Source organism: Leucoraja erinacea, chromosome 6 (genome assembly GCF_028641065.1).
Source record: "Leucoraja erinacea ecotype New England chromosome 6, Leri_hhj_1, whole genome shotgun sequence".
In the NCBI taxonomy this organism is placed as follows: domain Eukaryota; kingdom Metazoa; phylum Chordata; class Chondrichthyes; order Rajiformes; family Rajidae; genus Leucoraja; species Leucoraja erinaceus.
Window position 1 is genome coordinate 49,582,250 of NC_073382.1, and position 121,896 is coordinate 49,704,145.

The window sequence follows — 121,896 nt, forward strand, 5'->3', positions numbered from 1 at the left end:
CCTCGGAGATTCGGAGGCTTACCGCAGGTCTGGTGGACAGTGACACCGGGAGCCCGCGGGTCCCTGCTGGGAGACCGCTTTTCGGGGCTTCCGCAACGGCGACTTCTCCCGCCCGAGTAGCGGGGTCGAGGATGACCTGGAGCGGGGCCTGACATCATCGCCCGGCGTGGCTTCAACGGCTGCGGGACTTTGCCAGCGCCCGCCCGGGGCTCCAACAACAAGACCCGGAGCGCAGCCTTGCATCACCCGGCGCGGCGTTAATGGCCGCGGGACAATTGTTATCGCCCGCCGGGGGCTCTGACTTTGACTCTGACATCGGGGGGAGAGGGAAGTGCAGGGGAGAGATACGTTTTTTTTGCCTTCCATCACAGCGAGGTGGAGATGCGCTGTGATGGATGTCTGTGTAAATTGTGTTGTGTCTTGGGTCTTTTTTTTCTTGTATGTATGGCTGTAGAAACAACATTTCACTTGAGCCTCTATGAGGTTCAAGTGACAAATAAATTGTATTGTATTGTATTGGGTAAAGACTTACTGCCCCAGTAAAGATCTTCAGCTCAATTGCTCTTTCCCGCATGATCAAAAGGCTGGTGGTTCGATTCCAGCCTGTGTGAATACCTCTTGAATATCTTCGATTGCTTTTATTCCTACATAATGTTATATTTCTATCACTGCTTAATTGTATATTTTTTGGTCAATTATGCTGAAAACAATCATGTTCCCCTTAGATTGATTTTATCACAATGACCATGTCTTCGTACCATTTTGTCAAATGTCTTGCTGGTGAATTTTGCTGAAAACGCTGCTTTCCTGTCATGGATTATATTTTGAAGAAAGGTCCCAGCATGAAATGTCGTCTATCCGTTTCCTCCACAGATAGTGCCTGACCCACTGAGTTCATCCATCACTTGTGTGTTTTGCTCAAGATTCCAGCATCTGCAGTTCCTTGGGTCTTTATAGATTATATTCTCCCAGCCCTTAATTCAACCGTCATGGTATTTTCTGCCTTCGCAGTCTTAACGTGTTCAAAACTGTTACCTTTGGGCTATATCTTTATCTTGCACTAATCGTTATTCACATTATTCTCTTTATCATGTATCTGTACACTGTGATTGGCTCGATTGCAATCACGTATTGTCTTTCTGCTGACTGGTTAGCACGCAACAAAAGCTTTTTACTGTACCTCGGCACACATGACAATAAACTAAACTAAATTAAACTTGCATTTCACAATAATCATAATACAAAACCTCAGAGCATTGCTCTCAGTACATTCGAGCTACATGGGAATTGTAAATGTTGAAGGTAAAGGAATTAATGAATCAAAGAAAATATGATTCGTTTTGTATGTATATCGAATTGTCTTTGGGCAAATATATGATCAATTACTTCATATTCATCTAAAGGACAGCATTACAACTTTGACTCATTTTCTGATGCTATCCCTTCAACCTTTAAAGAATCACAATGGCAATTAAACCACATCATTGTTGAAAGATTTAACACTGAGATGAGAAATGCAGATGTCCACATCAGAAAGCCTTTGCATCCCGGTTTGAATTCATAACTAATGTGGTATTACCCTGGAATTTGTAATTCATACTAAAGGGACTGTATAAAACTCAATGTTAAATGGTACAAAATTGAAGTCAGCTAATCAGTTATTGCCTGACAGCTGACAATGGAGAAATGAAACAATATCAAAGAGGTAATAATGCAATGGTAAAACAAGGTGACACAGAGGTCAACTTTCAAATGAATCTGTAGGGACACCTTAGGTAGATTTAGATTTAAAAAAACAAGTTTCACAAACAAGTTGGTGCTACTTGTCATTGTGCTTGTTTATAGACAGAGTAGTGTTGAAAAGTGAGTTGAATTGTGAATGCTGTACATAAAATGAATTTTCTAATTGAACATTCTCAAATCTCATATCCCAGTTTTGCTCTTTTTGCCATAGGTAGGCATTGATCAGTTGCAGAAAACACAAAGTCAGAGGCAGTCATGCCTAGAATAAGTTTACACTACTTATGTAGGCAGTTCAGGACTTTACCTTCAGAGACCAATACCGATTTTCCCAGCCACAGTTACTTAACCAATTTAAGGAGAAAGCAAGGGAAATTTGTGTTGTCCGGAAAAACACCAAAACAAACTGGGGCACGGTGGCATAGCAGTAGAGTTGCTGCCTTACAACGCTCGAGACCCGGGTTTGATCCTGACTACGGGTGCTGTCTGTACGGAGTTTGTACATTCTTCATGTGACCGCGTGGGCAAAAAGAAATAAAATGTATTTTAGGTCATAAATGATGAGGAAAACAGAATATTGAAAATAGAGGAAAGTTGAGCTGGACTATTGAATATGACAGAAAAAATAGTAAAATGTACATGTACTTTTAGTTAATACAATTCCTGTTCCCTTGGAGTTGCCATCTTGTGTTTCCTTTGCTTCTCTTCGTCTCAGTGTCTTTCTCTATCACTGATATAGAGAGAGACACAACGGTAACAAGCCCTTCAGCCCACTGAGTACACAACAAAACAACCTTATACACTAATCCTATCTTGGTCCCACGTTATTATCAATTCTCCCCAGGTGCAACCACTGGCCTATACATTAGGCAGAATTTACAGAAGCCAATTCACCTACCGACATGCACGTCTTTGGGTTGTGGGAGGGAAACGGAGCACCGATTTACGGGGAAAAACATACAAACTCCATACAGACAGCACCCGAGGTCACAGCTCTACTAGATGCACCCAAATTTGAACACATCAGCAATAAAACCCAAGACCAAATAAGCATCCCAACCCAAAACATCACTTATCCATGTTCTCCAGAGATGCTGCCTGACCCGCTGAGTTCTCCCAGCACTTTGTGTCCTGCTGTGTAAACCAGCACCTGCAGTTCCTTGTTTCAACATTAGGCATTTCAAACCATTGAATATACACCAACCTTTTCAAGGCCATATAAATACGGCAGCACAGTGACGCAGCAGTAGAGTTGCTGCCTCACAGCGCCAGAGACCCGGGTTCGATCCTGACTATGGGTGCTGTCTGTACAGAGTTTGTACGTTCTCCCTGTGACCACATAGGTTTTCTCAGGGTGCTCCGGTTTCTTCCCAAACTCCAAAGTCTCACAGGTTTGTAGGTTAATTTGGCATCGGTAAAATAAATTGTAAATTATCCCTCGTGTGCAGGCTAGTGCGGCGTATGGGGATCGCTGGCTGGCGCAGACGGAGTGGGCCGAAGGACCTTAAAACTAAAATGTTAACTAATCAACCTTATGGTTCCCTTAGCAAGTTGCTACCCCATTGGTTACAGTATGGGTGGTGGCAAGCTGCTTTCTGTGAAAAAATAAGTTTGAGGAAGCCATTGGAGACCATCTTGTATCTTTAGAGATTGCAGAATCTTGGAGAAGATAGTCTATCCAAACCTTGTGGTGATAAGGACATGTCTCCAAGGTGACATCTCAGTAATCATAAATTACCAGAGTAGTGAGACACCATGTGGGGGCCCTTTGTACTGTATATTGGGATCAACAGCATGAATGCTGCAGTAAAAAAAATAGGGTTGCGCACTACTTCTTTGCAGGAGAAGACAGGCCCATTGCTCTGCCCAAACCCAAATGCAAAAAGAGAGCAGCTGTCTCCATTTATGCTGCTTTCCAGCAGTCTTGCAAGTGTGTCAGGCATTTTATTATCCAAACCATGGAAGTCCATTCCCTGCACTTCCGTGTGCTTATCCAAAAGCCTCTTAAACATCATTATTGTACCTGCCTCCACCACCGCCCCTGGCAATGCGATCCAGGCCCCCATATGTTAAAAACTTGCCCCGCACATCTCCATTAAGCACGCCTCCACTCATCTTATAGTTATGCCCTCTAGTGTTGGACTAGATTAAAGAATATACTGTATGTAATTGAGTTTTGCACAAAGTGCTCGGGTGATACATCAGTCATGGATGAACAGCTGACGGTATATGAAATAGATCCTGACCGGGAATCGTCACCTATCCATGATCTCCAGAGATGCTGCTTGAACCACTGAATTACTCCATCTATCACGTGTCTATCCTTGGTATATGTAATGTATCATTTTATAGTAGAACATGTGGTGATATGATGGGGCGAATAAATGTTGTCAGTCCTGATCCATGGACAGAATCTTGGCAGGAGGAGAGTTTCTTCCTTGAGCAGAAATTTGTGCAGATGATAGAACTTCAGGGCAACATTCGGACGGCACAGTGGTGCAGCGGTAGATTTGCTGTCTTACAGCGCCAGAGACCCAGGTTCGATCCTGACTACGGGTGCTGTCTGTAGGGAGCACGTTGTGCGTTCTCCGCTTGACCATGGCAAGTATTTTTGGGAATAATACAGAAGGTGGAGGATCAGTTCATTCCAAAGAGGAAGGAAGATTCTAAGGGTAGTAAGAGGCGACCGTGGCTGACAAGGGAAGTCAAGGATAGTATAAAAAGAAAAGAATAGTATAACATAGCAAAGATGTGCGGGAAGCCAGCGGATTGGGTAACGTTTAAAGAGCAACAGAAGATTACTAAAAAAGCAATACGGGGAGAAAAGATGAGGTACGAAGGTAAGCTAGCCAAGAATATAAAGCAGGATAGTAAAAGCTTCTTCGGGTATGTGAAGAGGAAAAAATTAGTTGAGACCAAAGTTGGATCCTTGAAGACTGAAAAGGGTGAATTTATTATGGGGAACAAGGAAATGGCAGATGAATTGAATGGGTACTTTGAATCTGTCTTCACAATGGAGGACCCAAACAAACTTCCCGATGTACTAGTGGCCAGAGGATCTGGGGTGACGAAGGAACTGAAGGAAATCCACATTAGGCAGGAAACGGTGTTGTGAAGACTGATGGGACTGAAGGTTGATAAATCCCCATGGCCTGATGGTCTGCATCCCAGGGTACTTAAGGAAGTGGCTCTAGAAATTGTGGACGCATTGGTGATCATTTTCCAATTTTCTATAGATTCAGGATCAGTTCCTGTGGATTGGAGGGTAGCTAATGTTATCTCACCTTTTAAGAAAGGCAGGAGAGAGAAATCAGGGAATTATAGACAATTAGCCTGACATCAGTGGTGGGGAAGATGCTGGAGTCAATTCTAAAAGATGAAATAGCGGCATATTTGGATAGCAGTAACAGGATAGGTCCGAGTCAACACGGATTTACGAAGGGGAAATCATGCTTGACTAAACTTCTGGATTTTTTTGAGGATGCAACTAGGAAAATGGACATGGGAGAGCCAGTGGATGTAGTGTACCTGGACTTTAAGCCTCTGATAAGGTCCCACATAGGAGATTAGTGGGTCAAATTAGAACACATGATGTTGGGGGTAGGGTACTGACATGCAGAGAAAATTGTTTGGCAGACAGGAAACAAAGAGTACAGATTAACAGGTCCCTTTCAGAATGGCAGGCAGTGACTAGTGGGGTACCGCAAGGCTCGGTGTGGGGGACCGCAGCTATTTACAATATACATTCATGATTTAGATGAAGGGATTAAAAGTAACATTAGCAAATTTGCAGATGAAACAAAGCTGGGTGACAGTGTGAACTGTGAGGAGGATCCTATGAGGATGCAGGATGACTTGGACAGGTTGGGTGAGTGGGCAGATGCATGGCAGATGCAGCTTAATGTGGAAAATGTGAGGTTATCCACTTTGGTGGCAAGAACAGGAAGGCAGATTATTATCCGAATGGTGTCAAATTATGAAAAGGGGAAGTACAACGAGATCTGGGTGTCCTTGTACATCAGTCACTGAAAGTAAGCATGCAGGTGCAGCAGGCAGTGAAGAAAGCTAATGGCATGTTGGCCTTCATAACAAGAGGAGTTGAGTGTAGGAGCAGAGACGTCCATCTGCAGTTGTACAGGGCCCTAGTGAGACCACACCTAGAGTATTGTGTGCAGTTATGGTCTACAAATTTGAGGAAGGACATTCTTGTTATGGAGGGAGTGCAGCGCATGTTCACCAGGTAAATTCCCAGGATGCCTGGATTGTCATATGTTGAAAGAATGGAGCGCCTTCCAGAGGGAAGTGATTCAAAGAGTTTGCGGCCAGGTTGAGAGGGGTCAGAGATGATCTTACCCGCTCGCTTCCTGGCCCTTGCAGTGTACAGTTCGTCAATGGGGGGAAGGTTGCAGCCAACAACCTTCTCAGCTGATCGAACGATTCGCTGCAGCCTCCGGGTGTCGTGCTTGGTGGCTGAGCCAAACCAGACCATGATGGATAAGGTGAGGACAGACTCTACGATGGCCGTATAGAATTGGACCATCATTGCCTGTGGCAGATTGTGTTTCCTCGGCTGCTGCAGGAAGTACATCCTCTGTTGGGCCTTTTTGCCTGTGGAGTTGATGGTGGCCCCCCCATTTAAGGTCCTTGGAGATGATGCTTCCAAGGAACTTATAAAACTCCACAGATGTGACTGGTGTTGTTGATGGTGAGTGGGGGTAGGGGTAGGGGAAGGCGAGCTCTCCTAAAGACCTCTCCTACCAGCTGGTGGCTTCTGAGTGCCACATGTGTCAAGGTAAAGACAATGAATATATTGACAATCGATACTTGCTGGCGTCCTCTAAACTTTGCATGCAGTGGAGTTCAAAAGTAGTGACAACAAATGGCAAGTCTGTGTATCGGAAGTATAATGGAAATAACAGTGAGTATGTTAAATGGTCTACACTAGCTAGCGTCTTCTGAAACACCATGGAGCGGAGTTCAAAGGTAGGGAAAATGAATATGTTAAACAACAGATACTAACTGGCAGCTTGTTTTAATGTGGTGATGAATTGTACACCTTCAACGGCTTTTGGGCCTTCCACACTACTCTCATCAAGTTCATTCATGACTTCCAAAACCTGTGTATTGGTCTCCATCTTATTCCAAAGTCCATACTGAAGTTCCCCTTTAAGAAGAATGGGCTGGTTTGATCGACTAGCTGGCTGTGTTGGACGGCAGACAAAACATTGGACATTGCGGTCATACATAAGAGAAATAAACTGTGCAGTTATCATTGTGTGGTCACTAAATTCAAGATAATGGCGAGGCAACATCAACTCCTTCTAATAGGCATGGGTTAATCGCACATCATTTTCCCTGCATTCATTTTACTGAAAGTCTGCTCATCCAGCATTAAATTCTGGGTGGTTTGAAGTTATTTGACATTCACTGCAGTTTATTACTGACTTGGTTTGATCTTTATTTAAAATCGCTATAACAGAGTGTTACAGTCATAACATAAACACATAAAGTAAAATCATAAATTGTCTTTTGATAATGGTCCAGGAATTTGAATAATAAAGATGTTAAAGACATTGCCAGGGAGAGAGAGCTCTGATCTAGCTTGGCCAGTCCTGAAATGTATTGATGGAGTCAATGTGTTAGTGGAAAAGCATTCACTTGCCGGAGTTTCAATTCCAAATGCACAATTTGAATTTTATTTAATCATGTTCTCAAACCAAGCTTTTTTTAAGACAACCTAACCCTTGAGATGCGCTTTTAAATTTTCAATGGGACATGTTGAGTGGGTAGATAGAGTCACCTATTATTTTAACCCTTGGATTATCTTTGATGGGGGTTTTCAGGACTTTATCTTCCACGAAACATTATTCACATTATTCCCTTCATCATGTGGCTGAACACTGAGGATGGCTCGATTGTAATCATGTATTGTCTTTCCACTGACTGGTTAGCACACAACAAAAGTTTTTCACTGTACCTTGGTACACGTGACAACAAATCAAACTAAACTAAACTGAAGGAATTGAGTTTGTCTTTGTGAGGTTCTGGTATATGATCCTATTTCTGAAACAAAACCATTTAAGCAATCTGTGACAGGCATTATTGTCATGGACAATAACAATGTTGCTATAACAGCATAGTTTTCTCTGGTCCATGAAAAACTAAACTTTTTTAGCCATTCTCAGATCAGAGCTTCTGGTGTGCGGAAGCACAAGTAGGTGTGATGCCTTTTGGAGATTTACAAGATGACCTAGCCTGTTGCAAATAATCAGTCAATCTGTGATCTTCAATATTTCCACGTTTTTCCAAGATTAAAGCTTATTATTTTAAATTACACGTAATGTTTCTGAAAATTAAATTTTTGTGATCTGCCAGAATGATTTGATTCTGCTTTTCATAATTAAACTATATTTTCAAATATTTAGAAATGATATCAGTATTTGCATCTAAGATATATTTAAAAGAATGCTTTGATCTATGACTATCATCTGTATTTTTTAAATGATCAAAATATAAATCTAGCAATGGAACCATCATTTGTTCTAACAAAATATTGCTGGGTGATCCGTCAGTTGCTATTTGATTTAAGAATTATAAGTGGAAAGCACTAGCTTGGTAAGGGGCCTCAAAATCCTCTGTCGTGGTTTATAAGACTATGCAGGCTATGCAGGCAAAGAATAAACAGTGGAGATAGTGTTTTCAATCTAACTGGACATATTTGCATCGCGTTATGTGGTAAACACAGATGTCATTCATAATTGCATAGGAATGTTTTATAATGAATTAGGCAACATTTCAAAGAATCACTGAAATTGACAGCCAGGCAAAATCACAAACACTTCCCTGTTACCATGAAAACCTGATACAGTACAACAAAGCTCCAAATTTGTTCCCATTCCCAACAGATTAATACATCACTGCAGCCAGATTATTTTACTGTTTTACCTCACAGGCATTGATAATATTGAGCACCTAATATGGATGCAGATCATGTTCATGATCACTGGTCTGTGACCAGAGAAGTCTGAATCAAGAACATGAACACACACACACACACGTGTATGCATGCGTGTGAATATGTACATGCATGCATCTTTCTGAATACCTTTTCATGTCGCATGGAGCATTTCAGGAGCCTTGTTGTCTATCTGATGTGTCTGATACTGCGCTAATATTAAGCATGCAGTGATGTATTAATCTGTTGGGAATGGGAATCAAGCATTTTCTAAATTGTAATAGATCTTCTATAGTATTTCCAGAGATGAGGAGGAGATTTGTAGGACCTATGTCACCACTGTATTTATGGGGTCACTGGGATTTTTTACATGGGGAACTGCCATTATCAGGATTCTAAAATATATTAGATGTGAACAGAATAAAAAGACCAGAAATCATGGCAGTAGGAAGTGAAACTTTTGGGCAGCAAAGGTGTACATTCACAACGAGTCAGATCTTGGCACTCAGATTCAACCCCGCTGGTCTCCACTTGTCCTTGTGTGTCAAGTGTAAGTGCAGAGTGCCTCCATTGTAGGCATGAAGCGACCTTGACTCCTGTGGAATGGCCTGGGTAGAACAAGACATTGTACCAGAGAGACCCACACCCAAACACACCTTTATCTTTTAATGGTTCTTAAATGTCTCTGACATTCAGAAGTAAATAATTGAAAGGTTTTTTTTAATTAAATGATTAAAACATATTGAAAAATTACTTTTTTTTAATCAACAACAAAATACCTAAAGGACAAATAATTCACCACCTTTCCCTTGACATAATACTCAGAAACCCAGTGAAATCTGATCTGGGTCAGATCAGAGAGGCAATTTTGCCAACATAAATGCAAGATGGACTTGAGCAGTCCAGGGAACTGACAGATTTGTGATTTCACTGTTTTATAGTTCAAAACTTCAGCGTTTGGCAACACTTACACAAAACCGCTGATATTTACCAGCAAGATCCAGGCTGTCATTTTAAATGTAATCTGGAGTTTGAAAATGTTTAAAAATAAATAATATTGCATTTATGTATATTTCTTTTATTGGGTTTGTGTTTTTATAACATTGAGGGACTTTGATGAAACATATAGGCAAGAACATTCAGGAAGATTGTGAGTGCTGCTGTGCAACATTCAAAACTATGTGGAATGTTTCACAGAAAATATAAATACTACTTGCTTATACATAACAAATTGTAAATTATTTTTTTACTGGCTGACCTTTTACACAAATATTTTTCATATTAATCTCTTGTGACGAGAGATACGGAAAGTTAAAAAGACAATTTAATGACTTTTAATCAATTTACTTTTGTGGCTACAGGTTGAGTTTTTCTTTACTTTACTGATTAAAAATTAAGTGGATCTGATAACCACTGTGGACGTTAACAGTCTGTTGGCATAGTTTAGAATCATTTTGCAGTTTGTGCTTCGATGGTTGCAAGGATATAGTTGAATACGAGCAAATAATTTGACTTGATATAATCCATGTGATAATTTATTATACCAAATATCATTCAATATTTGACTGAAATACTACACCTGGACATTTCATTGGCAACAATGTTTTAAATTGAGCCCTTGTTTAAAAATTAAAATACAGTAAAACCGATAATCTGCTATGCCACTATTTGGCAATCTTGGGCAAAACACAAAGTGCTGGAGAAACTCAGCAGGTCAGAAAATGTTTCGGGTTGGGACCTTTCTTTGCTGATTGTGGCAGGGGGGGAGATAGCTGGTATAGAGAGGTGGGGACTGGCCAAAGCCTGGCAAGTGTTAGGCGAGCTGGATCTATGACTTGCTCACCATATGCTGATTCTGACTTCTTTCTAACAGGGCATGACCTGCTTTGTTCCATTCACTGATTCAGATTCAGATTCAATTTTAATTGTCATTGTCAGTGTACAGTACAGAGACAACGAATTGCATTTAGCATCTCCCTGGAAGAGCGACATAGCAAACGATTTGAATAAATAATAATAAGTGTCCGGGGGTGGGGGGGGGGTGATTGGCAGTCACCGAGGTACGTTGTTGAGTAGAGTGACAGCCGCCGGAAAGAAGCTGTTCCTCGACCTGCTGGTTCGGCAACGGAGAGACCTGTAGCGCCTCCCGGATGGTAGGAGGGTAAACAGTCCATGGTTGGGGTGAGAGCAGTCCTTGGCGATGCTGAGCACCCTCCGCAGACAGCGCTTGCTTTGGACAGACTCAATGGAGGGGAGCGAGGAACCGGTGATGCGTTGGGCAATTTTCACCACCCTCTGCAATGCCTTCCGGTCGGAGACAGAGCAGTTGCCATACCATACTGTGATGCAGTTGGTAAGGATGCTCTCGATGATGCAGCGGTAGAAGTTCACCAGGATCTGAGGAGACAGATGGACCTTCTTCAGTCTCCTCAGGAAGAAGAGACGCTGATGAGCCTTCTTGATCAGAGTAGAGGTATTGTGGGTCCAAGAGAGGTCATCGGAGATGTTGACTCCCAGGAACCTGAAGCTAGAAACACGTTCCACCTCCGTCCCGTTAATGTGGATGGGGGTGTGCGTGCCGCCTCTGGACTTCCTGAAGTCTACAATGAGCTCCTTGGTCTTCTTGGAGTTAAGGGCCAGATTGTTGTCAGCGCACCATGCTGCGAAGTGCTGGACCTCCTCCCTGTAGGCCAGCTCATCGTTGTTGCTGATGAGGCCAATCACCGTTGTATCATCTGCATACTTGATGATGGTGTTAGTACCATGTACAGGTGTGCAGTCATAGGTGAAGAGGGAGTAGAGGAGGGGGCTCAGCATACAGCCCTGTGGAACGCCGGTGTTCAGGGTGAGGGTTGAAGAGGTGTGCTTGTCTAACCTCACAGACTGGGGTCTGTTGGTTAGAAAATCCAGTATCCAGTTGCAGAGGGAGGGGTCGATGCCCAGGTTACCGAGTTTGGTGATCAGTTTTGATGGTATAATGGTGTTGAATGCTGAGCAGTAATCGATGAACAGCATTCTTACGTAAGTGTCTCTGTTGTCGAGGTGGGAGAGGGCGGAGTGAAGTGCCGTTGAGATGGCATCCTCCGTACTCCTGTTCTTGCGGTAGGCAAACTGATAGGGATCCAGTGTGGTGGGTAGGCAGCTTTTGAGGTGTGCCAGGACCAGCCTCTCGAAGCACTTGGTGATGATGGGGGTAAGTGCAACTGGGCGGAAGTCGTTGAGGCTTGCCGCAGTGGAGTGTTTTGGCACTGGCACGATGGAGGTGGTTTTAAGGCAAGTGGGGACAACTGCTTGGGCAAGTGACAGGTTGAAGATGTCAGTCCAGACGTCTGTCAGCTGCGCAGCACAGGCCCTGAGCACGCGCCCGGGGATGCCGTCAGGGCCAGCAGCCTTACGTGCATTAGTCCTACTCAGTGCCACGTACACGTCGTAGGGGGTGAGTGTGAGGGGTTGGTGATCGGCAGGTAGCACAGCCTTGATGGCTGTCTCTAGATTGTCCCTGTCGAAGCGGCCATAGAAGTGATTAAGCTCCTCAAGGAAGGAGGCGTCGCTGGATGTGGGGGTGATGTTGGAGGGTCTGTAGTCCGTGATGGCCTGGATGCCTTGCCACATGCGTCGGGGGTCGGAGTTGTTGTTGAAGTGCTCCTCAATCCTGAGCTTATGGCAGTGCTTGGCCTTCCTGATGCCCCTCTTCAGGTTAGCCCTGGATGAACTGTAGGCTCGAGCATCGCCTGACCTGAAAGCGGTGTCCCGTGCTCTCAGAAGTAGCCTGACCTCGCTGTTCATCCATGGCTTCTGATTCGGGTATATGGTCACCTGTTTGAGGGAGGTGACACTATTGATGGTGGAGTTTATAAAGTCCAGAACAGAGGATGTGTAGGAATCAATGTCCGTGTGAGAGTCAAGGGTGGCCTGGGCTGCAAACGCCTTCCAGTCAGTGTTTCCAAAACACTGCTGAAGTGTGAAGTCTGCTTCCTCTGACCAGACTTTAACTGCCCTCACAGTTGGTTTAACCCGTCTGATGAGTGGGGAGTACTTAGGGAGCAGGAACAATGAGACGTGATCAGACTGACCAAGGTGGGGGAGGGGGATGGCTTTGTAAGCTTCAGCCATGTTGGTGTAGACTTTGTCAAGTGTCTTGTCTACTCTAGTGGGGAAGGAGACATGTTGGTGGAATTTGGGGAGTACAGTCTTCAGGTTGGAGTGATTGAAGTCACCCGCAACAATGAAGGCTGCCTCGGGGTTGTGCGTCTGGGGCCCCGATCCCTGCCTTCCCTGGAAAATCACCTGGCTCTGAAAATCATTGTAGCTGCACGATGATAGACACAAAATACTGGAGTGACTCAGCAGGTCAGGCAGCATCTCCAGAGAAAAGGAGTAGGTTTCGGTCCAGAACCCTTCTTCACACCATTTCTGTTCCAACCCACAAACATCACCTATTCCTTTTCTCCAGAGATGCTGCCTAACCCACTGATTTACTCCAGCGTTTTGTGCCTATCTTCGGTATAAATCAGCATCTACAGTTCCTCCTTCATATTGTAACTGCACTCGCTGTTTCCGTTTCTCACACTCCTTTGAAGGTTACCGTGCTCACTGGAAGATTTGTGATTGATGATGTAACATCTTCATCAATCTGTATGAAAAGTGTATTAAAGTATTAATGCAATTACGTCCTAAAGTTCTGAATATCTACCCATCCAGCAGCACCAAACTATTGGGTGTGCCAGATTAATGGAGTTTTGCTATGTATATCTGACTGTGAAATGGATTGTTCCCAGTGTTGACCATTGAGCACTTTGGGGAGCACTGGATTCAAGTTGACTAATCCGTTTCTCTCTTTGCTCTAGGAAGTTAACAAAGAAATGAACACAACATTGTTGGTGCACTTCTTCGGGAAAGAAGGAGATCTTAAGCTCCAGTACAAAGAATTTTATAGGTATGTTTCTGCCCATTCAGATCACTAATTGTTTTGTAGAAGAACACTTTGGCCATTAGTTTAAACAACAGTTTGAATAACTAGATCCCAGCATATAGAGGTCCACCACCGATTATCTAGCAACTGGTGGTCCGGCACCTCTAAACCTCGGACTATCTTTGATTGGACTTTACTAGCTTATCGTTATTCGTTTATCATGTAGCTGTACACCATGAATGGTTCGATTGTAGTCATGTATTGTTTTCCCGCTGACTGGTTAGCACGCTGCATAAGCTTTTTACTGTATTTGGTACACGTGATAATAAACTAAACTAATGCGGATAAAATTAAGAGAGCGCACTTGAAATCCCCCCCCCCAATGTGGAGCCTTGGCCGGGTGAGGAGGCCGGGGCTCTGGGACTCTGGCCTGGAGTCGGCAGATCCCTTCCCACAGCTGACTTAGCGGCATGGTGGCGCAGCTGTAGAGTTGGTGCCTTACAGCACTTGCAGAGCCAGGTTCGATCGCGACTACGGGTGCTGTCTGTACGGAATTTGTACATTCGCCCCATGACCCCCATGCGTTGGCTGGTAGGTGCGGACTCGGTGGGCCAAAGGGCCTGTTTCTGCGGTGTATCTCTAAAGTAAACTGAACTGAAACTAAGACAACCAAAGGCCAACTTTACGGGCCAATATACTGCCCCTCGGCTGCCTAGGTGTACCTTTCCGGTACCATTGGACTCCTCTTGGATGCTGCTATCTCTGTTATTCTGACAAAACAAATAATCCCAGAAAGGCTCTGGAACCAAGAATGCCTGAAAATCGGTGGTGGACCTGCATATAGCTTTTTTAAATGTATTTTTTCAGTTTTCTAAATTTTTCACCTTCAAATCTTAAATGCAAAACATTAACAATGTGGCATTTTGTAACAGTTTGAACAACTGGGTCACAGTATTTATATATAATATATTTTTTAATGTGTTTTTATGGTTTTGTGGGTAATCTTTGTGCCTACCACAGAGATAGAAAACTTTAATTGAACTTGTACTCCCACATCAGACTGTTAAGAGCTCTAGGTCCTGTTTTTATGGTCTATTGCAGATAATTTTTCAACATTTGTAGGTGTTTGAGTACAATGAGGGAGTTGCACATTGTCTTTATGGTTAAGGTATGTGCTCTTGATCACTCCATAAAAGCTGCTTAAAGTTTGTTACATGCCAGTAAACCTGGTTTTGTGCAGTTATTTAGAAGATAAAAGGGTCAGCATGGTTTCTACCTTGGTTCAGATATCACTTTTCACCCAATTTGTATTTGTTGGTAAATCAACCAAATCATCTTTCTAGTTCCTAATGGAAAAAATGTGATTTTTATCTGAGCTTTCTTCAGAACACTTTACCACACACATAAAATCATTGTTGGCCATTGATCAAAGTGCCTGTGTGTTTTGAAAGGAGGTGACTGATGAGCCATACAGATATGTCTCTAATTGTCAAAAAGAAAGCAGTAATATTTCACAATGAGATTGGTTTGCTTTATACCTAAGAGTTGCGATAGATTCAAAAGGAAAAAAGGTTGTGTGAAACCTAGGTAAGATTATTAAACTTATTGTAATATCTAGAGCCAGGATTTTGCCATAAATGCCATGTGCCTTTTCATGCCTTTTTTAATGATTTCACCAGGTTAATGCCTTTTTCACAATTGAGTGCCTAAATCAGCCTTTTCTTTGCCGTTTTGCTAAAAGCCATGCTATTTTCTCTAGTTGTACTGTGATTACAATGACGTTTTCTATGTTAACACATTAATATTAATGTTATTATTAACGTGTTAACATACTAAAACTTACAAGAAAACTTCCACCACTGGGGCAAAACCCGGGGCGCCACCGTCGGTTGTTCATTCGTTCGTGCCGCTGCCCGCTGGTTCAGTTTTCTCCAAGATCTATTTAAGAAAGAACTGCTGGAAAAATCGAAGGTAGACGAAAAATGCTGGAGAAACTCAGCGGGTGAGGCAACATCTATGGAGAGAAGGAATAGGCGATGTTTCGGGTCGAGACCCTTCTTCAGACTGATGTGGGGGGGGACGGGAAAAAGAAAGGAAGAGGCGGAGACAGTAGGACTAGAAGGAGAGCTGGGAAGGGGGAGGGGAGGAGGGAGAAGACAAGGGCTATCTAAAATTAGAGATGTCAATGTTGATACCGCTGGGGTGTAGACTACCCAAGCAAATAATCTGAGTTTTCGAGTGATTTGTGCAAGGCATTCATTGATGCTGGAATTCCACTGTGGAAATGTGAAAACAAATATCTGAGGTTTTTTAGAGAAAAACACAGAGGAACATATACCAAGCGAGTCATCATTATGGAAAAATTATGTTGACAGCAACTTCAACATTGTTGTGCAGAAAATTAGAGATGAAGTTGCATGCAACAAAATATGGATCCCAATAGGCAAGAGATCCGATGCTGTGGGGAGATATGTTGCCAATATGGTCATCGGTACACTGGAAGCAGGTCAACCATCAAAGGAGTATTTGTTGACATCCGAAGTATTGGGGAAGTCAAACAGCTCAACTATTGCTCAGCTGTTTACATCTTCACTCGCTGTAATTTGGCCAGAAAGTATAAAACACGAGAATGTACTTCAGTTTGTGACTTAAAGTTTTATTCCCCAAAATGTTGCATTGGACATGCTTAGCTCAAAGACTTCATAGAATTGACAAGCACAGACATAGCTTGTTTCCAAATGTCGGTCACGTCGTTTCCAATGTCAAGAAAATCTTCCTCAAAGTACCGTCACATGTACAGTTGTTGAAGGAAATGGCACCCGAGATTCCGCTGCCTCCTCAGCCCGTTTTGACTAGGTGGGGTACATGGCTCTCTGCTGTACTCTACTATGCTGCAAACTTTGAAAAGTTACAAAATCGTCAACTGTTTTGAAGAAGAAAAATCTGCTACAGTCGGGATCGTCAGTAAAATCATGCAGAAAAAGTCCCTCCACCGCGATCTTGTGTTTGTTGCTTCCAATTTTGCAAACATCCCACAAGCTATCACTTCCCTTGAGAAACGTGACGAAGCATTAGGGAATAACTTGCAGGTTTTCAACAAAGTAACTGACGATATTCGTAAAGTTCTTGGCGATGTAGGTAAAGACATACAAGGAAAATGTGAGGGTGGTTTTAGCTAACAAAGTTCTTGAAGAACTACAGAACATTGCTAAAGTTCTCAAAGGTAGTTGTAAAGCACAAGATATCAATATGAATATAGTGTCTGTAGCTTGTTTCGGCTATGCACCAGTGACCTCAGCTGGAGTAGAAAAACGTTTTTCACAACTGAAGCATATTCTGTCTGGCAGACGACATATTTTAACGCCAGATAATTTGAAAAAAATGCTAGTAATTATGTGCAACCAGGCAACTTTGGTCATTTAATGTAGTATACCTTTATATTATTATTTTTAACCATATTTTGGTGGTGGAAATAAGTGCCTTTTATGCCTTTTTTTTTGTCAATAAATGCCTTTTTGTGCCTTTCTTGCAATTTTATAATGCCTTTTTGCCTGCCTATTTCAGTTGTTTAATGCCTAAACATCCTGGCTCTAGTAATATCCATCTTTGTAAAACTATCTTCAACTGAGCCTGAAAGCAGAAATATGAGGGGAAAGCATGCTGTTATCTCATGGCAAAGCTTGTATAATTGTAGGTTTCTATTTTAAAACAAAAATATTAAGCACAATGTCCAAAAAGCTCTCCAGTAATCATGTTTATTCCATCAATGTAGGTACTATCTGTTCAGATTCTCATTTGAAAACCTTGGATAATGGAAATCATTAACAATTTAGAACAATGAAATGCAATGCTTATGGAATATACCTGCTTTAAGACTGTCAAAATATCTTTGCAACCTTTTTATCTGATTCTTAATTATCATTTAATATAGTCATGCTATGTTAGAAAGTAAATGCTAAGTAATACTATTGTTAAGATCATAATTATTTTTATTTGTTATATGTGAAATACAAATTTTGGAATAGATTATTATGATCCACAGCAAGCACTCTCAGGAAGAGAGTACATATAGAGACTATTTTGAATTGAACAGATGACCACAGACCTTGCTTTCCATCACTTTCTGTTGGCTCTGCTTCTTGACAAGAGTGTTCAGTCAGGAATCCAGCCTTCTGTCTTTCACCCAGACATATTGTTTAAAAAAGGAATAAAACATTCTCATATACTAGCTTTCTACATGACATGAAGCAGGTACAGCCCAAGAGTGAAAATGTTCACTTACTAATCACCCAATCAAGAAGTGACCTGAAGATAACTTTCCCAGATCTGGAAGGAATTTTGTAAAGGGCAGAAGACAAAATTGAAACGAAAAGTAAATAGCAAATTATACTGAAAGTTAAAACAAAAACTATCGGAGCAGTGATGGATTTAAAATAAAAGTAAACCAACAAAGAAAAAAATAGAAGGAATGAACAATTAGGAAGAATTTAAAATATTGCCATTCAAAAAATGAATTGCTCAAACTGCAGAAAATCTGCCTTTTAGATTGCCTTTGCCAGTCTGATGCTTAAATGGAGAAAACTAGACACAGCAGTCATTTATTTTATTCCAGCAACATTAGCAATTATATGGTAGCCATTAACAATGAAATTAATGCTTTCAGTTTTTATTTGTCAATTGTACTCTTCTGTGACCTTAACAATAACCAACCATTTTATCTTCCTTTTCTCTTGGGGATCTCAACTCCTTGCTGAGAAACCATTTTAAGATTGTGTAGCCATATTCATAAAGAGCGTTAATAATGCATGTCATAGGATCACCCTCTGCAGAGACCTCACAGCCAAGATGAGTCTGTCCTTCCTTGATCCAGTATCCAGACACGTGTTTTACTGGAACCATTGGGCACTTGGGAAGTGGAACAAAGGTTGAGCTTCCCTGCTCCATAAATTGGTACATTTCATGTTAAATCTATCACATGTATTAATGCCAGGTTGTGCGTAGTTATTTCAAGACAAACTAGTAATTAAAGTTAGACAAAAAATGCTTGAGAAACTCGGCGGGTGAGGCAGCATCTATGGAAAGAAAGAATTGGCGACGTTTCGGGTCAAGACTGTTCTTCAGACTGATTTTGACCTGAAAAGTCGCCAATTCCTTCTCTCCATATATGTTGCCTCACCCGCTGTATTTCTCCAGTATTTTTTGTCTACCTTCGATTTTTCCAGCATCTGCAGTTCTTTCTTAGACATTAGTAATTAAAGTGGTACCTTCCTCAACTTGATTCAGCTACTGATTAGATAAACTTGCTATCTACCAGAAGCAATAGAAACTGGATTTATCAACTTCAAACCAACCTTTTCTGGATTGGATAGTACTCAGAATTGGTAACAAAATAGATATGGTTCAACATACACAGATAGAGAATGGGTAGGATGATAGAACACCCATGATTTTAACTCTATTCCATACTGACCCTGATGTTGTATCTCCAGTGCATGACACAAAGCTGGGTGGCAGTGTGAACTGTGAAGAGGATGCTATGAGGATGCAGGATGACTTGGACAGGTTGGGGGAGTGGGCAGATGCATGGCAGATGCAATTTAATGTGAATAAATGTGAGGTTATCCACTTTGGTGGCAAAAACAGGAAAGCAGATTATTAAATGGTGTTGCTGGGAAAAGGGGAAGTACAACGGGATCTGGGGGTCCTTGTTCATCAGTCACTGAAAGTAAGCATGCAGGTACAGCAGGCAGTGAAGAAAGCGAATGGCATGTTGGCTTTCACAACAAGAGGAGTTGAGTATAGGAGCAAAGAGGTCCTTCTGCAGTTCTACTGGGCCTTAGTGAGACCACACCTGCAGTATTGTGTGCAGTTTTGGTCTCCAAATTTGAGGAAGGACATTCTTGCTATTGAGGGAGTGCAGCGTAGGTTCACCAGGTTAATTCCCGGGATGGCGGGACTGTCATATGTTGATAGAATGGAGCGGCTGGGCTTGTATACTCTGGAATTTAGAAGGATGAGAGAGGATCTTATTGAAACATATAAGATTATTAAGGGTTTGGATACGCTGGAGGCAGGAAAAGTTCCCGATGTTGGGGGAGTCCAGAACCAGGGGCCACAGTTTAAGAATAAGGTGTTAGCCATTTGGAACGGAGATGAGGAAAAACAGAGTAATGAGTCTGTGGAATTCCCTGTGTCAGAAGGTAGTGGAGGCCGGTTCTCTGGATATTTTCGAGAGAGTTAGATAGAGCTCTTAAAGATATTAGAGTCAGGGGATATGGTGAGAAGGCAGGGACGGGGTACTGATTGTGGATGATCAGCCATGATCACATTTAATGGCGGTGCTGGCTCGAACGGCCGAATGGCCTACTCCTGCACCTATTGTCTATTGTCTATTATTGGGATGGTCAATCTCCTTTGGTGTACCTGATTGATATCAGCACCCCTGGACTCGGATGGGAAGAGGAGGGTGGGGGAAAGCAATTAGCACAAATTAGCACAAATTACTCTTGGATTGTTGGCCTGCCAGGAAATGCATGTGTCGACATCAAGTGAAGACTGAAGAAGGGTCTCGAACTGAAAATCACCCATTCCATCTCACCAGAGATGCCTCCTGTCCTGCTGAGTTACTCCAGTTTTTTGTGTGTCTATTTTCAGGTAAATACTAGTTGGACATGGCTTCAAGCCTTAGTTGAACAGCCTGTGGACACTCATAGCAAAATGAAATATAAAATTACTTAAAATAAAAACTATATTAACAGTTAGTCATTCTAACCATTTAGAGGAATGCAACTTAAACATTAACTTGTACAGGAAACTGAGGAGTGCAACTTTTACATCACCTTGTGCAGATAATGACTTAATTTAAGCCTTACCTTTAATTATACATGGGATGCCAAGTGAGAAATGTGATTTTACAGGAACATAAAGCAGAATGTGATGATGGGCTTTAATGACTCAGCTGCCACAGGCGTGAATGAGTTACAGACTAAACTCGTGACATATTCCCATAAACTATTTGCTCCCCATTGTGTATCATATTCCTAACACATGTTGAGTTAAAACCGGCATTTCCCATTAATAATTTTTAAATGTGCAAATGTGCATGAGCAGACGAGAGCACCGTAGTAGGCAGCAGCTACATACAAATGATAATGTTTCTCAGATACACTGCATTTTGCTGGTGAGCAGTTTAGAATCCTTTGGATATCTGAAGTCAAATGGAAAGTTTGACAGCAGAAATTGTGACATTAGGAAAGTTCTTCAAGGACAATTATGTATTTTAGAAATGCGGAAACCGATGTAACATAGGTAAATGTGACAGTCTGTGTGTACAAAGCAAGATCCATCTACCTTAAACATTTGAGGGGTTCATTCATGTCTGGGTCAAAAATGTAGAGATGGGTCAGTAAAGCCATAATCGTTATAGTGCATCGGCCTTTTCACAACAAAATGCGAATGATCCCAGGAATTATTGATGAGCATTTAACGGCACTGGGCCTGTACCCGCTGGAGTTTGGAAGGACGAGAGGAGACCTCATTGAAACTTACGGAATAATGAAAGGCCTGGATAGAGTGAATGTGGAGTGGATGTCGTGGGAGTCTGGGACCAGAGGCCATAGCCTCAGAATAAAAGGACACACCTTTAGAAAGGAGGAGGAATTTAGAGGGTGGTGAATAGTTAGAGGGTGGTGAATCTGTGGAATTTATTGCCACATAAAGCTGTGGTGGCAAAGTCAATGGATATTTTTAAGGTGGAGATTGATACGTTTTAGGTTAGTATGGGTGTCAGGGGTTATGGGGCGAAGACAGGAGAATGGGGTTGAGAGAGAAAGCTAGATCAGCCATATTTGAATGGCGGAGTAGACTTGTTGGGCCAAATGGCCTAATTCTGCTCCTACAACTTATGAACATAAATAATATTGGCACCTAGGAAAGGTGGAATTAATTGAAGAATTAAGCTTTGTTGTTAAATGTAAGAGTAATTTTGCCTTTTAAAGTACAAGATGTGCATGTGGAATTCTGCGTTGCAATGATTTCTCCACATCAAGCAGGGTTCTTATTCGGCGAGCTTGTTTTTAATTGTGTTTTAAATGTTTCTTTAATTTGAGGTTGCACAATTGAGACTGACAAACCTGATTTTTTTAATGTGAAATTGCAGGTTTATCATGTACAAATTATATCTTAATACTTATACAAGTCTATGATATATCTTAATACTTATTCATGTCTATGAAACAAGTATTAATACTTATTTCAAGTCTATGTGAAAAGGCGGATGCACCATAAGAAGTCAAAATAAGCAGAAATGTTGTACTGGACACAAAATAAGCAGGAAATGAGACTGGGTTAGAATTTAAACAGCTGTAAATTAAGAATTGGTGATAGCATTTCATCTTTAGGCATTTTCTATTAAAAGTTATCCAGATATCATCAACAATCGTCCTGCCAGTGGTGAAAAATTATCTTAGAACTAAGAAACTTAAGCCACAAAGTTTGAAGCCCAGGGCAACAAATTTAAACCTTGCCTTTTGGATCCAGTTGTTCTGCATCAAATTTAATCCAACAAAATCCTGCTGAATATTTTGATGATTGGTTCCAAAGCTTATATAAATACCCTGTTTACAAAACCTTCAATACTGCCTTGCAGAATGTGCCGCCAAAGTATATCCTTGAATGCCTATTAATGCATTAGTTCTGGATAAAGTGCCCTGCATCACAGCAATGTTATGATGCTAATCCTGGATTTAGCCACTCAGAATCAATTCCGATTTAATACATTCAATTTTTCAAACATCAAGAATGCCATCATTTGGAATTTTCCTTGAGACGTGACAAATTAAATTTTCTATTTACATTTGTTTCTAATAGTTGAAAGAAGAATCGGAATGATTATATTCTTCAGGCTTTATGACAGGATTTTCTGGGGTTTAATGTAGACAAAACAAAATTTCCAGACTACTTTGCAATTGTTGAGAAGCATATGCAGGGTTAATCAATGCTGCTCATCATTAAACACTGGGCTCTCGGCCAGGCAACTGTATTTTAATGTTAGTTTCGACTGGCTTTACAACTTGGCAGTCTTCACCAGGCAGGTTTTATAAGTTATCAGCTGAGCTGGTCAATGTACAGCACTGCATGGGTGATGGAGAAACATGGAACTGCCAGGAATCAGTCTGTTACGAAAGCACCTATTTTCTGCCACTTGTAACAACTGCAATGTTCATCATGTCAACAATGTCGCGTGTATTAGCGGAGTCACCACAAAGGACAGGCAGCTAGGTTAAAACGTTTGGAATAGGTTTAGATTTATTATTGTCATGCATTCCGAGGTACAGTGAAAAGCTTTGTTCTCCATGTTATTCAATCAGATCCGATAATACTATACATAAATACAATCAAGTCAAACTGAAGTACAATAGGTAGAGCAAAGGTGAAGATACAGAGTGCAGAATATAATTCTCATTCTTTGGAGCACATCAGTTACTGAGACAAAGTCCGGAGTCCGCAATGGTATAAAGGTGAATCGAACGGTACCCGCTAATTTATTTACTGGAAGCGTATTTCTTCCAACTCACACTCATTTAGTGTATTACGCCACTAGTTTCATTGTTGACCGTCGTTCTATTGATTTTAAAGATGTACTCAATGTAAAAAAAACTTGAAGTATTGCAAAAGAATTTACTGCAGTTTGTCCATAAAATATTTAGCAATAATTGTTTTCTTCAAGAAAATATTAAGCAGGTTCAAAATGTGTAACATGCGTTATTCTAACCTTTACACGCAGGACTGCTTTTTATATTTGTGTGGATATAATTTACCTGCTGTAAGTGCCTTTGGAAAGCTTCTACCACCCTCTGCTGGTGATATGCTTCATATTTTGCATCCCCCATAATCCAATGTTTGGCTCACTTTAACAAATGAATTGCGCTTTTCTTCGAAGCTACCATGTGTTTTTTTTCCCAGTTTCCATTGCCATTTTTTACATAACCTATGTTCAGAAACATATAAAGAAGATTTATCTTGTACATCCTATATCTTAATACTTAATCAGTCCTGTGGGGGATACAAAGTAGAAATTATTGGAGGAAAGATTATTTCAGTGCTATCAGGGTTGAATGTGTATTGAATGCATTTTATTGTAGATGCCTCCATGGTAATTTTTGCTTCTTGATATTTTATCAAGTCTGCGAGAACAAGAGACTGCATTAAGTTGTGAGTCAGTGTGAGGTGGATAGTTTTTTTTTAAAGAAACATTTATGGGACACACTATGTATAAATACTTAAAAAGTGTAAATAGTTTTTTGTTGAATTAGAAATTCACTGTGTCAGTCATCTTATTCGTTTGAATATGTGTGCATTTTTGATGCAAATATTTTTTAATACTGTTTAGTATAACCTTAAACCAAAAGAGTCATTAACACTCCCGAAGCAAACTGACAAATGAAAATTCACATTTTCCAGATAGCAGTCTCTTTTATATCAGTGTGCTACACTTCTGGTTTTTTTAATCAATGTTCATGGCTAAAGGGCTGTTTTTTTAGTTATCGCTTAAGATGTAATGGTAGCTCAAGCTTACAAAGATACAGGTCTCCAATACCCTCGGGTCCCTGCATCTTTCATGTGTTTTATTAATTAGAAAGTATTCATAAAAAGGACTTCCTAATAAGGGCTGAGCATAGCTGAAGGAGTCAGAAGACGGGTCCCAACCCGAAACGTCATCTATTCACGTCCTGGAGAGACGGCCTTACCTGCTGAGTTACTCCAGTACCTTGTGTTTATTTTAGAGATACAGCATGGAAACGGGCCATCAGTCATCAATCACCAAAAACACAGACTATCAATCACCCGTTCACACGTTCTATGACTTGAACTTGAACTTGAACTATATTATCCCACTTTCGCATCCACTCCCTACAAACCAGGGGCAATTTACAGAAGCCAATTAACCTTCAAACCCACGCATCTTTGAGATGTGGGTGGAAACCGGAGCACCCAGAGGAAACCCACATGGTCACAGGGAAAATGTGAAAACCAGAGGCAACACCCGTGGTCAGGATCAAACCTGGGTCTCTTAACGTTTAAGAAAGAACTGCAGATGTTGGAACAATCGAAGGTAGACATAAAATGTTGGAGAAACTCAGCGGGTAAGGCAGCATCTATGGAGAGAAGGAATAGACGATGTTTCGGGTCGAGACCCTTCTTCAGACTGATGTCGGGTGGGTGGGGGGAAAGAGAAAATAAGTAGGCAGAGACAGTAGGACGTGGGAGAAGGGGGAGGGGAAGGAGGGAAAAAGCAAGGGCTATCTAAAATTAGAGAAGTCAACATTCATACCGCTGAGGTGCAAACTACCTAAGCGAAATATGAGGTTGTGTTCCTCCAATTTGCGCTGGACCTCACTCTGGCAATGGAGGAGGCCCAGGACAGAAAGGTCAGATTGGGAATGGGAGGGGGTTGAAGTGCTGAGCAACCGGGCGATCAGGTTGATTAACACGGACTGAGCGGAGGTGTTCAGCGAAGCGATCGCCGAGCCTGCGCTTGGTCTCGCTGGTGTAGAGCAGTTGACACCTAGAACAGCGGATGCAGTAGATGAAGTTGGAGGAGGTGCAGGTGAACCTCTGCCTCACCTTGGATGGAGTCGAGGGGGGAGGTAAAGGGACAAGTGTTGCATTTCCAGTGGTTTCAGGGGAAAGTACCCGAGGAGGTGGTGGTTTGGGTGGAAAGGGACAAATTGACCTAGAGTTACGAAGGAAGGATAGTCCCCCTTGTCCTCACCTTCTACCCCATCAGCCGTCGCATACAACATATAATCGTCTGACATTTTCACCACCTACAACGGGATCCCATGACTGGCCACATCTACCCATCTCCTTCCCTTTCTGCTTTCCGCAGAGATTGTTCCCTCCGCAACTCCCTGGACAATTCCTTCTCTCCATAGATGCTGCCTCACCCGCTGAGTTTCTCCAGCATTTTTTGTCTACCTGGGTCTCTTAACGTTGTGATGCAGCAGCTCTGCCAGCTGTGCTATGCAACATTCCAGCATCTGCAATTCCTTGAGTTTCCATAGCTGATAATGTAGTGTAGAAGAGGGGTTTGTATTCTGTGCCATATCTACTTGTAATTGAGTCATATTCATCTTAAAGCAACAGAGCAATATCTAATAAAAAAAGTCTGTTTTTGTTTTTCTCTGGCATTTACCTGATTTAATTTGCCTGACAAACTACAGAGGATTAACACAACAGAAAGAAGCTGCAAGTGTACATGTTTGGACACAGACACTTCTTTAATTAATTTTCTGGCTGTCAGTCTTCTCTGACTTTGACTGGGAAGACTTATACAAGTCAGCAAAACAAAAGCCACATTGTTTGCTTCTAAGGGTGAACTAAATATTTTCTAAAGACTCTGCCAGTGGTTTATAGAAATAACTGCTGGCGATTGCCATTTATGTTTGGCATCTGTGAGCGAGGAAACACCTTCTCTGCAGTTCTCCTTGATGCTGGAGGCATTAGGATCATTTATATGGAAGATATTGACATTGCCAATAGCTTAGCAATATTAATGTAATACAAAGAAATGGAAATCCTGGAATGAGCAGATTCTATAATCTACCAGTCTGATTTGTTCACAGAAACTGCATTTGAGGTGCCTTTACACCATCTCTGTCTAATGTATTGAATTGTTTGAGAGAAAGACATGAGAATCTTTTTCCTCAACTCCATAGGTTAATGGTTTGATAGCTGCCTGATGTTCCCATTTTCATAATTGATATGTGCCCTTGTTTATTGCAAGTGATATTTGGTGGAACCAATGGCATACATGTTAGGATTAGAGCAGGGGTTGGCAATCTTGTTCTGCAGAGGGGCCAGGACACATGTCTGTGAGCGGATGGCGGGCCACGTCTATCACGTGTCCACATGGATCCCGCCCCTTTGAGGACGCCACCCGCAGTACTGGCCCCTAGTTACGAGCGTTCAGGCACATGGCGTACTAATGGACCATTGCCTTGGCTCTGTCCTGAAGGCGGTGGCTCAAATACTCACACTCACTCAGGCCTGTTGACAACCCTGATCCCGACAGTGAAGCCCAGACACAGAAGGTGCGCAGCCGTGCCGGCGGCTTTGCACAAGATACGGTGCAGCCAGAGCTCGGCGTTCGACAGCTCCGCAATTGTGGCCGCCAGCGCAGGCCTCCTTGCGTATTTACGTCACGGCGCCTGGGCACCTCGAGCCCGGGAGGTACCGGAGATGAAGGAAGTCTGCGGGCCGGATGATTACGGAAAAAAACACACGCCTGCTTTCGGGTTACGGGCCGCATTCGGCCCGGGGGCAGTAGGTTGCCGACCCCTGGATTAGAGAGTGTTTAATTGTCTTATGTACCGACAATGGAATAATGAAATGTTTACTTGCAGTAAACACACTAATCAGAGATAACATTTAATAACCAAAAATAAATAAATTATTAACATCAATACTAGTAAACATCTTGAACCTGATGGTCATGGTTTTCAGACTCCTATACCTTCTTCCCAAAGCTAAGAATGAAATGAGAGCATGGCCAGTATGGTGTGGATTCATGATGCCGGCTGGCTTTCTGAGACAGCACCTATTTTAGATCCCTTCGAAGGTGATTTCATAGACCACTTGATTTTCTGTGCTGAATTTATTCATTTTATTTCAGTTCTATTCCTCACTGAGCCTCAAAGCTTCATGGCCTTTCAGGGCTACACCCACTAATAGCAGGATTCTGTCTATTTGCAGCTCAGAATTGTATTCCATCTCATTCACCACATTACCCAGCATATGCCTCCCACCAAGATATGCACAACATGTACCTCAGTTATTGCAATCAAACCAAGGGATTATTCCATGATAGTGCAAACTAGGGTCTATTTATTGTCACATGTTTTCTGAGATTTCTCCAACCCCGAGATATTATAATGGTCAATTAACCTACAGACCTGCACATTTTTGGGATGTGGGAAGAAAACACACAGATCTGGAAGAAACCCAAACAGTCATGGGGATAAAGTGAAAATGCCACATAGACAGCATCATAGCCATGATCATATTGAATGGCAGTGCTGGCTCGAAGAGCCGAATGGCCCACTCCTGCACCTATTGTCTATTGTCTTAATATCCACTTCAATTTTTTTCATACTCACTTTTTTATTTTTCATGTTATTTTATAAATCTTTTATTTGAAACTTGCTTGGCTAACAGGATCTGTAATTTTCCTTGTTTATGTGTTTTTTGTTCTTTGGGCTTTGTATTGTCCCTCACCCCTTTCACAGCGCAAATCGTTTATTGGCAAAAAGCAATCATGTCCATTTAAGAGTATGAACTGGTTGCAAAACAATTATCTTAGGCACGGTTTTTCAGTTGCTTTAATTGTTAAAGGAATTACCAAGATTACTGCAGACAGTTTTCATCTCATAATATTAAAGTCAGACTTACTTAAATGTAGAATCTTCAATGGCTATTTGGCATTCCTCATTTTATATGCCATTTGTATTCACAATTTACTATATGATATTAACCACTCTCCATCAAAGAATGTTTATCAGACATTTATTTCATATACTCAAATAATTACTAAAATCAAAATGAAGTACCGTATTTACTTTTTCAGTAAATTGAAATTACAGTTTATTATGCTTTTTTCATACTCTGACAAGAATCTCAACATATATTTGAAAGGTTTACGAAGAGCCAACAGATGTTGGTCCCGGAAGAGCTATTTTGTCCACAACTACCATTTCTCCAAGGACCCAATTTTACATACCACATGTGTATCTGACTGTATCAGAACAGAACTTTCTTCACCATCTCCATAGTGCTACCATCTGATGCTGGGTGCGTCTGCAGAAGCAGAGTGCAGCACAATATGAATACATATTTCATTCTAATATATCCAGTCAGCTTTCCAGGGGACTTTAAGTAGAGTGCAGTGCACGCATCCAACAAACAAATGTCAAACTCTGTTGGTAAAAGTCAATCGTGGGATTTGATGGATTAGATTAGCTGGTATGACTTTACAGCTCCAGTCCGAGAGTCCAACTGAATGTGATTTGGTTCACCAAACCATATTTTGTCAGTCTCACAGATTTGGAGTTGTACTATCGCAGCAGTTTAAACTTGCATATTGGCTTATCCATTGTTAAATTCATACTCATTTTCAAATGTTAAGTGCATGCTAAAAATAAAAATTATGCTTATTATTTGATGCAATAGCATCTATAAAGTAGTCTCCCAAGATTGAATGTCAATGTTTTAATCCTTGGCATCTGAAATGCTTTTTTAACTTATAGATTTATGGAAGATCTACAAAAAGAAGTGCAAGAGATTGAATTTACAGAGTTCTCTCGAGGCATGAAAACAATGAGAAGAGAGGAATTTGCATTGTGGCTGCTCCATTTCACTGATGAACAAAATCGTGATATTTACTGGAGAAATGTGCAGATGAGAATCCCTCCAGGACAGGTTAGCTTGTAGCTAATGTCAAGATAAAACTTGGTTTAAATACTTATAAATGAAAAATATTAAATAAAACCATTTCACTGGTTTCACTGGTTTAATTAGTTTTTCAGGGCTACTAAACTAATTGTTGTTTAGAAAACTCTTTAACCCTAAAAAAAAAACTTAAGGTAGCTTCATCATGTATCTCACGATAGCTGCTATAAGCAGTGAATGAAAGGAATTTGCATGGACTTCTATTGCATGGAAAGCTGTTTGCAATGGGGAAAGATATTATATGCAATTGTTAATCTTTTTCTTCTTCATATTTTGGATTATTAGCAGGTCATGGATGGTAGCATTTCTTCTTCCATAATTTACCTGTGTGAATGTGTATTGCATTTGCAGTCAGTTAATACACTGATTTGAACCTAATTACCGTTAAAAATTTGAGGATGTTAAACAGTCGTTTCAAGGGAATTGAGGAAGACATCAGTATTTAGAAGGTGCACAAAAAAGCTGGAGAAACTCAGCGGGTGCAGCAGCATCTATGGAGCAAAGGAAAAGGAAGATTCTCCAGCATCTGCAGTTCCTTCTTAAACATCAGTATTTAGAATGTTCATTGATAAGATTAAAGCTCAACAACAATGTTATTCTTGGTGATGATACTCCTTGGGTATTGACCGTCACAGTAGCACTCTGGTACATTGTCCAAATATCCATTATACACCATTATCCATAAGTGAACTATATTATCAACATTTTTATACTGAAGTAATCCTTGCATCATATGATAGTATAAACATATTTAATCTGTAAGTACCACAATAGCTTAGGTTTTCCTAAAATTCTGAAATGCTCAGAAAAATTATCTCTTTACAAAATTGTTACCAATTTGAAATGTGATATTTATTTCACATGTACCTACAACATATAGGTACACTGTTGCTAAATGTCCTCCACAGATATTGCAATTGTCAAACAGTTGAGAGATGGAGTTGGGCTGTGTCTTACGGAAGGAAGAGTTACGTTATACTCTATTCACGTATTGATCTCCAATACTTCCATTTTGTATCATTTTTTTTTCAATACATTGGAGCCAAATATCCCTGCCTATTTGGATGTGCTCCTCCCATAATCTCAGCATCCATCTGCCAGAATGACTGTAAATTGGGTTGAGATCAAGACAAATATTTCTGCCCAGCTGGAATTTCTACCCGTCTGTCATTTAGCCATAAATTCTTGATTGGGACCAGAGTGAGAACGTCCCCATTTTGGTCATTTTTGCCTGACATGAGTTTCAGTCCCACCACTTAGGATACGGTAGGTAACAGGCTTACCTGTCAGGAAAGTGATCCAGATTTACCTCTTTGCATGAAGGTCTGTCAATGGGGTGGGAAGCGAGGAATATTCCTCTGATTTAGAAAAACTGCTGGAGTAGATGGCAAAAATTCTCACCACTTTCAATATCACAATTACATCAGAAAACAGACACATCTTCTAGTATTGTAATCTAAGGATCTCAAATCAATTTCTTCATTTCTCTGTCCTTTTCCTCGCTTCTCTCTGTCGTGCCCTCATATTTTACAGTAAGTGTCCTGTCCTTAAATATTAATTGGTTCTCTGTTGCATTCTAGAGCATTTCCTTTGAAGAATTCAGGGCATTTTACCATTTTATGAATAATCTTGAGGACTTTGCTTTCACCATGAAAATGTTCACTGCAGCCAATCGTCCTGTTGGAATAGGTAAATATGGACAATATTTCTTATTGAGTTAAAATGAAATATGCATTTTTAGTAATTAAGTGTTATCATTCCTCTTTAAACTTTGGAAATGGTTCCTTGTCATTCATCTAAACATTCTGGTGCTGTCCTGAAGGCTAAGAAAGAATCACCTGAAAAATGAGCAAATCTTCTACGTATCTTTCCACACTTAAATCTCTCAGTCTATTCCTCGGTTCTCTTCGCCCTCAATAACAGCTTCTTCCCTTGGCAAATATTTTATAATGAAAACCTCTAGTTTTGCTCTTCCCCTCAAATCACACACATAGGTTTACTGAATTTCTGGAAGTCAGGACTGTCTTTCTGCAAAAGGGTTTCCTGAACATTACACAGCCAGCCAATGGGTAAATGTGGAAAATTGGAGCACTGAAAGCGAAATGCGAAATAGCCAAATGATTGAAAGCCAACACCCTTTCATTTCTAATGCAGATGCAGGGCTCAAAATTAGCGGTTGCCCTGGTGCCATTGACCACCCAAAATGCCTCCAGGCAACCTAAACGCCGACTCATTTTGCCCGACTTGGCACTGCAGATACTGGTTTATACCAAAGATAGACTCAAAAATACTGGAGTAGCTCCGCGGGTCAGGCAGAATCTCTGGAGAAAAGGAACGTGGCGTTTCGTGTCGGCGACGGCTGTATTGCGGGGCAAAGATACTAGGTGCAGGGTGACAAAGGGTCGGAGCGAATGATGGGCCCCGAACAGCGGCAGCAGCGGCTCCATCTCCTCCTCCTCCCGCACCCTGCCCGCCCTGATAAGGGCCGCTGCTTGCAAATCCGCTAACGGCGCTTTCAAAACAAACCCTCCTGCATGCCGAGGCAGGGATCAGGGAGGGAGGGGAAGGCCTCGGCGTGCGGGAGGGTTTGTTTTGAAAGCGCCATTAGCGGATTTGCAAGCACCGGCCGCTATCAGTGCGGGCAGGGTGCGGGAGGAGGAGGAGATGGGACCGCTATCAGGGCGGGCAGAGTGGTGGAAGGAGGTGATGGAGCCGCTATCGCGGCTGCTGCTGCCGCTTTGCGGGTCCCGTCATTCGCTCCGATCTTCTGAAGCAGCTGCACCACTCGGCCCTTGCTGTTGGCTGGCGGTGATGGGGAGGTGGTGGCGAGGAGAACCTAACGGCCAAGGCAGCGGGGCAATGTTGTCCGAGGAACGCTGACCTTCCTTCCCCCCCACCTCGCCCGTCTTTCTCTCTTTTGTACGCCCCCCCCCCGTTATCCTGGGACCCCTCCTCTCCATCCCGCACTGATCCCCATTCCCGCCTCTATTCAGTCCTCACTGATATCCCCTGTGCTCCCCCCCCTCCCCATATATTCATCCTGTGCTGATCACCCTGTCCACTTTGCATTGATTCTCCTGCCACCCCCCCCCCCCCCCCCCATCCATCCTACACTGGTCCCCCAATTCATCCTGTAATTACCCCCCTTCCCATCAATCCTGCACTTCTCCTCCATCCATCCTGTACTAATCCGCTCATTCATCCTTTACTGACCCACCCTCCATTTACCCTGCGCCATCCCCTCATTCATCCTGCAGTGATCCCCCATTCATCCTGCACAGACCCTCCGATCCACTGTCCTGACCCCCATTCATCCTGTGCTGACTCCCCCCATCCATCCTGTACTGATCCTCCCATTCAAGAAGAATGGGGGGAACAGTCTGAAGAAGGGTCTCGACCCAAATCCATAGATGCTGTCTCACCCGCTGAGTTTCTCCAGCACTTTTGTCTACCCCATCCATCCCGTACTGACCCCCCCATTCAACACCACTGACATCCCCCGCGCTCTCCCCTCACAATTTTACCTGCTCCAACCAACACGTACTAATTCACCTGCCTCAATCCATCCATTCCGCACTGATTGCCTTCTAAACCCCCCACCACCCGCCATCTATCCACCCCGCACTAATTCACACACACCCCCCCTCCCTGACCCTATTGTGCTTGAAATGTCTTCAGAGCGCATAATGACTATGTTTGATAACGGAATGCAATCAAATGTGTTTTAATTCCCAATGTTATTATTTGTTTTAGTCCATAAAGATGGATTAATTAAATTGTGAACACGTGAAACATTAAAACCACAGTGTTCGATTGTCACTGCTACAGTTGACACCTTATTACATCATTAATTTTAACAGCAAATCATTGCTCTTAATTTAGAGTATCAGTACTGTAGTTATTTAATGAGCAACATTCACAACTATACATTGAATTTATCCAGGTTTCACTTCTACAGTAGATCATATACATCACAAATTTGGTCAGGAAATATTTCAGTTGAAATTTTAATGTTAATTCTGAAGTGGGAATGATGGAAACAGCGTTTATCAATACTTTTTTTTAAAATCTGGTGTGTACAAACTGGGTATCTTCATTCCTGTTCACAACACGTACATCTAATCTGAATGTGGCGTATTGACACCTTTAAACATATTACCAAAAGAGCATTTGCTGCATTTATGTCCTTTGGCCATCTCTTGTCAGTTAGTGTAATGTTTAACCTGTCAGATGGGTATAGTCAGTTTTAACAGCTATTATCATAAAATGCCTATAGAAATGTCCTTGCAACCTGTATATTTTGTTGTGGATAAATTATGTGGGAAGCGAGAATGTTTCTGTACCAATAGCAATGACGACCCATGTTATGGCCATGTCATGGTCATTTTCGGTCCTTCATAAGCAAACATAAAAACATAGAAACATAGAAAATAGGTGCAGGAGTAGGCCATTCAGGCCCTTCAAGCCTGCACCGCCATTCAATATAATCATGGCTGATCATCCAACTCAGTATCCTGTACCTGCCTTCTCTCCATACCCCCTGATCCCTATAGCCACAAGGGCCACATCTAACTCCCTCTTAAATATAGCCAAAGAACTGGCCTCAACTACCTTCTGTGACAGAGAATTCCAGAGATTCACCACTCTCTGTGTGAAAAATGTTTTTCACATCTCGGTCCTAAAAGATTTCCCCCTTATCCTTAAACTGTGACCCCTTGCTCTGAAACATGCTTGCATCAATCTGTAGTGTGCATGGTTAAGCATATATGTTACCATGGTCCAGGATTTATTGACACAGGTTGATCATATGCTGAATAAACATAGACATAGAAAGATAGAAAATAGGTGCAGGAGGAGGCCATTCAGCCCTTTGATCCAGCACCGCCATTCATTGTGATCATGGCTAATCGTCCCCTATCAATAACCCGTGCCTGCCTTCTCCCCATATCCCTTGACTCCACTAGCCCCTAGAGCTATATCTAACTCTCTCTTAAATCCATCCAGTGATTTGGCCACCACTATCCTCTGTGGCAGGGAATTCCATAAATTCACAACTCTCTGGGTGAAAAAGATTTTCTCACCTCAGTCTTAAATGACCTTCCCTTTATTCTAGGACTGTGGCCCCTGGTTCTGGACTCACCCCACTTTGGGAACATTTTCCTGCATCTAGCTTGTCCAGTCCTTTTATAATTTTATATGTTTCTGTAAGATCCCCCTCATCCTTCTAAACTCCAGTCTGCCAACCAATTTTCTATCCATGTCAACACCCTACATCCAATACCATGTGCTCTAATTTTAGTCATCAGTCTCCCGTGCGGGACCTTATCAAAGGCTTTCTGAAAGCCTAGTCTTTTCAATCTTTCCTCATATGACAGTCCCGCCAGCCCAGGGATCAATCTCGTGAACCTACGCTGCACTGCCTCAATCACAAGGATGTCCTTCCTCAAATTAGGAGACCAAAACTGTACACAATACTCCAGATGTGGTCTCATCAGAGCCCTATACAACTGCAGAAGAACCTCTTTACTCCTATACTGAAATCCTCTTGTTATGAAGGCCAACATTCCATTAGCTTTCTTCACTGCCTGCTGTACCTGTAAGCCAACTTTCAGTGACCAGTGTACAAGGACGCCCAGGTCTCGCTGCACCTCCCCCTTACCTAACCTAACCCCATTGAGATAATAATCTGCCCCCTTGTTTTTGCCGCCAAAGTGGATAACCTCACATTTATCTATATTATACTGCATCTGCCACGCATCTGCCCACTCACTCAACCTGTCCAGGTCACCCTGCAACCTCCTAACATCCTCTTCACAGTTCACACTGCCACCCAGCTTTGTGTCATCTGCAAACTTGCTAGTGTTGCTCCTAATTCCCTCTTCCAATTCATTAATATATATGGTAAACAGTTGCGGCCCCAACACCAAGCCTTGCGGCACTCCACTCGCCACTGCCTGCCATTCTGAAAAGGACCCGTTCATTCCTACTCTTTGCTTCCGGTCTGCCAACCAATTTTCTATCCATGTCAACACCCTACATCCAATACCATGTGCTCTAATTTTAGTCATCAGTCTCCCGTGCGGGACCTTATCAAAGGCTTTCTGAAAGTCTAGATACACTACATCCACTGGCACCCCTTCATCCATTTTACTTGTCACATCCTCAAAAAATTCCAGAAGATTAGTCAAGCATGATTTCCCTTTCATAAATCCATGTTGACTTGTACTAATCCTTTTACTGCTATCCAAATGCCCCATTATTACCTCTTTAATAATTGACTCCAGCATCTTTCCCACCACCGAAGTCAGGCTAACTGGTCTGTAATTCCCCGTTTTCTCTCTCGCTCCTTTCTTGAAAAGTGGGATAACATTAGCTATCCTCCAATCCACAGGAACTGATCCTGAATCTATTGAACATTGGAAAATAATCACCAATGCGTCCACTATTTCTAGAGCCACCTCCCTGAGGACCCTGGGATGCAGACCATCAGGCCCAGGGGATTTATCATCCTTCAGTCCCATTAGCCTACCCAATACTATTTCTCGCCTAATGAACATTTCTTTCAGTTCCTCTACCTCCTTAGATCCTCTGTCCTCCAGTACATCAGGTAGATTGTTTGTGTCTTCCTTAGTGAAGACAGATCCGAAGTACCTATTCAACTCTTCTACCATTTCCTTGTTGCCCATAATAATTTCACCCATGTCTGCCTTCAAGGGACCCACATTTGACTTTGCTACTCTTTTTCCCTTAACATATCTAAAGAAGCTTTTACTGTCCTTCTTTATATTCCTGGCCAGCTTCCCTTCGTACTTCATCTTTTCAGCCCGTATTGCCCGTTTTGTTTCCTTCTGTTGTCCTATGAAAGTTTCCCAATTCTCTGTCTTCCGGCTACCCTTTGCTGTGTTATACATCTTTTCTTTTAGTTTTATTCTATCCCTAACTTCTCTTGTCAGCCACGGGGAATAGGTGGCAACCGTGGCTGACAAGACAAGTTAATCCAACCACATTTCAGTTTGGAAGTGGAAAGAACTAATAGAAATTGCATTAATTGCAATGTGTAAAAAGAGTTGAGATACTGTCTTATAATTTTGCTGCATGTCATTGTGGGATATATCATGTCTTGATTGGTGAATATGTTTAGTTTGTGACTCTATTTGAAGCAGAAATAATATGTGAATGCTTCATTGAGCATAATTCCGACTGGTATCTACGCACTTCATCCAAGCACATTATCGCACGTGTCATGCAAACTGTCTTAAATGACCACGTAAATTGTCATTTGGCAACCTAAAAAGCTACCAAGATTGCCCAGCTGGCAACAGGTAAGTGAGAGCCCTGATATGTCTACATCCTCAAGAGAAAAGCCAGAAAATAAGATGCCAAAAGCTCTTATATAAAACAGGCCTTCATTTATGATGTTACTGCAACTGCAGGATCGCTCAGAGTTGAAAGTTGGATTGATTCCATCTTGTAGTGGACAGTAAGCAAAGATTAAATATCACAATAAACACAGTTTTAAAATGATTTAAGCATGAAAACAAAATATTACACCATGCCCTTATAATATCCATTTCATTATATTTCAAATGGACGAAAATAGAGAGTGCACCTATGTCCTGCCCAGTTTATGTACAGCCTGTGCATGAGAACAATTGTTTAAATGGATGTGCCAGCTATTTTGGGGCTACAGGTATCTTCTACCATGTGGGCAATGGGTTCACTTCAATATCTGAATGGTTATTTAAACATGTTGCCGGACAGTGGTATTTCCGACATTCACACTGTTATGCACGGTTCTCAGGAACAGAATCCTGTCGCAACCTGTGGAGGTCCTGTAAATCTACACTTGCTTAAGGAATATATGTTCCATGTGCCAAATATTTTACTAATTTACAATATTAAATTTAGGACAATTCAAGAGAGCTGTGAAAGTTGCAACAGGCCAAGAACTGTCAGATAATGTGCTTGATACGGTCTTCAAGATCTTTGATGTAGATGGAGATGGATGTTTGAGCAAACAAGAGTTCCTTTCAGTGATCATGACCAGACTCCGTCGTGGCTTTAAGGTAATTTCTGATTATTTAAGATAATAGGAGATAGCAGGGGAAGGTTATTAAGCCCTATCATTTTTGTTCCACCATTCAATGAAATCATGAATAATTATTTACCTGCATTTTCCTGCACTCACCCCTTGTAAGTAAGTAAGTTTTATTTATATAGCACGCTTTAAGTCAACTCACATTGACACTAAAGTGCTTTACATAAATTAAATAATAAGTTTCCATACAAACCATAGAAAAAGGTTAAACAAACAAAGAAAATGGACACAACACATTATAGAGTTCAACACAAACGTCCCCCCACAGCAGAATCAAAAATGTCCACTGTGGGGAAAGGCACCAGAAAGTTAAGTCCTCTTCCTCTGTGAAACACCCGAGGTCGGGGCCCATTTGTGACCTTTCAGCCAGTCCGATAATTTTCAGGGCCCTCTTGCCGTGAAGATGGAATTCCGGCGTCGGGTGAATCATTCCTCAGCAGCTTGGAAAGTCTGGAGCGGCTGCCTCTGCCTCCCCTCCCTGTAGCCATAGATTTCCTTAATATCTAAAATCTTTCAATCGCTGTCATGATTTTACTCAGGAAGTGAGCCTCAGCACTCCTCTTGGGCAGAGAATGTATATTCTAGTCACAGGAAACTCCTCGTCTATTCTGTCAAACACCTTAAGATTTCTGTACATTTAATTACAAAATCTTTCATTCTTCTAAATTCTAGAAAGCATTGTCCCTGCTTTCTTAATCAGTCATCGTAAGACACCCTCACCATTCCAGGAAGCAATACTGTGAATCTTTGTTGGACTCTCTCTGTTGCAAGTTCCTTACATATAGAGACCAGATCTATACACAGTATTCCAGATACGGGCTCTCTCTCTAATTGGACCACACATTAGTACATTTGCAATCAATTCTTCTTGCAAGTGCTATGTCTCCTTGTTTTGCAATTTCAAACTCTCCCATAATCTCAGCATCCATCTGCCAGAATGGCTGCAAATTGGGTTGAGATCAAGACAAATATTTCTGCCTCGCTGGAATTTCTACCCGTCTGTCATTTAGCCATAAATTCTTGTTTGGGACCAGAGAGAGAACGTCCAATAAATTATTTTGAATTTGGACTTAAAAGTAACTGAATTTTGGTAATTTTTGCCTGACACAAGCTTCAGTCCCACCATTTAAGGTACGGTAACGGCTTACCTGTCGGGAAAGTGCTCCAGATTTGCATCATTGTATAAAGGTCTGTCAATGGAGAGGAAAGAGAGGGATATTCCTCTGATTTAGAAAAGCTGCTGAGTGGATGGCAAAAATTCTCACCACTTTCAGTGGTGTAGTAGCCATTTATAGTAGCCCTAATAATCTGCCATTACAAGTGGTTATGTGGGTGAACGTATAGATGGTATTGGAGCCATGCTTAGCCACACAGTCATGGGTGCAAAGAGAGTAGTGCAGATGTTGAGCTCAGCCTTAAGGCCCACCTGTGTTGCTGGTTAGTGCGGTGAAGATTGTGTTACTGCTCCACACTGATCGAGGTCTGCCGATGAGGAAGTTAATGATCCAGCTGCAAATGAAGGTGCAGACACCCACCATTTGGAGCTTGATGATGAGCTTGGAGAGAATGAATCGTTGAAATTCCTACTCCAAAATGCTGAGGAGAATATACTCAAAGCTGGTAGATTTTTGATCAAAATGGGGATAGGGTGGGAAGGTGGACATGTAACAAATTGGATCAACCTTCATTTAATTCAATGTTTTATTCCTATTCGCATTTTGAAATGAGGAACTACTGGTGTCTTGTCCTAGCCCAATGTGTCTTGCTGTGGTTTAGTGTCCACAGATGGTTTAGACCAAGGTTCTTGGCAGCTAAAGCATCTTTTATTCTCTACTAAAGGGCGGAAATGAAATATGACTCTCCTTAAGATTTCATTTAGCACCTTATTACAGTATTAATCGGCCTGAAAATATAGCATATTTCCACTGTTTCATCCAAATTCAAAAAATCTTTACGCACATTCCCTATCTTAAGGGCTGTGGGTGTACAATACATTCAAAGACAATTTCAGAGAATTTGACATGATTTAAAGGAATGAGTTAGATGGGGTACTGATTTTGGATGATCAGCCATGATCATAGTGAATGGCAGTGCTAGCTTGAATGGCCGAATAGCCTGCTTTACACCTATTTTCTATATGTTTCTATGATAAGGAAACATCAACTGGTTTCTCTTTTCCCAGATGCTGCTTGACTAGCTGTGTTCTTCCAGCATTTCTCTTTATGTTTCAGATTCTAGCAGCTGCAATTTTATTTGTTTTTCATTAAAGTTGAGGGATAAGGAATCTGGTCAGAAAAGTGGATTCAGTAATAAACTTATTGATTGGCTGAACAGGCTCAAAGGGCCATTTAGCATTCTTTTATTTCGTATGAAAGTAGAGAACCACAGCTGTATCTGTTTACAGTGGCTGCAACATATTACTTTCATTTCCACAGGCACCAACACAACATGGTTTGAAGGGCTATTTTAAATGCGTAAAGAAAGAAACTATTGCTGGAGTACATGAAGCCTGGAAGCAGTCATAGTCCTTGATAATTCTACTGAATGCAAAACCTTTCTACAGATGAAAATTCCACTATAAAAAGTGGATTTTCGCAACAAACCATGAATGCAATGCAGTTTATATAAAAGCTGACCTGTTTAAATAGTTACATTGATTATTTTTAGTTAATTACATTGAGGGATAATATTTGTATGTTTACAAGAAATATTCCAAAATATTTAATGAATGCAAAGCACAAGCATCCAGGAATTTCAGTGAATATCTTTATCAATTTATTTACACAAACATTACAATGAATCTCAAATTATTTTCAAATATGCATGAATTTTTTTTAACTATTTGTCTCGTGAAACATCTTCAAGTGATTTGTGTAGATGGTTCATTTACTGTGGTGATCTCCATTATTCTTCAACTCTAGATTTTCAGGGTGAATTAAAGGGTTTTTACATTGTATTATTTAAATGTTTAAATAATGAAATTTAGAAATGTACCTGGAAACTTTAATCTATGCCATTTCTTTTCCACTAATAAAGTTTGGCTTTGAGAATCTTGAGTTTTAATTTGTGTCAGAACATGAACATGTATGAACAGTAAAAGACTTTTCCTAGCGTACCGAGGAAACAATAAACATGCCTATTATCTGATTGTTATTAAAGTACTTTAATCCTGATAACATGTATTGTCCTAAAATGCAAGTCATTGAACCATCTTAATAGTAATTAATACACATCTTTAAATGAGAACATTACACATGTTTAGGATAGTGTTCACTTCACTGTACATTGTTCCAATCATACTCCCATTTACAGAAATGTGAATTACCGGCCATAAGCCTTGGCTATTGACATGCACACTAAATTCTACTTTGTATACTTTTCTAGGTATAGTTCCATTGCACCATTATAAGACTGGTTCTGTAAAGGTGGTAACCTTGGCATGAACTATTTCTGCAGTCCACTGTCTTCTTCTAAACTGCATAGAAATTAATCAATATTTCAATATATGGAAACCCACAAAGGCAATGTTTTGTTATATCATTGCAGACAATAACAGGTGATTCAAAATTGTATTAAACAAGGCCTGGCTTCAATAATACATTACTTTGACTGTGCAATCAATAACATTTCAAAACCAGGTCAGACAGTCAATTGGCACTTTTTAGAATTAGGAACATTATAGGCCTTCCTCTGGGACACCCTGTAAGAAAAGGCAAATAAATCTGAAGCCATTGAATAAAGCAAACTCAATGAATTGGATTTGTAGTTATTGCTATCTATATTACTAAAAGTCTGTTCTTGACCGGTTTTGGCCTTCTGTGCTGCGATTTCCGAGAGAACGCCGCCACCTACGGCCGTCATTTTTGGCCACCTCGCTCAGAGCCCCCCTCCACCGTATGTGTGCCGAGGATTTTTCCCGTCGAAGAAAAGTGACAGAGATATTAATGTTTTTACAAAATTCCCCATTCTCTCTGCTGCCCCCGCTGGAGGGAGGGGGAGGGACTATAAAACCAGGAAGTGGTGTGCCTCAATCAGTCCCTGCAAGTGGTGTGCCTCAATCAGTTTCTGCAAGTGGTGTGCCTCAATCAGTCTCTGCAAGTGGTGTGCTCTGAATGACACTGAACAAATGTCTCCACAGCTGTGAGTGACCATAATGTGGTTTGAAAATGAAAATATGGTTAGTTTGAGGAAAAAAGCACTGCCTGCAAATGGTTGTTTGGGGGGTTTGGGTAAAAAGGCACCCTCTCTCTCTCTCTCCCCTCCTCTCTCTCCCCACCTCTCTCTCCCCACCTCTCTCTCCCTATCCCTCTCTCTTTCTCTCTCTCTCCCCCCTGTCTCTCTCTCTCCCCCTGTCTCTCTCTCTCTCCCCCCCTGTCTCTCTCTCTCCCCCTCTCTCACTCACACGCACACACAGACTATCTCTCTCTCTCCCCCCTCTCCTCTCTCTCTCCCTCTCTCTCTCTCTCTCTCTCTCTCTCCCCCCCTCTCTCTCTCTCTCACTCTCCCTCCCCCTCCCTCTCTCTCCCCTCTCTCCCCCTGTCTCTCTCTCTCTCTCTCTCTCTCTCTCCCCCTGTCTCTCTCTCTCTGTCTCTCTCTCCCCCCCTCTCTCTCTCTCTCCCCCTGTCTCTCTCTCTCTCTCTCTGTGTCTCTCTCTCTCCCCCCTCTGTCTCTCTCCCCCCTCTCTCTCCCCCCCTGTCTCTCTCTCTCCCCCGTCTCTCCTCCCCCCTGTCTCTCTCTCCCCCCCCTGTCTCTCCCCCCCGTCTCTCTCTTCCCCCTCTCTCTCCCCTCTCTCTCTCCCCTCCCCTCTCTCTCTCCCCCCACCTCTCTCTCCCCCCCCCCCCCCTCCTCCCCATCCCCCCAGCCCCCCCTCTCCCCATACACCCCTCTCCTCTCCCCCCCTACTTCTCCTCCTCTCCACCCCCCCCTATCCCTCTTGCCCCTCTCTCTGTGTGTCTCTCTGTCACTGCCCCCTTCTCTCTCTGCCCTCACCCTCTAACCTCCCCTCCCCCCTCCCTCTCTAGATGTGACTGCAAGTTGGGGGCTATGTGTCAGTAGATAGGATGGTTATGGGGTAAAAGGAGCAAATTAATAATATTAATATAATATCAAGGGGGGTAATTAGCGTGAGTGCGGGGGGGGGGGGGGGGATAGTTAGTGTGTGTGACGCTGCATGCCGCCTCCCCCCCCCCCACAACCGCACGTTGGGGGAACAGACCCAACGGGTCTGCACTTGGTCTAGTCTGTGTCTAAAAACAGCTGCTCAGCATTTACCCTGGCAATCCCTCCCAGAATTTACACCACAACGGGATCACCTCTCATTCTTCTTCCAGCGAATATAAAAGATTTCTCCAGCTCTATATATCCCACCAAGCCCCCCCCCCCCCTCCCCCCCCTCCATCCCCCCCCCCCCCCCCCCCCCCTCAGTAATTGGTCTTGTAAATCTGCATCAAACTGATTGATCAACATTCAGTTAATGGCTTAGACTTCAGGGCCATAATCAATTTTCAGATTCTATGGCATCAGACTAAATTGCATTAAAAGCAATAGAAGTTTACAACAACATCTTGGTGAATGTCTTGCACCTTCCCAAAGCCTCCATATTCTTCCTGTACTGTGGCACACAGTGCTCCAAATATACACCTACATTGAAATAATGTACAGCCTAAAATTCTCAGAGCAATTTCATCTTTGGAATGCTCTCTCTCTCTTAAAGGCAACAGAAGCAGTCTGAATATTTGAGATATTTGAGTTGGATTCCTGATAAGCAAGGGGGTGAAAAGTTAGTGGGAATAGGTAAGAGTGGAGACTTAAAATTCTCATCAGATCAGCCTTGATTTTATTGAAGTGCATTTGCACCTAATCGCCAGCTTAGCTAAGGACCTGACTCAACATACTTTGGGATCGATAACAATGTCCATTTATTTAGTGCCTTTAACATGCCAATGCGGTTCAGAGGAATGTTTTAAAACAAACTTTCATGTTGAACCATCACTCAAAAATTAGAAAAAATCTTCAAATATTTATTAAAATTTAAGGGCACCACAAAAGCAGGAATGAGAGGGCTGAGTGCGACTGGTTCAAGTTAGGTTACAGACAACCCTAACAAGTCAGTATGATTTTGCCAGATCTTTTCTGGACATTATCACACCCTTGGTCCAAACACAAACTAAAGAGCTGAATTCTAGAAGTGAGGCAAGAGTGGAGGCAAGGCCACATATGGGCAAATGTGGTATTAATAGACCATAGACAATAGGTGCAGGACTAGGCCATTCGGCACTTCAAGCCAGCACCGCCATTCAATGTGATCAATCAGTACCCTGTTCCTGCCTTCTCCCCATATCCTCTGACTCCGCTAACATCAAGAGCCCTATCTAGCTCTCTCTTGAAAGTATCCAGAGAACCGGCCTCCACTGCCCTCTGAGGCAGAGAATTCCACACTCACAACTCTCTGTGTGAAAAAGTGTTTCCTCATCTCCGTTCTATATGGCTTACCCCTTATTTTTAAACAGTGGCCCCTGGTTCTAGATTTCCCATGTTCATTGGGAACATGTTTCCTGCCTCTAGCGTGTAAAAACCTTTCAATAAGATATCCTCTCATCCTTCTAAATTCCAGAGTATACAAGCCCAGCCACTCCATTCTCTCAGCATATGACAGTCTGCCATCCCGGGAATTAACCTTGTGAACCTACGCTGCACTCCCTCAATAGCAAGAATGTCCTTCCTCAAATTTGGAGACCAAAACTGCACACAATACTCCAGGTGTGGTCTCACATCTCAAAAAGTCATGGTAAAACTGAAGTCAATGGGCATGAAATGAAAAACACTCAGAAGGCTGTTGGAGTCGAGGAGGACTACCTCAAGGCAGTACCAGGTTTATCCATCTTCAGCTGATTCATCAATGACATTAAAATCAGGTCAAAGGCTGGGTATCCTATGAGTGACTCACATGTACGCATCCCAAGGCCTTTTTCACCATCTACTAGGAATAAATCAGCAGCATGGTTGAATGTGCCCTACTTTTCGATGAGCGCAGTGCCAACAACTCTCAGGAAGATTGATGCCATCCAGGATAAAGCAACCGTGATAGGGCTTTAAACATCCCAACATTCCTTCCATCCACCAGCAGTACTCGTTACCTTCGCTGTGCAAATTTACAAAATTATTCACTCAGGCTAAACACTCCCTAAATCTACACCCTCTAACCACCAAGTAGGACAAAGGAAAACCTTCACCTAAAGGTTATCCTCTAAGTCATGCACCATCACAACTTTGAAATATGTTACCTGTACTTCATTGTCACTGGGGCTAATATTTGGAACTCATTCCTCAGTTGCATTGTGAGAGTACAATAATCCCTCTATATAACAGACCATGGGGGGAGGGCGTCTGTTATTGCCAATATAATATATTATTGTATAAGTGATAGTCCGCCAGCTGCCTGCACCACCCCCAGTTTGTATCCCCTTCTCCTGCCATTTACAGAGGCTGCCCACTCCACCCCTGGCTCTCGCTGCCTACCTTGCCACCTCCCCTGCCGCAAGTAGAAACAACCAAGTGCAGATGCTGGTTAAGCTACAAAGTGTATGGAGTAATTCCACAGATTAGGCATCCAGCATCTCTCGAGAACATGAATGGGTGACGTTTCGGGTTGACACTCTTCTTCAAACTCTCGGTCTGGAACTGGGCCTGGAATTCAGGTGAGTTGGCATCCCCAGTCTGCTGGTGGCTGGGGGAGAGATGAGGATCAGCGAAGTCAATGGTTGCAGCCACCAGGTGACCTGAGTGCAGGGGAGGGTCGGTGTTGGCAGACACGGTTTGGAAGCAGTGTGGACCGGCAGAGGCACCAGAAGGTCCAGCCTGGAAGCAGCGTTAGCCGGAGATAGCGTGGGCAGTCGGCGCTGTACGTAGCAGGGGAGGCGGCACGAGCCAGGCGCGGAGCGGGGAAGCGGCAGGGGAGGCAGCAAGATCCAGGGGTGGCGCGCAGCTAGCTGGAAGTGGCAGGGGAGGCAGCGAGAGGCAGCGGTAGAGCGGGCATCTAGCTGTAAATGACAGGAGAGGGGGTACAAGCTGGGGGTGGTGCAGGCAGCTGGCGGTCTAAGCAGCAGTAAAAGCGGAGCAAGCCAGGTGATGCTTAGGCAACCATCGGTAGGTCAGACTGATTCCTGGGATGTCAGGACTTTCATATGAGGAAAGACTGGATAGACTCGGTTTGTACTCGCTAGAATTTAGAAGATTGAGGGGGGATCTTATAGAAACTTACAAAATTCTTAAGGGGTTGGACAGGCTAGATACAGGAAGATTGTTCCCGATGTTGGGGAAGTCCAGAACAAGGGGTCACAGTTTAAGGATAAGGGGGAAATCTTTTAGGACCGAGATGAGGAAAACAGAGAGTGGTGAATCTCTGGAACTCTCTGCCACAGAAGGTAGTTGAGGCCAGTTCATTGGATATATTTAAGAGGGAGTTAGATGTGGCCCTTGTGGCTAAAGGGATCAGGGGGTATGGAGAGAAGGCAGGTACAGGATACTGAGTTGGATGATCAACCATGATCATATTGAATGGCGGTGCAGGCTCGAAGGCCGAATGGCGGTGCAGGCTCGAAGAGCCGAATGGCCTACTCCTGCACCTATTTTCTATGTTTCTATGTCAGTCCGCTATAAGCAAAATCCATTAGAGGTCCGTTAAAATGAGGGTTTACTGTGTATTAGCAGAAAGACTGCAGTGATTTAAAAAGGCAGATCACCATTGCCTTGAGGACAACTAGGTCAAGTTAGCAAAAATGAATTTATAAAAAAGCTCTGCCCACACAGTGAGGCTGGTTTTTGGGAACAAGTAATGTCTTATGCAAACTTATTTATGTGTCTTAGGAAGGCAGCTGTACTGGGTTGCTGTCATAAATAAAAACGGAATAAAGCTCGCATTGACGAGATCAATAGGACATTCAAGCAACGATTCTGTTGCCTTGACTGTTCTGCTGGTTTACAACAACAAAGCTCAAAAAGAGTATTGCATATGCTGGTAAATATCACTCTCCACTGAGGGCAGTGATAGTCAATGCGTTTAAATAACCATCACAGTTAGAACAATAGACAGCTTTTGCAATTTGAAGCACCATTTTGAGGTTGTCACATGCAAAGATGGTTTATGCTCATTGTCATTCTCTGGAAGTGCTAAGAAAATATCTGCAAGATGACAACATGATCATAATTGTAATTTATTAGCCAAGTATGTTTTGCAGCATACGAGGAATTTGATTTGCCATACAGATACCAAAAAAGCAACAAGACACACAACTACATAAAATCTGACGTAAACATCCACCACAGCGGCTCCTCCACATCCCTCACTGTGATGGAAGGCAATAAAGTCTTATCTTCTTTCCTCCTTTATCTCCCGCGTTCGTCGGGGCGATCGAAGCTCCCGCGATCGAGGCGGTCAAAGCTCCTGCGGCTTGAACCTCACGAAATTGTTCCCTAACCAAGGGACAGTGAGCTGCACTTTGTTAAAGTCTGCAAGCTCCCGTGGTTGCAGCTCCCGAAGACGATCCCTGACAAAGGGATCGCATGCTCCACGATGTTAAGTCCGCAGGCTCCTCCGGTTAGAGATCCCAAAGTCTGTCCACAGCAAGAGGCTGACAGCTCCACGTTGTTAGGCCGCAGTGTGGACGGAGATACGACACAGAAAAAGTTGCATCTCTGTGGAGGAAAGAGATTAAAAAAGCTTTCCCCACCACAACCCCCCACATAATACAAAACTAAAAGTACACTAAAACATACATTTTACAACAAACTAAAAACAACACGAGAAAAAGACAAGACAGACCATTGGCGAGGCAGCCATCGTCGGCGCCACCTGGCTTCAAAGATGTAAATCTCCAGCACTGATTAATGACAGGATGAACTAACTTGGCATGACACAAAGGACAATAAAGACACTTGCCATCTGATCGTAGTGTCAAAAGTTATAATGGGTCCAACCTAAGCCATTTCTGATGGCATCTGAGGCCTCAACAGCAGGTGTATGAGCTAGCTGGTGTCACAGTTAAATGGTGAGTTTGATTATCAAATCCATGTGGCGTGTGTCTGACCTATCAGGAGAACTTAAAGAAAGGAGACTTTGAAGGTATGAGATGGGAATTGGCTTGGATAGACTGGAAAATTATACTTAAAGGGTTGATGGTGGAGATGCAATGGCAAAGATTTAAAGACCGCATGGATGAACTCCAAAATTGCTCATCCCTGTCTGGCGAAAAAATAAACGGGAAAGGCAGCTCAACCGTGGCTAACGAGGGAAACCAAGGAGAACGTTAAATCCAAGGAAGAGGCATATAAATTGGCCAGAGGACGCAGCAAACCGGAGGACTGGGGGAAATTTATAACTCAACAGAGATGGGCAAAGGGGTTAATTAAGAGGGGAAAAAGGGCATGAAAGAACTTGCGGGGAATATAAAAACTGACTCTAAAAACTTCTTTAGGTATTTAAAAAGGAAAAGATTGGTGAAGACAAATGTAGGTCCCTTACAATCAGAGACAGATGAATTTATAATGGAAAACAAGGAAATGGCAGAACAGTTAAACGAATCCTTTTGTTCTGTCTACATTAAAGAAGACACAAATCCCAGAAATACTAGGGGACCGGGGATCAAGTGTGAGGGAGTGAAAGAAATCTAATATAGTTTACAAAACAGTCGTTCTTCTACAAAACCATGGTCTAATAGAACAAAAGAATGGCTTGGCCCCAAGCCTGAATGACTTTGCAAATTATATGGAACACAATTTTAGAGGACAGATTGTCTTTTTAATAAAGACATTAAGATGGAAACCTGCGTAATAACGTGTGCTTCTTTCAAGGCCGAAGCCAAGGTTGAAAAAAAAGCTGACGCTCCAGAGATAAGCAGTAACTTGTTATTGAACAAGCTTGATTTGGACTCAGCTTTTCCTATATTCTGAAAGGCTATAGAATCTTTCAAGCATGCCATATTCAGACTTCGTAGGAGTGTTTTACTGATAAGAAAAATATATAATTGCGCTAACTTTCCTTTGTTCTGTGAATGGAGCCCGAGAAGCACTGAGCAACGTTTGTGTTCATTGTAGATCTTGCCACTCCCATCTGACAAATCGATTAAAGATTGGCTTGGTTTACCTTTAACCAGTTTGTTTGCTGCTTTTAAGAAACAAACTTTGGCAGGGAGGAACTGAATGGAATTCACATTAGTCAGCAAATGGTGTTAGGTAAACTTTTGGGGCTGAAGGTAGATAAATCCCCAGGGCCTGATTGTCTGCATCCCAGAGCACTCAAGGAAGTAACCCTAGAAATCGTGGATGTATTGGCGATAATTTTCCAAAGTTCTCTCAAGTCTTGGTCAGTTCCCGTGAACTGAAAGGTAGCTAATGTAACTCTACTTTTTAAGAAAAGAGGGAGAGAGAAAACGGGGTATTGTAGACCAGTTAGACTAGGCATATCTTCCATTCATTTGTTCTTAGAACCATCTATATCTCTTGTTCCTCTTTCCCCTGACTCAGTCTGAAGAAGGGTCTCGACCCGAAATGTCATATTTTCCGCTCTATGATCGTTGCTTACGTCCATCCGTCTGTCCGCTCGCCCTTGGATTAAGTAGCGCAGGATAAAGTTGCAAATTCACGCACAGGATGGAAACTGGAAAAGTAGGGGAACGTCGTCCCCCTGAATAACCCCCCATTTCCATCACTGACCTCCACCGGTCGCTCCTGTGCCAAATGACACTCTGGCTGACTGGCTGGCGGGCCGGCCAGCAGAAGGTGCTGAGGTGGCGGCTGGTTCTGCTGTCCGGTCCCAGCAGCCGCTCGCAGCCACCTGAGTTACTTCCCTCCCCCGCCACAATGCAGTGGCTCTGCGCCCGGAGCATCACGGCATCGGTGAGTGAATGAGTTGTTGCCATGATCTCCGACCCCCTCCTTCTCAACGCTCCTGCCCTCCCCACAACTCTCCCCCTGGTGGCCCAGCCAAGTTTGCTACTTTCTGCAGCCCAGGCCGTGCTGACCACGGTTTCACTGGCTCCTGAACCCGCCTGATGCACAGATCCATTCCCCACTGACTGCCAGTTACTTTCCTCTGGTAGACACACTTGCTGAAGTAACTCAGTGAGTCAAGCAGCATCTCTGGAGAAAATGTATAGGCCACGTTTCGGGTCGAGACCCTTCTTCAGTTTGAGAGTGAGGGGAGAGAGAAACTAAAGATATCTGTGTCTCTCAGTCTGAAAAAGGGATTCAACCTCAAACGTCACCTGTTCCTTTTCTCCAGAGATGCCGCCTGTCCCACTGAGCTACTCCACCAGCATTGTGCGTCTACCAGAGGAATGTAACTTTGTTTTAGGTACTTCGCACAAACCAGTGGTTGGGATCGCTGGACTTGATCTGGATGGGTAAGTACACTGTTCATTAAGTCTTAGTGGCCTCAATCACCGCCTGACCTCGGGAAGTCTCCCAACCCATCTCGGAGAATGAAGCACGACCCATGGTACATTTTGGGGTCATGGTGAGGCTTACCCCTCTCTGTACAGTGCATTGCTGGGAACCTGGTGATTAAAATCGATCCAACCACCGCGTTCGCTGTAACTGAAATGAACAGGCGGACCTTTCTCATCCCTACGGTAATCGATGAGCTCCCAGGTTTATATCAATTCAAACCTGGACACACTAAACAGCAAAAGTAGACTGTATATAATCATTTATTTTCCAAATCTTTTGGTTTAGATTTCATAGGTGGGTATGTCATGAATGGCTAATTTACAAACAGAAACATTGCATTTTTATTTGTTTATATCAGTACACGCGATGTACGAAAGTAAACACTACAATCTCACAATAATAATCATGTCTTTTTGGAGAACATTGTTACTTTAGTACAGTTGAGTATTCAAAGTATTCTTACCCAGAGTCTTCCTCAAAGCTGTACTCTTTCAAACGTATGCATGCACAGTAATCTGCAGGTCACTCTCTTGCAAAACCTAGATGATAACTTGCTGAAAGTTCACAATAATCATCAATCCTACTGTCATGGTTCATTATGGTGTAGATAATCATGTGAGGTTATTTGTATTATTGTTTTGACTGTTAAAACCTCTTGCACTAACCTTCCTCTCCGCCATGATCCCAGTGTGCTCTCTGCCTATCTAGCCTGAAACAAAGCGTGTGATTGGTCAATTGGCATCCGACAATGTCAGATGTGCTTTGATTGGATAATTACTACTCGGAAAATTGTAGATTCTTCTCACATTTTAAAAATATGTGCGGGTTTTGTTCTTGATGAGTTTCAGGTATGATTTATATAATATTTTTACATAATATGAGAAAAATACAGGTAGATACGTGATTTGGGTCACAAAATGAAATGAAAAAGCACCTCGGCCCACAGACTAGGATGGCGGGATTGACATATGATGAAAAAATGGATTGACTGGGCTTGTATTCATTGGAATTTAGAAGGATGAGAGGGTTCTTACAGAAACATATAACATTCTTAAAGCATTGGACAGGCTAGATGCAGGAAAAATGTTCCTGATGTTGCTGTCACAGTTTAAGAATAAGGGGTATGCCTGATGATGAGATGAGGAAAAATGTCTTCACCCAGAGAGTTGTAAATCTGTGGAATTCTCTGCCACAGAAGGCAGTGGAGGTCAATTCGCTGGATGTTTTCAAGAGTTAGATTTAACTCTTAGGGCTAAAGGAATCAAGGGATATGGGGAAAAAAGCAGGAATGGGTAATGATTTTAAATGATCAGCCATGATCATCTTGTATGGCGGTGCTGGCTGGAAGGGCCGAATGGCCTACTCCTGCATCTATTTTTTTATGTTTTTAAATAATTAGGATGGAAACATGGAGTGGGACATCGAGTGGAAATGTAGCAACCAATAATCCAATAATGACAACAGGAAAAAGGATGAGTCATATCTGGAATGGGCCATTGACATGGTGTTAGACACAAAAAGCTGGAGTAACAGCTGGCAGGCAGCATCTCTGGAGAGATGGAATGGGTGACGTTTTCGGGTCGAGAGAGTCTGAAGAAGGGTCTTGACCCGAAATGTCACCCATTCTCTCCAGAGATGCTGCCTGTCCAGATGAGTTACTCCAGCTTTTTGTGTCTATCTTTGGTTTAAACCAGCATCTGCAGTTCCTTCCTACACTTTGACATGATGTTGTTTCTTCAAGAGAACAGAGGGAGAGAAGAGCATAGCGATAAAGGGACTCGCCTCCCCCAGACAGACCAAGGGTAGAATTTCCTTGGTTCTTACATTCACTACACCAACCTCTGCAACCAGCACGTCGTTCTTTGACATTTCTGCCAACGACAAGAACATTCCACCACAAACACATATTTAACTCCACACCTCTTTCCACTTCCCACAGAGACCACTCTCTCCACGACTCACTGGTTTGCTCATCGCTGCCCACCCATCCCTTCCTTTTCCCAGACACTTTCCCCAACCATTGGAGGTGTAACATCTTTCCATATTTCTCCACCCTCACCTTCATGAAGGGACCTTTACCTCCTCCAGCCTCATCTATGTGCATTTGATGCTCTCGATCTGGCCTCTCCATTGATGGTGAGACCAAACGCAGACTAGGCAACAGCTTTGCCTAACACCTACACCCCATCTGCTATCTACTGGTTGCCTGCCATTTTAATTCCCCTTCCCAATCCCACACCGACTTGTCCGTCCTTGGCCACCACTGCCAAGGTGAGGCCAAACGCTAAACTGGATGGAACAGAATCTCATATCCCACAACCCAACAGCATGTTCTCTACTATACCTCTATCTACCATAGGTCCACTGACTCCCACAGTTAGAGAGGGTCAGATCAGCAGTCAGAGATCCCATTCTGAAGAAGGTTCCTGATCTGAAGCATCATCTATCCATGTCCTCTAGAGATGCTGCCTGATCCACTGAGTACTCCCAGCACTTTGTGTCTTTTTTTTACTCCCAGTTAGCTGGAGTGTAAACCAGCGTGGGCATTGAATTCTCTAATTTGAGGTTGTCGACACCCCCTCTGTCCCTTTCTCTCTCGTCATACAGTATCTACTCTGATCCTCTCTCACAACGTCTTCTTCCTACCTTATCTATAACCCCGTTTTACCCTTCCCCCATAAAATTCCTCCCACTGAATCTCTTTCACTCCTTTTGTTCACTATCTGCTCCCTTTGTCATTCCCTTCTCCCACAACCCTACATTCAATGTCATTCTTCATCTTCCATTTCTATCAGATTACAGAATCTGCACACTTCTGTTCTCCATTTATAATTCCCTGCCTCTGTTGCTATCTCCACTCTTGTCTCTCCCACCTGATTTATCTGCTAACTATTTCTTCATCATCTCTAGCCAACTATTGTCCGCTAGGTCTTGCCACCCAACTCCCCCCCCCCCACCTCCTTATACTGCCTCTTACCCAAATCTTTCAGTGTAGATGAAGTGTCTAAATCTGAAACGGCAACTATATTCAACAAGAGAGGGTATCACAGAGACAAAATTAACCAGGGGACATGAGAGGGCAAGATTAGCAGTCACTGATGTGAAACTGTGAGCAGTTTGTCCCTCCACAACTCCAGTCTGGCTTGCTAAATACTTCCAGCCTTTTCCACTCCGGTTCAAATTTCCCTGTTTTTTTAAAATAAATAAGGTGTCCTGAGTGATTGAAAATAAACAGTTCTAAATATAGTAAATGCCCATATTACATGTATTCTTTGGTCCCATTTTAGTGGTAGGCCATATCTGTCGAATTTTTCACATTGTTTATTAATGCCACTATTACAATTGTCTTAGAACAGCTTTACTATAGGCACGGACAGCCTGTGATAGAACAACACAACTTTGAACACTTCAGCCAGGATGCTGCCAGGATTTAGCCTGTGCTATGTCCATTGTGGTAAGCAGATTCTTGATGTAATACAAAATGAATTGAACTGATGAAAATGGAATCAGTTAAGTGGTTGTCAAAGGAGGAGGCAGAATTGTTTTTATTTTAGATGAAGAGGATCATTCAGCTTTAACTTTTGCATGCATGCATGTACTAACAATGAAGATGGGGATTGGAACCTCTTCCTCTAGGTTGTTTAAATGATCACCACCATTCACAGTAGATAGTTACAAAGCTGTGGCCAGATCCATTGGTTTGAGGATTACTTAAATCTGCTACCGTAACTATGTATAGATTCATGTGGTCTGCACCTCAATTTCTGTCAAACCTGGTGTTCACTTGTACACTCCTCATTGAACCAAGGTTGGTCATCTGCCCTAATTGTGATCTGGAGATCAGGAGATCACTGACTATGATGCATTGCAGTTCTAGTGTTGTTGATGGTCCATAATACCTCTAGGACGTTCAATTTTAAGATCCATTTCGATTTTAATCTATTCCACCCAGCATGGTTGTAGCATATTTAATTGAAATTTAAAGAATACTATTTTAGCCAACCACTAACGAATAACATATTATTTGTTTGTTAATATGAAGATGCAAAGTATGTTGAAACTGGCTAATGTAATATGTTAAGCCATACCACCATTTGTCATCGTCACCAAGATGAAAATGAGATATAGCCCTACAAATCGTTTCCTCATCCAACAACAACAGTCCTCACAATGTAAAGCATGATATTAATTGTCTCTTGTTGTGCTGACTTCGGGTTTAGGTATGTTCGTTCCCAAGTTACCTACCACAACACTCATTGTATTCTTTCAAGCTTCAGGTTAAATGAAAGGCTCATACACCATTCAGAAATACTCACTACCCACATAAAACTGAAATGCAAATATTTTTTTTCCATTTCAAAGTCAAAGTCAAAGTAGCCTTTATTGTCATTCAGATCTTGCGGTCTGAACTAAATTTTGTTGCCTTGCAGTCCTACATATAGTAAAAATGACAAAAACACACAATAAACACAAATTAACATCCACCACAGTGAGTTCACCAGACACCTCCTCACTGTGATGGAAGGCAAAAGTCTTAAGTCTTTGTCTCTTCCCTTCTTATTCTCCCTCTGCGCCGAGGCGATCCAGGCTTCCGTTGTTGCGACCCCGCCGGGTGATGGTAAGTAATGTCAGTCCCGCGGCTGAATCCGAGCTCCGCAAACGGGCCGGTTCAACTCCGCGGCCCGGGGTGGTCGAAGCTGCCGAAGCTGCGGCCCTCCAGTCCAGCGGACGCAGCTGTTGTTGCGGGAGCTCCGGAAAAACAGGTCACCAACCTGTGACCTGCGAGCTCCCGACGATGTCGTCCACTGGGCCCGCGGCCGAGCCTCCGAGGTCGGGTCGCCACTGCCACCAGAACACTGCCTCAGCACCGAGGTCGAATAATTTGTTATTATTCTAGTTAGGTAATCCTACCAAAAACGGAGTCTGAATAGCTAAACAGCCACAATCTTTCACAAACAGAGAGGAAAGCTGACTTCATTCAATTCAGCGAGGTCAGTTAATAATTATAAATTATTTGTACTCCGTGCATATTTGTGATTGTGTGAAAGAGAGCGATGCCATGCATAACATTTAAAATAGCCGTTAACCATTACATTAACAGAATTTGACATGCAAAAAGTAAAGGTTTTTATGGATTACTAGACCAAATAGGACCCATGGGTCCCTGTCACATGGGAGGGCTGGTCCCCAAACACAATATTCCACCACTCACCCATAACCCCCAATTGCGCAGACGCAGCTGACAGGTTCTCGTTGTGACACCAGAGATCCCCGTTGTGACGCGAGTCACGGCAACCCTCCCCAAGTGCACCTTGCCATCCCTCTTCCTACCCCTATCCTCCTCCATTCCCCTCATCCTAGCACTGCCTCCCCTTCCTCTTCACCCTCCTTCCCCTACCTCATTCACTCCCTCCCTCCATAACCGCTCCCCCCTCCCTACCCGCCTTGACGTCATTGTGAGATGGCAGCTGCTGTGTTTTTGAAAACTGAGTTTATTTTTATTGTAAATGAGATCCCATTGCAATGTTATTGTGGGGTGGAACACTGCTGACGTGCAGTTTATGTAAAAAAAGATCCCATTGTGACGTCATACGCTGCTAACGGCAAGTGCAGATGGAAGACATTTATGTCAAAGTGGGGTTTTGTAAAGTTTAAAATGTGAATAACTTGTAAAATATATCATCAATCTGAACAAAACCTGATACAACACACCACAGGACAATGGTAAGTAAGGTGGGCCAAAAATTGTAGCGCTATCGTGTACCATTTTGGCATAATTTCAGGACATCACAGACAGGCATGCACACCAACAAGACATAGAAACAAACAAGATGAGAGTTTTAGTAATATACTAGACCAACTGGGACCCCACCACAATATTACACCACTCACCCATAGCCCCCAGGGGAGGCAAGGAGAGATTTAGAGAGGTATAGACTGTGGGACCCATTGGGCCCTGTCCCCCAACGGGGTGGGGGAGGGGTTGGGGAGTGGAGGGGGGGGGGGGGGCAAAGGGGGTGTGGAGGGGCGGAAGGGGGGCAGAAAAGAGGGGCGGGGGTCCAGAGTCAAGCGTGGTTTATTGTTTTATATTGCTCGGCTGTAGGGAAGAAGCTGTTCCTGAACCTGGACGTTACAGTTTTCAGGCTCCTGTACCTTCTTCCTGACGGCAATAGTGAAATGCGTGTGTGTCCAGGATGATGTGGGTCTTTGATGATGTTGTCTGCCTTTTTGAGGTGGGGGGGAGGGGTCGGGGTGTGAATAACCCGGGGAGAAGGAGCGGGGGGGTGGTGAATAACGAGGGGGTGGAGGGTGTGAATAACCCGGGGGGGGGGGGGGGGGGGGGTGAATAACCGGGGGGGGGGGGGGGGGGGGGGGTGTTGACTGCCTTTTTGAGCCTGGGGCTGCAGCCAGCGCGGAGAAGAAGCGGCAACCCCGAGCCTGTCGGTTGCCGGGCCGACCGACAGGCCCGGACCCCACCAATGCCACAAGACCTCACCATCACGATGCCTCACTGCCGCGGTCTCGATGCCTCCTTGATGGCCATGTAAAACCACAGTCGGGGCGTCATGGGTAGAAGCCCGGGGCGGAAAAAGCAGAATCCTGACGTCACTCGAAGCTCGTGGAATATTCTGTGTGTGCAACGGGCCCCCGAGTCACCCGAGCCATCGTGGGCGCCCACCTCATTGTGACGTCATCAGTCGAAGCTTAAAAGGCAGTTTTGTCTTTTTTTTAAACTTTAATCACCAATAAGTCGTGAAATATCGCATCAAATCTTGTGAATCTGATCACTGCTTAGAGGAGAAAAATGTTGGGGTGGGAGATTGCAACCTTCACGTGGTCCGCCCTGTTTCGACGATATGCAATCCCTGGCGTGCACAATCAAGTAAGATCAAATAGAACAAGTTGTCGTACAACTTTAGGCTGTGCACGCCATACGCAAGAAGTAGAAAAAGGGGAAAAATGTGAGTCCAGAATATGTAAACATTTTATTGTTACCGCGTAGCGTTTTGACGAAAATATACACACACATACAAGATGAGAGTTTTAAAATTATAGAGATAGATAGATTCAAAGTAAACAGGAAATGAAATATGCAGCACAGCTTTTGAAGGTATGATGCAATTAGGAAATGCTGGATTTCCTGATAATTTCTTTGCGTTCAAGTTCATTGAATCATATGCAGTTTTTATCTTTAAAAAAATTGTTTCACAGGAAATGAGATGCAAACTTTAACAGTAATAATAATTAAGATGCTAGGGAAGAACAACCAAAATACCAAATCCAATGGGGTTAAGGCCTTAGAGCCAGATGGTCTGTACTCAAGATACTTCTTCAAATAACTGACAATTTTTTTTCATTTGTTTGGGATTTTGGGGAAACTATTAGAACCATAAGTTGTACCAAAATGTTGGAGTAAAAGGGAAGAAACATAATAGGACAAATACAGGTACACTGACATTGTTAAAGTTCTACTGCAGTTGTACAGGGCCTTGGTGAGACCACACCTGGAGTATTGTGTACAGTTTTGGTCTCCTAATCTGAGGAAAGACATTCTTGCCATAGAGGGAGTACAGAGAAGGTTTACCAGACTGATTCAGGCTATATGGAGAAAAGGCAGGTACGGGATACTGAGTTGGATGATCAGCCATGATCATATTGAATGGCGGCGCAGGCTCGAAGGGCCGAATGGCCTACTCCTGCACCTATTCTCTATGTATCTATGTAAGTGATGTTTCTGGTTGGCACCCTTTTTTAGACTGCATTCTCTCCACAGATCTCAAGTTCAAGTGGGTTTATTGTCATGTGTCCCTGATAGGACAATGAAATTCTTGCTTTGCTTCAGCACACAGAACATAGTAGGCATTTACTACAAAACAGATCAATGTGTCCATATACTATAATATAAATATATACACACATGAATAAATAAAATGATAAATTAATAATGATTATTAATAATCAAAGTTTTGTCTGAGCCAGGTTCAATAGCCTGATGGCTGTGGGGAAGTAGCTATTCCTGAACCTGGTTGTTGCAGTCTTCAGGCTCCTGTACCTTCTACCTGAAGGTAGCAGGGAGATGAGTGTGTGGCCAGGATGTTGTGGGTCTTTGATGATACTGCCAGCCTTCTTCAGGCAGCGACTGCGATAAATCCCCTCGATGGAAGGAAGGTCAGAGCCGATGATGGACTGGGCAGTGTTTACTACTTTTTGTAGTCTTTTCCTTTCCAGGGCGCTCAAGTTGCCAAACCAAGCCACGATGCAACCAGTCAGCATGCTCTCTACTGTGCACCTGTAGAAGTTAGAGAGAGTCCTCCTTGACAAACCGACTCTCCGTAGTCTTCTCAGGAAGTAGAGGCGCTGATGAGCTTTCTTGATAATTGCATCACTGTTCTCGGACCTGATCTCACCTGATCATTGGTTTCCTTCAGCACTTTGCAATTACAGGTACCTGAACTTATTTATTTTCCCTCTGGAGTATTCATGCATGCAAAACAAAGCTTTTCACTGTACATCATAATTCATTGTACATTATCTGTGATAATAAACCGAAACCAAATCAAAACCACTTTCTGCTTTATTTCAGATTTTCAGCGTCTACAGTTTTTATTTTCATCCAATATTAAGGTTGTTTTATGCTGCCATTTTTGTGCTGTTAGCGATTTATCCTTCAGAGAGGTGTGACTAGTCTGGGTGGCAGAGGTGCACTGTTCTTTCTCAGGCCTCAATTGATGGAACCTTAGTCCTACGCTGCCAGACGGCCCATCCCACCAGCCTCAAGAGTGCCCCTCGCCAGCAGGGTGGCTGACAACTGGGGGCAGCCCAACACACCCACCATTATGAGTCTTTGGCACCAAGTGCAGTACCCACAAATCCTTAGCTTACTTGTCTCTCCACCACCTTTCCAGGCTGACCATCCAGTAGAGTGAGCCTGTATGAGAGACTCATTGGGTGAAGAAATTATCACATCCAAACTAGGCACTGAAATAGTCATCGAGTCATACAGCACAGAAACAGGCCCTTCAGCCTAAATTATCCATGCTGATATCCATCCATCTAAGCTAGTCCCATTGGGCTGGCCCTTTTCCTCTAATCTTTTCCTATCCACAGCATGACATGTACCTGTCCAAATGTCTTTTAAATGCTGTTATAGTAGCTGCTTCAAATACTTTCTCTGCCAGCTTGTTCCACATTTCCACCACCATGTGAGTGAAAATGTTGCCCCTCAGGTTCCTATTAAATATTGTTCTTCTCACCTTAAACCTATGTCCTCTGTTTCTTGATTCCTATTCTGGGTAAAATACTTCGTGCATTCATCCTGTGCATCGATTCCTCTCATGATTTTACACACCTTACTACAAGGTACTCCAAAGAATGATGTCCTAGCCTGTCCAACAAGCTGCTTAATTATCACATACATATACTGACAACGGAACAATTCTTACTTGCAGCAACTTATTGAAAGATACAGCATGGAAACGGGCTCCTCGGCCCACCCATGTTACCTCACCTTCTCATCCAAGAGTGCAATAAACCTACAAACCCGCACATCATTGAGGAACACCCGGGGAAGCCCACGCGGTCATATGGGGTATGTGCAAACTCCACACAGACAGCTGCAGAGGGCAGGATCGAACCCGTGTCTCTGTCGCTGTGAGGAAGCAGCTCTGTCAGCAGCGCCACTGTGTACCACCCGATGTCCTTCAGAGATGCTGCCTGAACCCACCGAGTTACTCCAGAATTTTCTGTTCTAATGACATTCTTACTTGTAACAGGCCTATAAACGCCGATAGATGGTCATTGTTTTCAAGTTCAAGTTAGTTTTATCGTCATGTGTCCCCGATAGGTCAATGACATTCTTGTTTTGCTTCAACACACAGAACATAGTAGTAATTTACTACAAAACAGATTAGTGTGTCCATATCTTACACCGTGGAACCCGCAATTTCTACAAAAGCAATCATCGTTCAGCTAGAATACCATTCATACGGCCGCTTCAGAACTTCAAGCGCTGAAAAAAACGCCTCACGGTTCACCGATAACCGTAGCCTGTATCAATGGAGCAGCGGCCAATGTTTCTCCGGACTGATCCATCATCGCCGCCGGCAGCTCCGGCCCGTAGCGTGTTGGTTGCCGGGCGACGGTCCCGCCCCTTGGCAGTGCGCGCGTGCGCACTGGCGGTTCCTACGGGGATTCCGGGTGGGCGGGAGGATTAGGGGAGGGAACAAGATGGCGCCGACTAACGTCCTGAGGTGTTGTCAACGGGTAGTCGGCTGGATCCCCGTCATTTTCATCACACTCGTTGTCTGCTGGTCTTACTACGCTTACGTGATTGAATTATGCGTGTGTGAGTAAAAGATAAACGCACGGTCGCCGTTTCTGACCCATTGCATTACAGTCGTGGCGGCGGTATGAAGAGGAAGTAGCCTTGTCGGTCCCGCACTCCCAGCCCTCGGCTGAGGAGAGCTCGGGTGTTCAGCAGCAGCAGAAGATACCTGCTGCTCGACACTGGCAACTCCCGGGCAACCCGTCCAGTTGTAAGTGGCTGCAACAACTGTTCTGTGGATCTGATTAGTTAAATCCGAACGCCAGGTTTTTATCCGATTCTAATCGTCACCTAAACAATCGTTTTTCAAAAAAACGTACTCGGTAACGACGCGAGCAAAATGAACTTCATGTGGCGTAGAGTGTGCTCTATTCACCAACATAAATTAAGGCAAAACGTTCCTGATAATAACATAATGGTTACATTTTAAAAGGTGATCCTCAGCTTCCAGTAAATCAGTGAAAAGGGCGTATGTAAATACCTAAGAATTACATTTCCGTGTCTATCTTTTGTTTTTTGCTTCGGGTAAAAGAGTGATCTCATAGATCAGGAATTCCGGGTTCATTCTGTGTCGTATAACCTGTCCTGGCTTTGTGGGATAACAGTCTTTCATTTGTAGCTCATAACTTCTGGTTCAGGAAGTACTGAACTATAACTGGTTTCCCCTGCAGATTTCTCAACGAGCTGCTGTTTTTTTTTCATCTTCCTTGCCTTAAAATGTTTCCAAATTGCCAGTTGGGTTAAATAACATCCAGGACATACAAAACAATCACTGGGAAGATTGAAACTATTGTTTTTGATCCTGGCTCAGTTTCTTTTCTGGTGTCTCCAGCGCATTCCTAGGCAAACGTGAAACTGAACCAGATTTACACCGACTTGGTATCACATCTGAACCTGTGAAGAACTTTGCATTCAGATGCTACCACAGATGCTACCTGCTTCTATCTCCATAACAGAGGCAAACGGCACCCATCTGCAGCTGGAACTCACATCACAGCTCTAACCCCTTAGATTGATTCCCGTGCACTCCTGATGGTCATCTCCTATTTTCTGTAAACCTGAAATGAAATAATCTGCACTTATCCTAACTCGCCCCAGCCCTGTTAGCTGGAAAAACATGTTTGCTAACCTATTCTGTTTTAAACCCTCTGTTTTAAATTACTCATCCTTTTTTTGCAAATCTGTATTGGGCCCATTATGTCATTCAGTGAACCAAAATGACACACACGTGACCAGATGTCACCACAAAGTGATACATTAAAAAAATTCTTGTAAGAGAATCTTAATCATTGCTATTGTCCTACCTACAGAACTGTAATGCATGCATGTCTGCTAAATTTCACAATAAACAGACAAAAATATGAATCATATATACAGTCCAAAACAATATACCTGTAATGCTTTCAGAATTAGAAGAGATGTATTCCACAATTTTTCATATTTTTGGGCACACACGTGACTAAGAATGGGCCATTGGCTTTGTTCTTCCTCATCCCTATAATTGATATTAAACATCCAATTCTGGTATCTAGATCAGATGTTGCATTACATTGTTAGCTCTAGAATTCATCTCTTAAATATCTTATTCTACTTATCTTAGTTTCTTCGAGGCTCACATTAAAATCTACCTCAAATTGAGATTTAGGTCATTTGCCATCATAACCATATAACACCATATACAGCACGGAAACAGGCCATCTCGACCCTAATAGTCCGTGCCGAACACGTATTCTCCCCTAGTCCCATACACCTGCATTCAGACCATAACCCTCCATACCTTTCCCGTCCATATAACTCCAATTTATTTTTAAATGATAAAAACGAACCTGCCTCCACCACCTTCACTGGAAGCTCATTCCACACAGCCACCACTCTCTGAGTAAAGAAGTTCCCCCTCATGTTACCCCTAAACTTCTGTCCCTTAATTCTCAAGTCATGTCCCCTTGTTTGAATCTTCCCTACTCTCAGTGAGAAAAGCTTATCCACGTCAACTCTGTCTCCTTGGTGTCAAGTTTTGTTTGATAATAGCATTAAAAAGTGCCTGCATTGTTTAATAACACAATTGAGAAGTGTCTGGGTGTTTTTGGCAATATTAAGCTGTACTTTAAATAAATGGAAATGTTTGTTAATTATACATACAAGATACATAAAATGTGTGGAGAATCAGTGATCCACACATTTTATGCAGGATCAGATTTTACTGATGCATCGGCACACAACAAGCATGCTTAATGTCCTGCAGTTCACAATTGGAGACTAGCAGTACTGGAACATCTATCAAGCAGATAGCTTCAGGAGGAGGGAGAGAGAGTCAAAAGGCTATAATATGAACTCCAATAATCAAAGTTTACCTTTTTGTAATTTTTTTAAAACTTTAACTGTGTGTATTTTGTGCATTGTATTCAAATTGTAGGCGATGAATGTTCATAATCTTAAATCTCCCCCAATGGATCCAATTTCTAAGACTTATCTTCAAGCCTTGTCTCTGCTCTTCTTTGTTTTTGGCCTCCAAAGTATCGCACATTTTTATTGCTAACGTATCAGTTTAGAAATTCCTATCCTAAAACTCCCCACCTGTATCTCTTTTTAAAAATATGTCTTGAAACATAATTCTTTGAGTAACTCTTTAGCTATCTACAAATACTTCCTTGTATCAGTTGGTGTGAACATTTGATAATGTTTCTGTAAATTGTCTTTGTTAAAGTTGCTGTATGAGAGGTTTACAAAGCTTGCATTTTTCTTTAAAACTGCGGGCTAATTATATCTGTGATTAAAAGTGAAAAATGATGGAAAGACAACAGGTCAGGCAGCGTCTGGAAAATTAAACAGAAGCACAACTTCCCTGCCCATTTCCAACCTCTATTCTTCAACTATAATAAAACTACCCAACAATCCAGCACAATCGGGTTTTTAGTGATGATGGAGAGGGAGATGTTATAATACTTTAAAATACTGTTAATTCACTTTTTAAATGGTATGCAGTGTTTTAATAGTTTCCCAATTAACCTGTTGCGTTTAAATGGAGAGGAGAAATGGGGCCTTTGTGAGATCTGAAAATAGGGACTCCAAGTAGTTTAAGGAGAGATTTGGAAACAGGGCCACATGGGGTTTAAAGGGAGAGCAAGAAATGGGGGCCCATTCCATTTGCAGTAATGTGCTTTTTGATTTTAGAGCACTATTGTGCAATTTTATTTGCTTGCAGTGCATTTAGGGTCATGTTCAGGATGAGTTGATGCAAACAGAATCTGCAGGCTGTTTTATGGATCAAAACAGTACATGGCATCCAAAAATCTAATTATTCAAATTCTCCCATTAATTTTTAAAACATTTTTTAAGACTGGAATATGTTACTGAGGTGCAAACATCTTAGGAATTATGACATAGGGGTAACTAGTTTATTCAAAAGATAAACCTCTTTATATGTAACAACCCCACAATCAAATGGATACGTTGTCTTTAAGAAAATGACAAGGCAAATATCTTTGACACTTGTAAACTACTTGTAACCAAACAATGTTACATCCATTGATACTTTAAGGCCATAAAAAATAGCCATTGGATGTGGGATATTCTGATTCTGTTTCATTGCAACTACATTAGGGAAAATCAATAGATGTTCATGATAATTGGTCCTAGTTGAAATTGTTCGCTTCTAACCTTAAGGGGCTGCCCCACTGCGACGACCTAATCTGTGAGTTTAGAAAAGTTTGCCCTCAACTCAGTTTCGCAGCATGTGGTCCTTTGAGGTCACTAGAACGCTCCTTCATGCTGGAAGGAAGTTCTCGAATACTCACGGCCTCAGCTAGGTTGTGGAAATTGTTTCAGCAACCCTTCTCCCCCTTCTCCCCCTCCCCTCATCCTCTCCTCCCCCTTTCTCCCCCTCTCCCCCTCCCCTCTCCCCCTCCCCCCCCTTCTCCCCCCCCCCCCCCCTTCTCTCCCCCCCTTCTCCCCCTTCCCCCTTCCCCCCCCCCTCCCCCTTCTCCCCCCTCCCCCTCCCCCCTCCCCCCCCTCCCCCTTCTCCCCCTCCCCTTCTCCCCCTCCCCTTCTCCCCCTTCCCTCCCCCTCCCCCCTTCTCCCCCCCCCCCCCTCTCCCCCTCTCCCTCTCTCTCTCGTCCTCTCTCTCTCTCCCTCTCCCTCTCTCCCCCACCTTCCTCCCCCCCCCCCTCCCCTCACCCTCTGCCCCTTCCCCCTCTCTCCCTCTCCCCCTCCTCCCCTCCCCCCCCCCCCCCCCCCTTCCCCCCCCCCCTCCCCCCCCCACCTCCCTCCCCCCCCCCCCCCTCCCCCCCCCTCCCTCCCCCCCCCTCCTCCCCCCCCCTCCCCTCCCCCTTCGGACAGAAGGATGTTGCTGGAACTGGAGGGCTTACATTATAGAGAGAGACTAAGCTAGGATATCTCTCCTAGAGTGATGACACACTATGGGAGACATTCTAGCTTAGTCTCTTTATATAATGTCATCCCTCTAGTTCCAGCAATATCCATGTGTCTGAAGAACGGTCCTGACCAAAAATGACACCTATCCACATTCTCCAGAGATGCTGCTTGACCCGCTGAGTTACTCCAGCATTTTGTGGCTTTTTGGTAAAAAGCATCTGCAGTCCCTAGTGTCCATCCTTGTGAATGTGGATATCATTGTGGATAAACCGTGACATTGGAGACAATCAGCATCTCTCATTTCTGACTTTGAAGGAAACTTCTAGCCGATGGCAGCTAAAGGGTGACCGTATAGAGGTTTATAATATGAAGTGCATAGATAAGACGTATTGTTAGTCTTTTTCCCTGGGTAGGGGAGTTGAAAACTTGAATTCATAGGTTAAAGGGGAGAGGGGAAAGATTTATAGGGACCCTGAGGAACACGTTTTCCACACTGGGTGGCAAATATATGGAACAAACTGCCAGAGGAAGTGGTAGAGGCATGTACAATTACAACATTTAAAAAGCACGTTTGGTTACGTTCAATGGTTGGAAATATTTTGTGGATTGAGGGCCAAATGCAGGCAAATGGAACTAGCTCAGTAAGACACTTTCGTCATATGGGCAAGATGGGCCAAAGGACCTATTAGTGTGCTGTGTAACTCTATGACTCTAGTTAAATATCTTGCGAACAGCCTGCTCGTGAATTATGACGCATTAGGTAGCATGTTGGATGGAGGCTGTGCACAGAACTTCTTTTATTTATTTATTTTTTAAATATTTTTATTAGTAGCATTGGACAAAAGTATAAACTGTGGCATATGACATAATACATTTATTGTACAGCTATTTTAATTTTAGAAAAGATGAAATAGAAAAAGAGAGAAACAGCGAGAAAGAGAGAAAGTGAATGTGTAAGAATAGAACCCCTAAACCACCAAATGAGTGTAGTCAAAGAGTGAGTAAGTAAAAGAAATAGGAAAAACATAAAGAAATAAAAAGACAAAAACGGGAAAAAAAAGTGATATACCTGCTCATTTCTCTTCACACCCATCACCCAGTCCGTAAACGGTTTAATTCCGAAGTTGTGTTGTACCATACTATCCTTATAATGAATCAATGAATGGAATCCATGTCTTCGAAAATTGCTCTGATTTTCCTGCTGAGACAAGTCTCATATTTTCAAGATGTAGCGTATCAGACATGTTTGTAAACCACATTTTAAGAGTTGGGGCAGATGTATTTTTCCAAGATTTAAGTATACGTTTTTTCGCCATTATCAGGCCATAATTAAGGAAACCAGATTCAGATACAGATTCAGATTCAAACTTTATTGTCATTGTGCAGTATACAGTACAGAGACAACAAAATGCAGTTAGCATCTCCCCAGAAGAGCGAACATAGAATAATGAGAAATAAATATATATACGTACATACAGTCGTAGTAGTGCAATTTTTCTGGGGGAAGGATTGTCCGGGGGGAGGGGTGACTGGCAAGCACCGAGGTGCAGAGTTAAGTAATGTAACAGCCACAGGGAAGAAGCTGCTCCTGGACCTGCTGGTCCGGCAACGGAGAGACCTGTAGCGCCTCCCGGATGGGAGGAGGGTAAACAGACTGTGACTGGGGTGAGAGCAGTCCTTGACGATGCTGCGCACCCTTCGCAGACATCGTTTGCTTTGGACAGACTCAATGGAGGGGAGTGAGGAACCGGTGATGCGTTGGGCAGTTTTCACCACCCTCTGCAGTGCTTTCCGGTCGGAGACATAGCAGTTGCCACACCATACTGTGATGCAGTTGGTAAGGATGCTCTTGATGGTGCAGCGGTAGAAGTTCACCAGAATCTGAGGAGACAGATGAACTTTCTTTAGTCTCCTCAGGAAGAAGAGACGCTGGTGAGCCTTCTTGAACAGTGCTGAGGTATTGTGGGTCCAAGAGAGGTCATCAGAGATGTTGACCCCCAGAAACCTGAAGCTGGAGACGCGTTCCACCTCAGTCCCGTTAATATGGATGGAGGTGTGCGTGCCGCCCCTAGACCTTCTGAAGTCTACAATGAGCTCCTTGATCTTCTTGGAGTTAAGGGCCAGGCTGTTGTTAGCGCGCCATGCTGCTAGGAGCTGGACCTCCTTCCTATAGGCCGACTCATCGTTGTTGCTGATGAGGCCAATCACCGTTGTATCATCTGCATACTTGATGATGGTGTTAGTACCATGTACAGGTGTGCAGTCGTAGGTGAAGAGGGAGTAGAGCTCAGCACACAGCCCTGTGGGACGCCGGTGTTCAGGGTGAGATTTGAAGAGGTGTGCTTGTCTATGTTGGTTAGAAAGTCCAGTATCCAGTTGCAGAGGGAGGGGTCGATGCCCAGGTCGCTGAGTTTGGTGATCAGTTTTGAGGGTATAATGGTGTTGAATGCTGAGCTATAATCGATGAACAGTATTCTTACGTAGGTGTCTCTATTGTTGAGGTGGGAGAGTGTGGAGTAAAGTGCGGTTGAGATGGCATCCTCCGTACTCCTGTTCTTGCGGTAGGCGAACTGATAGGGGTCCAGTGTGGGAGGTAGGCAGCCTTTGAGGTGTGCCAGGACCAGCCTCTCGAAGCACTTGGTGATGATGGGAGTAAGTGCAACTGGGCGGAAGTCGTTGAGGCTCGCCACAGTGGAGTGTTTTGGCACCGGCACAATGGAGGTGGTTTTAAGGCATGTGGGGCCAACTGCTTGGGCAAGTGACAGGTTGAAAATGTCAGTCCAGATGTCTGTCAGCTGAGCAGCACAGGCCCTGAGGACACGCCCGGGGATGCCGTCAGGGCCAGCAGCCTTACGTGCATTAATCCTGCTCAGTGCCACGTACACGTCGTAGGGGGTGAGTGTGAGGGCCTGGTGATCAGCAGGAGCACAGCCTTGATGGCCATCTCTAGATTATTCTTGTCAAAGCGGCCATAGAAGTGGTTAAGCCCCTCAAGGAAGGAGGCGTCGCTGGATGTGTGGGTGGTGTTGGTGGGTCTATAGTCCGTGATGGCCTGGATGCCTTGCCACATGCGTCGGGGGTCAGAGTTGTTATTGAAGTGCTCCTCAATCCTTAGCTTGTAGCAGTGCTTGGCCTTCTTGATGCCCCTCTTCAGGTTAGCCCTGGATAAACTGTAGGCTCGAGCATCGCCTGACCTGAAAGCGGTGTCCCGTGCTTTCAGCAGTAGCCTGACCTCGCTGTTCATCCAAGGCTTCTGATTCGGGAATATGGTAATCCGTTTGAGGGAGGTGACACTGTTGATGGTGGAATTGATAAAGTCCAAAACAGAGGATGTGTAGGAATCAATGTCCGTGTGGGAGTCAAGGGTGGCCTGGGCTGCAAACGCCTTCCAGTCAGTGTTTCCAAAACACTGCTGAAGTGTGGCGTCCGTCTCCTCTGACCAGACTTTAACTGTCCTCACTGTGGGTTTAACACGTCTGATGAGTGGGGAGTACTTTGGGAGCAAGAACAATGAGAGGTGATCAGACGGTCCAGGGTGGGGGAGGGGGGTGGCTTTGTAAGCTTCAGCCATGTTAGTATAAACTTTGTCCAGTATCTTGTCTTCTCTAGTGGCAAAGGAGACATGTTGGTGGAATTTGGGGAGTACAGTCTTCAGGTTGGAGTGATTGAAGTCACCCGCAACAATGAAGGCTGCCTTGGGTCTTTGAAATATTGATAGCTCTGGGTAGGCTTCTGCTGTTCCCAAAAGAATAAGTTCCGTATGGGGGTCCAGTTTTGTTTTTAATGTTTTTGAGAAAATTTCAAAGATTCCTTTCCAAAAGTTATGTAGTTTTATGCAGGAGGCAAAGGAATGTGTTATAGTTGCTTCTTGAAGGAGACATTTGTCACAAATAGGAGATACATTTGAAAAAATCTTATTCAGTTTAGTCTTTGAGTAGTAGAGTCTGTGCAGTATTTTGAATTGGATTAAAATGTGTCTAACATTAATCGAACAATTATGTATATATAAAAGATATTTTTCCCATCTGTCTTTGGAAATTTTTAGGCCTAATTTCTCTTCCCATTCTCTTCTAGTTGCATCTGACGATGGAATTTCTATATTTAGAAGGGTATTATCAAGTATGATGTTAGATTGTTTGACTCGGAGTTTCTATTCATACCTTCTTCTAATATATCTGGCAGCAGAGTTTGATAATCATGGGTATATGTTTACAAATAATCTCGAATTCGAAGATATCTAAAATATTGATTACCTTTCAAACTGTGTTTCGACTGTAATTTCTGAAATGTCAGGAGATTTCCCATCTCGTACAGATCTCCAAGCTTTTTAATTCCTAGTCCTTTCCAATAAGTAAACGTTTTATCTATAATAGATGGCTTAAACGACGGGTTATTAGCTGTTGGTGAAAGAAGAGATAAATTTCTTAGTTTAAAAGTTGATTTTACTTGTCTCCAGATTCGTAAAGTGCTGTGAATAATCGGATTTTTCTCATATAATGTGTTCTTCAACTTTGTTGGGGAGAGAAGAATCGCGCCTATATTAAAAGGCGAGCAATCCTCGAACTTCATATTCAAGCAGAATTTGCAGCTAATGGAGAAGATAAAATTGACAAGAACCAAAGGGTCTCTTTAATTAAGACGGACAACATTTGTCTATAGAACCGGAAAATTGTCTGCCATGGGTTTTCAATTATATTAGAAGCCAATTAAAACTTTGAATGATCTACAGGATTGCAGCACCACTAAAACTAACAATTTTAAGAACTGTACATATTTGCCGTTTTAAAGTCACACGTTGTGAGTTTATTTGGATGTTTGGGGCAGGTGCATGATGGCTAACCTTAGGTTCTATATTCTTTAGTGATTTACGTTGAAATTAATTGCGATTTATTTCAGGAGATTCATACACATTTTTAAAAAGATTATATTCAGCGTACATAAATGTGCAATGCTACTTTGTGTATTTCATAACCATTAAATTCAGGATTGCTATTGGTGGCTCAGCTTGTATTTATTAGAACCAGAGTTTTAGATTCCTACCAATATAGGAGTCAGTTTAAATTTGGTAATCAAAAGAAAATCTGTGTTTAATGCTTTAATTCTTTTCTTCTATCTTGCAGTTACCATCCTGAGCATTGGGGAAAAAGGTGAGCATTAGTGTTAACCAACTCATGTTTTCATGACTCGAGTAATGCAAGAAAATAAACTTTGCATTCGAATTTAGAATGTTATAGTTGTACAGTCTGGTAAATAAAAAAACTTCAATGTGATCCAACTGTAGTTTTATTTTACTATGTATAATTTCTATCATCAACAATGTGAGGTTTATCAATGATAAGAAAGGAATCCCTCACATAATCTCTCAGGATAGTTACAACATTTGACACATGCTGTTAAAGATACTGAATCCAAACTTTTTTGAATTTGCTGACTATTTATATACATTTATACCACTGGTTCTACAAAATTCAACATTGTAACCGTTATTTCTGGATTCTTTTTTCATTGTGATGTGCCAGACAAAATTAATTACATTGTTCAGATTGCAAATTAAATTTAATATATGAAATATCGAAACTGTAAAGGAATATTACCACGTCGTTCTTCCCTTCCATCGCAATGCAGTATTCTTTAAATATCGTTTCCCATTTATTTAGTTCATCCAGTGTAACTAGTGTACATTATTTTGCAAGGATTACTGTTGAAAGTTACGAGAGAGACATAAGGAGGGCTGAGGTAAATGGTCGATCTTGGAAGGTTATGATAAGAAATATTGCGATAGCTGAAATCATATCTGGAAATGTTGTTTTGGATGGAAAGGAAGCAAGGATTTCTTTTGGTCTTTGACTAATATAGACTACGATTAATAATCTTTTTTTTTAAATAATATTTTTATTAGAAGTAGACATATTATAAGGTATAGTTCATGTCTTTTATATTTCAAAAAAAACTTTCTGATCTATACATCCATTCCTGCTGTCATTTTTGATAGTATTATTAAAAAACATATCTTAGGCAGTGTTAGTGTTTCCCCCTCTCTGTTCTAATTTTGTAAATTGTTTTTTTTTCGCGTCCATTTACGATTTGTCGCGCTAATATAACTTTTCTTTAAAGTTTTATAACTTGGTCTAAGTATATCTTGTTCAATTTATATTTCAGTACTGCAATTTTATTTGGGGATTAAGTCTCCATTGTGACTGTGTCTCTATCATTCCGTTTAGTTTAATCATAAATGTTAGTGGAGCATGGTCTGAGATTATGATATTATGATATTGCGAGTTATAGGTAAATGGGATAAGTTTTGAGTCTACTAAAAAATAATCTATCCTTGAGTAAGTTTTATGTACTGGTGAGTAAAATGAATATTCTCGACCCGGTGGTGCTATGGAGTAGGAGAGACTCGCGCCAACTAGCTCCGGGAAAAAAACGCTAAAAACGGGGGAAAAAGGCAGGTCCTACCTGCTGAAAACGGCACCGATTGTTTGCAATAAGTTTGTGACGTCATCAGGCGCGCGACACTGGCAGTATGTCGACACAGCATACTCCCCCTCCCAAGGCGAGAAAAACCGGCAGGGCTAAAGAGGTAGGCCCAACTGAAGCTTTGGCCTCAGTTTTAACAGCATCCCAAGAAGATCTCTCAAAGAAGAAAAAGACTGAAATGGAAGAATTAAAAAACTTCCTTTCACAGGAAATCCCTAAATTAATGGAAGAACTAAAAAATTGTAAACAGAACTTCAAGGAAGAGCTGAAATCTTTTAAAAATGAAATTAAAGAACAAATTAAAGAAGAGGTTACAGATACTGTACATGAAGTTCTGGAAGACTGGAAATTAAATATAGAAGAAAATCTGACTCAAAATATTGAAGAAGTAAATGATAAACTGAATTCGATGGAATCTAGATTTGATTCTAAGTTGGAACCTATCCTCCAGACATTAAATCAACACCAAGAGATTGTAAAGGAACCAGAGGAAATTGCTGAGACAAGCACCGAAACTACAAAAAAACTTATCGCCGAGAACAAACGCCTATCAAAGTTATTGCATCAAATAACCGAAAAATGTACTGACTTGGAGGGACGACAGAGGCGTCAGAATTTAAGAATCGTGGGCGTCCAGGAAGGCAGAGAGGGGAGTCGTGACCCCCGTGAATTTGCTGCAGAGCTACTGAAAAAAGTCTTGAAACTGGATCAAGCACCATTACTTGCCTGAGCGCACAGAGTATCGAGACGTCGCCCAAGGGAGGGCGCCCCTCCAAGACAACTGATAGTGAAGGTGCAATATGACCATGTTTTGGATGATATGATGAAGAAAATTGTCCAAAGCAGAAATCTCGTATTCGTTCAAGATGGCGGCGCTGGCTTAACAGCTGCGGCCCACCTGCAGTCCGTCTGGTTTTTTTCTTTCGTTTTGTTCCTTGTCATGTTTTAGTTAATTTTGTTTTATTAAGTTGTATATGTGTGTGGGTGGGGTGGGAGAAACATGCTTTGGTCTCTTCCTTCGGGGGATGCGACTTTTTCTTCGGTCGTATTCCCCGTCCCCGTCTCCGTCTGCACCTGAGCTGGCGGCATCGGAGCTGTAGCAGCGGCAGCAGCGGCGGAGACCCGACTCGGCCCTGGAGCTGTGGCGGAGGCGGCGGAGACCCGACTCGGCCCCGAAGCTGTAGCGGCGGCAGCAGCAGCGGAGACCCGACTCGGCCCTGGAGCTGTGGCGGCGACAGCAGCAGCAGCAGTGGCGGAGACCTGACTCAGCCCCGAAGCTGTGGCGGAGGCAGCGGAGACCCGTGGAGTTTGAACCGTCGCCTCGGCGCAGAGGGAGAACAAAGAGGGAAGAGACAGAGACTTTAAGATTTTACCTTCCACCACAGTGAGGAGGTGTTTGGTGAACTCACTGTGGTGGATGTTAAATTTGTGTTGATTGTGTGTTTGTCATTTTTTAAATTATATGTATGACTGCAGGGAAACAAAATTTCGTTCAGACCGAAAGGTCTGAATGACAATAAACGAATCTAATCTAATCTAATCTAAATGAAGGAGATAAGATTAGTATATTTAGAGATTATCCTGTGGAAGTTGCCAAGAAGAGAGCGCTGTTTACAGAAACAAGAAGAATACTGAAGAACATTAAAAATTTGAGATACGGACTGTTATACCCCGCAACATTAAGAGTTACCTTTGAGAAGAAGGAACACTTCTTCATCAAGCACACAGAAGCACTTGAATTCGCCAAGAGTATCGAGGATAAGACCGAAGATTGAATAATATTCAACACTCAACACTTACCTGGATATTGTTATCCCGCAGAGAAGATATGGAACTCTAAACTCTAAACTACAGGTGCACAACCTTTTATCCGAAAGCCTTGGGACCAGACACTTGTCGGATTTCAGGCATTTTCGGATTTCCGAATGGAAGATTTTTAGCGTAGATTAGGTAGGTAGCGCGGGCGGCTTGAAAAGTCTGGAGCGGCTGCCTCCTCCCCGGAAACCGGGGAATCATTGTAAATCATTGCATAAATGTTAGTCGGTTAGTTTGGAGGGATTTTATGTGGTGGTGGTGGGGTGGGGTGAAGGGGGAAGCTTTAATTCTTAGTCCCCTACCTGGTCGGCGACTCCCAACATCGCGGAGCTGGGGGCTCCGTCCGGCCGCGGGCGGCGCCGGTTGGAGCTCCAACCCCGGCAACTCTACCCCTGGCTGCGCGGCGCTCCAAATCCAGCACCGCCCGCGGCCGGACGCCCGCAGCTCCAGCTCCTTGAATGTTGGGAGTCGGCGGCCACAGCGCTCTGGAGCTTACCGCACGGCGACCCGGTAAGGCATTGCCCACTCCCCGCTGGTATCCCAGCGCTGCGACGCCGCCGACTCCCAACATTCGCGGAGCTGGGGCTGCGGGCGTCTGGCGCGGGCGGCGCTGGATTTGGAGCACCGCGCAGCCTGGGGTAGAGTTGCCAGGGTCGGAGCTACAACTGGCGCCGCCGGACGCCCGCAGCCCCAGCTGGGAGTTGGCGGCCACAGCGCTGCGGAGCTTACTGCACGGCGACCCGGTAAGGCATTGACCGCTCCCCGCCTCTCCGACCAGGTAGGGGACTAAGAATTAAAGTTTACCCCTTCACCCCTCCCACCCCCTTCACATAAAAGCCCTCCAAACTAACTGACTAACATTTAAGCAATGATTTACAGATGTTTAAGTGTCTCCCTGGTCTCCGGGGAGGAGGCAGTCGCTACAGTAGTACAGACCTGGGTTGACTGTGGGTCGTTTCGGGTCAAGTTTGGCGCCAAACGCGAGCTTTCGCGTGCAGACGACATCCTGGAAAAAATGGCCGGTTTTCGGAGTTTTTCGGTTTCCGGTACTCCAGATAAAAGGTGTATTATACATGTATTATATTTAAGAGCTGCCCAAAATCTGCAACAAGAATTGGGCAAATATCTTGCTACTAATATATAATATTTACATTTTAGTACTAATCTCTAACAACTATTAATAATCATGAATACTAATTAACACTAATTATTGCTAACTGGATCAACTAAGAACTAACTAAAGTATGAAATATAAGTAAAGTGCGATCCAGGTATTTTATAATTAAAAATGTATAATTGATATTTTTTATTTTGATTATTCTTTGACTAATGTTTATGTTATACGAGACTAACATTTCAATTTGAGACTAATAATTATATCATTAATGGAATATAACCATTATTTCCTTTCCCCCATAAATTGCTTGCACTGAATTTGAAACTTTTCTTTTAAGGAAAGTACAGAGCTAGTAATTTTTTTATTTTTTTTTACCAAAAGCTATGGAAGTCCTTAGATGCTTAGCCACATTAGGGTGGCTATCACTAACTGCACTAATCTTAGTTGTAGTTTTTTTCTTTTTCAACCTTTTACACATTACTAATACAATTTTTTATTACCTCTTCTACCTTATAATATATTATATTTTGTATTTGGAATGGAATTACATATTTTATTTAGGGAGATATGTTCGGATGGAAAACAGATGAGACTTAAAATTAATCTACCTGATGCTCGAGTATAAGGTAGGGTTGAGTGTGCTGAGCCATCTGCTATAACCACTCTAATCACAAGATGAAAGACGTGAATAGGAAAATTGGGGGTGAAGGAATTAAATCCTGTAGTTGGAATGTTAAGGGAATTAATGAACCTATTAAGAGAGGCAAAGTGTTAGCTCATTTAAAATCATTGAAAACAGATATAATATTTCTCCAGGAGACACACCTTAAAAAGGAAGCACAACAGAGATTGAAAGCAAAATGGATTGCTAAAGCTTACCACTCCTCATTCTCACATAAATCTAGAGGGGTTGCAATATTAATTCGTAAAGGTATACCCTTTAAACATATATCAACGATAGAAGATATTGAAGGCAGATATATTGTAATAATAGGGGAGTTATACTCAAAAAAGATGACTCTCCTAAATGTGTATGGACCAAATTTTGATAGCCCCCTGTTTTTTAAGAGAATACTTAACAATATCCCGGAATGTACACAACAAAACTTAATAATCGGTGGAGACTTAAATTGTACATTGGAAGCTTATTTGGATAGATCATCAACTCAAAGAAAACTAAAATCTCAATCAAGTGAATTTCTAAACTCATATATTAATACTACCAACATTACGGATTAATAATCTGAAGATCAAATATAAATTCTACCATTGCAATTTTTCCATTTGATTTTTTTAATCTTGTGTGAATTATATCAATTGTAGGAAGTGATTATATTGACCATGAGCAAAAAAGATATGTGAGCACATAGCAGTGTACTTGTCAAGGGATACGTGCCATTTCTGGCTTAGTGTATGTGTGACCATAGCAATGTTGTTGCCTCTTATCTCTGAAATCACCTAGCAAACTGCAAGATGGTGTCATATCTCCAAAGGAAATAATGAACCGGATGTGACAAAGACACATTCAGTTCAAACAACTCTGTAAAATCCTCCTTGCTAACATCTAGAGACAAGCAACTTTCGACAGTTTGATATATTTGTACTGTGTAGGAAGGAACTGCCGATGCTGGTTTACCCCAAAGATAGACAAAAAATGCTGGAGTAACTCAGTGGGAAAGGTAGCACCTCTGGATAGAACGTTTTGGGTCAAGTCCCTTATCGTAGAGTACGATATATTCATATAGATTATGAATTAGTAATTACTAACCAACAACACCAACTCCCTCATCACTCCAGATTTCATATCAAAGGACTCCAGAGAATGAAGTCCTTTGATATGGTAGCATGTAACTATTGTGGCCATAAGCCTAGAACCAGAGTGTCCTATGATTCACTTTATGACCTTTCCATCACCAAGTCAAGAGTATAATTAATTTTCCACCATTCACAGTCTCTACATACAAAGTAAAACTCCATGGTTAAATAAAGACACAAGAGAACCGATGAATATAAGGAAGGAAGCATTTAAAGCACAGTGTGTATGATGAAAAGTGTGTAGGACTCTGGTGTATGATGAAAATAAAAAATAAGTTTACATAAACAATTAGGAAGACAAAGGAACTGAAATTAAATTGTCAGGGAACATAAAACTCCCAAATAATTTAAAAACATATCTGTATAAAAAGTAGAGATGAGCTTGGAAATAGAGCCATTAAGAAATAGATGGGATAATTTCACATGTAGCAGTGGAGGCAGATCATCAGATCATTTAGATGAGACTTTAGGTAATGAGATGAGAAATCAGATAAATAAAGAAAATAGGCCATATTAAATCAATCTCAACACAGAATAAAAATAATGATCCAGATAGATTGCACCAAACTATATTAAATGAATCTAACAAAGACTCCTTAGAGGCATTGCTTACGTGGTGATGGAGTTATGCAGCAAAGAAATGGGCTCATTGGCACATCACATCCATGCTGACCTTTTAGCATATCTACACTAATCCCATTGGCCTGCTTTCAGATCTTCTATCCCTTGACTATTTAGGTGTCTCTAAATATACAATACAATACAAATTTAATTGTCACATGCACCAACTAAGGTACAGTGAAATTAATTTGCCATGCAGCGGTACAATTGAAAAAAGAATACACAATACACAATAGAATTTAACATAAATATCCACCACAGCATTCTTCACTGTGGTGGAAGGCAACAAAGTTCAGTCAGTCCTCCTTTGTTCATCCGTGGTTGGGGCCATGAACCCTCTGTAATCGCCGTTATGGACGCCGGATATGCAGTCCCTCTCGTCGGGATGAACAAAACTCTGACGTCAGGACGATCGAACACACTCCACAGCTCGGTGTGCCCGAATCAGCCACTTTCTTACCAGCTTCAGGATATTGCAGGCCGGCAGTCAGAGCTCTTTTCCGGCGATCCCCGGCAAGGGATCCCAGGCTCCAGATGGTAAGTCCACGGCATGTCCGCAGCTAGAAGCTCCGCAGACCACAGTCCCATGATGCCAAAGTCACCAGACCCGTGATCGGTGCACTCCTTTCTGGCGACTCCCCGCAAGGGTCTGCCCCGCTCCACAATGGAAAAGTCCACGCTGCGCCCGCTGCTGAAGCTCTGGGCCCGACTCCGGGAAAGGCCGCTCCAATCCAAGCTGTTAGGCCGCGAGAGGGGGGGGCGGAGAAGCAACATGGAAAAAGTTGCCTCCGTCGAGGAAGTGACTGAAAAACAGTTTCCCCTTTTTCTCCCCCACCACTCCCCACATAAGACATACCGAGAGACACTGAAACAAACATTTGGACATACTAAAAAAAAGCCGAAATAACGAACACACTGCTGGCACGGCAGCCAACTCACAGCATCCCCAACTGACCACTTTGGTGGTATATAAAATCGATATAGGGTGCAAGTTGCAGCAAGAGTTAAAATTGGCATGTAACAAAGGTAATGCCAGTGTGGTTATGTGTGTTTACAAAATGCAGGTAGAGTGGGATAATCAGGTTTGTTCTGGATCCCAAGAAAGGGAGTTTGTAGAGTGCCTCCAAGATGGATTCTTAGAGCAGCTTGTACTGGAGCCTACCAGAAAGAAGGCAATTCTGGATTTAGTGTTTATCTAATGAACCAGATTTACTAAGGGAACTCGAGGTAAAGGAACCACTAAGAGATTGTGACCATAATATGATAAATCTTAATCTGCAGTTTGAGAGGGAGAAGATTAAATCAGAAGTGTCAGTGTTGCAGTTGAACAAGGCATGAGACACTAGCAAATTTGCAAATGAGACTAAGCTGGGTGGCAATGTGAACTGCGAAGAGATGCTAGGAGGATGCAGGGTGACTTGGATAGGTTGAGTGAGTGGGTAGATGCAGTATAATGTAGATAAATGTGAGGTTATCCACTTTGGTGGCAATAACAAGGAGGCAGATTATTATCTTAATGGTGTGAGATTAGGAAAAAGGGAAGAGCAACGAGACCTGGGTGTCCTTATACACCAGTCACTGAAAGTAATCATGCAGGTACAGCAGGCAGTGAAGAAAGCTAATGGCATGTTGGCCTTCATAACAAGAGGATTTGAGTATAGAAGTAAAGAGGTCCTTCTGCAGTTGTACAGGGCCCTGGTGAGACCACATCTGGAGTATTGTGTGCAGTTTTGGTCTCCTAATTTGAGGAAGGACATCCTTGCTATTGAGGTAGTGCAGCGTAGGTTCACGAGGTTAATCCCCGGGATGGCGGGACTGCCATATGAGGAAAGATTGGAATGACTGGGCTTGTATTCACTGGAATGTAGGATGAATGGGGATCTTATAGAAACTAATAAAATTATAAAAGGACTGGACAAGCTAGATGCAGGAAAAAATGTTATCAATGTTTGGGGGGTCCAGAACCAGGGGCCGCAGTCTAAGAATAAAGGGGAGGCTATTTAAAATTGAGATAAGAAAAATCGTTTTCACCCAGAGAGTTGTGAATTTGTGGAATTCTCTGCCACAGAAGGCAGTAGAGGCCAATTCACTGGATGAATTTAAAATAGTTAGATAGAGCTGTAGGGGCTAGCGGAATCAAAGGATATGGGGAGAAGGCAAGCACGGGTTACTGATTGTGGATGATCAGCCATGATCACAATGAATGGCGGTGCTGGCATGAAGGGCAAAATGGCCTCCTGCACCTATTTTTTATGATTCTATCAAAAAAGATCTTGTTCGGAGTGATAGTTGAAAATGTGGATTGTGTTCAGATGAATTTCAGGTGCTCAGACTTGCAGCTCTGCTGTCAAAGATACATTAATTACTTTTGCATTACTTTTATTTTGAGAATGTGTTGTTGACTATCCCCAGACATGTAAACAGTGGCAAAAGGCAGGAATGGAGCCAATGTAAGCAAACGTTGATGTAAGTTAGCCTACTAACCTAGCAGTGGGAGAGGCACAGCTGACACATGATCAAGAAACTGGATTGTATGTATACTATGTTCTTCGTGTAAGAGGGCAGGGTGATATGTAAATGGATAAGCAATGCTAAAGCATGTAGAGATAGTGAATAAACAAATGCATTCCACATCTAACAAATCATGCTTAACTATTCCAATGGCACGTTATTGTCACGTGTACTGAGAAACAGTGAAAATCGTTTTTACATGCAGTTCATACAAGTATTGCTCTGCATAAGCACATCTTGGATACATTGCAAGTGTACTGAAATAGTACACAGACAGTATACAAGAGTCACCAGATCTGGCACCATTTTCAAGTCCCAGTTGTTTTAAGTACAAAGTTAGCACTGTATGATTTGAACCCATTTGTCACAATTTGTTAGCAACTTCTCTCAGGTTCTATAGAGAATTAGATAAGTTGAGACAACAGATGAGATCTACTTGAAGGGAATAACACATGTATTGTGGGACGCCTCTATAAAATGTGGCGTCGCAGAATGCTGATGAAATTCCCTCTTACTTTCTTTTGTGTTAGGTCAACATACCTGCTCTATACCCTTCACATGGATGCAATCTTTGCTCTTTATGATGACTATACCCCAGGGGGATAATATATCAATCTTATAGCCAATATGCATATCTGAATCAGTGAATTGTTTTGAAGTGTTAAATTATAATACCGGCTCGATATTAGACAATGGTTAAATACTATTGCAAGAGAAATTTGTGAGACAATGTATGTTTTATAAGTCCTATGGGTCAGAAGCACAATGTGCTTGGTCGATTATAATTCCTTGTGTGCATTTACTTACACCACATTAAATTTGTTAAAAGTTGATAAGAGCTTGCAGGTTAGCTTATAGTGATTTACAGTATGTACAATAAGATCTAGTTGGGATGGTTGACCAAGGAATGGTGAATGGAATTGAACTCTGACAAATATGAGATGTTGCAATTTCATATATCAAACCAAGGCAGGAGTTGCAGAGTAAATTGTAAAGTTCTAGCAGGAGTGGCAGAAAATAAACCTGGGGGTACGGGTGCATGGTTCCCTAAAAGTGGCAAGTCAGGTGTACAGTGTGGTAAGGAAGGCCTTTGGCACAGTTGCCTTCATTGGGAAATAACTGAGACATCATGGTGGAGCAAGTTGTTGGTGAGACTACACTTGGAGTACTGCGTGCAGTTCTGGTCACATAGATGTAGGAAGTTATGTCATTTAGTCAGAAATGTACAGAAGAGATTCACTGGGATGCACGTTGGATCTTTGCAGTTCCCCGTTTCAACATTGGGTCTTTACTTATTGGAGTTCAGAAGAATAAGAAGGGAACTTTTTGAAACATGCTAGATTCTGAAGGGGCTTAACAGGATAGGGGTTGTGAAGTTGTCTTCCCTCAGGAGAATTTTAAATTAGCAAGTATAGTTTCAAATAAGGTTCATTCATTCAAGACCAAGAATTTCTGCTTGCAAAGCATGCTGAATTTTTGGAAGTCTATGCTTCAAGTAGCTGTGAGGCTGTCATTTGAAAATATTTGGGATTGAATTTAGCAGATCTTGGAATATAGGGTAATTCAAGATTATGGGAATTGGGCACCAATGTAAAGTTGAGGCCTGGATTAATATTCTTATTGAATGGTGGAACACGCTCACAGGATCTTTCATGCTAAATGTACTATACATTTTTATGGTTCAGTTATCCTTGTAAAGACTCAACTCTGGAGAACAAATATCTCCAACAGGAGAATGCTATTTTTTGCTAATTTTAAAATATTTTTTTTTCCATCTGTTTCAGTTGTTTACCTTGTAGTGTTCCATCTATCTTTTATCATGTTTGTGTGGTCCTACTGGAAAACAATATTTACATCACCTGCCAAGCCATCAAAAGAGGTAAGTGCTGCAATCAGAGAGGGACATTTTAACAATTCTGCATTAATTTCATTTTAATGTTCTATGAAATGCTAATATTCGAGAAGTTGAATACGTTTGTTTTATTACAAACTTTTCTCATGTTCTGGCAACTTCCATTTTCTGAAAATCAAATTTAAAAAAATGATAAATTGGATCAGATTCTAACTACTAATTATATAGCTTTTTTTAATCAAAATTCAACTAGTTGTCAATAGTTATTTGATATCTTGAGGTGGTAGGTATTTCAAAAATTATTAATCTTACAAGATGGTACATACAACCTTGTAAGAAAATATATATTAATTCCAGCTTTCTCCTATTACTATTTTACATGCAAGAAATTGTAGTACACCTTAGAAGGACAATTGCCATGCTTGCTTGGCAGTAGGGAAAAGCTATTCCTGAAGCTGGACGTTACAGTTTTCAGGCTCCTGCCTATCTTCCCGAAGGCAAGTGGAAAGCCAGGATGGTGTGGGTCTTTGATGTTGGCTGCCTTTTTGAGGCAGGGAGGGGGAATGGGGTACAGACCAGGGGGGGGAGATGCGAATGACTTCTGTGGGGGGGGGGGGGAAGGGGCTGGATGGTGTTTTATTCAGTAGTTTCACCTATCAAAATATTCTGCAGATCAGTTTTTGTTACATTTTTAATTCATTAAATGACCACATTTAATTCGGTCAGAATTTCACCTTTGGATCCAGAAGTACAGTAAAAAGGATTAGAAATCCAAGTCAGCAATGGGGATTTTTGAAAGGGAAATCATGCTTAGCCTGATTAATCTTCTGTAAATTTTGCGTCCCACCATTTCAATTCATGATTCTCCAGGATGTGGCAATTTAAACGGATGAAGGGGAGCCAGTGGATGTAGTATATCTAGACTTTCAGAAAGCCTTTGATAGGGTCCCGCACGGGAGACTGGTGACTAAAATTAGAGCACATGGTATTGGGGGTAGGGTGTTGACATTGATAGAAAATTGGTTGGCAGACAGGAAGCAAAGAGTAGGATTGAACGGGTCCTTTTCAGAATGGCAGGCAGTGATGAGTGGAGTGCCGCAAGGCCCGGTGTTGGACGCAGCTGTTTACCATATATTTTAATGATTTGGAAGAGGGAATTAGGAGCAACACTAGCAAGTTTGCGGATGAAACAAAGCTGGGTGGCATTGTGAACTGTGTCGAGGATGTTAGGAGGTTGCAGGGTGACCTGGTCAGATTTGGTGAGTGGGCAGATGCGTGGCAGATGCAGTATAGATAAATGCAACCCGGCTTTTATTAAATGAATTTGTGGGATGTGGGCATCAGTGGAAAGGTCACCATTCATTGACCATTTCCAATTGCAGTTTGCGATGAGCTGCCACCGTGATCACTACAGTTTTCTAATGAAAGTTCCCCTAGAACAATTTTGCAAATGGATTTTGAAGTTTTTAGCTTACACAATATACAATACACAATACAATTTATTTGTCACTTGAACCTCATAGAGGCTCAAACGAAATGTTGTTTCTACAGTCATACACACACGAAAAAAAGACCAAAGACACAACACAATTTACACAGACATCCATCACAGCGCATCTCCTCCTCGCTGTGATGGAAGGCAAAAAAACTTACCTTTCCCCTGCACTCCCCATTCCCCTCCCGATGTCAGAGTCAAAGCCCCCAGCGGGCGATGGCAATTGTCCCGCGGCCATTAACGCCGCGCCGGGCGATGCAAGGCCGCGCTCCGTTGGTGTTGGAGCCCCCGGCGGGTGCTAGCAAAGTCCCGCAGCTGTTGAAGCCGCGCGGGGCGATGTCAGGCCCCGCTCCAGGTACTCTTCGACCCCGCGACTCGGGGGGGAGAAGTCGCCGTTGCAGAAGCCCCGAAAAGCAGTCTCCCAGCAGGGACCCGCCATCAAAAAAATAAATAAAAACTACATTAAAACGGGACAAAAAATAACAAAAAGACAGACGGACTGCAGACGCCGCTGCGACATGAGTCGTGCCGCCCACCTGAACTTTTGGGCACAGTTACAGTACAGAACTAACTTGTAGATCAATGGAAAAGTAGTGTGTGACTTAAAGGACAACTTGCAGACGGTGGCATTGTCTTGACCTGCTGACATTGACCACCTCAGTAGAAGAAGTCGCCGATTTAACAGATGCTGTCTGAGTTCCTTTGTTGAAAAACTGCAAATGATTTTGTGTGTAATAAATATGGTGACTGTGGTCGAGGGAACAAATGTTTAAGTTGGTGAATGGGCCTCCAGTCGAGCGAGCCTCTTTGGTATTGTTCGAGATACATTCATCCAGGCAAGTGGGGAGCTTTCTACCTCATACCTAACTTGTGTTTCTAGATAGTGGAGTGTCAAGATACGAGTCACTTTCTGAAGGATTATGGTTTCTGTCCTGCTGTTACAGATAGTGCTTACATGGCTGGTGCAGTTGTATTATTGGTCACTGGTGACTCTCTGTTGATATTGGGGTTTAGAAAAGATAATATAATTAAATGTCAAGGCCTTCATAGCAAGATAATTTGAGTACAGGGGAATGAATACCTTTGTATAAATAAACTTTATTAACAGAGAGTCACCAGTGACCAATAAACTTTACTCTAGTCTTCATTTCACGCTAGAGATACAGCGTGAAAATAGGCCCTTTGGCACCCTGATCACCCCATACACTAGCACTATCCTGCACACTAGGGACAATTACAGAAGCCAACCTAACTTGTGTTTCTAACCTGCAAACATGTGCTTACATGGCTCTTTAGTGTTGGAGGAAAAAGATAATATAATTAAATGTATAAATAAACTTTATTAACAGAGAGTCACCAGTGACCAATAAACTTTACTCTAGTCTTCATTTCACGCAAGAGATACAGCGTGAAAATAAGCCCTTTGGCACCCTGATATTAGCACAGGGGAGAATGTACGAACTCCATACAGAAAGCACCCATAGTCAGCATCAAACCCGGGTGTCTGGTGCTGTAAGTCAGCAACTCTACCGCTGTGCCTTAGTGCCGTCCTGAATGGTCTTGGAGAGTATTGTATGCCGTGCTGGTCTCCTTATTTTATGGGAGCTTCTGGATAATCTAATCTTGCATAATGTGCTGGTAGCTACTCCATTAATTGCACTCGCCCTATTAGAGAAATACATTTTTATTTTACATCTCCTTACCAAATACCAAGTTGTATTTCTCTTTTTCTGAGTTCTGACAAAGGGTTGCAGATCTGAAAGATTGACTGTTTCCTTTCCACAGATGTTGCCAGGTCTGCTGAGTTTCAGCATTTTCTGTTTTTATTTCAAATTTCCAGAGTCTGCACAATTTTTTATTTTCAATTATTGCCTATTGATTGTCAGCCACCAACAGTTTAAAACCAACCATGGTAAATCATGAAAATAAATTTAATAACATAATCGTTTGTGCATATTATCAGAAAAAAAATCCTTAAAAGCTGTCATGGTATTCTGTTAATTTTTACGTTTCAGGGTAGGGAATCTGTTAATCTTCATCCAGTCCCACAATATTTGATGGATGCACAATGCACACTGTTAACAGGTTGTGACGCAACTGTAATAACTGTTACAAACGCTTGACCTATGTACAGCCTGTACATGTAAACGAGTATTTGGGTGATCAACGGGATAGATTTACAAGCCGCTGCAGGCATCTTCGTGTGGGACCTCGGTCCCCGGTTGATTTCCGCCTTGCGAATTGTTTGAGTTATGAACCGTCCTCAGGAATGAAACCTTGCTGAAACCTCAGGATGGCATGTACTGGAAGGGTTACAAAGGGTCATCCTAGAGTACCTGGGATTTGGCATTAAATGCAAGTGTCCTGCCTTGTGCACAAAAATAAACGATTAACATAAAGGGTTACTTTATGCTTTTTTAACATCAGATAATAGTCACAGTAGACACAATCGCCTTTGCCTGTTGACAGTATTTTGTAATATTTGGTGTGTTTTATTGAGGGTGAATTGGTGGATTATTTAACAGACCAGGGATTATTATCTGTTGGGGCGGATCGATTGTTTTGCATGTTTTTTTCCCCAAACAAAAACCCACCCCCTATTTTATGACTTCTACTATGCACTTGTATTGCTCTTTGCATACAGTCATATAGTCTGTTACTTTTAGGTCTGGAGTTAAAATGCAAGTTGGATTGATAGAATAACGGGTAAAGTTAAGGATGGGCAAAAAAAGATGCGAAAGGAACTTAAGAAAACATGAAGTAAAAAATCAGATTGTGGTTGAAAATACGTGGTGATGTGGTAATTATTGAAAGAGTAACCGTTAATAGTGAAATAGAGGAGAACATAGAATAAATCAATATTTGACGACCTGAAAGAAAATATTCTTAGAAACGTAAAGTTGTGCAGTATGCTGGAATTAATTTTGAGCTTGTAACTGGGATGGTGGTTGTCAAAATCCAAGAAAGTGAATGCTGACAGATTGGGAAAATAACATTATATTGTCATCATTAATAAAACTTTAACAATTTAAATCTCATAAATGACAGCAAGTCTATTATAGACAATAGACAATTAGAAATAAGAATAAAGTCAGCAGCACTGTGCTGAGATGGGCTTTTTCTTTACTGAGTGAATGTAACAAGCTTTCTAACTGAATTGATCATCATGATCCATATTTTGTCTGGAAAGGTAGATTATGGGAAACCCTAAATTACTGGAAAATGTTAATATTGAGGATAGTGATGAAATTCAGAATTGAATATAATTGCATTCTTTTTTACCTCTTGCAGTTCAACTTGATAAAATCTGATAAGGAACAGTATGATCGGGAAGAAAGAGCCGAAACACAGCAAGAAATTCTAAAAAGAGCTGCCAAAGACTTGCCTGTTTATACCAGAACTGCAAGTGGAGGTAAACTAATACTCCAGTAAGATAAAGGTGTCATTGTGTAAATAATAAAAGAGAATGTGATTTTTGAAAAAAATGCCTTCTAAAATCCATTGTTTTTACTTATATATTTTCTCAGATATTGATGGTTATTTCCCATGCATTTGTGTTTGAGAAGTTGCAAATGCACTAAATTGCAAGTGCAATTTTTCTTTTAAACCACCCAACCTTCCATTGACCTTGAAATGGCAAGTCAAAAGTATTTTATTGTCATATGTCCCAGATAGAACAATGAAATTCTTATTTGCAGCTCCACAACATTACTGCTTCATATTGAGATCACTTGTATGAAACAGTCCATCTGCTAAAACATTCATCACCAAGAGACTTGGTAGTATCAATGAGCCTTCCACCGAGCCTACATTAAGGTTCATAGAGAATAGAGGTGATGCACTGAGAACTGCCATTGAGAGTTCCAAAGTTTGTGAATGACTGCTAGGGTGTTAATACGTTTTTATAAAAATGCTATGCAACTATCATGCAGCCTTGCCAGGTCAGACTAAACTTTTTCCATTGCATAATCCATGCTGTAACTTGTCAATGGCAATTTTAATTATTTAATTATATTATATTGGTAACATGTTTAATTTACTGTTAAAAGTCCTGAATTCAAATTCTTACAGTCCATCCATATAAATTGTGAACTCTTGCCACCAGTTTCATTACTTTTCACAATTTAATATCGAGGAATCAGAGTGGTGTCACACTATCTTCAATTTGGAATTTCCAACCTTGTTGTATTTATTACAATGACAGAATATGTCCTTATTTGTACAATTGGTCAACTCCCCCCCAGCTTAGCTTCCTAAGTAGCATGAATGGTAAATAACTAGTCACAATTTTACAAAGGTTGGTAGCTTCTTTGTGACTTTTTGAAAAAATCATTAAAACTGTAAAGAGTGCAATGGAAGTTTCGATTAAGTGCCTTGTCGAGTAGATACAGAGAAAGACGTAAATATTAACCAACCAGTGACTTGAAAGGCATATACAATTCTTCTGCATCTAAGCTTCATTCTTTGTTTATTTATTATGAAATGTTCTCATTCAATGCTCTATTGTGCCAAATCCAAAATAGAGAAGGATATCATCAGCCACACAATGGCTATGTGAATGGGAAGAACATGACAAGTGTTCTGGGCAGCAGGCTAGGTCCAGGGCAAAGTGGTGCTATATAAATTGGTTAGCAATATTTAAAAGAATGAACAATTGGCTATAGAGGATGCATTATGTGGATTCAATTACATTTTTTTTTTTCCCTTGAAGAGTTTTATTCAAATTCAAATTACTTTCTCTTTTCCCAGCCATCAGGTACTGTGATCATTGCCAACTAATTAAACCTGACCGATGTCATCATTGCTCTGCCTGTGACATGTAAGTTGATTGTATCCATTTGGAACTTTAGAGTGTTTGGTTTTTGGAGAACAAATATATGGAAATGTACCACTTGCTCCAATAACTACTGAGCCTATATTTTACAATCTGGCTAATGCTAAAAAAAAAAGGTGCTGTATTCATTTCTAACATTTTGGAAGTGGATGGAGTGCTGAAATGTAGCTCTATGGTTCTGAATTTTCACACGGTACGTTCTCAATTTAGAATAACAGGAATGCACAACCTGGGGATGACATTTTATATAGCTTTTCAAATAATTCAATGCATCTTGCAGATTTTTGTAAATGCAGTTCTATTGTCTCACCTTATAAAGAGATTGAGAAAATTACGACTAACGCTAGGGTATCCTTCTTATTCATTTGATGTGCTTGGTGTGAAATTTCAACCTTGAGATTTGTTGCAAATCTGTTTCTGAAATATGAAGGGGGTCCCACATGGATATAATTGATATTGATCAAGTATGTTTCCATTATATATTGTATACGAATTGATGTTGAGTGTTGTGGTTAAGGCACTCTTTTTGCTGCTGCTCTTCCTTGGGTGCAGGGCCTAGTCTCAACTAGTACCAGGTGCAAACGTAAAGTTATTTTCAATCTTGGTGGATACAATGGAATTGTCTCCATTAGTTATCCACTTATCCATTTGAGGGCAAAATATCCCAAAATGGCCCTACCAAGAGAAGGTGGTTCCCAGCCTTTGAAGTGATTATGTACAGCCAGTGATTCTGTCCCTGCTGCTTCGACTAAAGATGATCAGCTGCCCTTAATTGTGCTTTCTCAATGTTGTTATTCGCAGATCATCTTCAAACTCTAAATCGTCTAAGTGTATCAGATAACTTTTAATTTACCTGTTAATTGTTGTCGAGCTGTAAAATTCTGAGATGCTTGTCTGCATTCAGCTGATGGATCATGTTCACCATACTGAACAGCAGTTAAAAGAAACATGCAGCAGCTACTGGCAAAAAACAGCAAGCGTGATAAACGTTAATCAATCTACATGTGTGAAGGCAACAAACAAGTGCATTGAAACAGGATAAAATTACTGGTAAATGGCATTAAAAAGGAAGGGATAGCTGCTTTTTTTTCTGCTCCTAATTTCACCTGGTCTATTTTTTAAATGTTTTTCATGTGCAGATGCATTCATTTCTGATGACTATACGATAACTCCCCCCACAAATGCCAACTAATTTGATTTTTTCCAACATTCTCCAAATAGAATAACCTCTAATCATTAAGATGCTTCTGATAAATAATAATCAAAACTATTTTTATTCCATCTCGAAATGTAATGTATTTAAAAAATATATTTCTCAATACCAAATCAGTGTGCCATGTGACTCCGGCCAAAATAAAAAGCCACATTTTATTGTTGATTCAACAAATGTTTTACTTTTGTCACAGCAGTAGTAATACATATTCTTTGCTGAACCTGAAAATAAACTCTTAAAACACTCGAGTATGTTTCAAATGTTTTCCGGTAGTGACATTTCAAACATTAAACTCATTGCATTGTTTACAGGGCATGATAGCTCCTTGTGTATTCTGATGAGTATTTATCTTTCAACGCATTCAAAATAGAAGTTTTAGTCATTTATTTTATTGCTGTTTATGGAACCTTGCTGTTCACAAATTAACCTCCATGGTTCATTGCATGTAAATTACTTTGGTCCATCCAGAAGTGTATATATATATTCAAGTTCTCTTTTCATTGTTTTTCCATTGAGGTACTGAAAGTATTAGAACGGAAATATTTATGAAGATAAAAATGAACTGCTACAATGGCACATTTTGTACTGTATCTGAATTTACCACATTTAAAACCTAAACTGCCACATGTAAATAGCCTTTAACCCTACTGCTTGTAGATTGGCCTGACTCTTAAGTTTAGGAATCAGTCAAATTTCAGGAGGTTATGTGACTTTGCACCAGTGTTAATTTTTTGATGGTCGAAGTACTGAAAGCTTGCATAAAATCTGAATTTGCTACAACTAAGAACAGCCAGAATGAGACTTTTACCATATGTGGAAAATTTAGCGAATAAACATAAGTATCACATAAATTCCGACCTCAAACTAATTCCCATCCTGTTCACTATCTGGTCAGAAAAGCAGAGTTATTGTACAAATCTCAGTCCTGATGCAGGATCTTAACACGATATGTCAACCATCCCTTTACCTGCACAGATACTGCTCGACTTGCTGAGTTCCTCCAGCAGTCTCCCTAGACTCATACAAAATCACTAAATTTGCTCAATTACAAAAAATAATGATTAGTATTGTCCTAATTTTTCTTTTTGTTTTAAAACAGGTGTGTATTGAAAATGGATCATCATTGTCCTTGGTACGTTGCTAAAAACAATATAAATTTTAATTATATTTAAAGTAACAGAACAACAGTTATTGAAATGTGCTCCTTTCACAGAAATGGGGAATTTGCATTGTGTGCTCGACAATATGGGATTGTTTTAAAAAGATTAAAGATAATAATAATTTAATTTGAGTGAAAATAACATTTTTGGATTATTTATCTGTGAAGCTTTATTTCAGTATTAAATAGTAAGTTTTATCAAATGTAAAAGTTTATGGTATCTTGGAATCAAATGTAAAATGTATTATTTAATGCTTTTTATAAGCATGATAATAAATTATTACTTTTTGGAACAGGGAGTGCTGAGTCAATTTGAAACTTAACCATATAACTTTTCTAAAATAGTATTGTGATGCTATTTATGATACCATGGGGAAATGTATTCTGTCTACATCATAGGACACTGTCAAGGGCAACTTTATTTTCTAATTTGTGATAGTGAAGATGCAAAAACTTGCCCAAAGAATCTGTTTTTATTGGGGCAAAAAATAAATTTGGCTGGTGACTGTGGGCACAGAAATTTATCGCTGTGATATCAATCAGTTCAAGGGCGTATTCATTCAATTGCCAGTGATGATACTAATAAAGCCTAATAACAGATTTTCCCTCCACAGCAAGATCATTTGGTGTAGTAGACTAGATGGGCAATTGGGTTATAGTTGATGTAGTGGATAGCAGTGGAAAAATTGAGTAGAAATTTATATTTTGGAAGAGGTGATGCACTTCTGTATGTTCAGATTTGTTTTTAAAAACTTGCATGATATTAATTTATACATATCAATGGATCACGTGATTTTTTTTTAAATGATTTAGAATATAGATATTTATTGTCTAACATGTATTTTCTTTCCCCCTCAGGGTGAATAACTGTGTGGGATTTGCAAACTACAAATATTTTATGCTTTTTTTAGCATATTCTCTGTTATATTGTTTATTCATAGCATCAACTGTGCTACAATATTTCATCAAATTTTGGACAGTAAGTTGAACTTTATCATGGCGTTTTTTCTGTTGCATAATCCATTGAAGATGAATATATGAAAATTTCATTTTTGAGTTTATTCTCCAATTTTCAACATATATTTAGATTTTTGTTAGTCTTGATGAATAGCTCCGTAGATTGGAAAAGCAGTGATTAACAACATCGAAAGCCTCCCGCCCAGAAGATTGAGAATTAATAGGACGATAGCCAATGAATCTTTAGGATTTGGTAGTTTTCATCTCAAGATTTTGAAAGAGGTAGCCAAGATCCTTTACAATGCTGGTCTTCCTACCTGAACCATGATGCTTTTTGTGATGGAAAGAATTCAGGAAGGTTCTTTAGATTGTATATTAGGATCGGGCTTTGTTTTATGAGGAAAAATTAAGACTTGGCATATGTTGTTTTGAGGTTAGAAAAAAAGAGATTATCTCATTGAAAGGTGTAATGGTCTGGACATGACATGTAAAGTGTAGAGAGGATTTATTTCTGCACTGAAGTATCTAGAAGCATGTGACAGTCGCAAAATAAGGAGTTGGCTTTTCGGAATTGGTGAGAAAATATGTCTTCACCTAAAGGGTAGTGAATTTTTGAAATGGCCTATCCATAAGGACTGTGGAGTCTCAATAAATTTAGTACAGGGTTTGAAAGATTTTTGGATATTAAGAAAATCAAGAGATATTAGTTCATGGAAAAATTGCCCCTTGTCCGTAATACACTTCTGACCCAATATGAAATTTGTGACATTGCATTTGATATGCTAGTTAGTACCTGTGGTAAATGAGTGCTTTTACAAAATTTAGTGATCATTAAGATGGTGCAGATTGAAATATTATCCCATATTTTTGACACAAAGTTGGTGTCAAGCACTTCAAGCTCTGGTTTAGAATGGATTCAAATCTGTTCCAGCAGTGCAAACAGCAATGGCAGGAACTTCTGGGCATAATCCAGAAGACGCAGGATCATTTCATTCCAAAAAGGAAGAAAGATTCTAAGGGGAGTAGAAGGCAACTGTGGGTGACAAGAGAAGTTAGGGATGGAATAAAACTAAAAGAAAAGATGTATAACACAGCAAAGAGTAGCCAGAAGCCAGAGGATTGGGAAACTTTCATAGGACAACAGAAGGAAACAAAACAGGCAATACGGCTGAAAAGATGAAGTACGAGGGGAAGCTGGCCAGGATTATAAAGAAGGACAGTAAAAGCTTCTTTAGAGATGTTAAGGGAAAAAATGTAGCAAAGTCAAATGTGGGTCCCTTGAAGGCAGACACTGGTGAAATTATTATGGGTAACAAGGAAATGGCAGAAGAGGTGAACAGGTACTTCGGATCTGTATTCACTAAGGAAAACACAAACAATTTCCCAGATGTACTGGAGGACAGAGGATCTAAGGGGGTAGAGGAACTGAAATAAATTTTCATTAGGCAAGAAATAGTATTGGGTAGGCTAATGGGACTGAAGGATGATAAATCCCCTGGGTCTGATGGTCTGCATCCCAGGGTCCTCGGGGAGGTGGCTGTAGAAATAGTGGACGCATTGGTGATCATTTTACAATGTTCAATAGATTCAGGATCAGTTCCTGTGGATTGGAGGATAGCTATTGTTATCCCACTTTTCAAGAAAGGAGTGAGAGAGAAAACGGGGAATTACAGACCAGTTAGCCTGACTTCGGTGGAGGGAAAGATGCTGGAGTCAATTATTAAAGAGGTAATAATGGGGCATTTGGATACCAATAAAAGGATTAGTCCAAGTCAGCATGGATTTATGAAAGGAAAATTATGCCTGACTAATCTGGAATTTTTTGAGGATGTGACAAGTAAAATGGATGAAGGGGAGCCAGTGGATGTAGTGTATCTAGACTTTCAGAAAGCCTTTGATAAGGTCCCGCACGGGAGACTGGTGACTAAAATTAGAGCACATGGTATTGGGGATAGGGTGTTGACATGGATAGAAAATTGGTTGGCAGACAGGAAGCAAAGAGTAGGAGTGAACGGGTCCTTTTCAGAATGGCAGGCAGTGGCGAGTGGAGTGCCGCAAGGCTCAGTGTTGGGGCCGCAACTGTTTACCATATATATTAATGATTTGGAAGAGGGAATTAGGAGCAACACTAGCAAGTTTGAAGATGATACAAGGCTGGGTGGCTGTGTGATCTGTGAAGAGGATGTTTGGAGGTTGCAGGGTGACCTGGACAGGTTGAGTGAGCTGGTAGATGCAGTATAATATAGATAAATGTGAGGTTATCCACTTTGGCGGCAAAAACAAGGGGGCAGATTATAATCTCAATGGGGTTAGGTTAGGTAAGGGGGAGGTGCAGCGAGACCTGGGTGTCCTTGCACACCAGTCACTGAAAGTTGGCTTACAAGTACAGCAGGCAGTAAAGAAAGCTAATGGAATGTTGGTCTTCATAACAAGAGGATTTCAGTAAAGGAGTAAAGAGGTTCTTCTGCAGTTGTATAGGGCTCTGGTGAGACCACATCTGGAGCGTTGTGTACAGTTTTGGTCACCTAATTTGAGGAAGGACATCCTTGTGATTGAGGCAGTGCAGCGTAGGTTCACGGCATTGATCCCTGCGATGGCGGGACTGTCATATAAGGAAAGATTGAAAAGACTAGGCTTGTATTTACTGGAGTTTAGAAAGATTAGGGGGGATCTTATAGAAACTTATAAAAGGACTGGACAAGCTAGATGCAGGAAACATGTTCCCAATGTTGAGCGAGTCCAGAACCAGGGGCCACAGTCTTAGAATAAAGGGGAGGCCATTTAAGACTGAGGTGAGAAAAAACTTTTTCACCCAGAGTTGTGAATTTGTGGAATTCCCTGCCACAGAGGGCAGTGGAGTCCAAATCACTGGATGGATTTAAGAAAGTGTTAGATAGAGCTCTAGGGGCTAGTGGAATCAAGGGATACATGGAGAAGGCAGGCACGGGTTATTGATTGGGGACGATCAGCCATGATCACAATGAATGGCGGTGCTGGCTCGAAGGGCTGAATGGCCTCCTCCTGCAACTATTTTCTATGTTTTTTATGTTTCTAATGGACCTGAGCCAAAACAGTGGCACTGGTGTTACACTAATATGATGTAATATGATTTTTTTGGTGTATTAGTCATACTTAAGATCGGCAATTTCAGATAAATTGCAGATGGTTTGGGGCAAAGTAAGTAGTGAATTGAGATTATGGCACCTCAGAGGGAGATCTTAATCCTTTCTGACTAGGCTGGTCGTAAATATGAAAGTTTTATGTGCTAACCCTCTTTTCCATCTAGCCAGTTGAATCAAGCATTGCAAACTAAATTAAAATCCATGTTTTAAATGCGGTTATCATGGGTGACTAATCTACATATAGATTGAGCCAACCAAATTGGTAATAGTGCTGAGGAGGAGGATTTCCTGGAATGAATACGGGATGGGTTTTTAAGCCAATATGAAGAGGAACCGACTAGAGGGCGGGCCATCCTAGACTGGGTATTGTGTATTGAGGAAGGATTAGTTAGCGACATTGTTGTGCAAGGCCCTTGGGCAACAGTGATAATAATATGGTGGAATTCTGCAATAGGATGGAGAGTGACATGGTTAATTCAGAGCCTAGGGTCCTGAACTTGAATAAAGAAGACATTGAAGGTATGAGACTGGAATTGGCTAGGATAGACTGGCAAATTATACTTAAATGGTTGACTGTGGAGATACAATGGCAAAGATTTAAAGACCACATGGATGAACTCCAGAAATTGTTCATCCCTGTCTGGCCACAAAATAAAACTGGGAAGGCGGCTCAACCGTGGCTGACAAGGGAAATCTAGGATAGTGTTAAATCCAAGGAAGAGGCATATAAATTGGCCAGAAGAAGCGGCAAACCAGATGACTGGGAGAAATTTAGAACTCAACAGAGGAGGACAAAGGGGTTCATTAAGAGGGGAGAAAAAGAGCATGAAAGAAAGCTTACGGGGAATATAAAAACTAACTGTTGAAGTTTCTTTAGGTATGTTAAAAGGAAAAGCTTAGTGAAGACGAATGTAGGCCCCTTACAGTCAGAGACAGGTGAATTTATAATAGGGAAACAAGGAAATGGTAGAACAGTTAAACAAGTACTTTGGCTCTGTCTTCACTAAGGAAGACACAATCAATCTCCCGGAAATACTAGGGGACCAAGGATCTAGTGGGAGGGAGGAACTGAAGGGAATCCACATTAGTCAGAAAATTGTGTTGGGTAAACTGTTGGGACTGAAGGCAGATAAATCCCCAGGGCCTGATGGTCTACTCAAGGATGTGTCCTTAGAAATCGTGGATGCATTGGTGATTATTTTCCAATGTTCTCTCGACTCTGGATCAGTTCCTGTGGACCAGGGGATAGCTAATGCAACTCCACTTTTTTTTAAAAAGAAGGGAGAGAGAAAACGGAATTATAGACCTGTTAGCCTTACATCAGTAGTGGGGAAGATGCTGGAGTCGATTATTAAAGATGTTATAGCAACGTATTTGGAAAGCAGTAACCGGATCGGTCAAAGTTGGTATGGATTTAAAAAAGGGACATTATGCTTGACTACTCTTTGGGAATTTTTTGAGGATGTAACAAGTAGAATGGATAAGGCAGAGCCAGTGGATGTGGTGTATCTGCCAGGACCCCAGTTATTTACAACATATATTAACGATTTAGACGAAGGAATTAAATGCACATCTGCACGTTTGCAGATGACACAAAGCTGGGTGGCAGTGTGAGCTGCGAGGGGGACGCTATGAGGCTGCAGGGTGACTTGGATAGGTTGGGTGAGTGGGAAGAAGCATGGCAGATTCAGTTTAATGTGCATAAATGTGAGATTATCCACTTTGGTGGCAAGAACAGGAAGGCAGATTATTATCTTAATGATGTCAGATTACGAGAAGGGGGGGTGCAACAAGACCTGGGTGTGCTTGTACATCAGTCACTGAAAGTAAGCACACAGGTGCAGCAGGCAGTGAAGAAAGCTAATGACATGTTGGCCTTCATTGCGAGAGGATTTGAGTTTAGGAGCAAGGAGGTCCTACTACAGTTGTACAGGGCCCTGGTAAGACCACACCTGGAGTATTGTGTGTAATTTTGGTCTCCTAATTTGAAGAAGGACATTATTGCTATTGAGGGAGTGCAGCATATGTTCACCAGGTTAATTCCTGGGACGGCAGGACTGACATATGATGAAATAATGGGTCGACTGGGCTTGTATTCACTGGAATTTAGAAGGATGAGAGGTGATCTTATAGAAACATAAAATTCTTAGTGGATTGGACATGGTAGATAGAGGAAAAATGTTCCCGATGTTGGGGGAGTCCAGAACCAGGGGTCACTGTTTAAGAATAAGGGGTAGGCTATTTAGGACTGAAATAAGGAAAAACTTTTTCACCCAGAGATCTATGAATCTGTGGAATTCTCTGCCACAGAAGGCAGTGGAGGCCAATTCACTGGGTATTTTCAAGAGAGTGTTAGATTTAGCTTTTAGGACTAAAGGAATCAAGGGATATGGGAAAATGCCAGAACGGGGTACTGATTTTGGATGATCAGCCATGATCACATTGAATGGCGGTGCTGACTCGAAAGGCCGAATGGCCTACTCCTGCACCTATTTTCTATGTTTCTATTATAATTTTATGTGTGGACAAGATATACATTATTCACACCTCACTTTTGATAGGAAAGTTGATTTTATAATCAACTTTGCCCACTTTAAAATTTCAATTGATTTAGGTTTATTGTTGTCACACGTACTGTGGTGCAATGAAAAGTTTTGTTTTGCCTGCTATCCAATCAAATCAGATAATACTGTACATAAATACAATCAAGCCAAACATCAGGACAATGGATAGAGCAAAGGAAACGGTATAGAATTAAGAATATTGATCTAAACATTGTAGGGCACCAGTTCAAGCTACAAAGCTCACTGAACGCAAAGGAGACGAGACGATTCAGGATATATCCTAGCTTATGGTAGGACCATTCAGAAGCCTGATAACAGAGGGAAGGAAATTGTTCCTGAGTCTGGTGGTGTACGCTTTCAAGCTTTATTATCTTCTGCCCAACAGGCATAGGGAGAAGAAGGGATGACTGGGTGGGAGAAATGTTTGAATAAGTTGGCTGCTTTTCTGAAGCAGCTTGAAGTACAGATGGAATTAATGGTGGGGAGTCTGGTCTGTGTGATGCATTCATTTTTATTTGTATATAAACTTAAATACCAGATTGTAGTGAGTAGTAAGTTTCTAAATAGTTCTGCTATAACACGTGTTTCAATAACACAAAATGGATATGATAGAAGTGTTAATTAGGGAACACTATTTGCATCACACAGGTCCAATATTTTCAATTACATTAGTAACATTAGTTAAATCATTTCTTGCATCGTATCTAAAACCGTTATATTCCATTAAACAATGTTTAGCTAAACTTACCCTGAAACAGGTGAACCCAGCTCCCCAGGTGACTTGGTTTGATGTTGTACCAATCAACATAAATACAGGGGATCTATGTTCTGTTCTGGATTAGCTCCAAGGGTGCTTAAAATAGGATCCATGTGCTTGGGCAATTAATTGCAATGGCACATGGTGGAAAGATACAAGGACTTAAAGTAAAGTTATGTTGGAATCTAATGTAATGCCATATCATTAACTAGCCCAACTAATTAGTGTTGGATTACCCATGTGAGGAATGACCAATTGGATAATGTTCAAGAGGTATGCTAGTATCTTCAACCATACACCAGCATGATGCTGTGCTCAATAGGTAAATATCTCCGTTGAAATTTTGTTTTATGACACTGGTAGCATCCTTGGTGTTGTTCTGAAGAGAAACTTTGCAAGTCATTTGGGGAAATGGTGTAAACTGCTTTCCATGTGTAACAGCTCTTCTGATTGCGTCGGTCCAACTTATTCAAAGTATCTTATTTATCTTGGCTAATATTTCCTTCATTATTCCCAAAAAGGAAGTAACATGTATTCTGCAGTCCACATTATCTTCAGTGCATGACACCAGCTTATTTGCCATGTGCTCCTTTAGCGTTGTGCATCAGATATTAGTCCTCAGTCATGTAGCAGCAAAAATTGTGAGTGTCACCTGTTTGAATTATGCATTTTAAACAATGTTTCGATAGATGAAGTATCCCTTTGCAGTTCAGTCTATTTTGAGAATGCCAAACTAACTCTAAAGTACAAATTGTTTTATTTTTATTGTAAGAGAATCCATTTGCAAATTTTTAATTTCAGAAATTGGTTGATAAACAAATGGGCATATCTAAATATTCACCTCTTTGTAGGTGAAATATTACATTGTAGTGGTATTACATAGCCACTAATTTCTTCTGTGCTTTTATTTATATATCAGCCAACATATTCCTGGTAAACTTAATTGATATTCATTTTTTGAATATGGTGCTGAACTGCATTCTAAATTTAATATACATAATAAAATATAATATACATTATAACATTTAATATACATAATAAAAAGCAAAATTTCTGTGTAGTAGTATTTAAATATAAATTAGACACAGTTACAAATACTGGCTCACAGTTTCAGACATTGGTGTATTGCTTCAAAAAAACATTAAGAAACAATTAGACAGGTACATTAACAGGGCAGGTTTAGAGGGATATGGGCTAAATGCAGGCAGGTGAGACGAGTGTAGATGGGACATGTTGGCCAGTGTGGCCAAGTTGTGCCGAAAGGCCTGTTTTCACACTAAGACTATGACTATAAAAGCCAAAACGAAATTAGATTACAGTGGCTCCCCGGCATATGAATGGTCAGATTTATGAAACTCTGACTACACACAAATACAAATTCATACATTTTCAAGGTAATATCAATAATAAAATTATTCTCGACCATACTCGCAGCATGGTCGACACGAGGTCCTAAGAGGTCTTTGTAACTCTCCTTCATGCTCGAGAGTAGTCCCCGTGTACTCGAGGCCTCAGCTAGGTCGCGGCGTATTTTTCAACATGCTGAAAAATGCCCACGAGTTTAAAAAAATGTTGCCATGGAAAAAATCGATTTTGTTTTTTACGCGTAGGTTTAGTCGTAGTAGGTCATAGAAACATGGAAACATAGAAAATAGGTGCAGGAGTAGGCCATTCGGCCCTTCGAGCCTGTTCCGCCATTCGACATGATCATGGCTGACATGGTCGGTATGTTATTCGTAGGTAATCGAGGGTAGTCAAAGGTAATCGAAGGTAGTCGTAGATAGTCTTCAACATAGTCGAAAGGAGGTCGAAGGAGATCGAAGGAGGTCGTCTTCACTCTCCACTATTCGGTGTCCAATTTTCCCGAAGCTCGTCAAAGCTAGTCTTCAACATAGTCGAAGGAGGTCTTCAACATGACACTTTTTCAAACTCTTCTAAACTCGCCAATTAAGTCGCCGCAGTGGGACAGCCGCTTTATACTTTAATATTTTCATCACAGTTTGCTGATCTGGCCTGCTGAGGTACTCCAGCACTTTCTGTTTTGGTCTTCTAAACCCCTATCCTAAACAAAAACATCTACAATTTTAAACTGTTCATTAATTTACTTTATTCTGTGCGACTACATTTCACTACACCAATTGGTGTATGTGATAATCAATGTCCTTTGTACCTTTGACTGTCTTAGACAAGAGGTCCTAGAGATGCAATGTGCTGGGCACTACCTGCAATTGTAGCTTGTAACAAATGCTTAATACTTGCAGATAAAATGTACATTCAGAAATGTTGATGTATAATTTCTGTGATAGCTTCACTATAAACTTTGCATGCATATGTAGGAGCAAAAGTATCCTACTTCCAAAAACAGGTGACACAATGGGTAGCACAATTTTCAAGTAGATGATTGTGTACAAATAGAATGCTGTACATAGACAATTCATGATTTTCCCATCCCATCCCATTCATGCCTATTTGCATGGCACATGAATTAATGAATTAATGTAGTTTTCATTAAAGTGTGTCTTTATTTGTGTATAGCTTTGTCGCAAGAAATCATCAGTGAATTGCCCAAAGGTAAAATGCCATTGCATTCCTTATTTGGTGTAATTTGGTATTGAAATAGTGGAGATGAATTGTACTGTGCATTTAGCTTTGATTTTACAATTGTTTGAGGTCAATGATTCAGTATATGTTTTGCATGTGGACCTGATTTAGATGAACTATTAGCCTTTGGTTTCCTTCAGAATTTCCAACAGTTAGCTTTTTATGGCTCAGCATATCATGGTTTTCTGCACCTGAAAGATACAAATTTGAGTTATATGCAAAATCGGAAGTCAGTGCACCTGACTGCCTGGTTCATTGCTAAACTTGCTGTTGAGTTTGTGGAACAGTGACATGCTGAAGTGAAGGACCAAATAATCAAAGTAAAACAAGTCAAGCAGCTGCTGCACTTGACCCTGCAGAAAGAGAGAGCACTGCAAATGGGTGAAGCTGGGGCATGGTCAGGCTTACCCGCCAGTAGTTTCCTGTAATCTTCCATTGTAGTCTCCTCTTCTGCAAGAGAGGGAGGAGTGTTGGGAAGTGTGTGGCAATGTCATGTATGATGTTCCGAAAGTAGTTGATTTGTCTGAAGTACGTGTATGAATACTATGGAAATGCTTGTTTTGGCAGATGAAATATGCTGCTATTTCTATTAACTTTTGCTACATGTAAAATCATTGAATATCTTGTGCACCTCGAACTGAGTCCTCTGCTCTATTGAGGACAGTGATCTATTTTTTTGTCTGAGAGAGGCAGGTTTCATATTTGCACTTAATGGCTTCCTTCAGCCACGAACGTGGTTGACCTCCTTATAAATCTCCACATCTTACGATACGATATAACTTTATATATCCCAGGAGGGAAATTGGTCTGCCAACAGTCATGAAACATGAAATTAAAGTGACGAGTGGAAACTCCAGGATTGGGGATGTGCAAAAGATTGGGGAGGGGGGATGAAGGGGAGTCAGTCTACCCCACGACAGAAGGGGAAGGAGTTATAGAGTTTGATAGCCACAGGGAAAAAGGATCTCCTGTGGCATTCTCTGCTGCATTTTGGTGGAACCAGTCTTTTGTTGAAGGTCCTCCTCGGTTTGACCAGTGTGTAATGGAGGGAGCTGTATTGTCCAAGATGCTCCTCAGTTTGTGGAGCCTCCTCCCCTCCAATACCATCTCCAGTGAATCCAATACCATCCCTAGGACGGAGTCAACCTTCCTGATGCGCTTGTTAATTCTGTTGGCATCCGCGGCCTTCACCCTGCTACCCCAGCACACGCGACAGCGAAGAAGATGGCACTGGCCACCACCGATTGGTAGAATATCTGCAGTATATTACCGCAGATGTTGAAAGTTTGTAGAGCTTTATCTAAGATCTCTGTGAAAGCACGGAATACATTCTTCAGTGCCTGTGCTGCTGTTATTGAAAATTCTCCAAAGCTGCACAAGAAGTGCCGGAGTAACTGTGGTCCTGACCCGCTGAGTTATTCTAGCACACTGTGTCCTTTTTTGTAAACCAGCATCTGCAGTTCTTTGTTTCTACAGGAATTTCAGGTGGTAATTGGTTAAGTGGTCACTTCCCTTTTCATTGCTGCAGGGATGACGTCTGTTAATACTGGTCAATTTAAGCAGGTGAACTCCTGACATTGCTTGCTTTTTACCACACGTTGAAGATTAAAAAAAACGATTATACTTACTGTCTCCAGACCACACGTATTTGCATGAGTTGTATGAGTTTGTTATAAAGATGTTTTACAGATGTTTCACTGGACCAATCCAATAGATCACCAACCCCTCACACTCACCCCCTACGACGTGTACGTGGCACTGAGTAGGACTAATGCACGTAAGGCTGCTGGCCCTGACGGCATCCCCGGGCGCGTTCAGTGCCTGTGCTGCGAGTGACAGACGCTGTCTTCATTCACTTGCCCAGCAGTTGTCCCCACTTGCCTAAAGCCACCTCCATCGTATGCCAAAACACTCCACTGCGGCAATATCCGCCCAGTTGCATTACCCCCATCATCACCAAGTGCTTCGAACACCTTTAAAAGCTGCCTGCCCCCTACAAACGCCTACCGCAAGAACAGGAGTACGGAGGATGCCATCTCAACGGCACTTCACTCCGCCCTCTCCCACCTTGACAACAGAGACACTTATGTAAGAATGCTGTTCATCGATTACAGCTCAGCATTCAACACCATTATTCCATCAAAAATGATCACCAAACTCGGTAACCTGGGCATCGACCCCTCCCTCTGCAACTGGATACTGGACTTTCTAACCAACAGACCCCAGTCTGCGAGGTTAGCCAACCACACCTCTTCAACCCCACACCCTGAACACCGGCGTTCCTCAGGGCTGTGTGCTGAGCCCCCTCCTCTACTACTCCCTCTTCACCTATGACTGCACACCTGTACATGGTACTAACACCATCATCAAGTATGCAGATGATACAACGGTGTTGGCATCAGCACAACGATGAGCTGGCCTACAGGGAGGAGGTCCAGCACTTAGCAGCATGGTGCGCTGACAACAACCTGGCCCTTAACTCCAAGAAGACCAAGGAGCTCATTGTAGACTTCAGGAAGTCCAGAGGTGGCACACACACCCCCATCCACATTAACGGGACGGAGGTGGAACGTGTTTCTAGCTTCAGGTTCCTGGGAGTCAACATCTCCGATGACCTCTCTTGGACCCACAATACCTCTACTCTGATCAAGAAGGCTCATCAGCGTCTCTTCTTCCTGAGGAGACTGAAGAAGGTCCATCTGTCTCCTCAGATCCTGGTGAACTTCTACCGCTGCACCATCGAGAGCATCCTTACCAACTGCATCACAGTATGGTATGGCAACTGCTCTGTCTCCGACCGGAAGGCACTGCAGAGGGTGGTGAAAATTGCCCAACGCATCACCGGTTCCACGCTCCCCTCCATTGAGTCTGTCCAAAGCAAGCGCTGTCTGCGGAGGGCGCTCAGCATCGCCAAGGACTGGTCTCACCCCAACCATGGACTGTTTACCCTCCTACCATCCGGGAGGCGCTACAGGTCTCTCCGTTGCCGAACCAGCAGGTCGAGGAACAGCTTCTTTCCGGCGGCTGTCACTCTACTAAACAACGTACCTCGGTGACTGCAAATCACCCCCCCCCCCCGGACACTTATTATTTATTTTTTATTCAAATCGTTTGCTATGTCGCTCTTCAAGGGAGATGCTAAATGCATTTCGTTGTCTCTGTACTGTACACTGACAATGACAATTAAAATTGAATCTGAATCTGAATCTATAGTATGGACCAGATTTTAGAATGGAGGGAAGTTCTTTGTGGAGTGAGATGCTGTCATTTCCAGAGGCCAGGAATAGCTTATGCAAAAGATCCATAGGATTTAATTGGAAGAATCCTTTAAGTCCTTTGCCACCTACAAACGACCCGTCACCATTAAAGGTGTTTTGGGAGAGAGACTTGTTTCCAAAGGCTAATGTTAGTGAAGAAGCAGAGTAGATCGGGGAGGGATCTGCACGACTGCAGGGAATTCGTGGCAAATTGGTGAAATCCAGTCATGAATTGAGAGTCAAGGAGCAGCTGGTGTTCAGGACTGTATCAGTTAGAGGGTGGGGGAAAAGAAATAAATAATGTTCAGGACGGTCCATTATGAGACCTGTCATCGCTGATCAACTAGACTCTGACAACTTGCGTTCATTTTCCAGACACACTTTACTTACTTGTGCACAAGGAGAGCAGTACAATCCCAGTTACTGTACTGCTCTGAAATTCCAATTAGAACGGTCAACCTTTCATACAGATTTTGACCCTTAATTGTGCCCGCTTTCTAATTTTTTTATCATCATTAACAATATGTTCTCAACACATTAATATACAAATGCAATAAAACTAATACAAGTAAACCTTCATGCTATTTAATCCTTTATTTAATTTTCAAGATCAAGAACCTTGTTATGTGTGTCAAGAAATACCCAGAAGTACCCTTACGTCAATGAATACCTATCAGGAAAATTGATGTGAGTCAATGAATGCCTAAAGGTTGTTGTGCTGTACAGCTATCTTAACCTTTGTCATACTGCACTTAGCCCCCCTTTGTCCTGTAAAGGACAACATAAGATTTTGCTAGAGTTCGATAGCACAGACTTTCTGGAACTCAGTGGTGATTATGTCAGGGGTGGTCAGTTGTTGGATCATGATGGAAAGGACTGTTCTTTGAGCTCCACAAAGTGATTTTAAACATTAGATTAAATCGAATGCTACAACCAGTAGGAACAAAGCCCCCAACGCCCACTGTATGATAGAGCTGCCTCAACTCACACCCGGGAATGAAGCCAGCTGAAGAGTTCCCAGGGTGAAGAAGGGCTTTGGTGTAGTTTCCTCCCAATCTTCTTGACCTTGTCGGCCTCCTTCTGGATATGTGCGGCCAAATCAGTGATGTATTCAATGCAGCGGGAATGTACGTGCAACACCCCCGACGAATAACGGCACACGTACCACCTTCCTTGGCCAACTGGAGAGAAAAGAATGGGTGATGTTACGGGTCGAGACCCTTCATCAGACCTGTAATGCCTGGGCTGTCTCATTGGCCAATTTATCCATATTGATGCTCTCACAAGTAAGTCTCGCAGGCCCCCAGGATGGGGCCACTTTATCCACAATGGTTCAGCATCTGTAACCACTCTTTGATGGCAGCCTCGCACAGCTGGATGTAGAGAGAGCGATTGCAGGTGGTACATGTATGGTATCACATCGGCCAAGGAACAGCAGCTCTTTAAAGGACTTGGTTCAGGCCACATGCCACATGTTCCATTTGGAAAGGGGCATCCCGGCAGCCAGGGGTAAGCCTTGTGGCCACAGACACAGCACGTGTCGTTAATTGGGCTGGTAGTCGGCAATGGTGTAGGAGTTGCAACTACTGTTGTTTAAGTCTGGCCCTGCACCCTGGGTATTAGGTTATGAGCAAACCTCTTCCTGACTTTCATGTAGCAATCCCAGCACCAGAGGGGTACGCAATCCATTGTAGGAAGGCTGATACCATCCCTCAAAGCAGTTGAAAGGACAGGGCTCATCCTAATTTGTAGATTCCTGTTCCCCCTCTAGTGACGTTATTGAAGTAGAGAACGGATTCATGTTCACTCTGATTAAGGGCTAATGGCTGCTTTGACACTCCACCCTTTGATTGTGTGCTTTAGAACATATCCAACAACTCGACTGATTAGAACGCTGAGCATATTCATTACTGAGGAGTAAAAAGGTATTGTATCAAACTAGAACATCCCAAGCCTAGCATGCATAGTGATTACTTAAAAGTCCCAAATAATCAGAGAACTCAATTAGTCCTTATCTCCGGAGTTTTCCTTGCCACTGGTTTCCTGGTCCAGTGGTGCAATGGGTTTAACATGCGATGCGTAGACCCTTGAATCTTCATGGAGGTATGTGTAGTCAGCAGCACTTGGTGTGGACCTTCCCACAGGGGCTCGAGGCAATTTTCCTGTCGGTAGGATTACACGAATACCCAGTCTCCTGGCTAGTAGGTATTCCACTCCGCAGTCAACATGACCTTCAGGGTTTCAATTACCTGCTGATGGAAACTTAAGAATTCATGTTAGTGCCACACAATAATGCAACATGCCTTCGCTCATGGTATGGATGTCCGTCTGTTTGACAGAGAGGGGAGGAGCGACTGGTAAGCACATGGGATGTTCCCAAATACTATCTCGTGTGGAGATTGGCCAGTTACTTGGTTTGGTACGTGATGCATTGGCATGAGGGCCAGCAGAAACACATCTGGCCACTTTAGTCCAGTCTCCTCACATAATTTGGCCAATTTATTTTTCACGACTGTATTTTGCCACTCCGTTTGATTGTGGATGGTAAGGACAAGTGAAGTGATGCTTGTACTGCAAAGCTTTTGACAGTTCCAGTACCACCTTCCCTACAGTGTGGGCCATTGTCACTTGATATCTTCTCATGAATTCCAAATCTAGGGATGTGTTCTTGTAATAAAAGTTTAGCAACAGTTGCAGCATCGTTTATAAGTGTTGGATAGGCTTCTCTCCATCGAGGAAGCAAATACACAATAACGTATATAATTATAACCCTAAACATTTAGGTATTTTTATGAGGGATGGTATCAGTACCCAATTGGCACTCAGAAACGTTGGCAGCAGCTTGCATATTTCTAACTTCATCATGGACAGACCTGATGAATAGAATTCTGCAGACACTGGGGAGTTGCTGTCCTGGTATTTGGACTGGCAGCTGCACAAATGTCTGAATGGCTTTAAATTATTACAGATGATTTGACTGGGTCCGAAGGAATTATTCATGGTGTAGAGGTGATCTGGCTTATATGTAATTATTGTAAACATTAGATAGTGTCCTTGGCGAGTGTTTGAAATACATTTTGCCTGCCCCTGCCTGATGACTTAGCTCTTCCACTTCCCCTTCCGAATATCCTTCCTCTTTGGATTCTAGGACCTTCAAATTAAAATGTTTCTACCAGGATCCTTACTGGTTTCTCGCTGGGTCTCTGCTGCTATTGTTTGGCCTGACACTGACAATGTTATGAAATAAGCAAAACATCCTGTGCATTTATTTCCCCCACCTGTGCATTTATTTCCCCCATCCTATGCAAGTTCCACAGAACATTTGTCCTATATGAGGTTGCGATGTGGGAGGTAATCGGAGCACCCAGAGAAAACCCACGTGGTCACAGGGAGAGTGATGCTGGAAATTATCTATGAAGTAAATGTTCAACATGTTTAAAGTGAAACATCAACCAAAACTCCAACCATTTCCAAACTTCAATTCTGATTTATTATAGGGCTTGGATTTTAAAGACTGTTAGTTGTACTGCGGATTGACATGTACGCTTTTAAAGGGGTGCCCGTACGCCATGTTCAGCTAGGGGACAGATGGGGCAGATTGATCCGCAAATTACAAATTGTAAGAATTGGTCCATTCAAAAAATTGTTAAATGTCAGAAAATAAGTCAGTTGAACACAGTGACAAAGAACAACAACCAACAAGAACCCAAACAGAACTGTGAAAATCCCTTTATGACATGGAAGCACTTGATACAAACTAATCATCCCACACAGATAAGGAAGCCTGTTTTCTCAGCAGTGTGTTCACTGTGTTCTGTGTGAAAGTTGTGAGTTGAATTTCATAGTTTGTTTTGTTAGTTCTGATATATTCAGTTTTTAGTTAAAGTCAGCAGACTCTTCAATGTTCTGCTCCGATACTACACAACCAGTGTGCCTGAACATAAAGCCTTAAACATTACTAATTAATCATAACTAATGAATACTACAATATTAGATTTTGTCTTGAGATTCTAAACAATTTATGTTTATATCTTTTAGCATTCCCTCTGGGAGCCTGGGTCATTTTAGTAACAAACACACTAATTCACACTCACATGTAAAATTTCCACTCTTCCTTCCTATGTTCTTCGTGGGACCCAGCCCACAGGTACCCAATCAAAGACTTGAACCTTCGACGACTCATTGACGGGGGTTCCAAAACTCCCGCTGCAATTGCTATTCCCTTTTCTGGCGCCGCTATTGCCCCGTATATCTCTTTCAGCGACTAAGGTGATGGCGTACTGCAACTACTCTACAAAGGAAGAAATCTGCATTCCAGCGATAGGTTCAGTCTTGTTGCCCAAATATGAGCTGCCGCGGACTCTGATCTGACCTGTCGTCGGGGCCCAATTTTGTTCTCCCGTATAGTGAAGCTAAAGGCGGAACCGCCAAGAAACTGTCGTCACTGCTCAACTGGACTCTTGACAACTTGCATTAATTTTCCAGACGCACTTTATTTACTTGTCTTATCCCTGCACAATTGCTTCTAATAAAATAAATTTTTAAAAAAACGCTTTATTTACTTGTGCACAAGGAGAGCAGTACAATCCCAGTTACTGTACTATGAAATTCCAATCAAAATGGTCAACGTTTTATACAGATATTGACCCTTGAAATTGGGCATGATTTCTAATTTTTTTATCATCAATAATAATGCGTTCTCAAAACATTAATATACAAATGCAATAACACTAATACAAGTAAACCTACATGCTATTCAAACCTTAATTTTCAATATCAAGAACCTTGTAGTGTGCGTCAAGGAATACCCATCCCAAAATATTGGTGTCATCAATGAATACCTATCAGTAAAGTTGATGTGTGTCAATGAATGGCTAAAGGTTGTTGTGCTGTACAGCTATCTTAACCTTACTGGTTACAAGTCATACTGCAGTTTTGATCTATACAGTGCCCTCCATAATGTTTGGGACAAAGACCCATCATTTATTTATTTGCCTCCGTACTATTATTAGCAATGTTACAAAATTTTGAGATTTAAAAAATCAAGTCTGCAATTTATCCCATCAGATAAAGCATAACAATAAGTTTAATTTGACACCAAATTCACTTTCATATCTCAAGTATTAAAAAAGTTATGACCATTTTCATACTCGGAAATTAGCATCTTGTTCCCTATTGATTTTCAATGGGCATTACAAAAAAGCTGTGATCTTAGATAGTCAAAAGCACATTTCTTAAGGAAAGATTAACATTTTTAAATAGCCTAAGTGTCCAAAGATTATTCACAAATAATTCACAATATAACATGATTTTTATATCTAATTTACATTAATTTATAGGCCAAATGGAAGGAATTTAGTGTTCAATTGCTGTAAATAAATTGCCCATTTAAATCGGTTTTCTAGTGGGTTCATGTGGAACGCGCAGGTTTAGAATGTTGACAGCGCGCTGGATTAGTGCCCTCAAATGCCGAGAAAAATACTGGGGGATATAAAAAGCCCAAAATGAGCTACTCGCTATAGAAAATTATAATTATAGGGTTATATACATGCCCCATTTAATGTAAAAATAAGGTACATACCTTTAATTGTTTGCTTTATAAAACCCTGGGGCTGCCAGAGCTTGCGGAATGAACGAGAGCTTTTAAATTTATTATATCTACTCTTCGAGGCCTATAAAACTAATAATAGCTTTTGGGACCGGGTCTTGCAGCGATTCTCCGTTAATGATTTACTAGGCTGAACATCTGCGATTGGAACAGCCTAGTAAAAATCGGGTTTTAAACCCGCCCCCTCCAAACAGCTCCAAAATCACACACAAGGGGAGGGGCAGATGCTCAGCCACGATTCAGGTACGTTTTGTAACATACCTACTATTATCGCATTAGATAAGCACCTGTGGACTTGAACGTAATAGGTTAAGTCCAGGGGGTCAGATATGAGGCTTTATGTGTGGGCCAGATATATTGTCAGTGCAAAGGAGCAAAGCCAAGTGTGCATCCAGAGTCAAGGTCTGGAATAGTACTAGGTGTGCAGTCAAAGCTGGGACAATGGGAGTGTTCAGCACTGGGAACTTAAGCAGGTAAGCAGCTATGATCAGGGTAGAATAGGGGGCCAGGTGTAAGGCTCGACTCAGGGTCTGGAATGAGAGAAGGTATGCAACTGGAGTAGGGGTCAGGAGTAGTACCAGGTGTGCAGTGATACCCAGGTTGGTCAACATGGACCAAGTGCTTGATTATAATCTGATTTCCATACATGAATGCACTAAGATCGCTCATGTGCTGCACCTGTTGATCAGAGCCTGTCTCTACTGTGGAATGTTATTAGGAATGTAATTTAGCCTAATCTTATTATCTCAAGCCTAAAGTTTGGCTGATGTCTCTAACAGTTTTGTTCTTGTTTCTCAGTCTCATAATGGTTTCTTTGACTTTCTTTGGCACAACTTTGGTCCTCATGTTGATAAACAGCAATAAAAGTTTTCAAAGGTGATGGAAAGACTGGAGGAAAGACTAGGTGCTGAGAGCTCTCGTATACCTGCATTAAGCAGGCAATTAAATACACCTGAACAATTACAAACACCTGTGAAGCCATGTGTCCAAAACATTATGGTGCCCTGAAATGGGGGACTATGTATAAACCAGGCACGTTGAGTAATTACTCAAGGTAGGCAGTCAGTCAGCTTTAAAAAAAATCTTAAACCTCGCATGCGCAGATTGTTCTCACCATAAAAATAAAAAATAAAAATAAGTAACAATTCAATTTTCCCAAGGCTTCTAAATCTCCTTCATTTTTAAATTACTGAATGGGTGGGGGACGGAGGATGAGGGCAGGTGGAGAAATGATGGGAAAAACGGGAGCACGTTGAATCAGTTGTCATCTTATTGAATGACAATACTAATTCAAAGGACCAATTGGAGGGGGGAGAGTTCCTTTCACTGTGTGTGGAGAGTCTGTGCCAGGGGTTAAAGTTGCGGGGAGGGCAGGAGTGTTGAGAAGGAGGGGGTCGGAGATCATGTCTGTAACTCACTCACTGCTGCCGCAGCGCGCTGAGCACGGACAGCAGAACTGGCCGCCACTTCCGGGGAAGGAAGCAGCTCGGGTGACTAAATGCCTTTTATAAATCGGATGTATAAAAATGGCCTTTTATAAAATCTTACAATGTGCACTTTACCACATGTGATTTTTTCTATTACAAATCTCAAATTGTGGAGTACAGAGGCAAATAAATAAATGATGGGTCTTTGTCCCAAACATTATGGAGGGCACTGTGTCAGCAACCAGATTATGATGGTTGAAGAAAATTATTGGCTTGCTTGAGCCTGGAAATATATCTTGTTCGATAAGTTGTATTATAGATACACCTCGCATTCCATAATTATTGGTTGGATCAGAACTTCCCACTTGAATGACACGGGGCTGGTGGAATGAAAATGGGCTGGCTTGATGTGATTGTTTTTTAATTGCATTAAATTCCTCAGAGAAACCAGTCAAGAATTTCAATCCTTGAAATAAATTGGATAATAATCTCAATGTTTATCAACAAAATATTTTTCTGAAGACCTGAAAATATCAAAGATCAATGACATATTAAAATATATGTTAAAAAGTTAGGTTTAGCAACAGAGGTAAAGATTTGAAAGAAAGTGGATTGAAAATTACATTATCTTAGTCACTTATGCTCATGACAAATATTAATGTTACTGAAATTATTTTTGCTTCTTATAGGGCGATTTGCCAGACACACATGCAAAATTCCACGTTCTGTTTCTTTTCTTTGTGGCGGCTATGTTCTTCATCAGTTTATTGTCACTCTTCAGTTACCACTGCTGGTTGGTCAGCAAAAACAGGTCTACCATAGGTAAGTGTCTTTAATTACTCAAATAATCAAGATCAATTTCCAAAGTTACAACAATTATATTCAACTGCCTCTTTTGATGGTTATGGCCTGGAAAGAAGGTGGCTAACAGTGCTAATTATTTGTGTTTTTACCAGTTACCATCAAGAACTTTTCACTTTAAATCTTGGCAGCAATATTGTGCTGTATTATACTGTACTGTACAATATTAACCAAATACAATTTCCACCCTCTCCAGAGGCTTTCCGAGCACCGGTGTTTCGAAATGGCCCTGACAAAAATGGATTTAGCCTTGGAATTGGCAAAAATATCAAACAAGTGTATGGTGATCAAGTAAAATATTGGCTGCTGCCTATTTTTACGAGGTATGGTTAAGAGATAAGGTGAACATAACCACGGGTGACAGTGTGAACAAAATACAGGTACATCATTGATTTTCTGGCACCCTTGGTTTCAGAGCCTTGCTGGATTAGCCATTTTGCCAGACCAACAGAGATCACCTGATAATACTTCAACAATACACCTCTGACCCACTAGTTATACCCTTCCCGTATATACAGCACCATGGACTGCTAGAAACTGAAATAAAGAATTAGCAATTAACAAAGAAGTAAACAATTAACTCAGCATGTAGGCACATGTCCCGAAAGAGCGTGCGCCACACGCAATGCTCTTGTAATTATGTCCGGATTAAAGGAGATGTCGAACCATCAGTTGCTGGAAAATCGGTGGTGTACCTGTGCATAAATGAGCGGGAAATAAATTTTTCTGAGAAAGTGGTGCTTTATGTAGTCTTTAATTGATGTATTAGTTTACAAGCTTGATGCAGTAAATATCAGAACTAATATGTCTAATATTTCATTAACTATGACCTGAAGGTCTGAAGAAGGGCCTCAACCCGAAATGTCATCCATTCCTTCTCACCAGAGATGCTGCCAGTCCCGCTGAGTTACTCCAGCTTTTTGTGTCTATCTTTGGTTTAAACCAGCATCTGCAGTTCCTTCCTACACATTATGGTTAAATCTGGTTGGTGGTCAGGGATTGCATGGTTTACTTCATTAGTTTCTCCCGTATAAGGAGCTGTAGTTGTCTTGAGGAATGCCAGCCCAATTGCAACATCCTACGTTAGTTTTGTGGGGATATTGACACATGAATCAAAGTTATCTAAGGACAAGTACCTTTCTGATACAGGAAAGCCCATAAAGTGCGGGACACTTGCAGGACTAAGTTAGGGCATTCAATTGAGGCCATCAATTTATCTCTAGTAATGGACATGATTAATGTGAAGAGGAATGTATTCATTCATTTCCAGTACTTATAATGTGCTGGAAATCAGCACAGGTTAAAGATAGACTGAAAGTACTGGAGTTACTCAGCGGGTCAGGTAACACCTTTGGAGAAAAGGGTTAGTTGACATTACGGGTCAGAACCCTTCAACAAAAATTAAACTTAATTCAACTCCATTTTGATTTCCTGTAGGCAGCCATGTGTTGCAACGCCAGGCTCCCTATGACTCTTAAACTCCATTGAGGAACTCGGACAAAACTATTATAGTTTGTATAATACGGGGTTATTAAAACAAAGCATTTTTCATCAGAGCCTTAGGTGCGGAAAAGCAATGGTTCATTTGGACCATTTAAACATTTATTATTGTTTAATAGGGCGATTACAATCTTGATTAACATGCACTTACTTTTAATTGTTTAACGATCCGAATCCTAACTTTTATTAAAGGGAGAATTTAGAGTTCAGAAAAACTGAGCAGAATAGCAAAATGAATAAAATCAAGCCGTGTATGTCAGGAAAGGACAGGAACCTGTTAGACAGAAGATTTTTAATTAGATATTATTTCATACTATTATGATGCAGTCATATTAGAGAAAAAAATCATGAAAAAGATAGAGATGTATGTTGGGGATTGATCTTGTAGCCATTATTAACAGGTTGCATGATGACCTGTATCATGAAATAAATGTCAGGGTACTTTTCAAAAAAATAAGAAAGATGGTCGGGTATAAGAGAAAACAACAAGAGGAACCCTGATAATAAAGCAGATGATGATGCAAAGAAGTCCACAAAGGATATCAAGGTGAGAAAAGAAGAATATGATTTTTAGGCAGAAAATCGAAAAAAACAGATGTAGATGTTGAATTTTTAAAATTCTAAAAGCTGTCAGAAAATCACAAGAGGGTTAAAATTAAATGTTAATATTAAATAGCCAATATCTGAAACATTCTTGTGTGTGTCTCCACAAAAACAGCCTAACTGCCGAGGTATTTCTAGTATTTTGTGATTTATGTAAACAATACAAGAAGATTGCCAGAATCTTTAATGTGGACATGACAAAATAAACAGGTAACAGGAGAAATTATAACCTAGCCAATATGGCACACACGTTAAACATCTGAAACGTGGGGAATCCAGGATCTAATTAAAAAGGAGAAACCTAAAGTAATAAATAGCAGCATTTCAGACAAAAATGTGCAAATTTACTGAACTTATGATTTTAGGCTTTAAGAGGTGGTTTAGGGGAAAATAAATGAACTTGCGTTTAACAGCATCACTTAAATATGCTTATGTTCATGAGGATTCCTTTTGCTGATGATGAAAATGTCTTACTTTCTGTCTTTTTTTCCATTCAGCCAAGGTGATGGGTGTTCTTATCCAACTCGCCTGGTCAATCAGGATGTAGAGCAGCCCAATACAATCAACAACAGTGAACCCGTCAAAAAGTATATGTACTACTACTTTTGTATTAATCTCCTAACATGAGTATTAATGATAATATTTCCTTTAATTACCTTGTTACTGCAAGTTAAATTGTTTTTGTTAGCTCAAAACTATAATTGAAAATTTGTTCAAGTAAACAGTAATAGATAAACTTCCAAATGCAAGGTTAAATATCTGTTGAAGACAAATTTACTTTAAACTTCAATTGAAGATACCAATGTGCATTGACTTCTGACTTTAATTGTGAGAACCAGTATGCATTTTCCCTCAACGCTGTGTCACACGACTAACTATTTGCTTTAAGATTAGCTTCATTAGTTCAACTATGGCTGACCCATTTAATTGTTTTGCAAGCTTAGCGCGCACGCTCATCCATTTTTTTGTGTCTGACCAAATATTTTACAGGTGCATTGCCGTATAATTAAAATACCCAAATTTGAAGTTGGGGCCATATTTTTAAATTTTGAACAAAACAAATTTACCTCCAATCTCCATATACTTAAAGGCTTCACACACTGAGAACAAAGAATGGCAGCCATCGTCTCACAGGAGCAGGTTGTCATCTCCCTTTATAAGACCACATATGGGACAGAATAAGTCAAATAAAAGAAGTCCTACATACAGGATAACCAGGACCACTATTTGATTTATCCAATCTCTTTCCTTCCCATAGCTGACCTCATCCGTGGACTTTAAATGTAGAAAGTTCTTGTTGTGGATCCTTCCTGCTCCGTGGGAGTAAGAGAAAGAGGGAAGGATAGAAAAATGGAGTGAGAGAAAAAGAAGGGGGCACAAGGAAAATGAAGAGATGCCTTAATTCTTGCCTCTGTTTCTCAGTTCTCCCTCCCATTCCTCTCATATATTCTCCCCTCCCACCTCTCCTTTATAGCCTATTCAATCTTCTCTCTGCCAACTCCCCCCTCCCCCCCCATTCCTACCTCTCATCCCCATTTTTTTCCTCCTTCAACTAGCAAAAACAATTCAACTTGCAATGGGAATTAACTACATTGCTACAGTGGAAATTACTGGAAATGTTTCTCTCCCAAATATCTTCAGTGTAAAGTATTTAATACGTATTCATAGCACAATAATAAGTATTAATTGAAAGCTGTCAAAGGTGAAAAATTGAATACTCTTTTCATTTTCAGTAACACAGTTCACCATCTGGAGTCCTGCAACTGAATTTACCATCCCTCTAAATCCCACGTGACCACTTCACCCATCTATTGGCCTTCAGCTTTGACTATTTTTGTCCTTTTTATACTCCTGAGAAGCTTTGACTTTGAGATGACTGCAATGACTTTTCTGAAGCTTTGTAATCGTAATTACTATTCATTGTCACAGCATTGCAGATGGACAGTCACTTCCTCCTAGACCATTGAGTGAATCTCAAAACCGATTGTTAGGAGGGATAGATCAACACTGGATAGATGACGAGTCAGATGAAGACAGTTCCAAGGGTAATTTTTTTTCACGATGTTTAAGTCATTTCTAGCTGCTTGATATTCCAACTTTTACTCTAAAAAGAAGTTAGCCGATTTTTATCGCTTATGTCTGCTAATCTGGCTTAAAAATACACCAATCTATTTTGCTGCTAGATACATTCTGTCTAAACACTGACCTGTTATACTCATTTTAGAGAACTAAGTTATATATGGCACCTAAACTTAACTACATTTTGTTTTGGGCTTAAAGTATTACTCAAATTTACAAAAAATACTGGAAACAGTCATGTTGGGTATCTCTCCATCCAAGTTCTGACGAAGTGCCCTGGACCTGAAATGGTAACTGTTTCTCTTTCCCCAGATGCTGAGGTTTTTTTTTTAACATTTGCTGATTTTCTTTCAGATTACCAGCATCTGCCATTTTGATTTTCACTTAAAGTATCTCTGCTTGGCCTTTTATGAACATCCAATGTATTGTAGACTCACTGTTGCTATATCTCATATCTTAATTAAATTATTATCTTCATGAAATTATGACCCATTTAAGTGTCAACGACATTGACCAGTCACTGTATGCTTCGCCAAATGACTTTAAGGATTGTGAAATTAATAGAGAAAGTACTGAAAAGGAAGCAAAAATTGGATGTTTAATTACACATGGAAAATATATATAGAGAAAAAGATTGTATTTTGTATAAAGTTTTTGGAAAATGTAATTTCTGATATTTAGAGATGTCAGAAATCACATTTTTTTTTAAAATATTATACAAAATATGCTACAATAATGAAACCTAAAAAATTAAGGTCCAACACGAATTACATGGGGATCTTGCTCGGCTGATCAAGTGAGCCAAGGAATGGTTAATAGAACTTAATTGAGACAAGTGTGAAGTGTTGCACATTTTGGGAAGTCAAACCAGGGCAGGACATTCACAGAGAACAGAAGGGCCCTGGTAAGCGTTGCGGTACAGAGGGATCCAAGTGTACAAGTTCCCTGAAAATGGTGTCGCAGGTTGATAGGGTGATGAAGGCTTTTTGGCATGCGGACCTTCTTCAGTTAGACATTTGAGTACAGATGTTTGGGAATTATGTTGCACATGTACAAGATATTGATGAGGCCATGCGTGGAGTATTGTGTTCAGTTTTGGTCACCTTGCTAAAGGAAAAATGCCTAAAAAGCGGAATGAGTACAAAGAAGATTTACAAGGCTATTACCAGGACTTGAGTGTCTGAACTATAGGGAGAGTTGGGCAGGCCAGGACTTTATTCCTTGGAGCACAGGAGGCTTAGATGGGATCTTGCAGAGGCGTATGAAACTGTAAGGGGAATAGATAAGGTGAGTATACAGTCATTTTTCCCCAGAGGATCTAGATGGCATAGATTTAAGGTGAGAGGGGAAAGATATACAAGGAACCCGAGGGGCACCTTTTTCACACAACAGATGGTGGGTTTATGTAATGAGCTGCCAGAGGAAGTTAATGAGGCAGGAACCATAACAATGTTTAAAATACGTATGGACAGATACACAAATAGGAAAAGGTGAAAGGAATGTGGCCAGGCCCAGGCAAATGGAACTATCTTTGATGGGGCGTCCTGGTCAGTTGAATGAGTTGGGCCAAATAGACTGTTTCCATGCTGTATGTCTGGCTTCAGCAGAAGACTAAAGAAGTTCAGCATGTCTCCAATAACTCTTACCAACTTCTACTGAAGCATCCTATTGGGGTGCATCAGCGCTTGGTTTGGTAACAACTCTGCCCAAGATCACAAGAAATTGTAGAGTTGTAGATGCAGCTGAGTCCATCACACAAATCAGCCTCCTACCTTCCCCACATACCCCCCCCATCCATCGACTCCATCTATACTTCAGGAAAGCAGAAGATAACAAAAGGTCAAAAACGTGTACCAACAGATTCGGGAACAGCTTCTTCCCAGTGTTATCGGACTACTGAAAGTTCCTCATATAAGCTAAGGGTGTAGCCCCAATCTTTCAAATTACCTCATAGCAGCCCTTTCACCTTTTTTAATTTGCATTTTCGCTATAACTAATGGCAATACACTGCAACACAAGATTCTACACTTTGCTTTTTTTTGCACTGTTGTACTTGTGTATGACTTGATAATACTCGTGTATGATTTGACTCGATAGCACACAATGATTTTCACTTTATCTCATTATGCGTGACAGTAATAAACCAATATCTCCCCTGTCTTGAAGCATACAACTCTATACATATTAGAGGACTGCTATGTTATATTTAGAAGCCCACACTACATATCATCAGTGGGCTCCTCCCATATTATTGACCAAACTATAAAGAGATTCTAAGCCCACCATCTTGAGTTTATTGGACCTTTCCAGCAGGACTGGGGTTAGCTTCATTAAGAAACTATTGCTGTAAAATTGCTGTTTCTAAATATTTTACTGAAAAGCTTCAAAATAACAAGAATGTTTTAAAGTTCAAAATGCTTTATTTCTTATCTCACCAGCACGTGCAGTCCCAAATCAAAATGTCTCAATTTCAATTGACCAGGAATCTACAAAACGGTCAACATAGCAAAGGTAAAATTCATAAATGCTGCTGATTCTAAACATGATAATATCACAGAAGAATATGATCATTTGTATATTGAATTCAACATTTATTCTCACAGTGTGATGCATTATTAGATTAACTGGAAATTGTAGTAATTAATATTTTGACACTATTTATACTAGGCTTCATATACTATAGATAAAGTAATCCTATCAAAGAGGACAATGTAATTGTGTCTAGGTACATTTTATTATTTTGTTGCCTTTTTGAACTATGGTAGCCTTGTGGTTTTTTTGCTTTTCCTTCTCCTGCTCTCCCCTATATGAGGCCAATGTAAAATCTGAAATGAAGGTATTTGCAGCCACTTATCAACATAAGGGCTGCACTGTAGCACAGCTGGTAGAGCTACTGCCTCATAGCACCAGTGACCCAAGTTCGATCCCAACCTTGGGTGCTGTCTGTGTTAGTGCGCGTTCTCCCTGTTACCGCTTGAGTTTCATCTAGGTGCTCTGGTTTCCTCCCACATCCCAAAGATGTGCGGGTTTGTAGGTTAATTGGCCTCTGTAAATTGCCCCTGGTGTGTGGGGAATGGATGTGAAAGTGCGATAACATAGTACTAATCTGAATGGGTGATCAATGGTTGCTGTGTACTCGGTGGGTCGATTGGCCTGTTTCCATGCTGTACCTGAAACTAAAACTGAACTGAACAATATCAGGGGCATTAAGTGGAAAGGGAAAAATCTACTGGATTTTGTGCTAAGTACCTTAAGATGAATTCTGTTTGCATTTTGTTTTGTTACTTTTCAAACTAATATCAATGTTTTTCCATAGATGTTTCTGGTACCAGATGTTGAAATTGGAATGCTGCTCACTTCTCTGGAAGAGGAAACTGTTGGATACTGATGACCAACTTCTGTATTAGGAATGTGTGTGCTGTGTTACAGTCATTAGCAGTATTGCTACTGTTGAGAAAGGCAATATATTTAAAATTACCATCGCTTGTTGCCTTAAATGATAACTTGTCTTAGTGCCCACTGACACTGTGATGGGTGATACAAATGTAATACTGGGCTCTAAATTATCAAGCCACTAATAATCACTACATGAACAGCTGACCAGATAATAAAACTATTAATATAATTTGTATTCTGTAACTCAGAAGTCTTAGAGTAGGTAACCTGTAATTGTGATTTGAAATGTCCAATCACACAACTTTTTTTATTTGGTTGGCTGTTTAGATATTTTTAATCTATCAGAAGAGTTGACTTTTACCTCCCCTACTGCCAGGTTATACTGTTATTGGACATAACAGGCGCTGAAAATAATTACTTTAGTAATAACATTTTACTAAGCAATATATAAACCAGATACATTGTATAGATGGGATGCAAGACTCAACCTCTATAATAATCATGAATTGAACCTGCAAGAAACTTAAAAATAATGATAAATGATTGCAAGCTATCTCATAAAATTAAATGCAGATCTATATTTTATGCAAAAGCCAATAATCGTGAGAGGGAGGGGGGGGTGTTATTACTTTACATTTATGCAAGAAATTTTGGAAAACAAACTTGCTGCACTAATGTTTAATGTATTTGTATGCATATTGTTAATCAGAGCTGCTGTGCACCAAAGAGCAGTTACTGTTTATGAAACATATTTATTGTTTGCAATGAATGAAGAGTGGTTTACAAATGCCACATTGTTTAAGCTTTTTCTTTTTTTTAATGTGTTGTCAAGATTGCTAGTAATCAAGATTGTCAGTTGTCTTTTTATATATGGCAATTAACTTTTTTAATTAATTTACATAGTACCAATCAATCATTTATAGTTAGTGGCATCTAGTACATACCAATTAATTTAGATATAAATCTGAAATGGTTTGGGACAGGTTTGATTTTAAAAGTATTTGAACAGATATTAGAATTCATGATTCAACTTTTCAATGTCTTTAAAGTTGGACTGAAGCACTGCAGTGTGCCCCCATGTAACCCATAACCACACTGTAATTATCAAAGTGCAAAAGTTGCAATCCAAGCAAACAAACAAAATTGTACATTTCAGAATTGAAATAGGAAAAGAGATGATTCTGATTCAAAAATGATCCTCTGGCTTCCATAACTAATTTGTAAATTATTTTGTGGGTTGTATGTTGCAAAGTTTACGTGGATTGATAGTTGCAGTGTCTGAATTGGACAGTTCATAAAGGAAATGGATGGCATTCTCAATATTTACTATGTTTTTTATACCATTACCATGATAATTGAATGTATTTTAAAGCCACAGCAAAGTATGTTTGCGCAATTTTAACATTTTTTTTACCTTCAACTTTTTTTCATCAGGGTTCAGATACATTCTATAGACACAAATGTGTTACTGATATGAAGTTTTTATGATAATAATGCATTGTACATAATACATTGTGATATTATGCAGAAAGAAAATCTGCAATCATGAAAGTTGTGACAGTATTAAGCCAACGAGTAAGTTTATCCAAATAAAATCTATACAAGATTACAACATTGATATCTAATCAACAATGGATGTTGCATTGATGATGTTTACCAATAGATTATCCAAATAAATGTTGAAAATATTGGAATATAGTTTAATATGAATTGAAGTATAAACTAAATGATGTGCACTCCACCTGTCTTTATCAGCATCTTTTCTTCCCTTTCTGTTGTGCTGATGGACAGTTAAAATGTCTTCTGTGGAATTGAAGATCGCCATGCTGTAATAACATTGGTTTCAGTTATTAATATGAAAAAAATGTAATCAAGTTAGAACTAGCAGACATAGCTGAATTGCATTGTGACTTAGCATGACATGTGTCTGAGTTGTATAAATTATCTTTGCTCCAAAAGATAGCCAAATAAAAGCTGGCACAGATAATATGCTTGTTTTGCACTGTATTCTGTCATCTCTACATTCTCTATATATTATACTGCTTTTATTTTGTTCAGTCAAACTTGTCAGTAAGAATAAATGAAACCCAACGATGATTTAAAAAATATTCCTTATCTTGTTACCATTCAGTGAGAATGTTTATTCGTTCAATTTTTTTCAGGGGGGAGGGGGTTTCTTAACATTGCTGGTAAAGTCGGCATTTATTTCTCATCCTCAAATGCCCTTGGAAAAGTAGGAAGAGTAACCCACTTCCATGCTTCTAATGAAGATAATCACACTATTGGGAAGGAAGGTCTGCCATTTGGATCCAGTGATAATGGAGGGACCGCAGTATATTTTCAATCGGAATGGTGCTGAATCTGGAGGGGAACCTGCAGATGCTGGTGTTCTCATGTACTTGAAGTCATTGTCCTCCTTGGTAGTAAAGATCATGGGTTTTTGAGATACTTTGGAATAGACCAGACTTAGTACCTGTAATGTATGGTATGCATTGCAGCCACTGGCATAACATGGAAGGAAGGTCTAATCTAATGTGTTTTCCAGAAATGCACAAACTGTCATTTGATGGGCCTGCAGAGAACCAAGAGGCCAGCTAGATGCTATTTGGATTATGCACATAAATCTGTTATGGTCACAAATCTGTTTTGCTCTGGAGAACCTCTTTGACGTAACTTTGGAGCTTGGCATGCAGAAAAAAAGCTGTCTTGGAAACAAATGTTTATGGGTAGCCTCCCCATAGTAATCAGACATCATTGTCTCTTAAGAAGGCAGCTAGCTGCTGCTTCCACCACTGTAGGCCATTGAAATTAACATTTGATCACTATTGACACATGCAATATCATTCTATTAAACAATGTAACATAAGCTTTTAGTACTTTTTATTTGCAGTAACAAAAATAACCTAAAAATATATATATTTTTTTGAAAATAAAACCCCTGGTAAAAATAACTCTGTTATTGTTAGATTGAAACTCGTTAGCCCCTAACCATGAAGTTTCTTAGGAATGCACCTGTAACAGAATTGCATTAACCTATTTGTGTGGCAGTTTGTGAGGTGGTGTGCTCCTTTCACTATTTTCTCTGGACTCTGGATATATGGACTTGGTTCATGTATTCATGTTTACTGCGGACACTGGAAAAATTGAAGGTAAACAAAAATGCTGGAGAAACTCAGCGGGTGAGGCAGCATCTATGGAGCAAAGGAATAGACGACGTTTCGGGTCGAGACCCTTCTTCGGTATGAACATTGACCTCCAATTTCAGGTAGTTCTTGCTTTCTCCCTCCTTCCCCTCCCCTTCTTAGCTCTCCCACAGCGTACTGTCTCCGCCTCTTCCCCCCCCTCCCCCCCCCCATCAGAAGAACGGTCTCGACCCGAAACGCCACCTATTCCTTCGCTCCATAGATGCTGCATCACCCGCTGAGTTTCTCCAGCATGTTGTCTACCTTGGACTTGGGTCATGGTTCCTTCCCAATATTCCTTCTCCACTTAAGCAGTTATGAGCCATGGGTATGGTGCAAATATTTTACTGTTTAAGAGATTTTCTTAAATAATTTCCCCTGTCCACCCGGCAATCTCTTCCCAGAGCTGCTGAGAGTCGTGTTTCTTTGAGAGTGTGGTGTTGGATATGCAAATATCTTGGTTTGCCTAATAAAGTTGACTGTGTATAATTCGGGTCTTGATGTAGCGTAGCCTCGTCTTAGTCTATTTGGAGATCTTCGTGGAGATGTTGCTGTGTTATCCCTCCCCCCATCAGTCTGAAGAAGGTTTTCGGCCTGAAACGGTGCCTATCTCCTTCGCTCCATAGATGCTGCTGCACCCGCTGAGTTTCTCCAGCATTTTTGTGTACCTTCGATTTTCCAGCATCTGCAGTTCCCTCTTAAACATTTAATTTACATCC

The 121,896-nt window shown here is 41.5% G+C and overlaps 2 protein-coding genes across 6 annotated transcripts in view; both read left to right on the top strand.

The window, feature by feature from the left end:
- micu2 (mitochondrial calcium uptake 2) overlaps positions 1-40,262 on the top strand; it is a 285,685-nt gene extending 245,423 nt beyond the window's left edge. For all 3 annotated transcript variants that reach the window (XM_055636971.1, XM_055636973.1, XM_055636972.1), the window contains exons 9-13: positions 13,543-13,631; positions 28,913-29,084; positions 30,695-30,803; positions 37,023-37,180; positions 39,648-40,262. In XM_055636971.1, coding sequence (XP_055492946.1) covers positions 13,543-13,631; positions 28,913-29,084; positions 30,695-30,803; positions 37,023-37,180; positions 39,648-39,737 — 618 coding nt within the window. In that variant the 3' untranslated portion in view covers positions 39,738-40,262. The remainder of the gene's footprint in view (positions 1-13,542; positions 13,632-28,912; positions 29,085-30,694; positions 30,804-37,022; positions 37,181-39,647) is intronic.
- A 19,583-nt stretch (positions 40,263-59,845) lies between these two features.
- LOC129698096 (palmitoyltransferase ZDHHC20-B-like) lies at positions 59,846-119,982 on the top strand. 3 transcript variants are annotated; one of them, XM_055636975.1, is made up of 13 exons: positions 59,846-60,001; positions 69,472-69,498; positions 80,495-80,589; positions 85,349-85,469; positions 86,807-86,876; positions 89,204-89,236; positions 90,122-90,242; positions 110,246-110,378; positions 110,614-110,740; positions 113,018-113,113; positions 114,450-114,565; positions 117,038-117,110; positions 117,916-119,982. In XM_055636975.1, the coding sequence occupies exons 1-12, from the start codon at positions 59,884-59,886 to the stop codon at positions 117,103-117,105; spliced, it is 1,125 nt and encodes a 374-aa protein (XP_055492950.1). In that variant the 5' UTR covers positions 59,846-59,883; the 3' UTR covers positions 117,106-117,110; positions 117,916-119,982. The 3 variants fall into 3 exon arrangements, with proteins under 3 accessions (XP_055492950.1, XP_055492951.1, XP_055492952.1); XM_055636976.1 differs by having other exon boundaries at positions 113,018-113,107; XM_055636977.1 differs by lacking the exon at positions 114,450-114,565 and having other exon boundaries at positions 113,018-113,107.
- Positions 119,983-121,896: the final 1,914 nt, after the last annotated feature.

What these genes read in the sequence shown, in the direction of transcription:
- LOC129698096 (XM_055636975.1), top strand. Translation starts at nt 59,884, where the DNA reads ATGGCGCCGACTAACGTCCTGAGGTGTTGTCAACGGGTAGTCGGCTGG. An exon ending in ATTTCATCAAATTTTGGACA is followed by an intron (nt 90,243 to 110,245) that starts GTAAGTTGAACT and finishes TGCTTCTTATAG; the next exon opens with GGCGATTTGCCAGACACACA. An exon ending in GAACCCGTCAAAAAGTATAT is followed by an intron (nt 113,114 to 114,449) that starts GTACTACTACTT and finishes TCATTGTCACAG; the next exon opens with CATTGCAGATGGACAGTCAC.